This window comes from Xenopus laevis, chromosome 1L, assembly GCF_017654675.1.
Source record: "Xenopus laevis strain J_2021 chromosome 1L, Xenopus_laevis_v10.1, whole genome shotgun sequence".
In the NCBI taxonomy this organism is placed as follows: Eukaryota; Metazoa; Chordata; class Amphibia; order Anura; family Pipidae; genus Xenopus; species Xenopus laevis.
The window spans coordinates 153166958-153296573 of record NC_054371.1 but is presented as its reverse complement, the minus strand read 5'-3'; the positions used below and the strand labels follow the sequence as shown (position 1 = coordinate 153296573).

Genomic DNA, 129616 nt, shown 5'->3' with positions numbered 1-129616 from the left:
TTTTTTTTTCGTCTAATAAATGAAAACATAATTCAAATCAACTTTGCAAATGTTGCATTCATTTCAAATGTTCGATGTTTTTTAAGTTATTTGTATATGTATTGTTATTGAAAGCAGTAGCCCTGTTGGCTCAGACTGTTGATACAATGTAAGAGAAGCAGCTGATTAATAGACCTGTCTTTGCTCGGGAATTAAGGGGCTGATTTACTAAAGTGCAAAGTGGCAAATGCTGGCGACAATTCGACAGCGTTACAGCCTGCAGGGACTTTGCTTATTTGCTAACAGGCGCAAGCGTAAGAGATAGACGCTAGCGGTTATTCGCACTCTATTGTCAGGTGACTTTTCGCTCTGATAAATGGACGTTAATCCGCAAATTCGCTAAAATGCGGATTTTTCTGAATGTTACCTCTTTCGCCAGACTTGCCTTCGCCAGCTCAGACCAGGCAAAGTGCAATGGAGTGCATAGATCTTCTTCAATCTTCAGTTACTTAAATCATATTTTTTGAGTGAAAAAAACTTCTAAGTTCAAAAAACGATGGCGTCTTTCCTTTCAGGGTGATAGGCTGCAGAAGTCCTAAAAAAATACTTTTTTGTAACCGGTTTCCCCCATACATTTTCTAACATATAGGAACATTATTTTACAGTGGGCTCATGTGTAGGGCATTAAAACAACTCTATTGACTCTATTAAGGTACCCTGAAAAAGTCTAGTTATCAGTGTCAATATAATGTACTAGATGCAACATGTAACATAAAGATGTCCATTCCACTTTAAATTTCCCGGCGTATGCAAATTAGCCTGAGTGCAAGACCTCTAACAAATTTGGGCTAGGCAGAATTGAACGCTGGTGCATCTTCACTTTGATTTGCTCGATTACCAAAGTAACGCTAGTGAAAATTCGCCAGCATCAGTTGGCCAGGAGGAAACTTCACATTTTAGTAAATTAGCATTGTCCCAGCAAATTTTTACCTGGCTTAATAAATTTACCCCTGAGATTTTTGCAATATTGTTTAAAAAGTAACAACCAGGAGTTAAGCAAATGCTGCTTTCAATAGCAATTGTTTTTACAAATAACTTAAAAGCACTAAACATTTTTAATAAATTTATATTGGAAAGTTGCTTAGAAACCAAGATTGGTTTTCCTATAGGTTTTCAGACTTAAATATTAGAGGGCTAACTGGTTTGTAGGTGTGCGGTGTACATGATAAAACTATTTTTTGTTTCAGGGGATGTCTTGGCAGAGTCTATTCAACCAAAGGATTACAATGTATTTGCTGAAGAAGGAACAGAAGTATATTTATACTGCATACTTTGGTAATCGAGCAAATCAAAGCAAAGATGCGCCAGCGTTCAATTCTGCCTATTCTGCTTATATGTATGTTTTTTTTTATTAGGCTGTTTTCTATTTTGGGCTTGACTTGCCCTTTAAGTATAAAAAAATGTAAAACAATTAAGTTCAAAATTTGCACTGAATAGTAAACTCTCCAGTATATATGTATGCCAGAATATTAGGAATTGACCAAACAGACAGAGAAAAAGTTTTATATTTGAATCATTTTTATCATTAACAGAAAAACTGTTAGGGGCACATTTACTAAGGGTCGAATATCGAGGGTTAATAAATCCTCGAATTCGACCCTCAAAGTAAAATCCTTCGAATATTGAATTCGAAAGATTTACCGCAAATCCTACGGTCGATCGATCGAAGTAAAAATCGTTCGAAGGATTTTAATCGATCAAAGGATTTTTCTTCGATAAAAAAAAACTTAGAAAACTGATGGGGAAGGTCCCCATAGGCTAACATTGTACCTCAGTAGGTTTAAACTGCCGAAGTATGTAGTCAAAGTTTTTTTTTAAAGAGACAGTACTTCGACTATCGAATGGTCGAACAGTCCAACGATTTTTAGTTGGAATCAAAGTCGAAGGTCGTAGTAGCCTATTCGATGGTCGAAGTACCCAAAAAAAACTTCGAAATTTGAAGTTTTTTTACTTCGAATCCTTCACTCGAGCTTAGTAAATGTGCCCCTTAGTGTTTAGGGCCAGAAAGATATTGTCTCAACTGTAGACAGTTTCGTCTGAATGCACTTATGGGCAATTGTGTGAAAGACATTGCATATTTCAAGACGGCTGCTCTATTAATTTGTGAATATATTCATTCACTGATTTCCAATGCTTGTTTTTGAAATCTCCAGAGTAAAGGTAGTCATGCATTATAAGATCTGCTCATTTTACAAGGTGGCCAAATGAGTGGATCTTTCCCCTGTTTTGTCCACCAAAGGTTGGTGATATTGGACTAATCTGATCATTTGACCCTAGGGCCAAACTATTACAATGACCAGAATAGGAGCTGGGCTGTCGGGACAAGGACTACATCGGCGAACCAAAGTGGTCCTCCGTCCAATGTGGAAATCAAACCTGTCTGATCAGCATCTGGCAGATTTTTGGCCAGATATCATAGTTACATAGTTAGATCAGGTTGAAAAAAGACCAAAGTCAATCAAGTACAATGTCTCATTATTACAAAGAAAAAGGAAATACTTTTTAAAAATTAGAATTATTTGTTTAAAATGGGTTCTATGGGTGATAACCCTTGATTTGGATGTAATGCATTATATACGGTGCTATATAAATTAAGGCCAATATTAATAATCTTATGAGGAGAGAGGCCTAAGAACGAAAACCTTTATATAGACATTTGTCTAGTCACTGGAATTTTGAATAGATCATTATCACACCCTTTGTAATTAAATAAATACTGTGCTGTCAAAACCAAAATATGCTTCATTTGTAGATCAGCAGTTACTATAGGACATAAAGAAAAGGCAGCAGTTCAGCCTGACACAGAACATAACATGATGAAAAAAAAACATATATATCCATCATTGTAAATATCTAATTTATGTAAGTGTTGTATGATACTAAATTGACACAGGGTGTCACTATTTCACTAAAATTGAGCACTGTTGTTAAATCACCTTTAGTTCAACTTCCACTTAGTACACTATAAGCCACTGCCAACTACTATGTGCCATGTGCCCTCACTTTCCTAATGCCTGACCTTGTTCATCCCGACACATGATGGCATATTTACCAGCATAGGTACTAACTTCCACAAGTGCAGTTGCCAATATTAACAAAGTGGATCTCTACTTTCATTTAATAACTTATGGCAGACTGTTGAAAAGCTGCTATTGGTGACCAATCAACCAGCACTGGTTTAACACCTATGTTCTATATAAGGTCCCTTGTGTCTCATTACCCTCTTCCCCTTTAAACGGTAAGCTCTAATGATGTTTTATGTGTGTAGACCCCTCTGTTGTAAAGGCCTATGGCAGTGTGTTTGTAGTCTGCACATAACTTGATAATATTAAAAATAATAATGCTGTGTGTGTTGTATAAGAAACAATAGCATGCAATATTTGCCAAGAGCAGTTAGGGATTTTTTTCTATTTAACAGTTTAAGATTAGCACTTACAACTCAAATTCTGCCACAATGTCCAGCCAGCAGGCATCTGATATATTAGAAGTATGGAAAAGCTTCTGGGTCAGTTGTGATGGATTGTCTTGTGTCGTCTGCACAAATGTAACCAGAGAATCCTTCCAACGAGCAAAAGAGGTAAAAGGGGACCAAATTGTTGACCAAATAGGGATGGGGAAATAGGTTTCTCTGATGCCTAAAAAAAAATGCCTTTGCTGAGCCATGTGAAGTAGTCTTTGTGTGTGATCCACAAAAAGCCATGATGCAAGCCCCGCCCAATACATTATTTAAACCAGTCCTCTAAGGTGAAAAACCAAAGCAGAACCTATTTACACTGAGCATATGGAATTTGGGATGAAGATTTCTGCTGTCTTTCTTATTCTCCTTACAGGTAAAGCAGAACAGCACTAGTGGGTGTAATTTAGAATAGAATGATGCTCCCATTTCTGGATGAAAACCTTATGTTTCAGTACCATGCAGCAGTTTTTTTAATATGTCGAATGAACTCGAATGAACTCACAACTCGAATGGTTTCCAATTTAAGAAAGAGCTCAAATCAATGTGTTCGGGGGTTAACAACCCAAAAAACTCTATTTAATCAAGTTTTCAGTGGGAAAAAACTTGAATCTCTCAAGTTTTCGGGCGAAACCCTCCAAAATGACTTGAATATCATGAAGGCTATAAACATCTTAAACTGGTTCAAGGGACTTCTGCTACACAGACTCCTACACAGGCCGGAACTAGGGGTAGGCAGAAGATGCACCTGCCTAGGGTGTAATGCTGTGGGGGCCCTGGGCAGGTGCCTGTTCAAGATTCTTCTGTCTACCCCTAGTCTGGATTCCCCTCTGCAGATCTCGCCTAACCCCTCTGTCGCTCCCTCCTCTGTCGCTCCCTTCCTCCTCTGATCCTCCTTCCCCTCCCCTGTCCGTCCCTCCCTCCCTCTTCTGTCTTTTATTCAAATCAATGCACAGTTGCTAGGGTAATTTGGCAAAAAGTAAAGCTGCTAATTAAAAAGCTAAATAACCCAACAACCACAAATAATAAAAAATGGAAACCAATTGCAATTTGTCTCAGAATATCACTCTATATACAATATTAAACATTAACTCAAAGGTGAACACCCCTTTCAAACATGTTTTAATAATGACGAGACTAGTGATGGGCGATAAATTCACCAGGCGTGAATTTGCAGCGAACTTCCACATTTTGCCACCAGCGAATAAATTTAGGAAAATTCAGCAAAAATTCCCTGGTGACAAATCCGCCGCTTCAGAAAAATGTGTCACGTGTCAGAATATTCGGGCGCAGAAAATTGTCGCACATTAGAATAGTCGCGCACATAAAATAGTCCCGCTTCAAAATTATTAGGACGCCCGTTGACTTTAATGCATTTGAACAAAATAGTTGCGCGTCAAAATGATTTTGATGCCTATTGACTTCAATGTGTTTCGCTAATTTTTTGCCCAGATTCGCCCATCACTGGAAACTTTTGGTTAAATTTTAAATATTAGTAAACTTTTCAGTACAATATCCTTACTATAGGGGAGGTTCAGTTACAAACAAGAATATATTTGGTACCATGGTATTAGATTTGGAACAGCAATACTTCCAAGACAAAACATTTCTATGAGAAAGTAACTGTTCTATGATTATCTTTAGGAGACACAATACAGTCAGAACAGTTAACTATGCTGAATTATAAAAGCTATAGTGAAAACTGGGCAAACATAAGTTACTAGCTGTATATAGAACATGTCATTTATGAGAATGTAAGACAAGATTGCTGACTACCTGTACAGAGGTCTGTTGTCTGGATTCATAGCAATACTGCCCAGTTAGTGAAATCCCATGAGGTCTCTTATAAAAGATTCAGAATTAGGGGTCACATGACATCCATGAGCTGAACAAATATTTTTATTGGTGATGGTAGATGGCCACACTTCAGTTAAATCACTATTCCATTAGTAACTTTAATACAGTAGAACCCCCATTTTACGTTTTTCAGGGGACCAGAAAAAATGATGTAAAGTCCAGGAAAATGTAAAATAAGGGAAATGAATAATGCACAATATATAGGTGGGACCACAAAACAACAATGTAAAATGAGGGGCAACTTAAAATTATGGGATGTAAAATGGGGGTTCTACTGTAATTTTCTTAAAATAAAGTAGGGTGAGGCAGAGTTATGGACTGCTTTGAATTGAGGGCAATCAATTTAAATTTAATTCTGAATGGTAGCTTAGCTGCAGTTTATTATTATGGACTGGAAAGGTTACAGTCTTTGAATGGGAAGGCCAATTAAAAGAGAGTTATAGTAGTCCTGGTGTTATATGATGAGAGAGTGAAATGGAACTTTGGCAGCATCTTGGGTGATAAATGTTCATATATCTTAAGTGAAAGTAACATGATAAGTGACTGGCTATGAGGAAAAACAGGGCAGAATTGAGGGCAGCCCCAAGACACCAAGCCTGAGGAGATAGTGGAATTGTTAACTGTGATAGACACTTAGGATGTTACGGGTGTTATTTGGAGGAAAGATAGCAATTTCTGTCTTAGCAAGGTTTTGTGACATCCAAGTAGAGATAACAAACAGGCAGGAGGAGACCTGATTTAAGAGTTGAGATCAGGAGAGGAGAGATAGATCTGAGTATTGTCAGTATAAAGGTGATATTGAAAACCATATGAGTTGATTAGTTTGCCAAGGGAGGAAGTATAGAGAGAAAATAATGAGCCAAGTTGCATGGAAGGCTGCAGCAGGCTTTCAGCACAATGAAAGTATCCTGTGAAGTATATATCCTAAGAATACTGCTCCAGCTGTTGCATGACTACAATTACCAGCATCCCCCACTGGTTCAGATGGAAACTTAATACTGAGAATTGTTCTACAAAATGCAGAAAGTTTTGCTGTGTAAAACATTTTAACTATGGTTAAAAATCTGAAGGGGGGATCTTCTACACCTACATTCCATCAAACCGCATTTTAAATGTAATGCTCTAGGCCACATCTAGCTGTAGAAAAACCTGTGGCTATAACCACATTTCTTAGCCCCTCCCACAAAGCAAACTGTTGCAGATAAACCAGCAGAAGAACTGTGGCTCATATCATGTTTGGAGCACACAAAAGCAAAGATGAGGATTACAGGGCTACTTGTCATTGTCATTGCAGGTACAAAACGAGTATATATATTCTGCAGCTTTTAATGATAAATGACAGAATTAACATTTTACCATTCTGTACTTGTGCTTTTTTCAGGAGTGATGGGGCAGAATACTGTAGACCAGCCCAGCCATCAAAATGTTATAGAAGGGCATCCTTTTCAAATCAACTGCTCCTATAAAGGCACAGAGAGGACTTTGCAATGGTATCGGCAGAATCATGACCAATCACCACAAGCACTGCTGTTATTATCCAGTACTCGTTACAAATCAGAAAATGATTTTACTATGTTTCTGGACATAACCAGCAAGTTCACCTTTCTGTACAAGAACACAACTCAGATGGAAGATTCAGCAGTATATTATTGTGCACTTGATGCACAGCAGTTTAGTCTCATAGGAGTAGAGTACAATATCCTGACGCAAGGCACAAGATCCCTGTTAAATGTTGAACTGCTTTGTGTTTGAATGACATCAGAAATCTGCTTGTGAAATGAAAAATTGGAAACATAAGTGATCAAGCCTTGACTGCTAGGATAATTATGTATTACTACGTTACTGATAATTTCCAACATTTACCCCTGGTATTGAATACATACTAGGAGACTGCTTTCAACAAATAAATATAAAATTCATATGCTTTAATGTATTTGAACAGGGATACAGTCATGGCGTCTTCTACATATACGGTATGTCAGGCACATCTTTGAACACCCATTTAAATAAAATGTCATGCCTTCACTGTTAAATGGCAAAAACCTTTACAGTAAACCAAAACAGTTAACTCTTACAGCACTTCATTAAAGTCATAGAACACTGGTACAGCCTTCCTGGCAATATGGGCCCATAGTAATCACACACTTCCAAAAAGTGGCATCTCTTTCATGATGTGCACATCGCAGCTCTCACTTGTGCCCAGTCTGAATTGCACTGCACTAAATGCAACATCATGGCATAAATGTCTGTAGGCTAAAATTGTAAAACAAGTCCTTCTTGATGCTGGTACCCCCTATCCTACCCTGGTGTGTGAAACCTGCCTGACACCACACCGATCTAGCCCTCATTGCTGTTACTTTACCTGGCAACATACTTGCTAGGAGAACTACTCCACTATTGGAGCAAGAGCTGGTCTTTGTATTAAAAATAAAATCCCCTAAACCTATAAGGCAAGCTATAACTGGGTCTATCTGCTATAGCTAGCTTTAGTAGATAGATTGCACCCTTCAGGCTTTGCCAGGAGAAACGTCTTGCTTCTGTACTCTTGGTTATTCTATTAAAGATATCAGGCCAAAATGAAATTTCTCTTTATATATGTTACGTTTTTGAACCTCCATCATCACTATAAACTTCTAGTGGAGTTTACCATGGCCAATATTACATATATACCCAGGAAGCAAGGAGTAAGAGTGTGGTTGTGGGTGGTTCTCTCTCTCTCTCTCTCCCTCTCTCTCTCTCTCTCTCTCTCTCTCTCTCTCTCTCTCTCTCTCTCTCTCAATGCTGGTCCACTAGAGGCTTATAGTGATGGCGCGGAGGTATAGTATAAACTATAGTATAACCTATATATATACAAAAATTGGGCCCATCCAATAGTGCATTTGACCTGTGCCTGTCAGGTGCAAGCTGGGTCCTGCACTTTGTGCCAGATTTTTCACAGAAGTGAATCTGGGTCATTTTTTCTGTTGATGAGCAATTTAGCATCTTATCTTGTTTAATAAATCTACAATCAACTGTGAAGAAAGTCATTTTTATTGACTTGTGATGAAACAAGTAAAAAAAGCTGTGGCTTTAACCACAAGATATAAAGCCCCGCCCACAACACAAGCTGGTGAAAATAAATGTGCCAAGTGCCAACAAACAGCAGTAGCTTTTTTGTTCAGACCTGATGGAAACTAAGATGAGGATTTCAGGGTTATTTGTAATTTTCATTACAGGTATGCCACATTTATTGTCTCTATGATTCTTCTCTTTAAGCTATAGCTGTTTTAATAAAACAAGATCATTTTAGCAAGTTTCCAGGATACTTTGGTTCCTTCTTTAAGATGATTATTGCATGAATTAGCCAATAAAGGCATTGTTGTTATTTTTATTATAAAAAGCTTTGTCATGCCATACGATGTTTGCTAACTGATTAAATGCTAATGTGATAGTGAATTGGATGATTAATGAACTGATATATACCTGTATATAATCTGTTAGTAACATAAGTGTATTTTTTCAGGTGCCGTGGCACAGTATTCCGTAGATCAGCCTGCTAATTACAGATGTACAGAAGGAGATCCATTTCAGATTAACTGTACTTATACAGGCACAGAGAACAGCCTGCAATGGTACCGGCAGATTCGTGACCAACCACCCCAAGCATTGCTATTCATGTACGGTTCCGGTTCCAAATCAGGAAATGGTTTTACTATGTTTTTGGACACAAAAAGCAAGTTCACCTTTCTGTACAAGAACACGAGTCAGACAGAAGACTCAGCCATGTATTATTGTGCAGTGGTAGCACAGCAGTTCAAGCTGATAGGAGCAAAGTACAAATTCCTATTGCAAGAAATGTTTAGAGAAGTTTCCTGTCAGAATACTCACGGTGCCTTGAGAATGGGTGGTGTGCCCAAAACTGGTGGTGTCACATTGGTACCTAATAAAAGGTGCAAATTGCCACAGTTACTGCATAAGTACTTTTCTGGAGCTCATTTTTGCTTGTATTCTGTTGATGTTAGGGAGTAGGGACTACCTACATAACTAACCTCACTCTTTTGGCACCTGGTAATAAATGCTCTCATGTCATTCACCACAAACGCAATTTAAGCATAATTGCTTATATATTCATAAAATTATACATAATTTTTGAATGATAACATATACAGTATTAAGCTATTATTTTGAGTTAAAGGAAATGTAAACCCAACATTTTTTTGCCTAATAAACCCAACTTTTTTGCTGTGTCCAGTTGATTTGGCTTATTTATATAGATATACCATGACCTGGATGAATGAGAATCTTCACAAACATAAGACAAGCCAACACTAAAAATGTTTAATAAATGTATACTGGAAAGTTGCTTTAAATTATGTTTTCTTTTTTTATTTAGGGGTTGACTTGCCCTTGAACTGAAACAATTAAGTATAAGCTAATGATTACATGATGGAAAATCATAACAATAATCTTCTTCTCAAAAAGTACAAAGTATCATTGACACTCAACTATGAGGATATTTGGCCCAGACCTGCAACGTAAGGGTGTTTCATTGAAAACCACGATGACGCCCTTTAATGCTCTAGTAATTGTGCCTGGGTTATTGTAAATGACCCTTTAAAAGAGAAGGAAAGTTACAGAAGCAGTTTATTGCCAACAGATAAGCCACGATAGTGCAAGCTATAACGCTATATTTATTCTGTAGAATGCTTTACCATACCTGGGTAAACAGCTCTAGAAGTTCTCTGTTTGTTTAGGATAGCAGCTGCCATATTAGCTTGGTGTGACATCACTTCCTGCCTGAGTCTCTCCCTGCTCACTCATAGCTCTGGGCTCAGATTACAGCAGGGAGGGGAGGAGGGAAACGCGAGGGGGTGAGGGAGAGATGAGCAAACTGAGCATGCTCAAGCCCTAGCCCTGGAAGTTAAAGCTGAAAACAGGAAGTCTGATACAGAAGCCCACATGTACAAAATAGAAGGAAAGAGCAGCAGCATTACTTTGAGGGTTTACCGGTGTATTTATATATACCTTTCTGATATAGCTTACTTCATTTTAGCATTCCTTCTCTTTTAAGGCTAGTTTTGAATGGAAGTGAAAAGGCCAACATTTCACCTATACATGCCCCTTAATCTAGCTTTATGAATTGTGTTCAGTTCTTCAACAGGTACATTATCCATTGCACACTTCTCCTTGAGGAGATGTGACTTCTAGGAATATCTTAGCAAGCTGAGCCTATATACAACAACTAATGTACACCTTGTGAATCAAATTCCATTACTGACACCACATGCACCAGAAGCATTCCTGCACACCTTCCCTAAGAAAAAGAAAAACCACTGCAAGAGCTTGGCCGCAATCTATGAACATGGACATTCAATTTGCACCTGCATTGGTCATTCACACACAATTTGAGGCACATGCTTGTGTGACCTACTGCTATTATGCTGGAATTCTGTGAAAAAAAAGCTGCATTGAGGAAAAATAATTCAGGGTCTATTTTTCATGATGTAAAAACTGGAGTGAAACTGGAGTGAAAGCTCTCAGCAACCAATCAGATCACTGTTGAAATGTAATTGCTGATTGGTTGCTCTGAGCAATATCACCTGTAATGCTTTACACCACTTTTTACATAGCATGATAAATAGGCCCCTTAATGTAAAAGTTTTTGTTTTGGTGCAGATGCTCCTAATTGTAATGGGTCCAGTTTCATTGTATACAAAGTAGTATTTGTGAGAGGCAACAGAAAGGCAACACTACCAAGAAAGGTGCAAAGGTTGTCTAAAAAAATATGTAAGTTTGAATCCCGGAGCTATGGTGTCCCCAAATTTTAGCAATCAGAAAGGCTCTCCTCCACCCGTTATAAGTCCCTTAGAGTCCAATGCACATATCGGTGACACGCTTCCGCAAGGACGCCATCACTCTGAATTTGCAGAAGGGTGTCACCGATATGTGCATTGGACTCTAAGGGACGCCAAGGAACCGAAAGCGCAATACGGAATGCACAGGAAACTTTTTTTTCAATGCGGTTTGACAACGGATGTTTGTGATTGTGATTTTAATCATTTATTAAACTTGTGAAAAACGCTTCCACACATGTCCATTTAGCGGATAAAGAAGTCTCAGAACAGGAAGAAATAGATTTTAACCAATGCCTTCCTTGTCTCACGTCTAGTGAGTATAATATACCACTGGGGGCACTAGGATTCTAGAGGTTGGTTGCTATACCATCACCTCCCTAGTTACGCAGCTCACACTGTGCGAATCACTGCACACAGCACCTTATGCTCATAGAGCTAATGTGATTAGTGGGGATTTTATGTTTTCACGGTTTTAAGCAGATAAAGAAGAAGTCTCAGAACAGGAAGAAATAGACTTTAAAGGAGAAGGAAAGGCTAAAATTAAGTTTTATTAGAAAGGTCTATATAAATACACAAGTAAACCCTAAAAGTAATGTTGCTTTGAGTCCTCTGTTAAAAGAAACACCACATTCTTTCCTTTTATTTATATACACATGGGCTTCTGTATCAGCTTCTGTATCAGACTTCCTGTTTTCAGCTTAAACCTCCAGGGCAGGGCTTGAGCATGCTCAGTTTGCTCCTCTCCCCCTAGCTAGTGTTATAGCTTGCACTATTGTGGCTAATCTACTGGCAATAAACTGCTTTGTTACCTTTCCTTCTCGTTTAAACAACGCCTTCCTTGTCTCACATCTAGTGAGTATAATATACCACTGGGGGCACTAAGATTCTAGAGCTCGGTTGCTATACCATCACCTCCCTATTTACACAGCTCAGACTGTGTAAATATACTAATCACTGCTCACAGCACCTTATGCTCATAGAGCTAATGTGATTAGTGGAGATTTTATGATTTCATGGTTTTAAAAGTGTATTATATTCAATCATGGATTGTTTTGGTAAATAACTTCTCACAGAGAAAGTAAAAAGTGGTGAACAAATGCACTGTTGTTACAAAGTTATAAATAATCACTTAGGGTGAGATCTGAATGTCAATTTAGAAATACTACACTATATAAAACTTTCTGTTATCTCCCCCTTGATAAACTTTGGTTTTTTGAGGGATACAGCAATTCATATTTGAAGAGTGCAAAGGTAGTCTGCCTGTGTTTATTGAAGTTTTCTAAACTTTGCACATACCTTGATATTAGCAAAGGTTCTCTTCTGTTTTGCACCTTTCTATCTTCATACCTATCTTTATACCACAGTACAATTCAAGATACAAACTTCCAGATAGTGACTCTTTGCTTTCACAAGTAAGGGGCAATAGCTAGATATCTACCATGGACTGTTCCCTAAAACATGATTGAAGCTTGAAGGGTCCTAACATTTAATTATACAAGATTATTGTGCTCATTAAACTTTACTCTAAAAAAAAAAATTGCGTACTACATGTATGTAATGTAGCACCTATTTGGCTGTATTTAGACAAATACCCACTAGCATGATAAAGCATTGGCTACATGCGACTTACACAACAGGGTCAGGGCCTTTGCCAAGTGGAAGCTATCCCTTTAAGATGTAGTATAACTACATAACACAGGCTACTGTATACAAAAATAGATTGATTGGACGCCAGGAGGTTCTTGATGGTGAAATAACAGATGGTTTATTGTTTATTGTAACAAATGCACAATACAAGTGACCACAGCTTTACTCACGCAGGAGTTGATGCAGGTGTAGCATATCACAGAGGAGGGAGGATAGCAGAAGATGATGCAGCATAATGAAGACTGTCACTCCCATAAGGCATAGTAGTCAAGTGTACATCAATTCCCAGAAGACAGATATACCTCGGTGGGGATCGGGATCACCAGTGGAGTAGTTAGGGAGACAAAGTCTGAAGCCTAACACCCCATCCACTGAGTCCCTGCACAAAAGGCATTTGGGAAACTACTCCCTGCTACTATCCTTGATGGAGCACAAAGCTGCTCATGCTAGGGAACAGGTCCCTTTGGGGCGAATGGCTTTACTGGGGCCTTGGTGATCCCAGGCTGAATGGGAAAACCTAGCAGCACAGACACCAGGAGCCAAAGAGGAAGAGGCCACTCACTGCACAACACTATATAGCAGTGTGGCAGGAAATGGTATTGCACCCTTTGACCAATAACTAATGGTGTACTAAATGACATGTTACAGGCTTATGCCCAATAACAAAAGAGTAAAGAAAGGGTAGGGATTTAACTCTATAGGAGCCTAACAGATCCTATAGGTCCCTACAGTAATTTAAGATTTTTCATGATATGCATTATGATGCAGTGCGGTGAGAGATTGGCTAGAGGTTGACAGAGAATTAAGTAGCAGTGCATTAAGAGTCCAGGGCCATTTTACCATTGCAGTCCCACTCATCCTTTACTGGTGGGAGAACAATGTTGGGGAAGGGGCAAATTTATAGTTGCAGCTACGTGAAGGGGAGGTAGAAACATTGATACATTTTGCTGTGGCCTTTCCAGTCCACAAAAGCAGTATTTGTTGAGTGTTTTAGTAAAGTGTACAGTAATGAATGGAAAAGAGGTCAAGACTTGTCACTGTCCGTGTCATGGGCGAAGATTGGCAGACAGATTTTTGTAAGTGGGTTTGTAAGCTGCATTTATAAGGGTCTTTAATTAAAGAAATAATTTAGCACTGCTGATTGCAAGAGCAGTGGGTAAAAAAGTGCCCATCTATTTTTTCATTAAAGGGGTGGTTCACCTTTTTAGTACTAGACTTTTAGGGGGTTATTTACTAAACTCCAAATGCAAAAATCACGAAAAATGTGTGATTTTTTTTAAATAAAATCGGACTTTTAAAAAAATCACAAATTTTTCGGAATTTATTAAACCCTAAGGATGGGAAAAGTCAGCATCTGAAAATTTGGCATCTCAGACCTGTTGAGGTTGCATATAAGTCAATGGGAGAAGTCCCAATGATTTTTTGATGTGCGCGGGGTTTTTGGCAATTTTCAGTTTTCGGGTGAAAAATCCGAAAAAAATGTGAAAATCGGATGAAAAATCCGAAAAAATTTAGAAAATCGGGTTTTAAAAGTTTTTTTTCGGATTTTTTCCAGCAAACAAAATTTTCAGGAAAGTGTATTAATAATGAGATAAATTCAAACTTTGATAAATAACCCCCTAAGTATATTATAGATTGGCTAATACTAAGCAAATTTTCAATTGGTCTTCATTATTTATTTTTTATAGTTTTTTTTTTAATATTTGACTTCTTCTTCTTCAGATTCTTTCCAACTTTCAAATGTAGGCCACTGACCCCATCTAAAAAACTAATGCTCTGTAAATCTACAAATGTATCATTGTAATACTACACCTTTCTATTCAGATCCTCTCCTATTCATATTCCAGTCTCTCATTCAAATCAATGCATGCTTGCTTGGGTAATTTGGACCCTAGCAACCAGATTGCTGATATTGCAGACGGAAGAGCTGCTGAATAAAAAGTTAAAAAACTAACTAAAAACCACAAATAATAAAAAATGAAAACTAATTACAAATTGTCACTCAGTACACCATAGTAAAAATTTAACAGGTGGATCATCTTCCAAACGTTTTTCCCTTTCACTGTTTTCTAATAGCTCACTAGACTTTCAATTTTTTTTTCAAATTTTTAATGTCTCCCTGGAGCAATTCTGAAAGGGGATCATTGCCAATTCTAGCTACTATTCTAATCTGATATTTCCAAATATATCCTGCTGAGGTCTGTATAAATGATACAGTAGTTGGTAACATTCTACATGCACTGCCAAGAAATGTATCAACTAATGTATACTTCCCAAATGTTCAGTTTTCTGCGGGGCAGTCCAGGTTTTGACAGCTCAGCCCTCAGTCCTGGGTTTCTTACTGAAATGTCCTGAGTTTCTGTTTGATCTACTACTCTGATGCCAGAAAAAGATAAAAAGTTTCTGAACTTAATTAAAATAAGTTCAGCTTATTGGCAGAGAGCACAGAACACTAAGGGGCAGATTTAGAAATGGTTGAGGTAAATAAAAATTAAAATTTCTAGCTATTTTTGTATACCTTGACTATGGAATAGTCCAAATTTGATTTGAATTTGAAATTTTTTTTTGAAAATTCGGATATTTAAATTTATCATGAACTGTCTCTTTAAAAATTCAACGTCGACCATTCGCCATCTAAAACCTGCCGAATTGCTGTTTTAGCCTATGGGGGGACCTCCTAGAACCCATTTGGAGTCAATTGGTGGACTTTGAAAAATCAAAGTTTTTTTTGGGAAAAACTTTTGATTCGAATTGATTGAATGTGATATTACTTCGATTTGTGCGATTCGAATTCGGGCGAATACGGACCTATTCGATCGAACACGACCTATTCTGCCAGAAAAAACCTTGTTGAATTCGAGTTTCGAAGTTTTTCAAATTCGAAATTCGACCCTTGATAAATATGCCCCAAGCACCTGCACTTTGATACATTTGTAAAAATTTAATATAAGCAAAGATACAATTGTAACTATTTAAGATAAGCAGGTCTCTTAGGAGACTCACAGATTAAAGGGCAATTCACTTCCATTAGCAAAAGTTATAACACAAACATGTCCCTAAAACTCCCATGATGTGTTCAAAGGGGGTGTGGCCATAAAACGAGCATGGTCAAAAATGTTTCCCTCTTTCCATTTTTAAAATGTGGGGAGGTATGCTAATGTAGCAAACTGTAACAGAGAGAAAAATTGTCAACTTTAAATGAAAAAACACAGTAAAAAAAAATAAAAAAATAGAAAGCAATTGAAAAAGTCATTATTTCTGGTGTACTATCTGAAAACACCTGTACTAAAAAAAAAGAGAGCTTGGAATATGCCTTGTATGTTGATTTGACAATGTACAGCTGCACTTGGATCATAGAATTATATTATATGCTTATGAAAGTTCAGTTCTAGAAACAAAGGCAAAATATGAATTTTATGAAATAAGATAAGTGTGGGGTGCAGTCAGGGGCGCAGCATCAATGAGGCGAGTTTTTAAACTGCCAAATTTGGCTCTTCTAGTGAGAGAAAGCACAATTGCGCTCTCCGCATGAGCGATGTGCCCCCTTCCTGTGCAGAAAAGGTAAGCGCTGGGGGTGGCATTAAAAGAGCCACCTCAGGTGGAATGGCCCTGGATGCAATCTGTATTTCACACAACAGAAGTTTCTTCCTCTTGAAGTACAAGTATGAGTACACTAGGTGGTGCTCTGGGTCAGTTTTTACTTTGCTCACTGGAGGTGCCTCAAGCATAAACCATGTGACTCCACCCGTGCCTCTTTTTATATGTGAGCGTTTCAGTGTCAGATCAGTGATCATCAGAATCTCATGTAGAGCACCTCCAGAACTTTTTTATTAATATGCTCCAAATTCTTGCCTTCCTCTTATTTTGTAAGTAGTTATTTACATTACCCATAAAACAAAGAATATGCCACATCGATCAGAAACCTAACATGTTTATCTTTATCATTTCCACAGGGTGTATTTGTAAGGGAAATGTTACCCAGCCTCCCAAGAAGGAGGTCTCTGCTGGAGCAAATGTTACACTCCAGTGTTATCATTCTTCTATTACCCCCGGTGATTATATTCACTGGTACATACAGAATCCTGGTCAACAGCCCAAATTCCTAATGAATGGATTTAAGGATGTTACCTCTGAATTGCACACAATGACTTTCAGCACAGACAGAAAATCCAGTGAGCTCCATATACAGAATGTCAAAGCAGAGGAAAGCGGAGTATATCTATGTGCTCTGAGTGACACAGCTGTGCAACCAAATGCTCTCTCTGTACAATAAGCTGCAATGTAAAGAATCTTGGGGGTGGGTTTATAGAATTACATACCGACAAATGCATATACTGCCTTGTAACAGGCAAAAAAAGTACAGTATGTTAGTTAATTGGTATTAGGAAAAAGATTGCATACTGTATGTACTGGTATATTACAATACATACAGTCTTACTTGCATGCCAAATGGCCAACTGAGCAGGTAGCAAGAATGGACACCTTTCCCAGAGACATGGAACACACATTTTGCATAAAGTAGTAACAGCTGAATTATGTTATTTCAATAAATTGGTATTGTTTTTATCAGTTTTTGTGCGCCGATCATTATTTCCATCAGGTAACATTTGCATATATACGGTACATCTGCATCAAATTTGTTTATGTGTCGGATAACATTAACAGTTATCTTAGTTTGTGACAATAAGTCTGTACCACATAATAGACAGCTGAATTATTTTATTAATACTATATACTGTATATTCATATTCTTATATGACCACAGGTCAAGTGACATAGTAAGTTAGGTTGAAAAAAAGAGATCAAGTTCAGCCATTTAAGTTTTTCCATAAAGCTTTTTTATTCAGGGTTTTTGTTGCCTCAGTGTATATTTGTTTTTTGCACCAGACATTAAATGATAGGTAGCACACCCTTGAGTGTACTTTTGCTATGTATTGAGACTGTGTGTGACCAGGCTAACACTGCTATTAGTGTGCCCCCGACCCCCAGTGTACCCGGGCAACTCCCTGCAACTCCCGGTACCTGGTGTGGATAAATGCAGCAGTAGATTCAGCCAGACAAGTCCTTTGCAGTAAATTATAACTGGTTTATTAACAGAGCACCGGCAAGATCATACGTTACAGCACTTTGATGTTCACGGCAGTTATAGCGTAGCCTCCAACAACAATATTCCCTCCAGGGGGTAGAAGATGCAACAGACGGAGTAGAAATCAATATAGATCAGTAAAAGTAGACTTGGGAAATAGTTACCACTCTCACTGGCACTATCCTCTATGGTTGAACACTAAGGCATGGGTTTCTCAGCCTGGGGTCTTGTATCTTGGCACCGGACTTGATCCTCACCTCACCCACTGTATTCAGCCTGGGATCTTGGGTCTTGGAATCCTATCTGGTCCTCAACTCACCCACTGTAGTCCCTGCACTAGTGGTTCAAATACCACGGGGTCCTAACCCCACTATTTCTCCTCGTTGGAGCCACGTCTGCTCTCTAGCTACCCTGGGCTAACTTTCACTCCTAGAGCGACTATTACTGTAATACTATCCCTATCTCACGCTTCACTAACTTTACCGGCACACCTGGACCTGTAGTACCTCTCAGTGAGGCAAAGTCCCAGGACAGACCCAGACCGCATGGTGCTAAACCCTTTTATATTGACAAACAGTGCCATCTAGTGGACAATCCCCAGGTACTAGTGTGGACCCCACCAGGGACATAGATGCCTAACTTAACTAAAGAACCCCTAGGTGTCAGAATACTACAGGGGAACTGCCTGAGTAATTTAATACAAATCTCAGGGTCCCTACACTTATAACATTATGGTCACTATTGGAGGCAGGGCAGTGGGGACTTTTGACCGTGGGGGATTGAATTCTCCTTTAAAGAGTTAACTTGGCAACTTTGGTTCCAAAATTCAGCTTCCAAAAACTTCTCACAATTTTCTTTCAAATTTGATTTTGAAAACTCATGTACAGTTATATAGGGAAATTATTATTATTAATATACAAGGTCTTACAAAGTTAAAACATGAATAAGAAAAGTAAGAAATGTAGTTTTTATTTGACACAGCAGACTTCTTTTCCTTGTGAAATAAAAGTGGCAGTATTTATGTACTATTGCACTAGGTGGTGCTGTGTGTCAGTTTTTGCTCAGTGGAGTGCCTGACACTGACAGTATGTGAAAAGGAATGTTTGAGAGTATGAAGCATAAGCCACGTGACTTCACCCCTATTTATTTAATATGTAAGAAGTGTGGCCTCAGATCACTGCTCTTTAGTATCGCATGCAGAGCAACTCCAGCACTTGTTACAAAAATGGTACATCTTATAACTCTTTGTTTTTTCTCAATTTGTAAGTATTTGTTTGCATTCCTAATAAAAATGTTCCCATCAGAAACTTTGCATTTTTATCATATCTTTATTATTTTACAGGGTCTCTTTGCCAGGCCAATGTTATCCAGCCTACCATGGAAGAAGTTTTTGCAGGAGCAAATCTTACACTCCAGTGTAAACATCCTTCTATTACCACTTCTGATTATATTCACTGGTACAAACAGACCCCTGATCAACAGCCCAAGTTCCTAATCAGAGCATTAAAGGATACAACCTCTGACTTGCTCACAATTATCTTTAGCAAAGACAGAAAGTCCAGTGAGCTTCATATACAGAATGTCAAAGCTGAGGAGAGCGGAGTGTATCTATGTGCAGTGAGTGACACAGTCAGTCAGCCAGGTGCACTGTCTGTACAATAAGCAAATGCAGTGCATTCTTACAAACACACATATACTGTATGTGTATACTGTATGGTTCATTCAAATACAAACAGTGTTGAACTAGGGTGTCGGGATCCACCAGAGCTGTGGGGGGGGGGAAATTCGAAGTTTTTTTTCATTCGAATCCTTCACTCGAGCTTAGTAAATGTGCCCCTAACTGTAACAGGAAGAAGTGTTGAAGCAAAAGACACAACTCTGCCTGTTAATTGGCTCATGTGACCCAACAAGTATGGTTTGTTGTTATGTTTTGTGTGCACAGTGAATCGTACGATCCAAGGGGGCGGCCCTTATTTTTTAAAATGGCAGTTTTCTATTTATGATTACCCAATGGCACATACTACTAGAAAAGTATATTATTATGAAAATGGTTTATTTACATGAAGCAGGGTTTTAAACATGAGCTGTTTTATGCAATATCTTTTTATAGAGACCTACATTGTTTGGGGGGTATAGTTTTCCTTTAAGAATGACAAAACAAGAAACCCCAGATCCAAATAGCTAGCTCTATCACCAAGCATAAACATCAATAGCTTTATTTTAAAGTAAAGATACCTTGTGGTAAACAACCATATCAATGAACATTCATAATTGTTCACACTGGTACAAGTGCCAATCTCCAGACCTAATGAAATCAGGTTTAATGCAACACAGCAGAAAAACAGAATCCCCTTAGATTAGGTTCCTTAGGTAAAGGCAACTTGATTTATTCAACAATCTAATCAAACGATTGACCAAATCAGTAACCGATCAAATCAAATTCTCACCAAGAATGCAGGATTGGGACTATGGGAGCCAATTAAATTATATAAATAGGCAGTTGCATTTTAATTTAAGTCACAAACTATATATTTGAGTAATATTCTGTTACAAAATGGTGGATTAAAACATTTTTGAATTAGACTAATCCAAACAAAATTACATATCAATTATATCACAGTCAGTTCAGACAACATTTTCTTTGCACCAATGTTCTCATGGCACATGATTAGTTTCCTTTTGAGGACACCACACTCTGCACTGGTCAGGTCTCTATATTGTTACACTGACCATCTCCCACTGTTACCCATTCTCCAATATATCCTTTATAGATAGTGATGAGTGAAAAAATTTGGCCACGTACAGTTTTTGCTTGGACTTCCTGATTTTGCTGCTGGCAACAATTTTCACGAAAATGTGTCAAAAATTCATCATGCTGCTCGTTTAGCTTTGCATGACAAAAAAAGGAAAAGACACACAAACAAAAAAAAGACGTGCAATGAATGCATTCATAATTTTATCCATTTTCCTCTCTTTCCACATCAACCAAATTGGATCTGAACCATCCCACTGTCCATATATAGACACATAAATACATTTAGGGTTTATTCATTTTAATGTGGGATACAAGGAACCCAGTTATTATCTGTTGGTGGTAGGGTTGCTACCTGGCCGGTATTTCACCGGCCTAGGCGGCAAAATACCAGCCAAGGCCAGGGCCAGTATTACAAATCCACCAGCAATGTAGCTGCCAGTAAATTTGTGATCACCAGTCAAACTGCTCCTGGCCTACCTCCACTGCACCCTCAGCCCACCCCTTTATTCCCTTTATAGCTACAATACTTACCAATTCCAGCTCCATGACTCAGGCCTGCCCCTCAACATCATGACCCCACCCCCATGACATCACAACTCCACCATTTACATAACAATCCTCCTCTTCATGGATCCGCCCCCATTCCTGGCAAGTAAATTTTTTTCAAAAAGTTGGCAACCCTAGTTGGTGGTCAGGTTTATCATTAGCTGTGCCTGTTTTTGTAAGCCAGTAATATATAAACTCTAGATGGTACTATTTACTTAAACAGCAAAATAGTGTAGTAGTAACCATTAGTAGCCCCAAAGCAAAAAAAAATGTGCCATGAAAAAAACGCTGATAGACTCTAATGTAGTTTGCTACAAAAATGACGTGCAAATAAATATTTGCGATAAAATAGTTTTGTTGAAACAGGAATGATTTGCTCATCACTACTGTATATATAGATTCATAATATTTTAATGCTCTTTAGCCATTGCCAATCTGCATCTGCATGTAAGCATTGTTCCCTCTAAAATTTTGAGGCCAGCACACACAACAAATTGAGGTGTGCACACAATTTTTAAACTGAGCACAAAAGTTTAAAATGGGCAGACAAAAGAATTGTTTAATTCACATAGCTGAGAAAAAAATTACAGGGAACCCCCTAGAGAACTAAAAAAACAATCAATGTTCATGTATACTTGTGGGAATTATTGCAGGTAAAAATAAATCTAGTTCTGTATGACGATTATATACAGATCCTTATGTGTCTCAGAACAACAAATGACTTCTCAGCCAAGTCAGCTCTTTGATCAGTACATTGTTTACGCACAAAGCATTTTGACCAATCAGGTGTTCTATCCCCGATATATGTGGGCTACTAGTTAACTACAGGAATAACCTGTTAAATCTTCTATTCTACCGCGACCCAGTCCGACACTGATATAAGATTATATCGTAAAGCCTGGCTGTAGATGATGGAGCATTTTGCGTGGTCGAGGTGAAAGCTGTGATACATTAGATATTATGGTTTATTTGTTGGCTTTCAATATTTGGCGGTTTGTAAAGTATTTTCCCTGATATGAATGGTTGTGTCTCGAAAGTGAATATGAGTGGGGGAGTAATTTAGTTTGAAAGTTGGATGAAAGTTGAATGAAAGCTTGGTGTTGCAGGTGGAGAGGAAGTCCTCTTCTAGTTTTGCCATAAGGAGATTGGCATAATGGGGTGCAAAGTGTGTACCCATACTGGTTCCCATACTCTGCAGATATATTTCCTGGCCGAATAAGTAGTTGTGTGTTAAGGTAAACTCAATCAGTTGTATAACTGGATGGGATGGTAGGCCATGCTTATGCAGAAATTCTTTTCAGGCAGCCATACCATCCTTGTGTGGAATGTTTGTATATAGTGATTCCACATCCATTGTTGCCAAAATGGTGCCCTCTGGAAGTGGTCCTAAGTGTGCAAGTTTGTCTAGCAGATCTGTTGTTTTTTTAGTGGTTTGAATATATCCTTGCTGTATGTACCCTGGGGTGCACTAGGTGGTGCTGTGAGCCAGCTTTTATTTTCATTGAGACAACAACTTTTAAACACAGACATGTAAATTGAATGTCTGAACGTATAAAGGGAACGTAACTTTACCCTTTCCACCCACTTTTTGGTTTATTTCTACTTATGAACTATGAAAGTCCTAAGCTTTAGAGTTCTGCTGGTTCTTTCACATTGTAAGTATTCTGTGTATAGTCAAATAGTTATTATCATGAAATAAGCACATATTCTCTGTAATACGCATCTTGACTTTATGATTTTATGATTTATCATTTTGATATTTCTGTCCATTTTTCTTAGTTTACCTTTTGGACAATCAAATTAATCATTTATCTTCTACAATCTCACAGGGTCTGTTTGCTGGGCCAATGTTATCCAGCTACCTATGATGGAGGAAATCTCTGGGGCTAATGTTACTATCCCATGTAACCATAGCTCCATCAATTCTGGTGATTATATTGACTGGTACAAAAACACTCCTGACCAAGGACTTCAGTTATTAATTGGTGGATTTAAGAATACAGCCTCTGACTTGCGCACATTGATCTTCAGCAAAGACAGAAAGTCCAGTGAGCTCCACATACAGAATATCACACCGGAGGAGAGCGGAGTATATCTATGTGCTCTGCGGGACACAGCTCTGCAACTGAACACACTCTTTGTACAATAAGCAAATGCAGTGTTTGGTATACAGGTGTTAGGGAAAGAACATACAATACTGCTTATAAACACATAAATGAACACATGAAAAATATGTTAGTTACTTGGTGTAAGAGAATAGATTCCCATGTCACTGTTTAAGTCTCTTTTTCCTACTAGAATGCTGTATATACGTTGCTGTTAAAAATTGTTGTGTTGTTATTGTTTCAAATGGATGATTTTTGGCTAAAGTGCATGAACATTTTATATAAAACTTTATAGTGTTACATGTGTTGTAATATTCAGGTTTGATGGGGGTATATAGAACTGAAATACTGTAAAATGAAAATGATAGATTTATTTGTAAAGTTCATGAAAACAAGTCGCAAGATAAAAATAAATTTCTCCCACAGATCAAAATTCTATTTTTTACTGGCATTTTCTCACTACCTGTACAACAATTTGGGCAACATTAAAAAAAAAAAAAAAAACATTCATGCCAGGTTTTTTAAGTTGTCAAATTAATACAATTATACTTTAAGGACTGAATACATGTCTGGACTTCTTAATACCTATTAAAGAAAGACAAGGAATGCCCTACATGCATAATTGTTGCATTGAGCAGATTAATAATTTGTCAGCAAATTAAGCATAACCGAATGTAAAATGTGATTTATATACTGAGATTCGAGCAAATTGAAATGATCATCTTGAAAAAAAAGTGTCCTTTAATTATTTGAATTAATGTCTAGATTAGGTTCAGATTTTACAAATGTCGATTTCAGATTATAAAAACGCAGATTTGGATTTATCTCTCACAGTAAATTAGTACGGTATGGGACCTGTTATCCGGAATCCTTGGGATCTGGGATTTTCAGGATAAGAGGTCTTTCCATAATCTGGATCTCCATTACTAAAAAATCATTTAAACATGAAATAAACCCAATAGGATTGGTTTGCCTCCAATAAGGATTAATCTAATCTTAGTTTGGATCAAGTACAAGGTACTGTTTTATTATTACAGAGAAAAAGGAAATCATTTTATTAATTATTTAATTAAAATGGACTCTATGGGAGAACTTTCGGAATAAAGGATTTCTGGATAACAGATTCAATACCTGTACTACTACTAAGTCACAGGAACAAAACTTCAAGATAGTTTTCAAATTTGTATTGTTGCCCTCCTGCATTCAAGCAGATGTTTTTACAACACAAGAATGTCTTTTTTGCTAGAGATGTGCCAAAGGAATAAAGCCCATAGCATACATGATGGTCCTTTGTACAGCAATTTCCCATGCTAAGGATTCCTTTGGATATTTTACAACTGATTTCAAGCAGTTATAATGCATTATTATGAATATTCCTAGGACAGCTAAAACAACAAAGGAAAGAGTTGCCACATGATATAAGCAAAGCATGATATAAGCAAATAAGACTATGCCATCGCAATATTACTCACAAATTCCATTTTTCCTTGATGTATGATGTAAAGCCTGAATTCCTGTTACTAAGGTTTAGATCTGCTATTATGTATGTGTCGTAAAATTTTATTGCAAGTCTGCCATGAACCCTTTTTTATTTGGGCACCTTATGCCCTTATCAATCCTTTATTTATTTATTTATTTTTTTTAAAAATTGAGATTTTTATTGCACATTAGACAGCAACATTAGAACATCTTAGAGCATACATTTTACAATATGCTGTACATATTAACCAACTATAATCAGGAAAGAAAAAGTAAGAGGAAAAAAAAATTAATAAAAAGGGGGGATAACAAAAAACATGAATATATAAATATACATATAAAAAGTATTGTATTGCGGAGTTATTGTTAATTGGCAATTATGGAAATGTCATTCAATCTAAAAAACATATCTCATCATATTTTAATTATTTATCTCATTAGGTCTCAACCTATACAGTATGAATTGGGTATCTAGAGATATTCCTTTTTTATCCCTAGTCCACTTTTATTACTGAAAAGTTTAATAAATAAATAGTATTTCACAAATTATAATTACCCCAATATGTGTGGTACATGAGTCAAATGAGACCAAATTAAAACAAATAGGCTACAACTGCTGGTAGCAATGCCTGCACCATTGTTCTTTCTACTATTCACCTCAGACAGGTATGTCTATTTTTGTTGGTAACAGCTAAGCAATGAGCAATTCATCATTCTACAATCATTTAATAATGGATAGTGGCTCCTCACAAGTTTTACAATAAATGGCAGAAAGATAATCTGGGCCTCACAGATAAGGTCTGGCAAGATGGACTGGAAGCTAACTCAAGGGTTAATATGCAGCACCCAATTGCAATTCCTTTACTGAACCAATCTCACCCCATCTTTACAAGATGAATTTGGTCAGAGTTGCCCCAAGTGCCAGGTCTATCCAGCAGAATTTGTACATACTGTATGGGCTTTTCTCCACTATGCTAATTGCATTCTGCAAGTTAAATTATCCCTAATGGATTATTAATTAAATGGTCTAATTTTGCTTAATATTCAAAGTCCCCAGTTCAAAATATATGGATATAAGGATTCAAAACTTGGTTTGCTCACATTAACAGTCCGATGAGCTCCATATACAGAGCATGTAGCCCAAGGACAATGGAGTGTATCTATGTGCTGTTACACAGCTGCACAGCCATATGCCTTCCCTCTATAATATGTCAATGAAGTGCAATAAGGGGAAAAAACTGTTCTATGGACAAGACTTTTAAGGCAATAATATGCGGGGGGGGGGAAACAATTTAGTGGTACAGCCTAAATTTAAGATTAGATGTATAAAATTTGAATTAGAAAAGAAAATTGTTTTATTAAATGGCCTTGTTTGGCACATTTACAGCATTTCCTGCACTGACAAATGTACATATATTTAGTCATACATTTAATACATTTCCAAGTTGTTCAATAGAAGCAGCCCTGAAAAAATGTTTCAAATTGAGCTTTTTATTCTGATGTCTTCCAACATCCATTGCAAATGACTTTGAAAACAAATTTGTAGATCAGAAGCAATAAGTATTTTTCTTAATTGGTAGCAACCACAATTACCACTCTTTACAAAATACCAGTGGGTCTTAAATCTTTCCAATAGTTTCTGTAAAAACAAACATCAGAGGATCTTTCTCTTGATAGTCTTAAAAAGGGATTGTGAAAAATAGCAAAATTACATTTGTGCCCTGCTGTCAAGAAAGTCACAATTATGCACTATAAAAAAACCTCTGTTTTAATATACTAATTTTTAGGTTTACACCTATGTTTCCCTCTGTTCATTTTGTGTATTAATATACGTTGTGCAGCCATTCTTGGTGGATTGTCTTTGGACCTCTTACAACCTGAGGGAACTCTTCCATCTAACAAAGGGGGAGTACATAATATAGATGTAGTTCCACATTAGCTAGTGTTTTTTCCTTTAAATGTATATTTGGTTATGCTTCAGGAGCAATATCTCTGCCCATAACCCTATGTACTTGGCCCTATACTGATGCCACTTCCAACAGGGAACTTAACTAGCCAATACAAAAAGGAGTCTATGCTATCAATCTCCTTCAATCTATGGCTCTTGGAAACATCTAAATGTAGATTTAGTCCTACACTGGCTAAGCATTATTGGCAGCACTGGCTACCTTGGCTTTCCTTAGACTTATGCTATGGCCTTCCTACTCCAAATTCTGGAAATTTTATCCTTTGCCATGCCTAAGGAGCATCCAAGAGAGAGAGAGAGATCTGTACTCGCACAACATTATGACATGGTACTGTCCTCATATCCTCACAGGTTATATATCTATACCATAACATAAGTTTTCCCACTGTTCTAACATAAGTGAAACACCCATCCTGCAAGTTCCTACTTCCATATACAGTAAGGGCTCTTTATGTTTTGGTAAAGAGAAGGCAAATTCATGTACCCTCAACACAGCCAAATGGTAAATGGCACCCTTTGTCTTTGAAAAAAATGTCATACTATTGTTGATACTATTGAAATCTTTCTAAGAAAGTAGCATGAACTGTGCTAAGGGTATAGTTGGACGACATCCAAAAATTTCCTGTTGGATAAAAGATAAACACTGTATGTCACACAAGTATCTTGTACAAACTTAAAAAAAAATGGTAAAGTTGTAACATTAAACTAAATACATTTACTGAGAACAACAGGAAGTGGGAAGGACTTGAGTTGTTATACTGTAGGTGTTAACTGCTGTGCTCCTTTCTAAAGAGATGATATTCACATAGGCTCAGGTTGTACATCTTAGTCATACACTAGACTAGAGTGATAGCTGTAGAGACTACAGAGCCTCAAACATTGGAATATGGTTTGGATCACCACCCAAAGGTTGATGCAAGTTCTGTTCATGCAGATAATATATCTCCAGTGTAAGTCGCTCTTAAAAACATTGCTGGGAACACACCAGTGCAGCAGTTTCATTTTATTTTGTGCTTAACCACTTGCACTTAAACTATTAATAATTCATTGTTTTAGGACATGAGAACTAAGCAAACACAGGTGTGATGTTTACTGTTGAACTGTGCAATCGGGGCAAAATTCTCATTTTATGTCTATTTGTCACAGATGTGAGGTGCAAGGAAGAAATAGACCAGATTCCTCGGTCAGCTTCTGCAGCTGAAGGCAGCACGTTCAGTATGACATGCGAATATAACACAGCTTTCTTCAGTCTCCAGTGGTACAAGCAGGTGCCTGGGGAGAAGTTTCAGTTTTTGAGAACCCAAAGGTCGGACGAGGAGATTACAGAAGACAGATTTGTATTCCGTCTGCAGAAAGAGAAGAAGCTCAGCACTTTTTCTATCAAGCAGGTGGAAGTGTCAGACTCAGCCACATATTGGTGTGCTCTGGAGGCACAGTGCTAGAAAGCAGCTACTCACTGAACAAAAACCAGGCTACTAACTAAGAACTAAAATTACAAACTTTATATTACACTGTTTTTTTTTTTTAAAGTTTTTATTTTTATTTTCAAAGTGCAGGGCATTGTTAAGGTACTGGTCGGTCCCAGGGAAAAGATTGTATTGTTGGGCCCCCAAAGCCACAACAAAATATTTGTGATAGTGTCACCCTCAAGCAGGTAAGCCCACAAATAATAGGATTTTACTGATTTAACGGCAAATGCTTTTTTACTTTTTGCCCAGTGTGTCCCAGCTTTGTGATTGCTGCATTAACATCAACCTTTACATTTTCCCAATTTTAAACCATTTTTTTTTTTGGTTCCCTGAAAAACATGAAATGGGGGTTCTACTGTATTACAGTTATCATTATCATTTGATCCAAATGAGCATACAATTAATTATATGCTAATTTATTAGACTTAAGACTGAATTAACTCTGTAATGTCATTGCCATGTGCTTCCATTTGCCATTTGGTGCCAGTACCTCTGTGAAAGTAAACTGCACTGCTTTTAAAGGGATATTATAGACGTCATTAAAACATATATATGATGCAGGAGCCTGTAAGGTAACGTCTGCCTGACCTCAATGACCATGAAATTTTCCTACACCACGGAAAAAAACAACAATATCCTCATCTTATACTCATTGCTGGAAAGCAGACAAGCAGAACCTCACAAACCACTAAAAATGATATACCACAAGTACAGGTATGGGATCTATTATCCAGAAACCCTTTATCCAGAAAGCTCTGAATTACGGAAAGGCTGTGTCCCATAGACTCCATTATAATTAAATAGCCACATTTTGAAAAATGATTTCCTTTTATTCTGTAGTAATAAAACAGTACCTTTAGAGACCATAGAGTAATTTCCCTTTTCTCTGTAATAATAAAACAGTACCTTGTACTTAATTCAAATCACAATATTACATATCAAACTAACATATAATTAATCCTTATTCGAAGCAAAACCAGCCTATTGGGTTTATTTAATGTTTACATGATTTCCAGCAGACTTAAGGTATGAAGATCCAAATTACAGAATGATCTGCTATCTGGAAAACAGGTCCCATACCTGTATAACTTTCTCCACTAAAGATTTAGCTTTTATTATAATGCCAATTAAAATGTGGGGCCTCCTGTTTCTTTGGTATTATTCAATCAAAAATTATAGTAGATAAAAGGTCTGATGGTTATAACCCAATTTCAAAATTATAACCTTAGCTGTAAAAAGAAAATTTAAGCATAAGTAAGGTTGAAATGCTGCATATCATGTTTTGGGGTTCAGTACAAACCCAAGGAAACCACATTCCTTGAGCAAGGAAGATCTTAGCTTCTCAACAGTTGCTCAGACAACACTGAGCATGTGCGTATGTGAGTATGTGCATATGTGCACCTGTATACAACTTTGAAAGCCCAGATCAATACTATTACATCTCCCAGAGATACATTACCTATACGTTACTTGTGAGCCATTTGCTGTATTATATATACAGTATATTTAGAATCCCTTGTAGCTCTGTAGCCCTGAAGGTGGCACCAAACCACCTGGAATTGACTTTGAATTACACACATTATAAGTAATCACCTTGGAGGCAGCATCTCTACGCAGATTTGAAAGGGCTCTACAAACATGTACATGTACGTCATGAATGCACTAGATGGTGCTGTGTGGCATTTTTTATTTTAAAGAAGGTGGGGTAAAGTCTTATTGTAAAACAAACCTGAATATTTTTGATATCAATTCCTATTACTTTTATAGTGTAAAAATGCCAATATTAGCAGTGTGAGCATTGTCAGCCTCGCTAGAGAAATGTCACACGTTACAGCTGGGTCACTTCTTCCTCCTTGGAAGTTTTATTTCTTTTTAGGCCAAATAAAACAGAAAACAAAGTAAAAGGTTCATTTTGTGACTGTGTAAACGGAGTATGCACTCTAACAACCTGTCTGAAAGTCTCCAACCTTACTAAAGTAGTCTAAGGCTAAGGCCACACTAGGCGATAGCGCCGCGATTTGACTCGCGGCGACTTTTTGCCGCGACTTTTAAGCCGCAATCGCTGGGGAAACTTTTGCGCTGGCGTCTATGGGGAATCGCGACAAATCGCCAGCGTAAAAACACACGCGGCGATCTTTTTTCTATTGTCGCTCGAAATCGGAGGCGATTTCGAGCGACAATAGAAAAAAGATTGCCGCGTGTGTTTTTACGCTGGCGATTTGTCGCGATTCCCCATAGACGCCAGCGCAAAAGTTTCCCCAGCGATTGCGGCTTAAAAGTCGCGGCGAAAAGTCGCCGCGAGTCAAATCGCGGCGCTATCGCCTAGTGTGGCCTTAGCCTAAGAACTATCATATCCCTAACATTGTATAACTAACAAGGTAACAAACAAAAATAACAAACAGCACCCAACAATTCAGGGAATTCAGGTAGGGGACCTACTGTTGCTTCAGATCCAGCTAAATGCAGTTAAATTGATTGGGAGGAATTTCATAATGACTCAAAACATACAGCCAAAGCAACCCTGGAGTTTATTAAAGCAAAGAAGTGGAATATTCTTGAATGGCCAAGTCAGTCACCTGATCTGAACCCAATTGAGCATGTATTTCACTTGTTGAAGACTAAACTGGACAGAAAGGCCCACAAACAAACAGCAACTGAAAGCCGCTGCAGTAAAAACCTGGCAGAGCATTATAAAAGGAGGAAACACAGAATCTGGTGATGTCCATGAGTTCAAGACTTCAGGCTGTGATTGCCAGGAAAGGGCTTTCAACCAAATATTAGAAATGATCATTTTATTTTCAGTTTTTTTAATTCGTCCAATTGCTTTTGAGCCCCTGAAATGAAGTGATTGTGAAAAGGCTTTAGTTCCTCACATTTTTATGCAATCTTTTTGTTCAACCCACTGAATTAAAGCTGAACGTTCAACTGCATCTGAGTTGTTTCATTTAAAATTCAAATGTAATGTACAGAACCAAAATTAGAAAAAAAGGTGTCTCTGTCCAAAGATTTATGGGCCTAACTGTATGAAAGAATATAATTATTTGCTATATAATGCTTTTCTCTTAAAAATTCACCTGTGAGCACCATTCCACAATCTCCAGGAATCTGTTGGGGCAAGCCAAGACTCATGGTGGTGTAAAAGTGAAGAGGATACCTGGGGTCCAGGATTAGTATATTAAGTACAGGTATGGGACCTGTTATCCAGAATGCTCAGGACCTGGGGTTTTACAGATAAGGTATCTTGTGTAATTTTGATCTCCATAATTAAAGGACCAGTAACATCAAAATTTTTTTTTACAAAATTCGTTAGTATACAACGAAAAATAAACACCAAGACAAATTAAACTTTTAAATTGCAAAGCCTTTATTAAGAAATAACTTACCGAAACTCCACTTCCTGTCCTCTTCAGAAACGGCGAAAGGGCGACCATCCTTCCTGCAGTGATTGATTTCTCCTCCCTGGCTATTCTCCTACTCGGTCCATGTCTCCCAGCACTCAGCGCTGTGCTCAAGGTAAAGAGTCGGGACAGCAGCAGCAGCATGTCCAGCAGCAGCCCCCACAGCATCCCATCCAACAGGTCCACGAGTCTGGAGGCTGCACGCTGCTGCAGGAGAAGGCAAGGATTCAGGAAAGTAATCCTCCGCTGCAATTGCGGCGGCAGCGGCTACACGGGCAAGTGACTTGAGAAGGGGAAGAGGAGCCGCCGGCACATTCACTTGCTGTATCCTTGATTGCGGCGCTGGAGGAGGCGGCTACACGGCAAGTGACCTGAGAAGCTGAAGGGGGAGAGGAGCCGCCGGCACATTCACTTGCTTTATCCTTGATTGCGGCGGCTGGAGGATGCGGCTACACGGAACCTCCTCTGTGAATGAATAAACGAGACAACTGCCGATCGCCATTTGCCAAACGACAGAGGGAGGGAAGCGGCTGTAGTAAGCCGCCCTGAAGTAACTCTGCTCTCCGCGGCGGAGGCAGCAGCGGACCCTGTTGGATGGGATTCTGTGGGGGCTGCCGCTGGACATGCTGCTGCTGCTGCTGTCGCCGCAATCACAGCGGAGGATTCCTTTCCTGAATGGCGATGGCGATGGCAAATGGCGATCGGCAGTTGTCTTGTTTATTCATTCACAGAGGAGGTTCCGTGTAGCCGCATCCAGCCGCCGCAATCAAGGATAAAGCAAGTGAATGTGCCGGCGGCTCCTCTCCCCCTTCAGCTTCTCAGGTCACTTGCCGTGTAGCCGCCTTCTCCAGCGCCGCAATCAAGGATACAGCAAGTGAATGTGCCGGCGGCTCCTCTTCCCCTTCTCAAGTCACTTGCCCGTGTAGCCGCTGCCGCCGCAATCACAGCGGAGGATTACTTTCCTGAATCCTTGCCTTCTCCTGCAGCAGCGTGCAGCCTCCAGACTCGTGGACCTGTTGGATCGGATGCTGTGGGGGCTGCTGCTGGACATGCTGCTGCTGCTGTCCCGACTCTTTACCTTGAGCACAGCGCTGAGTGCTGGGAGACATGGACCGAGTAGGAGAATAGCCAGGGAGGAGAAATCAATCACTGCAGGAAGGATGGTCGCCCTTTCGCCGTTTCTGAAGAGGACAGGAAGTGGAGTTTCGGTAAGTTATTTCTTAATAAAGGCTTTGCAATTTAAAAGTTTAATTTGTCTTGGTGTTTATTTTTCGTTGTATACTAACGAATTTTGTAAAAAATAATTTTGATGTTACTGGTCCTTTAAGTCTTCTAAAAAATCATTTAAACATAAAATAATGTCTAATAGGTCCAATAATCCATCTAATAAGGATGTATAATATATTGAAAAACGAGTTTCCGGATAATGGATCCCATACCTGTTGTTATATTATAGGTGGCTAGCAACTTTGCACCCCAGTGAAACACATTTTTTTTGTCCTTTTAAAACAGATAAATTAGTTTATTTGCTTGGATGTGTGTGTGAGACAAACACCATACTGCTCTTTGGGTTGTTAAAACTCAGCTCTGCCCTAAAACCCCTCAAAATCATTAATTTAACAATTCAGACAAATTAATTGTTACATTTGGAGTGACTGGGATTTTGTGCTCTGTAACATATATCTATAATTGGTATGCACTTTTTTTTAAGAATGTTTTTATCAAGAGAATAAAAAAGTTATCAAACACAAGCTTTTACTTCTTGCAATGGCTCCTTATTTGATATTTCCTTTTTCTCTGTAAAAATAAAACAGTACCTTGTACTTGATCCAGACTAAGATATAATTAATCCTTATTGGAAGCAAAACCAGCCTATTGGGTTTATTTAAAGTTTATATGATTTTCCAGACTTGAGATAAGAAGATCCAAATTATGGAAAGATCCATTATCCGGAAAACCCCAGGTCCTGAATATTCTGGATAACAGGTCCCACACCTGTAAATGCCTTTCATAGTTTGTAACATCTATTCTTCATCTGTTTAAGGATATTTTTTATATTCTGAGTTTGACTTACTTATAGAGCAACTGAAATAGTAAACTGTGCCAAATATACATTCTTCCATGTGGATTTCTGAATAGGGATGTAGCGAACCGCCGATAATGTGTCCGCGAACGCCGTTCGCGAACACCGGCAAAAATTGCGAACAGTTCGCGAACAGTTTGCGAACTTCGAACATCCGAAAATCGTTCGATTCGAATGATCGAAGGATTTTAATCGTTCGATCGAACGATTTTCGTTCGAATCGAACGAAAATCGTTCGATTTTAGCGATCGAATGGTCGAACGATTTTGACGCGAACGCCTATTGGCGAACGTCGCGCGACGTTCGCGAACTTGCGGCGGACGCGAACAGCCGATGTTCGCGCGAACAAGTTCGCCGGCGAACAGTCCGCGACATCCCTATTTCTGAAGGCATAATTAAATGTCAGAAATATAAACATGACAATTATTGTGCATTAGGTACTAGATTTAAGCTATGGAGTAGATGCCTGGGGTAAACACACTTAAATAATTTAAATGCCAAGGCAAAGGAAAGGGAGAAGATTTCCATCAGAAATGTTAGCAGATGGGGTACACTGCAGCTTTTGCAACAAGAACAGCAGGAAGCGTGAGTGATGGGGTTACTATAATGGTTTAGTAGGTGGGACTTACTTTGTCTCTTTAAACACAAAAGATACTCAAAGGCAATCATTGTGCTTCTTATTCATATACTGAACAGACTGCACAGAGACTGTAGAACTGCCATTCACACCACAAACACTATTAGAACTGGATCACCATGCAGAACCAACTGGCCATTCTCTTCTTGCACATCATGTGTTTCTATTGTAAGTTGCTTTTCTAAACTTCTGTCAGCGGAAAGCAATGCTTCCTTTTCGAATAGAAGTTAAATATGTAATGAAGTTCTAACCATACTGATTATATTATCGTCATTCTATATCTATCTTTACCCAGATGTGAACTGCCAAGAAGTTACCCAAGTCCCTCATTCAGCTCGTGCAGTGGAAGGCAGCAGATTTAATATGACATGTGAATATAAATCCAATTTATACACTCTCCAGTGGTACAAGCAGGTGCCTGGGAAGATGTTTCAGTTTCTGAGAATCCAAAGGGTGGACGAGGAGATTACAGAAGACAGATTTGTATTCCGTCTGCAGAAAGAGAAGCAGCTCAGCACCCTGTCTATCAAACAGGTGGAAGTGTCAGACTCAGCCACATATTGGTGTGCTCTGGAGGCACAGTGCTAGAAAGCAGCTGTTCACTTAACAAAAACTGTTCTGCCAGTCAAGCTTCAGATATACTATAATATATAATAATATAATATATATAATTGGACTTCACAACCAATATGATGGGACTCCACTGGGCAGGGACCCTGTGCTCTGTTTATTTATTAAAAAGCTGTTTTGAAAAGTGCCATGTGCTGAAGATCAAGGATGATAGGAGAGTAAACCAACCTATTCACCAAACACAACCACCAACCAAATACATCATGAGCTGAGATATCTTCAGTTAAAGATACATTTTAAGTCTAACTTTACTGAAGGGTCTTCACCTAATGACACTTTTCAAAACACCTTTTTATTTTATTTACAGTGTGCTGCACTTAGTATATGACTATGAACATTTTCATTATTAATCAAGGATCCCATAGCATACATTTTGCACTTACAGGTACAGGTATTTGTTTTGTTTTGAAGTGGACCTGAGACAGACAGCTGCAATCAACAATATCCAATATTGACACAATATGAGAAATTAATGAATGTACCTTTCTTTGCAGATCTTTTTGGATTCTTTTCATACCTGTCTAGCGTTCAGCTTACAGGGATCTTTCATAAAGGAATGCAATCATGTAAAAATGTAGTTACCATATCTGTGATACAATTTAGGTTCTTAACAATGTATTGTACAAGCTGAAGGGGATATATTGTAGATGACTGGCATATATCCTCATTCTTTAGGTTTTAATACCACCTCTTTAAGAGACACCATGGGGTTAACCAGCCAGAGGTGGGCTGGACATCCAAGGGGTGTTTAATGGAGGTGAGCAGCAGGTGAAGGGGAGGAAGTTTTTTTTTCCTTGCTGCTGAAAGCTTAACTTTAGTTGAGAAAAAATAAACAGACTGTTTTCCTTCAATCTGGAATGGCCTGCGTGTTTGGTGAAAACCCCGTTGTGATACCCCAAACTTCACAGTATATAAATGCTATTTTATATCTTGTCACATCAGAGCTTTTAACTTGTATTTAAGTGATGTTAAGCTCCAGTATTGATTTGAGTGCTAGGAATTGTGGAACACTCTCTGCGAATAGACTGACAGTTTGTAATAAAGCTTACAATCTCATCATTGTTCTGTGCCTTGTAAAATAAAAGAACAAGACCGCTGGTATGAATAGATTACATATTGTGGAGGCCAAAGGCACTTGCCTATTCTGTGTTATGCAGGTGCATAAATGTTGCCTTAATTGTAACCAAAGCCTGTCCTTTTTGATAGTCCTACAATATTGCCTTCTTCTAGACAAAGAAATACAGGAAATGATTACTCTTCTTTACTCTTTACTCACTGACTGACAAATCCATGCTCTAGGCACTACATCACACATTATCACAATCTTTCTTTCATAATGTGCCAAACATACAACCTATTTGCATGGGATAGAGTTAGTAAAACACAACCTTTTTATTTTACTCATAGGCATATCCAAGTAGCAAAGTAACAGATCTAATGAGATAAATAGGATAAAGGATAACTGATGCTGATTTGTATTGCATGCTCTTTTACTGGTTCCTGACCTCAGAATACATCCAAAATCCCAGCCGTAGAGAAGAAGAAGACAGGAAAGGGATTATTCTATTCAAGTATATGCAAATATTATTTGCTATGAAGAAGAGTTGTATCAAAGTCGAAAGAAACTTCCCTAGCAAGGTACGGCAATATACAGTATATGCTACCACAGAGATAAAAAACCTCAACCACTATATAATTCCATCAACTGAATGCACTGGATTTTGGCCAAATTTCAAGGTTTTGCTTTAACATTAGGCAAACCACTGCTCATTTATATAGTATATGTCTGATTTGTGGTCAGGTATAGATCATGTGGCGCATCGGAAGGAGCACAGGCAAATAAACTGTTGACTCGGTCTGGTGGGGGATTTCATATATTCAAAATAGAATCAAATAGCCTCATATAAATGTACTGTTCTTTGCTTGGAATGAATGCCTGTGGCTGGCTTAACAACAGTAAAAGATGTGGAGACAGGGTCACCGAATGAGCTGCCTGGGTCTTTTTTGGCCATCCATGTGCTAGCCAAAATGGTAAGACCAACAATCGGATCTGTTGGATGAGGACCACAGTATGCTGATGGCTTCTCATTAGATTTTCAAACCTGCCTAATCGATTTCTGGATAAGGTTCAACCAGAAATCATAGGGCAGGGACTGTTTCAGCAACTTTTATTGACACATGTATGTCAACCTTTAGTTGAAAAATGTAAACATTGTACTTACAGTATAAACTAAAGTAATTCATTAAATGTGAACCTCAAATGTAACAATAAGATGTTTAAAAAATAAGGGGTAATTATGTGAGAATATTCCTTTAATGTGTAAGTAACTTTACTCTTTTACTTAGTTCTGTCTAGCTCTGCTTTCTCATAATCATATCTAGAGTGGTTTAGTACAATTCTCTATACTATAATGGGTAAAAGCAGTGTAAAGGACAACACTCCAGTTGTACAGGCCATAAAGTACGTTTCATTTATATGACATGTCGGAAGAACATGGGTGGTTCTAGTTAGACTGAATCCTTTCTAAAGCAAGCAACCAACAGCAATATTGGTTTCATCTACATTCAATTTTAAAGAAAGTAATACAGCATGATATTAGCAGAATAGTAATAAGCATGATTCCCCATACAAAATACACAAACAATCATAAACTTACAGTGACATATGCTTTACTGAAAAATTATAGGGCTCATTGTTCATGGGGTTGGGGGGAAGAGAGAAATGTATAAATGAAAAAAATGCTTCTTTGTTGCATACAGTGCACCTCCCTCCCTCCACTCTTAGTGCCTTCAGCATGGAGCAGAAACAGCTGCAGCTCACAGCAAATTCAGCATCCCAAGTGCATTTCAGGGATATCCATTCGCATTCTGCATTAACCCGTCATTAATAATTTTAAAAGCTGGAGTACCTGCCACTGGGTGCAATCATCTGTTCTATGTAATGGAATGCATATACAACATGAATGCACTAGATGGTGCTGCGTGCCAGATTTTTTTTACAGGAAGCATAGAAAAGTCTTATCTCATATTGAAGCTCCACCCTTTCAATTTTACGATGTGAAGGTACCAATATCATCTGAGTGCAGTGTTAGGAAACATGTCTCACATTACAGCTGGCTCACTTCTTCTGCTTTGTAAGTATTTGAATGCCAAATAAGACAGGACACTCAAGAAAAACGATGTTGCTGTTTTTGTCCTGTGATATTTTGCATAACATTTTATAACATGAATTTATCATCATTGGTGGTTTATTTAGCACCAGCAAGTTAGGCATCACTTTACTTTAATTCATAATAAACAGAGGTCTTACAATACAATATACACTATACAAATGGCATTGCTCACAAGAGCTTACAATCTAAATGAACTGATATTCAATTCTTACTTAACATGCAAAATTCTTTTGGACAAAATGTTCATTTTCTTTTTAAATGGTAAATGGTGATAAAATGCTATCTATTTATCTATCTATCTATCTATCTATCTATCTATCTATCTATCTATCATCATCTATCATCTATCTAGCTATCATCATCTATTTATACTATTTCCACATTGCAGCTGCACAATTTATACCTTAAAGTATTGTTATTTAACCGCTTTCAAATTATGATCTAATTTATATATGTATTTTTCAAATTTAATTTTAAATGTTAATGTATTTTTAACCAACTTTACTATTATCTTCCACAGGTTCTGTGAGCTGGGCCAATGTAATTCAGCCTCCCACCATGGCTGTATCTGCAGGAATGAATCTTACTCTGCCCTGCAGACATGAATCCATTACCCCTGCTGGTTATATTCACTGGTACAGACTGCAGCCAGGTCAAGGGCCCCAGTCTGTGATTATTGGATTTAAGGATACTGTCTCTGGTTTCCAAGCAATGACCTTCACTAAAGACAGAAAGTCTAGTGAGCTCCATTTGCAAAACACAAACCTGAGGATGGTGGAGTGTATCTATGTGCTCTGAGTGACACAGCAATGCAGCCAGATGCACTCTCTGTACAATATGTAGATGCAGTATAGCAATGGTTTCAGAGGATTCAGCACTTCTGCAAACAAAGCTTATAAAACAGTAAAGTGAAAAAAGGATCCCTTAACAACATAGGTTATTATTACATAATAAATCAAACATAGAGTATACACCAGTAGAGTGTGGAAAACTTTTAAGCCACGCTATATGAATCCTGCTGTTAGTAAAGGTCCCACATTTTCACTGTTTAAGTAAACTCATTGGTATTTTTAGTTGTATGAGTGTGTCTGAAAATGTAAAGGGGAAACAACATTGCGTCAGTGGTTAAATGAGAAGTTGTGGGGTTTTATAGGCATATACGATTCTGTGAAATAAATCTCAGAGGATCTTTTTCCTCCCTATTCCTGGTGCCACAAGTGTGAGGCAACCTAACTTAAAAATTATTTCAGGCAAAGTAAAATAAGTGGCATTTAGGATTCAGTTCCACCGCTAAATGTGCAGAATAGAACGGATTTCAGTCAAACAATTGTGTTATATGGGGTATGGGTATGGGATCCGTTATCCGGAAACCCATGACCCAGAAAGTTCAGAATTACAGAAAGGCCATCTTCCATAGACTCCATTTTATCCAAATAACCCATTTTTTTTTAAAATGATTTCCATTTTCTCTGTAATAATAAATCAGTAGCTTGTACTTGATCCCAATTAAGATCTAATTAATCCTTATTGGAAGCAACACCAGCTTTTTGGGTTTATTTAATGCTTACATGATTTTCTGGTAGACTTAAGGCAGGAAGATCCATATATATATATATATATATATAAACCAAAATTGTACAAGAACCGCACTCACAGGACTTGAAATAATTTGAATTTGAAATAAAAAATTTCTTTGAACTTTTACAAGTCCTTTGAGTGCGGCTCTTGTACAGTTTCGGTTTACACATATATATATATTTACTGAGAGCAGGAAAGTGAGGGTTGGGGTTGCTGTAATGGTTTAGTAGGTGGGACTTACCTTGCCTCTTTATGTACAGAAGATACTCACAGGCTATGACTGTGCCTATATTTAATGTATATACTGAACAGACTGCACAGAGACAGTTGACCTGATATTCACACCAACATCAGTATAACAACTGGATCACCATGCAGAACTAAGAGACGATTCTCTTCATGCAGATCATGTAGTTCTATTGTAAGTTGCTTGATCTAAACATATTACTCACAGACAGCTGCAGAGTATTTTCTGAGTTTAGCCTAATCTTTGAGTAAGTTCTACTACAACCTACAGGTCCTATTAGTTGTCGTCAAAATTGCTGGATCCCTTAATCACAGAATCAGATTCATTAACCCTTGATTATAACAGTTTATAAAAGCCTTGGGCAAGAATTAATAGTTAGAAAGAACAGACATCATATATGCTATAAATACAATAAGAGTTTGCTTTTTATTGTATATGCCAGTTGTCTGGTTCTGCTTCATTCCTGCCATATGGGCAGCCTTGGGTCAACTGCAGAGATATTTAAGAATTTCCAACCATTATATATTTTCCATTAAGTACTATATCCACAGTCAACGAATATGGTGGGAGTTCAAACCTTCATTAAGTAAGGTCTCTAATTATAATGATTACTTTGTTCTCATTCTGTATCTATTTTTTCCAGATGTGAACCGTAAGGAAGATCTTAACCAAATTCCTCATTCAGCTTCTGCAGTGGAAGGCAGCAGTTTTAATAATACATGTGAATATAAAACCATGTTATTTGGCCTTGAGTGGTACAAGCAGGTGCCTGGGGAGAAGTTTCACTTTCTGAGAATCCAAAGGATGGACGAGAAGATGACAGAGGACAGATTTGTATTTTGGCTGCAGAAAGAGAAGCAGCTCAGCACCCTTTTGATCAAACATGTGGAAGTGTCAGACTCAGGCACATATTGGTGTGCTCTGCAGGCACAGTACTAGAAGCTTCTACTCACTGAACAAAAACTGCTCTGCCAGTCAACCTTTACATATACTGTGACTGTTGTAACTTACGTTTACTAGACCTTTTTGTCTGCTTGAAGTGCATTAATAATACGGTGTGATTGTCTGCACAGAATTTCCACACTGATGAGAGGATGACATTTTAGTTCATTGTTTTTATGACTTTCGGACAAAAAGGTTTTTTTTGTATACCTCTAAAAAATGTAACTAATGTACTACATTAAACTTCATTATACCCTTGACTGGACATTACTTTATTGATTGTTTCAAACACACACACATACATAGGGAAAAAGTGCTTGAAAAACATGTAAATGTGCAGAGGTGTGCCTGCATGCACAGCACATATTTTATATGTGTGTTTTTAAACACAACTCAGTGTGTATGTAAAAAATCTAGCATATTACTTTTTTTTAAAAATTCCTGAAGTAAAACGCTATTCTAAAATACAATGAAATCAGTTAGCTGATGCATTCAGGTGTGCTTAACCTCGTGTCTCACAACACAACAGGGGTGCAGACACACACACACCTGTTCCTTGTATATGAGAAGGACTACATTTCTGTGCAAGCATCAAAAAAAATTTGGGCGTAGGCAGACATCCTCTAACTGCATATATTTATTTTTAATTTACTGCAATGTTTGTGGTAGCACTTTACAAAATAGCATATGCATACATACACATATATATAATATCTGCTCCATCCTTCGGCATCAACAGCACTATATGTGCAATGTACAGTAAATACCTGTGAAATGTAAACTGGTGTATAAAAATAAAACTACTGTATATGCTTCTATTTGTATTATATTGCTACTTTTTCATTGTTATCCTAATTATATTGCTAAACCATGTTTATTAGTTTGACAGCCTCCAAAAAAACCAACTGCATATATCCATTTCATTCAGTCAGTGGTTCCCTTTCATCAAAAAACTGTAGAAGAGATTGGAAGCCAATGATAATGCTTGTTGATGCTGTTTTTAGGATCTTGACTTTTTTTCTCTGTCCAGCTCTCAGCTTACAGGGATCTCTTGTTATGTATTTAATAATGAACAAGGGAAAGTTGTGCTCACCACTAATTTTTAAAACCATTAGGCGGGGTGCAATGAGGCTGTGACCACAAAATACATATAGTCAAATACAAGAGTCCTCTGCACTCAACCCATTATCAATATATAAGACAGCGACATTTTGTGCATACTGCTACTAAAAAATGCCTTACCCTTTAAACAACACAGGGATTGTTTGTCCATATATTGCAATATATTTAAGATGGCCAACTACGTCAAAGTCATCCCATATCTGGCCAGTCCTACGCTTAAATACTAATGAGTGTGTATGGGGCATTTACTTACAGAATGCAGTGTGAAAAGTGCAAAAAATGTGTGTGCTTTATATACTGTGTTCTGCTATTCTAGCACTGCCACAGCATTGCACATTAGTCAGCATTGTATTAGTAAGGGGCTGGAGAGGGAAGCACATTGTTCAGATGCAGATCAAGGTGTAGCAGAGGGTGTAGGCCACAACACTGGCCCTGGCCTGGGCTATGGGCTATTTAAAACTGCACCAGATTTTCAATCCTCAGTCCAGAGTGCAAAATCAATAGAGCAAGAAACTTCATATTTTTTGTCATAAAGGGAATTGAAACAGCCAGGTGAATTTCAAGAAAGGGATTTTTTTTCATCCAAATCAATGGAAACTTTTTGACATTACACAATCAGATATCGCAATACCACGTTATGCTTTTTTCTGATGGGTTTTAGGGGATAAACATGATTGGAATGTGTCTTATTTCAGCCTCATTATGTACTATATGTTACTTCTGCTAAATAGTACATGATTCATTTTCAAAACCATATACAGATGTTCATACCTAGATGCTTGTAATATTGTACAACTAGGTGTCATTTCAGTCTTCAAATCTGTCACTAATATCTGTAAAGGAGAGATGAAACATTTGCATACTTAAATAAGCAGTAGTGATGGCCGAATTTATTCGCCAGGCGCAAATTTGTAACGCAATTTCGCCAAAAATGGACGCCGTCATCAAAAACGAGACGCTGGCGCCATTTCGTGAATCTTTTTCCGTTTCATGAATGAATTTGCGCTTTTTACTTACTCTTGCAAAAGTAGAAGTACTTCTTTCATGTTCTGATTTGAAGGGGCAAGGTGTTATATTGCCCTACACATGTGCCCACAGTATAGTTTAGGTGCCATATGTAAGGAAATGTAGGGGGAAGGAGGGTACCCCCAAAAATGTTTTCGATCTTATTCAGACTATTTTTCAGACTATTTTTTTTTTTTACCAAACTCCTTTCTACTCCATTGCACTTCGCCAGGTCTGAGGTGACTAAGGCATGTCTGGCGATAGAGGTAACGGTCAGGGGTAATGGGGCAGTGTGTAGTTCGACATGCAGCTAAACCTTCCCACAATTCAATAAAGAGACTAAGCTTGGAGTCTGTAGATTTTACTGAATAGGCAAGTGGAATAAGGTGAAACTGTAATACAAACAGCAGAAAATATAATAAGTAGGCTTGCAATGAACTATATAAAAACATGCAAATGAACATATAACTGCAGTATAAAATATGTATACTGGCATAAATGTCTCTGTAGCAATGCCTCTGGGGTTTCTGGCAGCTGTGGAGGTGTTTTGGTGTAACTATTTCTTTACCAGCGATTCTATCATAAGGGAGATGCAGAACTGTGTGCTTCTTCCAGCAGCATGGTCTGTAAAATGGAGTCCTGGCTCCCACAAGGTATTGCTCTAGGTCACATGGTAGGCGTACGGTAGCCTGATTAGTCCAAATTCTGCCATAAGCCTTATGGAGGTGTAAAGAATGGATATAGGAAGTGACGTTGTGCACTTACAGCAAGTGTCCAGAGGAGGGAGCTCCGAGCAAATGAATAGGGAAATCCCAAATATGGCAGAAGCGTATGCTGGAGACATGACACTCCCCGTCTGGCATCTATGGATGCCACCACTTTCTTCGGGAGACAACAATAAAGTTCGTTCAGTCACTGGTCTGAAGAACAATTTGGTTTCTCCTTGCTTGGAGGTCTTGACCTCAGCTTTACGGACTCTCCCATTCTCACTCGGAAATGTATTGGTGACAAGACCCAAGGACCATTCACTCCTTTGTGACTGACAGTCTTTCAACAGAACAACATCACTACGTTTGAGGTTGGGCTTGGTAGTTTGCCATTTGCAAAGTGGCTGCAAAGTAGAGATGTATTGCTTTCTCCATCTGTCCCAGAAGGTATTCGCAAGACGGCCTCCTACTCTTAATGGGCTAGTTTGGACAAGGAATGGGTCATGCTTTCTCAGAGTGTTGTCTTTAGGGACAGGTTTGTTTCTTGTGATGCACAAGGATGTCGGTTCTGTGAGCCAAGTTGTGTCTTTGAGCTGACTTGCTGTAACAGCGTGGTCTGCTAGGTTGTAGTCCGTATAGAAAACAGTCTCTTTGGGCTCTGTGCCTGTCTCAGTTGTGATGAGCTCAGCTAGCTCTACAGCTAGAACGGCAGCACAGAGTTCCATTCTGGGTATAGTGTGTTCGGGAATTGGTGCCAGTTTTGCCTTACCCGTAACAAATGCAGTGTGGCGTTGTCCATAGATATCCACAGTTTTGAGGTATGCTACGGCAGCTATGGCTTTGACAGAAGCATCAGAGAACACACAAAGTTTTTGGCTTTGTACCTCTGTAGAAGGTATTATGGCATATGGGTGTGTAACACAAAGGTTTGAAAAGGTTGCTAGAGAACTTCTCCATTCTGCCCACAAATTCTTTTTGACGGGAGATAGCGGGTTGTCCCAATCAGATGTTTTGAAGATTAAGTCCCTTAAATCAGTTGAATAGTCTTGTGAAGAGAAGGCTTCAATCACTACTTTGTTGTTAGAAGCTATTTTGTAAAGCCTGAGGTTGGAGCAGGCGAGTGCTTCCTGCACTCTTTCGAGAAGACTGATGGCAGCTTTGCTTGAAGGTATCAATTTTAAGCGGTTATCAGCATAGAAGTTTTTTCCTACTAATGGTCTGACATCTGACCCATACTGTACCTTACTTTCTTGGGCAGAACGACTGAGTCCGTGGATTCCAACTGCAGGCGAAGGACTGTTGCCAAAGGTGGGCACCCTCATACAGTACTCTGTGATGTCCTTGGAAGGGTTGTTATCTCTGAACCTAAAAGGTAGAGGGGCGACCCAACTGTTTGAATCGTATTTAATTAGTTCTTGTTTGATTATTTTTGGAAAGAGTTTATCCTCAATAGACATTGCCAATTGGTTATCCTCTTTTGTTCTCTGGAACACTGTGCATCTCAAATGATCTTGATCACTGTCACGGGTGAGATTATCATCGGAAATATTTGGAGGTGTGTGTACCAGGCTGGTGTTGTAAGGTTTTTCCTTTATTAGGAACTGGTTGTGGCATGGTGGGAAAATGGAGGGGTGTCCATTTTCTAGTGTGTTTGTCAGCATGCTGTTTACGCAGACTGGTTCGTGTACGCTTCCTGGGCAAACGTCTCCTACTATGACCCATCCGAGATCTAGCTTCTGGGCATAAGGTGCATTGTGAGGGCCATTTATCTGGTCCCTTGCTTTGTGGACCCGTAGCATATCTCTTCCAAGGAGAAGCATTATCTGAGCCTTGGGGTCAAGTTTAAGGATTAAGTGCATTATACGTTTCAAGTGTACCTGGTGCTTAGCTATGTCCGGTGTAGGGATTTCAGATCTATTATCGGGGATCTGGTTGCATTCAATTATAGTTGTTAAGGGTAGACATACCTTTCCATCTATGGACTCTACTTGGTAGCCGGATGCCCTTCTTCCTGCTGTCTTGATAACTCCTGCACATGTTTTTAGAGAGTAAGGAGTGTTTGGGCCCTTGACATTAAATGCATCAAAGAAAGCTGGGCAGGCTAAAGATCTGTTGCTCTGGTCATCCAGGATTGCATAGAGCTTAATGCCTTTATCTGTTTGGCCTGTCGGGTATACTTTGATCAGGCAAATTTTGGAGCAGGATCTGCTGCCTATGGCACCGTTGCAGATTTCTGTGCAATGAGAACTGACCTCTGTGGTGTTTGTGGCACTGTCATCTTCCTCCCCGCCATGCTTGCTGGCGCTCTTGGTGTAGGGTACAGTCCACGGGGCTGGCCCAGGGTGTAAAGCTGTGTTGTGATATGTGCTGTCACATTCTGTGCATTTTACACTGACCTGACAGTCCTTGGCGAGATGAGATGTTGATGAACAGCACCTGTAACAGATGTTGTGTTCCTTTAGGAAAGCTTTGCGGTCTTCTATGGACTTCTCTCTGAAGGCTCTGCATTTCAGAAGAGGGTGAGGCAGTTGGTGTAAAGGACACTGCTTACTAGGGTCTTTGTATCTTGTCTCCTCGTGAGAAGGTTCTGCAGATCTGTGAAAAGAATCTAAAGAAGAAGCATTAGATTTGTGTACTGTTACTGCTGCTTTGCAAGTATTAGGTACTGAAAGGGTGGCATGTGGCAAAGTGAAATCAAAGCTGGGGTCATTTCTCATCTTGGCTTGTTGGTATACAAAGTCCATGAATACAGTGAAAGGAGGAAATGGAACATTGTGCATTTCTTTGAATTTTGACCCGTGTGCCATCCACCGCTCTTGGAAGTTATAGGGCAATTTTTGTACTATGGGGTTGACGCCTCTGGCTGTGTCTAGGAATGCAAGCCCCGGTAAGTCTCCTTCAGCTTTGGCTACTTGTAGTTCCATTAACAAGTCGCTTAATTCCCTAAGTTTTTGGTAACTTTTATTGGTTATTTTAGGGAAGTCATCAATTCTCTTGAAGAGTGCATTTTCTACAACCTCTGCTGAGCCATAGCACTCATTAAGTCTGTGCCAGATCATTCTGAGACCAGTCTCTGGGTGATTTATGTTAATAACTCTGATCCTTTTGGCATGCTCTTCAGACTCAGTTCCTAGGTATTTGATAAGGAGGTCGATTTCCTCACTGTATGAAAGGAGGATCGCCAGGCTCTGAAGCCTTCTGGGCGGTCATTGAACTTTTCAAGTCCCTTTGTGATTAGCTCGCGCCGCGCAAAGAACTTGGCAAAGTCCATTGTGACTTGGTTAGTATCAGGATAAGTAGGTGGATGAGTGTAATAGTGAGAAGCTGTTGTATAGTCATACCTGTCTGGAGGTTCTCTTTTAGGCTGGACTGTGACATACTGTTGTGACACAGCTGAAGAGGTAAGTGCAGGGTTAACCCTAGGCTTGGGTACCTGGCTGAAGTGGGTGTTGTAGGCAGGGTCACTTAGCTCGACGTGGTCTCTCTGATGCAATTGCAGCTTGCTGATGGCCTTCGGAGGTGTATGGCATCCTTGGCTTGGTTCAGGAGCAGCATGTTGGCCTGATTGCTGTGCTGAATGAGAATCTGTGTCTTGTTTGGAGTGCTGGTAGACATACTCTCTAGTGCGTTGTAGTGGATCTTGGGGTTCAATCTCCACATCAGGCACTTTGTTGTATCTTTCACTGTTAGGGTACACAATCATCTCCAGAGCTTCTGCCTCTTTCTCTATGGCCAGTTTTTCTAGAGATGCTTCTAAGTGTGCGCTCTCTGCTTCTAAGCGTGCACTCTCTGTTTTCCTTTCTGCTTCTAAGCGTGCACTTTCTGCTCCCCTTTCTGCTTCTAAGCGTACACTCTTTGCTCCTAACAGTGCTTTCTTTACCTTTGCCTCCATTTCCTTCTCTGCAAAGGCGGCACGGGCCTTTGCTGCTTCTGCCTTTGCGCGGGCAATGGCGGCTGCATTGGTAACAGATGAGCGATGAGAGGAGCCTGAAACTTGGGACCTGGTCACTAGTGAAGATGACTTCTTCTGTGACATTATGCAATGCTGGATAAGCCTTTGCCTGTTTTAGCTGTAGTGGCTTAATAGCAGTGTCTGTATCCGGATCACTGTAATATACTCTTGTCTGAGCTTGCAGCGTAGCTGGTTTAATCACTTGTGTGTCAGCTGCTGTTTTACTGCGCATGCAGTGAGTTATAGTTCAATCCCACCTTTGTGGTAGCGCTGTTTCACTGTTCTGTCCTCGCTACATATTACCCTGGGGCAGTGTGTAGTTCGACATGCAGCTAAACCTTCCCACAATTCAATAAAGAGACTAAGCTTGGAGTCTGTAGATTTTACTGAATAGGCAAGTGGAATAAGGTGAAACTGTAATACAAACAGCAGAAAATATAATAAGTAGGCTTGCAATGAACTATATAAAAACATGCAAATGAACATATAACTGCAGTATAAAATATGTATACTGGCATAAATGTCTCTGTAGCAATGCCTCTGGGGTTTCTGGCAGCTGTGGAGGTGTTTTGGTGTAACTATTTCCTTAGCAGCGATTCTATCATAAGGGAGATGCAGAACTGTGTGCTTCTTCCAGCAGCATGGTCTGTAAAATGGAGTCCTGGCTCCCATAAGGCATTGCTCTAGGTCACATGGTAGGCGTACGGTAGCCTGATTAGTCCAAATTCTGCCATAAGCCTTATGGAGGTGTAAAGAATGGATATAGGAAGTGACGTTGTGCACTTACAGCAAGTGTCCAGAGGAGGGAGCTCCGAGCAAATGAATAGGGAAATCCCAAATATGGCAGAAGCGTATGCTGGAGACATGACAACATTAGTAAATCTGCAAAGTGCCAAAATGACACCACGCTGGCAAATTTCCACTAGCGTTAGCCACTTTGCCCTTTAGTAAATTTGCCCCGAAGTGTCAGTGCAATATAATGCATATACAACTTCAATTCACTAGATGGTGCTGTGTGTCAGTTTTAAGGGAGGTGTAGGTTTTTTTATAGCATCCCTTGAGAGCAGTATTTGCCTTGTTTGGGAAATGTCACACATCAAGCTGGATCACTTCTTCTACTTTGCAAGGATTTCATTATTATTATTATTTGGCCAAATAATAATAGGACACAAGAGAAAAATATAATTTAACTATTTCCATGCTTTTACTCCTACGACAGCTGCGTTTAGTTTAATAATATGCCTTAATGCACTGCTATGCAATTAACTGACCCTTATTGAATGTGCAGAATGGTTTAGAACAGAGTCTTTGTGCAAAGAATGTTAAGGAAAACATGGAAATTTTCAGGTTATGGGATACTTTTTACTGGATATCTGAGAAGTTGCTATTTTATTTTCTAAAACTGAAATGGAATGTATATATAAATATATATTTATACATATAGATAGATAAACCCTCTATGGCTAGAAAGATACTTTTATTCCAAAGTTATACAGGCTACTACAAGACTGGACCAATAGAACCAAGGTCTTTATTTAAAAAAAAGCAACCCCCAGCTTTAAGAGTTTTGTGCCAAAAGGAGCACTTCACAATCATTGGGTACTGGTTTAATGGCAAATATCAAAGAAAAGGGAGAGAGTTTCCAGCAGAGATAACAGCAGCTGGTAAACTATTCAGCATTTACAGGAAGAGTGAGGGCTGGGGTTACTACAATGGTTTAGTAGGTGGGGCTTTGTCTCTTTAAATGCAGAAAAATATTCAAAAGGCTATGACTTGTTTTTATACTCTACAGACAGCACAGAGACTGTTGACCTGCCATTCACACCATCAGTTTTACTACTGGATCACCATGCAGATGGTGATCTTCTGGATGTTCATGCAGACCATGAGTTTCTATTGTAAGTTGCTTGATCTTAACATATTACTAACATACAGCTGCAGAGTATTTTGCTGCTTTTGAACAACTACCATCCCCACGGTTACCCTAGAGGTTCTATCAGTTATCTTAGCTGCATCCCTCAATCCCAGAATGAGGCTCATTCGTCCTTGAGTATAACATGAGTATATATTCAGTTTATCTAATTAATCCAGTATGGTGGCAATTCACTCATATATGTTATCAAGGGCAGAATGCAATTGCACATATTAGTTCTCAGACTGATAGTTAACTGAAACAGTTCTAATTATACGGATTACAATCTTTTCTTTCTATATTTATTTTTCAAGATGTCAGCTGCAAAGAAGAAGTTACCCAACTCCCTCGTTCAGCTTCTGCACAGGGAGGTGGCATGTTTAATATGACATGTGAATATACAACCACTTTTTATGGCCTCCAGTGGTACAAGCAGGTGCCTGGAGAGAGACTCCAGCATCTGACAATCTTGAGAAAGGACGAAGAGATTACACAGGACAGATTTGTATTTCAGCTGCAGAAAGAGAAACAGCTCAGCACCCTGTCTATCAAACATGTGGAAGTGTCAGACTCAGCCACATATTGGTGTGCTCTGGAGGCACAGTACTAGAAAGCAGCTACTCACTGAACAAAAACTGTTCTACCCACATTTAGATATAGTCTATTTCCACTGCATTAGATAACCAATATGCCATGAAACACACATGCATGCAAATATGTGATGCATCTATTATTGAGAAATCCTTTGTCCAGAAAGCTCTACAATACAATTTCCCATAGGTAAAAAGCTGTAAAATATAAATGGGAAGTTTATCAAGTTGTGTTTAATTCTACCAATGCGAACGCCAGAATAACTGCCGTTATTTTAAATTGCTTCCAGCGGAAGAAAAAACGTCTAAAAATGTACACACAATGCCTGGTGATGTGTATTGAATTATCCTGTCATTTTTTTACACCATATAATAAATATTCATTATACAAATTTCGGGGGGTTGTGGAAGCACTCTAAAGGCTAAATTAAAGTATTTTTCAGTATAATGGAAGTGCTACTTACAATGCACTTCCCCGGTCCCCGGTCTCATAAACATTTCAGTATAAATGCAAGTGCACGTGTTTACAAAACAGGGGTTTTTAGTTACAAAGTTATGATCATAAAGTTGAAAAGCCACCATACCACGTCAAGGTAAACCCAAATGGCGGTCCCTAACTTGTTTCCCTTAGGTCATAGTATACAAAGACTTAGTTCTCTGCATAATAGCATTACCTGTATTCAGTGTGTGTTGAACATTGGTTTCAGTCTGAAGGCTGAATCCTCTCCCGCCAGTAAGTGGCTTTTAAGAGAGAGAGATTGCCCAAACCAACGCCCATAAATATACCCCTAAGTATCTGTTAGGTACAGTATAGGTTTAAAGATGCAATAAACTCTATGCATAAGGACTATACTTATACACTGCCACGGTTAAATAAGTCTACATCATGAGATTGGCTGTGAGTATGCACCCACAGAACACTGCAAAGCTCTTTTTAGTGTATGAAATTACTCTTGATTTTCTGCACTCCACAACTGCACATTTGGGTCTATGGCACTTGTAGTAACTTCCACAGTGCTCTCAAAGAGAGACATGGCAATCAAAGCACTATTAACTGTGCTTGTAAGCACCACTCTGGACTGCTGAAGTTCACATTTGAGTGTAACCCACCTTTAAGTGTAATAAACTTGAAATGTTGGACGGCACTTCTGGTAAGAGCTTTATTATAGCAGTATGCTGATAACACCTAACGCGTTTCGGGATCGACTCCCGAAACGTGTTAGGTGTTATCAGCATATTGCTATAAAAAAAGCCCTTTCCTGAAGTGCCGTCCAACATTTCAAGTTTAGTACATTTATACAGTGGGGATACTGAAGACTGAGCACCTGGATAGAGGTACTGTGGGGAGCTTGAGCGGTCTTTCTTGTTTTGTGTAACCCGCCTTTAACCCCAAAGTCTGCCATGGGCAGACATTTTCAATGTGAACTAATAAAAGGCCATAAAGGGTGGTTTTTAGTGCTGCATTTTTACCTGACAGTACTCAGTGTTTAATATGCTACATGCACCATAGTCCTTAGCCACCTGCACAGAATCCAAGCAGCTAGGTGTACAATTTAATTGTAATTATTGTCAAATAACCTTTTTGGGGAAGTCATTACCATCTCCGTGCATATGTGGCTACATTACACAGTATTGTTATAGTCCAATAAAAAAAACAGCTGTAAATGGCTTACAGAGTATAGTAAACACAAGAACTGTCAATTATCATAGCTTAGGATCAAGGCAGATTAGCCTGTGACCCTCTGTGCCCATAGTCCTTGCTAGCAGTTTTGGCAATGTATGTTCATCAACAATTACTTGGCAGGATAGGAGGCTCAGAATATTTAGCATGATAGCAGAGTAAGGCTAAAACATGTATCAGAGCTGCAAGAACTATAAAAAGGTGATCAGGAACAATACTGTAGGTGCATCTTCATTGGCCCGTTACAATTCCCAGCAAACACAGTAAATAATGCATAAGCAGCAGTGGCATGAAAACATTAAGCAGACATCTTGGCAGTGAATATAGGTATGAGTTCTTGTTATTTGTCCTGCTGCTCTTTGTTTCTTTTATGCAACCCCCATCTCCTCTGAAGCTCAGTCAGGGAAACTTTTATACATTGTATCAGCTGGGGCTGGGGATTCCACTTCACAGAATGGCTACACCGGAATCTGCTTCTCTTCCGAAGCTATGCTGTGTACTTCATTTGTTTGGCCCAGCTTGCTGATCCTGAAACAACACTGCTCCCTCCTGATGTGCAGCCATATCTTTCTCTATATGCTTCAGCCTGCTTCTGACCCCTACTAACCCAACTTCTACTCACCAGATCAGGGTGGGCTGGAATGAATTGTACAAGCTTGACTGGATGGCGCCCCAGTGGCCTATTTGTACTAAAGCATGCAATCTTGAAAGCAAGCAAGTTGCAGGTAAAACTTAGTCCCTGTGTATATTGGATCATGAAGCAATAGAATTCTGAATTAATCAGATTAAAGTTGAGTGTAGGACTGTTTTCTTATAATCTTCCCATAACTCTGTTACTTAAGGGCTCCATCTGCTGGCTTCATGTGTAAATCCTGTCCTCCCTGTGTGTACTTTTATATATATTGTATTTTTTTGCATTTTACATTGCTGCGGCTCCTTAACAGCGCATTACAAATAAAGTTATACATACATACATACATACAAAGGATCCATCTAAAGAACATAACATTTAGGAATTTGTTGATACCGTGTTAACTGGAAAAAAAAATGTTTTTATCCTGACCAAACAACTGCCCAGTAATCTGGATTTCATTTTACAATGGCATGTGTTATAATTGTAACTTTATTCCATGATCTGTCTATTTCCTTTAGTGTACACCAAGTGAAAGGTAATAGTTTTGGGAAACAATCATTTCTATAATATAAGGTTTTTATATATATATATATATATATATATAGACTCCATTTTAATCAAATAATTAAAATTTTTAAAAATGATTTCCTTTTTTTCTATAATAATAAAACAGTACATTGTCGTTGATCCCGCTAAGATATAATGACTCCTTATTGAGGGTTAAAAATCCTATTGGGTTTAATTCATGTTTAAATTTTTTTTTTTCGAGTTGATCAAAACTCACATTTTCGGGTTAAAAAAAACCTCAAATATTTCGAGATTTATTATACCCCAACCCTGGAAATAGCTTGAATCAGAAAATCCACCATCTAAGACTTGTCCAGGTAGGAGTCAATGGCAGAGGTCCCTTGAACCATTTGAAAATGTTAATGGCATGTATGATGATCAAGCTTTTTTCAGAGGGTTTTGCCTGAAAACTCGAATGATTCGAGCAATTCCATATTTTCCCATTGGAAAAATCAATCAATTCGAGTTTCGGGGTTTTGCAACTCGAACTCGCAGAATTGAGTTTTTTCCATTTGAGTTTTCTCTTTTTTTTATATATTCTCTTTTTATTGAATAAAAAAAAGCATATTAAGACAGATCATAAACATAGGTATCAGGGTTAGAGTAATATCACAACAAAGATATAGAGTTGGACAGTTCTCAGAAAATCACAGTCAACAATATAACATTACACTGTCATATTTATCATGATACAAAATACGTCCCATACCGGATTGCGATTCGCGACTCCTACAGCAATCTAGGGGCCATTTTTTATCAAAGTACACTCACATCTTGTTGAAAAACAAACAGTTTAGAAGCATATCAATAGGATACCAAAATCAAGTAGTTAACATAATAAAAAGGACCAGAAAGAACAGGAACAGAAAAAGAAAGGAGAAAAAGAAGAGTCAAGAAAGAAAGAGAGTCGCTCAGCCGTTATAATTCACTCTGACAATATACAAGTAAGTCCCACCATAGATATATCAAGAAAAATATGACACACATCTACAGTAGATAAGCTCCTAGTCCGAGAACAAAAGTTTAAACTGATCTGATTCCAAAAATACAACCCATGTCGCCCAGGTTTTAATATATACCTCATGTTTCTCATATACATAACTAAGTAATTCCTCCATACGTTGAATCTCCCCCATTTCTTTGAACCATTCCTGTAGTGTAGGAGGTATCATGGATTTCCAATGACGAGGAATTATAGTTCTCGCAGCACTCAGACAGAAACCTACTAACGACCGTTTATATTTAAACATATTTCCGGGTAGCATAGACCCCCTTCCCAGAAGGGTTTTAACATCAAACATGACCACCATATGTGTGCGTGGGAACCTAGTGCTGTTTCACACATCCAGCAAAGAGCAGAGACCCTAGGGTACATTTTGTGCAAAAGCTCAGGACATCTATACCATCTAGAGACAATTTTATAATTTGTTTCCTGAGGTTTACACGCTATGGAGAATTTATGGGAAAGGAAGAAGCACGATTTCCATTGTTCATTACTAAATGTAGTTAGCAATTCCTTTTCCCAACTAACAGTGTATTTAGGAAGCGTATCCACCGCTCCGGGACCTGACAACTTATACAATATAGAGATCCCGTGCATAGGAGGGTCTGTTTGTAAACAGAGATCTTCAAAGTAGTAGAGGGTGTATTCATAATCTGTCGATTCGCTGAATTCCTTAGCCAGTGCTGCAATTGGGAGAATTTCAATTGAGATAAAAAAGTTGCTGGAATATCAGGGCAAACAGTCTCAAATGGCAACATTAGCTTATCCTGCACAACCTGACCACATATAAAATTGTCATTAAACCGTCTACCTAGGAATGAACCCTTGGTCATACCCGGAGGGAAATCAGGGTTCCCAATAATTGGTGTCATCAAGCCAATCCGGGAAATTAAATATGGAGCAGTTTTCAGAAAACAATCTGCCTGTGAGAGGGTTTCTCTGCATATTCTAGGCAATGTGTGTTTGTCAGGTCTGAGAGCGGGAGGCAGCCACCACAGAGCTTGTATAGGTCTGTCGAGTAGTGATTGTTCAATTTGGATCCACTTTATTTGATCTTTAAAATGAAACCACTCAATAATTCTGTTCAGAACCGAAGCTCTTAAATATCCCCTTATATTAGGGAGACCTAGGCCCCCAATAGATTTATGCATCCTCAATACATTCCTACTGATTCTGGGGTTTTTCTTAGCCCAGATAAACTTAGTGAACGAGGAGTGCAAAATATTAAAGAAGCGAGTAGGGGGTTGGACCGGGATAGCCTGAAATTGATATAACAGTCGAGGTAGAACATTCATCTTTATCAGACTAAGCCGGCCAAACCACGAAATGTGAGGTAACTGCCAATGATTCAAGTCTTTTACAACTTGAGAGAGGAGAGACATATGGTTGAGTTGAGATAATTTCCCCAGGTCTGATGGAATATATATACCCAGATATTTTATGGCCTCAGATTTCCATTTAAATGGAAAATTAGTTTGCAACAATTGTTGCGAGTTCGGGGGTAAAGAGATGTTCAAAGCTTCAGACTTATCCATATTAATCTTAAAATTACTAAATTTCCCATAAGTTTTGAATTCAGTCATTAATGAAGGCAACGAGGTATGGGGGTTGGTAATGTATGTTAAGAGGTCATCTGCATATAGTGCTACCTTATGATGTTTTCCTTGTATCAATATCCCAGGTATATTAGGGTTATTCCTTATAGCTATTGCCAAATGCTCCATAACTAAAGCGTATAACAGTGGGGACAAGGGGCATCCCTGCCGAGTCCCATTGCTGATATGTATATAGTCAGTAAATTGGCCATTAATCTTAATTCGAGCCCGAGGGGAGTTATATAATGCCATTATCCTTTGTCGGGCTTTGGGGCCTAGTCCTATTTGAGAGAGAGTTTTGGATAAGAAAACCCAGCTGACCCTGTCGAAGGCCTTCTCCGCATCAGTCGACAGGGCCAGCAGGGGAACTTCATGGCGTTTAGCGTAATCAATAATAGTAATGGTTTTTAATATATTGTCTTTGGCCTCCCTGCCCATCACAAAACCTACTTGATCCGATCCAATAAGATATGGCAAATGAAGCTTGAGATGATCAGATAGAATTTTGGCATATAATTTAATGTCGCTATTCAGCAGAGAAATGGGTCTGTAACTTTTACAAGAAAGCGGGTCTTTACCAGGTTTATGAATTAACGAAATGTGAGCTTCTAGTAACGGACAAGAGGGAATTGGGTATGTATCTATATTGTTAAAGGCAGCAAGCAAAGGATCGGAGAGATCGGATTTCAAAACCTTATAGAAAAGGGAAGAAAACCCATCTGGGCCTGGGGCCTTACTAGAAGGGGAGTTCGCAATCACCTTATGAAGTTCTGCAAGTGTTAACGGATCTTCAAGAGACTCCGCAACATCCCGGTTAAGGCAAGGAAGTGCCGTGTCGTTAATATAATTATCCATTTCTTGGGAGAAACGAACATCCGTTCCCACCTGCGAACCGGGGATGTTATATAATTCAGTATAATATTTTTGTAGCACCTTCGCAATCTCCTGAGTACTATAAACTATTCGGTCATTTTTTGATTTAATAGCCGGGATAAATTAAGTCCTTAATTTAGATTTAACAGCTCTTGCTAAACACCTACCCGGTCTATTACTATGTTCGTAAAAGTAGCTTTTACATTTCTGAAAAGAGTAAATGGATTTCCTATTAAGTTCAGATTTCAACAATTCTCTAGTTAAAGTGAGCTCCTCGTGAGTATCCCCAGAAAGTGAGTTTTTATGCGATTGTTCAAGGTGTATGATTTTCTTAGTTAAATCAAAAATGAGCTGGGATCGTGCCTTTTTAAGTCTGATGCCGTGTTTAATGAGGATACCCCGTAGTACCGCTTTGAGTGCTTCCCACTTTATTACTGGATGAGTAACATCTGTGACATGGACTTCCTTAAAAGCTACTATTTCTTTTTTCAACTCCTCAAGGCAGTCCTTATCCCTTAACAGAGATTCGTTCAATCTCCAGGTCCAAGATTTACGTTCCACCGAGGGAAGGGATAAATTAACAAATATTGGGGCATGATCAGACAAAAGTTGAATACCTATAGTACAGTTCGAAACCCAATCTAATGCAACATGGGAGAGAAATAGGTAATCAATTCTGCTATAGGTTTGATGGACCTGTGAGAAGAACGTGTAATCTTTATCTGTGGGATGGGCTATTCTCCAGCAATCCATCAATTGGTTACTATGGAGGTGGGCCTTAACTTTCTTCAATGTGGAATAGGGGACGCTCGTTTTACCCGAGGATGTATCAAGTCTGGGGTCTAAAACCAAGTTAAAATCACCACCTAATAGAAGTACACCTTGAGAGAAACTTTCAAGCTGGGCCATCATGGAATCCACAAATTTGTGCTGATTTAAATTAGGAGCATAACAATTTACTAGAGTCATGATGTGACCCGATAGATTTATTTTCACAAAAATAAATCTCCCTTTCGAGTCTGCCTTCGAATCCAGTATTGATACATTAAGATTTTTATGAAACGCAATAGCGACACCTTTGCTTTTGGAATCCGGAGTGTCACTAAAAAACCAAGTGTGATAGAATTTATTACTAAATTGTGGTCGGTGGCCCAGCTTAAAATGAGTTTCCTGCAAAAACAACACCATAGCTTTTTGTTTATGCAAACCTGACAAGATTTGAGATCGTTTCGTAGGAGAATTGAAACCTCGGACATTATAGGAGCAAACCAGGAGATCATGCATGGTCATATCTACGTGAGCGAAGAGGCTTAATAGAACGGCTGAGCGACTGAAAGAAAAGAACAGGCATTAACATTGAGAGCAATGCATTCCCAATAGGGGATAAAACAATAGAATGACATTTCTGAACAGTGACCTTGCTGTAAACCAGAGTGACAGACACGGAGACAGACAAAGTATGTCTTGGTTCAGAGGACCTATGTGGGGGCATAGGTTGCAACACAAACATATTATAGTGTTGAGCACAAAAACAGGTAGTGATTGTTAGAAAACACTAAATGAGAGCACCATAGGTGCAACAGAGAAATCTAAGGGAAATCAAACGTTAAACATTTCGGGCCATTTTGTAACTAAGGGCTGACTCAGGGGCGCTAACAAGCACAGGATAGTTGAAATATAAGCATGAATGAAAAAACCCTCATCATGTAGTAACCAGTCTCTTCTTGGTTGGTGTACTCTGGCCACTTCTTGGAATTTGCTCTCTTGTCTGACGGTTATTACGGTTAGATGGACCTTTCTGTGCATAGGCAGAGGAGGAAATCCAGTCCCATGAGTTCCAGTCGGGAATTTGTACCTGTGGTAGATCAAAACAGTCCAAGAAAAAGGCAATATCTCTGTGTGATTTGATCGTGATCGCTTTCTCCTCTTTCATAGCGATCAGCGCAAAAGGAAAGCCCCATTTATACCTAATTCCACGTTCCGTAAGCAGGTCAAGAACAGGTTTAAGGAATCGTCGTAGCCGCAGTGTATGCCTGGATAGATCCTGGTATAGTCGCAATGTCCCCTTTGTCCCTGGCCTTGAGCATGATCATTTCCTTCACCTTGTAAAAATGAATCCTGCATATAACATCTCTGGGGGTAGCCGAAGTCGGATCCTTAGGCCTCAATTCCCTGTGAGCTCTGTCTATGATTATAGGATTGTCAGGCTGTTCACCAAGTAAGTCGTTGAATAATGTAAGCAGGGTACGGCCAAGGTCTGCATGGTTTATAGACTCTGGAACGCCTTTAATCCTGATATTATTGCGCCTAGAGCGATTTTCTTGGTCATCAAGAAGATTCTGAAGATACAAAAACCTGTCTTCATAATGCGTCATGGTCTGTCTCATTTGTTTCAGCTTATCAGTATTTTTGTTAACAGATATCTCTAACTGCGTGTGTTTTTCTCCAATTTCTGACAATTTATTATAAATCGTAGAAATCTCAGATTTTAGCGTAGTTTCGGTCTTTATTACCAGGATTTCGATGTCCCGGCGTGAAGGTAGTGAGAGGATATGAGCCCTTAGATCTGCATCTAGGGCAGAGGTCGTGCAGGACTCTCCCAAACTGCCTTGACTCCGGTCTATGTGGCCCAGAGAAGGGAGATCCTCTGTACAAGTAGTATGGTGAGGACTGCAAGGTGACTTGGTCTTATCCAGATCATTTTGAATGTCTGTAGTAGGATTGGAAACAGAATGTTCCAAGATGGCGCCTGTGGCGCAGTTAAGCGGTATGCATGGAGAGGAAGGGGAGACCTGCCAATCATCGCCACTTTCCCACTGAGGCGAGTCTCTTGGGCGAACTGCGTGTGTGTTAGGAGAGTGGGATAATGAAGGGTTACTTGCCGGTATGTCCTGACCAACCGACTGGGCTCCCACTTCCATTCCACCGTCTATGCGATCGGCAGAATCGCTGCGGAGATGCGGCGCTTCCCAAGATGGCGCCTGAGCGTCTGCCTCAGCCAGCATGTCTGAGCATGAAGCTGAGCGTCTTTGAAAAAACTTGGTAAGGTGGGATTTCTGCGGGATAACTTGCTTGTCTGGACTCTTACGACTTTTCTTTGTCCTGCCCATATCAATAGAGTGCCTTAGAAGCCCGAAATAAAGCAAATATCGTCTCTGTGCACGGAGCTCTGCAATTCAGCGTCTGCTCTCCGCCATGTCCAAGCCACGCCCCCCTTGAGTTTTCTCTTAAATAAGAAACCATTCGAGATGTGAGTTCATGCGAGTTATAAAAACTCTAACATTCAACCTTTGATAAATAACCCCCTTAAGGTGTGGAGATCCAAGTTACACACCAATCTCTTATCAGGAAAACTGCAGTTCCCGAGCATTCTGGATAACAGGCCTTATACCTGTACCAATGTCACATACAGAGGTTTTATACACTGTTATGCGTTATATAACCACTAGGTGTCACTTTAGTATTCAAATTTGCTGTGACTTCTGTTTTTTTTTCTTGACTTTTTTTACTTTTTTTTTTTTTACTTTTTTTTCAATGAATATGTATGTGCCTTATATCAGAAGAACATGGAGGCTCAAACTGAATTCTTGCTGAAGCAGGCACCAATAGCAATATTTATCTAATCTCTTTAAGCATTCAGTTAGCAGAGCCCTCTTCTAATCAGATTCAATTTGAAAGAACAAAGTAAAACTTAGCATTGCAATATAATAGTAAAATAGAAATCAGCATGATTTGTGACTTAAAATAAAGCAAACAATCTTATTGAAATTTTGCACCCTTTAGAGCTCAAGCACTTACACCTACTCAAGTAAATGAGACGTTATAACTTGATTTTTGTGGATTATAAATCTAAACACTAAGGGGCACATTTACTAAGGTAGAAAGAAAGAATTTACACTCGCACACCCTGGCCGTCCAGAAAAACGCAAATCCCAGGTGCTCGATGATAGAAGAATTTGGCAACCTCAGAAGCAACGTAGAAATAGAACACAACGGCATAATATGGGTACTACTAGCAGGTATAACCTTGCTCGTTTATTGTGGATGCAAAGTTTCGGGGCGCATCATGTTGTGCTGGTGTGTTCTGTTGCACATTTACTAAGGGTAAAAGTGAATTCGAAGTGATTTTTCGAATTCAAAAACTTCGAATTTCAAAGTAATTTTTGGGTACTTCGACCATCGAATAGGCCAAAATTTGATTTGAATTGAAAAAACTTTGAATATTCGACCATTTGAAAATCGAAGTATTGTCTCTTTAAAAAACTTCGACACTTCGCCACCTTAAAACTACATTCAGTCTTAAATTCAATATTAATAACAGATAGGGTAGCTTTTTATGATTTCATTTTAAATTGCATTTTAAAGTGTCCTCCGCCCAAAATGTAATTCTAATCCTGAAATTAGTAATTGCAGTTGAAAGCAGTTTATTTGTTTCTCCCTTTCTGCTCTCTGGGTCTGACTCTTACAATGTAACAGGAGTCAGGTATCCTCTATGTATTATATCAACTGGTTTACAACATTGTTTCAGGAGTCAGGAGTGCAGAAAGTGTAAACAGCCAGATAAAAAGTGATTTTGACAGCAATTAAATTTATACATTTCAAAGCTGCTTCAAAATTACACATTTTTTCACTATGCAAAAAAAATAGTTTTTGGATGGAGGACCCCTTTAATCGGGATTGTCAAAGCATTTCTAAATTATAGCTACAATTATAAATAAATATTTTTTGCAATACAACATCCATCTAAAACAGGTGAAACGGAAGGGGTTTAAACACTGGGGGTACATTCAAAGGTAAATCAGGGAAGTGGTGAAGGGCTGTGATGTAGGAGTGAGAGCTAGCAGACTTCAAATTATTAACACCTGCTATAATAATATCATGATTTTATTATATGGTTATTAGGTATGCACCGAATCCACCTTTTTAGATTCGGCCGAACCCCCGAACCTTTTATGAAAGATTCGGCCGAATACCGAACCGAATCCGAACCTTAATTTACATATGCAAATTAAGGGTGGGAAGGGGAAAACATTTTTTACTTCCTTGTTTTGTGATAATTTACATATGCTAATTAGGATTCGGATTCGGTTCGGCCAGGCAGAAGGATTTGGCCAAATCTGAATCCGGCTGAAAAAGGTTGAATCCTGGCCGAATCCCAAACCGAATCCTGGATTCGGTGCATCCCTACTGGTTATACAGGTGAGTGAACTCCTTTGAATATGTCCATGGTTTGTTGCCTATGCACTCATACTCTTGTTTTGAATTAAGCTGAGAATTTGCTTCACACTCACAAAAATGTTGTGAATAGCAAATTCTGTACACAGCAGCAGTATTGTTGTTTTGAAAGGTAATCGTTTCTTAATAGGTTTAACTCAGTACTATTGCAGCCATGTATTGTTACAGTTTGCGGAGCTGAAATGAGAATGGGATGTGGTTAAGGTCACATGCTACCTCTTTCGGTAGAGAGAATAGCACAACCTGCCTGCAAAAGACTTATTGTAAGTTTCAGTCATAAGGGAACCCTCCAGTTTAGTTCTTGTTTTGTTGTGTACAAATAATGGACCATTGTTGGATTTCAGTCTTCATTTTGCTGACCTCTACCAGCTGTAAGTTTCCCCGGATACATATTTGTATTGTTTAGCATCTGCTGTTGAAGTATTAGAATGGTGCATTAGAACTATGATCAGTATTGTAGGTATCTGATGCGCTTGCTGTAATACATTTACCCCTACATAATTTTTTTTTCTTTGCTGTAAATGTGGACTCCTGCAGTGCCTTCATTTATTAATGAGACTTTGCTTTTTCATTAATTTTCACTAAACAGATGGAACATGTGAATCTTCTCAGCCAGTATATGTGGTGGAAGGGAATACAGTATCGCTGCCTTGTACTTACAAAGAGAGTAACATTCGCAGTCTAATATGGTATCGTCAGTATCCAGGAGAGAAGCTGGATTTACTCATTCTGATCTCTAATGATGGAAATAAAACAGAAGGAAGATTCACTGCTGAACTCCAGAAAAAACAAAGTAGCAGCGTTCTCTATATACCAGCCACAGATGTGACCGACTCTGCATTATATGTTTGTGCAGTGGAGGCACAGTGAGAAGAATTGTGTGGCAGGCAATGCAAGAACACTGTGCTGTTAGATACATACAGGAATTTAACCATTTTTATTAGTATGAAAATTGCTTTTGAATTCTCATAACCCCCCCCAAAAAAAAGGACTTCTTTGTTCATTTCTCTTCTTTAGTAAGGTAATCATACACAGACCAATCTGGTCAGTCATGTATTGTGCATTTATTTATAATGATGGTCAAAAAGCTCTGACTGACGGATTCATCAAATGTACCATGAGAGTTGGTAAGAACAAAAGTAGGAGGGAGTGCTGGTTTCTCTTACATAAGTAGAATGCAGAAAACACAGTTCAGATGCTTCCCAGGGTACAAATAGATGCACTAATGGTCATAAAATAAGGTTGAAATCAGCCAAACTGCTTGAACGTATTGATATGATAATGCTGGGAAGTGGACTGTGCTGAAAAACGGAAGACTTGATGTTCTGTATTCATTTATGAAAAAATGTTAATTCTGCTTAAATACTGAGTACCCCCAGGTGCCAGTGATTCCATATGAAGAGAAATATAAACCAGCACAGCAGTGCAAATGCAGGGACAACTCTTGCAGTTTATGCATGTGCAATATTTTGGGGGAAACCGCCTTCAATTTTTCTTTTCAATAATAAATTGTCCTCGAGAATGGTGAATTTTTTTCAACAAAATAAACATAACAAGCCCTTCTTTGCATGTCATGCCATATCACGTTATAAATAGAGCCTGGGTCCTAGTCAATGTTTTTTTTTTCTATTGTTCTACTCCAGACTACTTAAAATGACCTAACTAAGAGATTCAGCATAAAATAGAGTTCAATCATATTGCATACTTTGGTTTGCATCCAGTGGCTGCACCTCACTGTACCCTTGTCTTGGAGTATCATTACTGCTTTGCTTTATAAAGACCCAGGCTCAAGAGATTCATTACTTCCTCAAAGGAAGAAACCAGGCAACAATTACCTATGTTTTTTCTTGATGACTTATATAAGATTTACACAAAGAGTATTTACAGACTTTGATCTAGGGTAGTATGGTCCAACTGGCATCCTGCGGGCCACATCCAGCCGCTACCCCCCCTTGTGTAGCCCCCCACATAAAAGTCTGCCTGCTGTGACTGCTTACCTTGTGTAAACTGTAAAAAGTATCACTTCAGGGATTACCTGTCCCTGCATTATTTACATCTCACATTCAGGCTGTAAAACCCTGTATTGTTCACACCTGTAACAAAGGGACATTTGGTTATAACTGTCATCTGGAGCCTGATCTGGCAGGTTTAGACTCAGTGGTGTTCCAAGAAATTACCAGCAGCACACTGTTAGTCTTGCATAAGTGCTCAAGTGCAGATTTATTGTGTAGCCCATAGCATACAAAGGCAACGTTTCGGACCTCCCAGGTCCTTTGTCAAGCCCCATAACACACCACAAACAACCCTTTTAAAGTGAGGGATGGGGGGTTGTGCATATCATAGTCCCACCCATTTCAATTAGATATCCAATCACATTACAAAGTGGATTAATCATAGTCAATTTTAACCCCGGTAATACAAAATCATTGTGAAAAAAGTTTTATACAAAGAAATTTTAAAACAATTTCCTTAAAAATTTTTTAAAAGAGAATCCAAAAAAGTTAAAAACAATTGAAAATCATTTCTTGAAAGTTATTTTTTCTTTGTGCATATCCAGAGTGAAAACGTGTCGTGTCCATTGAATCTCATAAAAAAATCCAATACATATCCCATAAATAGACCATTAATATCAAACCTGTACATAATACAAAAATATTTTAGAAAAATTATTAAAAGAGATAATTATCAATTTTGCATACCTGAGGCATTCCTATGACAACCCTTGCATATCTCACTCAGCAGTTTTCTGAGGTGCTCCTTGATATGTCTAAGGTTTTGTCAGCACTCAGGGTATTCAATGTAGTTTTCAGTACTTTCAATTCCCTTAAAAAAGGAGAAGAATAAAACAGTTCAACACTAAAGTCAAGTCACTATATTGTGGTGTATATTACATCAACATATGCATACAAAGACCCTTTAATCACCTAAAAGATAAATGAAGCTGGAGTATATTCCCTATTTAAGCCCCGGGGCCAGATCGTATCCAATTTATGAATCCACATCATTTCCAATCTTTTTAATCTTAATAGCCTGTTACCACCCCTCCTGGGTGTCTCTACTGTGTCAATCACCTGAAATTTTAGTTGGCTGACAGAGTGTCGTGCCGTTTGAAAATGTGCCGGGACCGGTAAAGCAATAAGCCCTTTTCGTATCGTAGATTTATGTTTAGAGATACGATCACGTATCTTCTGTGTTGTCTCGCCTACATAAAGTAGGCCACAAGGACACTTCAATATATAAATGACATACGATGAATCACAAGTGAAATATTTATCGATGTTATATTTATTACCTCGATGTGGATGATGAAAATGATTACCCTTTATTACTGAATTGCACTGAACACAATGTAAGCAGGGGAATGTACCAAATTTTGGATTTTGAAAAAACAGTTGTTTAGACCCAATTTTACCACCTATATCGGCTCTTACCAGTTGGTCTCTTAAGCTTCTCCCACGTTTGTAAGCCAATAGGGGTACCTGTTGAAAAGAAGGTATATTCTCGTGGCACGATTGTAATATGTGCCAATGTCGGCGTATGATGTTGCCGACATGCCTACTTGCTGTGGTATACTTGCTTACAAATGCCAATCTATCACTCTTATTTGCTTCTCTCTTAGTGGGTAACAACAGATCCCTTCTATTCTTATCATGTAGCTTATTGTAATTTACATCAAGTATTTCCTGTGGATAACCTCTATCCTTGAACCGCATTGTCATCTCACGAGCCTGCGTATCAAACGCATTCTCATCGCTGACTATGCGCTTTAACCTTGTGTATTGGGTCAATGGTAGTGAGTCTCTCAAGGCCTTCGGATGGAAACTAGAGTAATGTAGTAAACTGTTTCTGTCCGTTGTTTTCCTAAACAAATCCGTTTTCAGTTTAGTCCCCACCCTTGTTATTTGAACATCAAGGAAACTTATAGAACATGGGTCATATATTTTGGTAAATTTTAACGTCTCCTCCATGTTATCGAGAAACGTGTGGAATTCAAGTAGGGTATCAGGTGTACCTTTCCACAGAACCAGCAAATCATCTATATAGCGTATATATAGAATACAATGCTTACAAAACATTGGATTCACATATACAAGTGTCTCTTCAAGGAAAGCCATATATAGGTTGGCATATGTGGGTGCCACATTACTACCCATGGCCGTCCCCCTTTGTTGGATATAATACTGGTCACCAAAAAGAAAATAATTCTGATGCAACACAATTTCAAATAAATCGATAATGAAATCTTTTTGTGGTGTACTATATTGGGCTTGATCAAGGTGGTAACGGAGGGCTCGAAGGCCAGACTCATGTGCAATTGATGTGTACAAACTGCTGACATCGAAACTAGTCAATAAAACATCTTGTTCAGGAAGATGTATGGTATTAAGTATGTTAAGTAGATGTGTGGTATCCTTTACATAGGATTTAGTGCATGTTACCAATGGTTGCAAAAGCTTATCCAAAAAGATGGCTAGGGGGCTTAAAACTGAGTCTGTCCCTGCCACTATGGGACGTCCTGGTGGTTTGTTGAGATCTTTATGTATCTTTGGTAATGTATAGAGTACTGGTGTCATGGGGTATTCTTTGATAAGAAAATTCTTCACCTCATCGTCAATTAGACCTTCCTCATGAGCACCAAGTACTCTATCCATTATACATTGTTGTATAGAAGAGAGTGGGTTTGTACTCACTCTCCTATATACCTCCGTCTGTGCCAATTGTGAATGTATCTCATTGATATAGTAGTCCTTATCCATAATTACTAAGGCCCCACCCTTATCCGCTGGTTTTATTATTATACTGTCATTGTGTAACAACTCAGATAAACACAATTTCTCTTTTTGACTTAAATTAGGTTCATGTCCCAACCAAGGATTACGCAGAGTTTTCTGCTTAAGCTTTTCGATGTCACCCAACACCAGTTTCACATACGCCTCTACCACATTATCCGTGGTTGGTGGTATAAATTTACTTTTATTACGCAAACCCATTTCTTTGAGGGTAATTCGTGAATCATCTGGCGCAGTTACACTGGTGGTGGGTACATCAGGTATCCCAGCAAAATGACTTTTAAGTCTTAAATTGCGAAAAAATCTCTGCAACTCAATATCTAAATTAAAGGTGTCACATAGGTAAGTGGGACAAAAGGACAAACCTTTACGTAATATGGACATTTGTTGTTCAGTAAGTGTAGATCTCGAAATGTTATATACTAACGTCTCTTGTTTTTGTCCTTGTCCTTCTTCGCAGATCTGTAGGGAAGCTGTCTGCGCTCCTGTGGATTGTAGTTGTAACGCGGCTATATAGACATTGGCACATATTACAATCGTGCCACGAGAATATACCTTCTTTTCAACAGGTACCCCTATTGGCTTACAAACGTGGGAGAAGCTTAAGAGACCAACTGGTAAGAGCCGATATAGGTGGTAAAATTGGGTCTAAACAACTGTTTTTTCAAAATCCAAAATTTGGTACATTCCCCTGCTTACATTGTGTTCAGTGCAATTCAGTAATAAAGGGTAATCATTTTCATCATCCACATCGAGGTAATAAATATAACATCGATAAATATTTCACTTGTGATTCATCGTATGTCATTTATATATTGAAGTGTCCTTGTGGCCTACTTTATGTAGGCGAGACAACACAGAAGATACGTGATCGTATCTCTAAACATAAATCTACGATACGAAAAGGGCTTATTGCTTTACCGGTCCCGGCACATTTTCAAACGGCACGACACTCTGTCAGCCAACTAAAATTTCAGGTGATTGACACAGTAGAGACACCCAGGAGGGGTGGTAACAGGCTATTAAGATTAAAAAGATTGGAAATGATGTGGATTCATAAATTGGATACGATCTGGCCCCGGGGCTTAAATAGGGAATATACTCCAGCTTCATTTATCTTTTAGGTGATTAAAGGGTCTTTGTATGCATATGTTGATGTAATATACACCACAATATAGTGACTTGACTTTAGTGTTGAACTGTTTTATTCTTCTCCTTTTTTAAGGGAATTGAAAGTACTGAAAACTACATTGAATACCCTGAGTGCTGACAAAACCTTAGACATATCAAGGAGCACCTCAGAAAACTGCTGAGTGAGATATGCAAGGGTTGTCATAGGAATGCCTCAGGTATGCAAAATTGATAATTATCTCTTTTAATAATTTTTCTAAAATATTTTTGTATTATGTACAGGTTTGATATTAATGGTCTATTTATGGGATATGTATTGGATTTTTTTATGAGATTCAATGGACACGACACGTTTTCACTCTGGATATGCACAAAGAAAAAATAACTTTCAAGAAATGATTTTCAATTGTTTTTAACTTTTTTGGATTCTCTTTTAAAAAATTTTTAAGGAAATTGTTTTAAAATTTCTTTGTATAAAACTTTTTTCACAATGATTTTGTATTACCGGGGTTAAAATTGACTATGATTAATCCACTTTGTAATGTGATTGGATATCTAATTGAAATGGGTGGGACTATGATATGCACAACCCCCCATCCCTCACTTTAAAAGGGTTGTTTGTGGTGTGTTATGGGGCTTGACAAAGGACCTGGGAGGTCCGAAACGTTGCCTTTGTATGCTATGGGCTACACAATAAATCTGCACTTGAGCACTTATGCAAGACTAACAGTGTGCTGCTGGTAATTTCTTGGAGTATTGATGTGACCCTTCGACAGGATTGGGGTCTTCCGGTTCAGCACCTGGCACAGCAACTGTGAGACGAGTTGGGAGGTGAGCGCTCCATATTTGTGACTGTTTAGACTCAGTGGTGTGACATGTAAGGCGCCTGCACCATGGTTGGGGTGTCCAGAGCTCAAATGCCGTGTGGGACCTTTGCCGAATCCTGGAAGCTTATATGTAAGCCGCCCTTCTATGCTGGGGCTTTACTTCAAGCTGCATTAACCAGTCAAAGCTACTTTGAATTCAGGCAAAACCAGCAAGGGCATAATAGCATAGCCTCTCTGCTCTGTGGCACATGTGTCAAGTTGCATGTCTCTCATCCTCAGAGCCTCAAGCTCAAGCCCACCTTTTTAAGGCTGTAGACTTAAGTGAGTAAGTGATACTTTGGGTTCTGTATAGTGCCAAAAGTGCCTTCGCTAATCGGCTTTCCAAATATTTTTTAAAGTTTTGTACAGAACACTGTTCTCAATGAGCAATTCCCAAGGTTAAACGTAGGCTGATACTAAGCAAACCCCAAAAAAGGGCAGCAGGGGTGGGGTGGGAGGTTTTTGGTGCTGGCGGTGGTAGTGAGTGTTTGCTCTATGGGGAGCCCCACAAGTTGATGCAAAGGCAAGGTATGGGCAAGGAAAGGGCAAAGCGGTAGATATGGAACCCCAGCTCAGATGCAGAATCCTGGCCAGCTTAGAAGGGTAGAAGGGTAGGAGCAGGACCTGACTGGGTGCAAAAAGCAGCCCTTCCAATAAAGGTAAGCAGCCCACATGAAAGTGTGTGCTCGCTCAGTGTTATATAAAACTGAAGCTGAATAAACTTATATAGTTAAATAAGGCAAAATCGGGAGCAGAAGAGATAATACACTCATATGAAACAAAAAATTTTTGAAACACAAAATCCATGCTTGCTGGCTTGGGTACATGGCAAATGTAGTCTTTTAATGGCCACAGAGCTCTCTGGGAAAACCCCGGCAGTCGAAACACCTTTAACTGTCTGTCACTTGAGTGGAGCACACTGCTTATATTCACATTTGGGAGTTATCTGGTTTCTACACCAATGTCTGATGTAGGCAGCTAAAGGCAACTAAGGGTGTTTTGAATGCTGCATTCTTACCTGACATCACAAGATAATAAAAATCCCAACCTATTCTACACCAACATTGCTTCCACCTGATGTTCCACCTCATCTATAGCTTCCCACAATTGATATGAACATGCGTCTTTAGACTGACCACCACATGCACCTTTTCTTCTTAAGTGAGCTTAAGTGTGGACTGGCTTTTCAGCAGACACAGCAGCCCATTTACAGGCCCAACGGCCCATTTATAATAAAAGAAGAGCAGCCCATTGGGCATTTGCCCAGACCCACAGATTACCAGCCTGGGTAGGAGACCAGATGGGGAACCGACCCAAAGCAGATACCTGGGTGGGTTAAAAGGGGCAACCCTTTCAAGACGAAAGCTGGCCAAATACAGTTTCATTCAGCAAGAGCAGCTCTCAACCACTATTTCAGCCATGCCCCACCTTCCATCACAGGCAACAACCTCCAGCCCCACCTTGGCATCACCCCCTTACACCAACTTCCTTCAATCCACATGGTGCTCATTCCCCAGGCAGCAACTTCCACTGATGCATCAGGCTCAGTATCTCCAGGCAACAACTTCCACTTATCAACACACCATCTGACTACTTCCTCAACCCAACAAGCTATTCCAGCAATGATGATGAGCTTCTTCTGCAGACGAGATTCAAGCTCACAGCCATGTGCACTGCAGGTGGATGCCTTAGCCATCTGGAAGGCCTCCCTGACTAGGGTTGCTAGGGAGCATATTGACTCTGTGAGGTGGAAGATTGCCTGCTGGCGCTGCCTGTCAGTTGAAATGAATAAAGGAACATTTGGTTGCCACAATCATCTGGAGCCTGACCTGGTAGTCTTAGAGTCTGTGGCATGACCCCCTAAGGTGCCTGCTCCACAGCTGAGGCGTCCGGAGTTCAAATCTCAAGTGGGACCTTTGCCGAATCATGAACAAACCAAACTATTTGCCAAGTTCCCCTTTCAGGTAACACTTGAGGCAGTTTTTAAGCAAACTGAACATTGGCCAGAGAATATGAACCCAAACAGTGTGTATACTGGTAAAATACCAGTAGGTGTCACTAAACATTCAAATGACTCAGTGGAGAATGTATCTTATATGTCACAGTGCATTCTAAAATTACACTTTCAAGAAGAGAAAATGCTTCTCTAACACTCAATTTGCATTTTTTAGTTAATTTGGAAAACAAATCAATAGTGTTCAGGGTCAACAGCAGGAGTCTGTGTTTACATCTGTCTCACCAGTTTTATAATGGAGCTGGACTCAAAAGGGATGTTGTATCTTCCAAAAAACAGTATGTGGATCACAGAATCTCAAATAAAAAACTCCTGCCTTCCATCATTGTATCCTGTTAGTGAATGCAAACATATATGCACAGTCACCAGAATACATGTAGCTGAAGTACCTAGGTGCTGCACCTCAATAGGCCATCCATACACCACACAATCACGCCTGTCCATCTGACCATTGAGATTTAATCACTCCAGAGTATCAGAGAATTACTTAGCAGCTCAATATAGCTGAGAAGAAAGCATATACCTTTGGGTTTTTGAAATGTGGTGAGCTTGGCTATGTGGACATTTTTCCTGGCAATGCTGCATACAGGCCCATCTAGATATTGGCAGTGCATTTTGGACAAACAGTTAACATATAACACAGATTTATTTTGTATACCACAATAATATATATATATATATATATATATATATATATATATATATATATATATATATATATATATATATATATATATAACTCCCTCCTCACCCCCTGCTATTCCCCACACAAGTACTTACGTGACTTGCAAGCTGTAGACGTGTCACATCTCTCTTCTTCCTTTGACTCTCTTCACTCTAATATCTCAGCCATCTCTTGACCTAATGTGGCTACCTCTGTCTACTATAGTACTCTCACCACTGCCTTTAATGAGCTTGCTCATATAAAAACTAAAAATGCTAGACCAGTGTCGGACTGGGACACTAGGGGCCCACCCCAAAACATTTGACTAGGGGCCCACCAATTAATTTTAGACCAGGGGCCCACTCTTACGTACTGTTATTATTCCTATCCTCACTCAAACTCTATTCTCCTAGTCTCTTTTCTTTACATACTATAATCTATTATTCAATCTATTTAGCCACTTTGTTCTCATAGAAATAGGGAATGACCATTAAATAAGCCACATGTCTAGCAGCATAAGGGCCCACGAACACCTTGGACCACCGGGACTTTTCCAGGTATCCTGGTGGGCCAGTCCGACACTGTGCTAGACCCAAACCACTTCAACCTTGGCATACTGCTCATACAAAAGCGCTCCAAAGACATTGGGGCAAATCCCGTTCAGAATCAGACTTTTGGAGCTACAAATCTGCCCTGCGCTCCTTTAACACCAGCCTCTTCCAAGCCAAACAAACATTCTTTACTTCACTCATTAACTCAGAAGGGACATTACACTACTCAACCCCCCTAGACTTCCACCACCCTCCCTCCACACTCCCCAGTCTCTCCTGTGCTCCTTCAGCCCTGTCACTGATGAGGAAGTCTCAAAGCTTTTGGCCTCTTCTCACCTTACCACCTGCCCGCTTGATCCAATTCCCTCAAAACTTCTCTGCAATACCAATCCTTGTCTAATCAAAGCCGTAACTCACCTATTTAATCTATATTTAAAACCCTCTCTTGATCCCTCCAATCTTGACAAACTCCGACCAATCTCTCTGCTACCTTTCATCTCTAAACTACTTGAGCACCTCCTCAGTGTCTCCTACAATGGAGTAGCATCTTCTCCCCTACCTCTTTCTGTTGGGGTTCCTCAAGGCTCTGTCCTGGGACCAATACTATTCTCCCTCTATGCTTCCTCCCTCAGCAAATTAATCAAATCTTCCACTACCACCTCTATGCTGACGATACTTAGATCTAACTTTCATCTCCTGATCTCAACCCAAAACTCCTAACTCGTGTCTCCTCCTGCCTGCCCGCTATCTCTACCTGAATGTCGCAACGCTACCTTAAATTAAACCTCTCTAAAACTGAAATGGTTCTCTTTCCTCCAACTAACACCAGTAACATCCCAGAAGTATCCATCATAGTTAACAATGCCACTATCTCCCCCTCTCCCCAGGCACGGTGCTTTGGGGTTATCCTAGATTCCGCCCTGTCATTCACTCCTCATATCCAATCACTTATTAACTCTCTTTTAATTGGCCTTCCCCTCCAGAGACTGTCACCTCTCCAGTCCAAAATGAACACTGCTGCGAGGCTCATACACCTCAGCAACCGCTCCTCCTCTGCCACGCCATTCTGTCAATCCCTGCACTGGCTTCTGTTACCTTTCAGAATCAAATTCAAATTAATGACCCTGACTTTCAAAGCACTTCATAACTCTGCCCCACCCTACATCTCTGAACTCATCTCTATATACTCACCCAACCGCTTACTACGCTCCTCTACTGACCTGCTACTCAACTCTTCTCTCATTACCTCCTTACATGCTCGCATTCAAGACTTTGCAAGGGCTGCACCCCTCCTCTGGAACGCTCTCCCACGGTCTGTCCGACTTTCTCCCAACCTTTCTGCTTTCAAGAAATCTCTGAAAACGCACTTCTTTCGAGAAGCCTACCCTCACTCTGCTTAACTACCAAACGCAACACCACATACAGTACCACATTTCTCACCCACTTATTTCGATCTTGCCCACTCCCACACCTTGTGTATTACACCCTTCCCTTTAGACTGTATGCCTATGCATAGGGCCTTCCTCACCTTTTTGTACCGGTATTGATTGTGATGTATGTAACTCCATATGTTCTATGTATATAATTCATGTGATTTAGTTGTATAATCACATTTACTTTACAGTGCTACGCAATATGTTGGCTCTTTATAAATACATGTTAATAATAACATTTTCAATGGTACTGTATTACTTATACTTTTGTTAATCAAGCAACAATTGTAACAGGTTGTGTGTCTATCTACAGTGTTTGATGACAATATCTTAAGGTTGTCAGCACCTAGGGGCTCCTTATTTATATTTTTTACTCTGATTAGAAAAAAAGTTCTACCTGTGCCTACAAAATCATAAGGTATCCCTCCATAGTGGACGAGAAATATTAGATGGTTCATACTGCTAATGTTTTAGGTAGAATGGCCCCTTAAGCCCAGCTACATCCATGTGGGTGTCTGTGTTTTCTAGCTTTGAAAGAGAAGGCTCATGTGGTTAAGGTTACGTGCTTCCTTTAAAAAAAAAAAAAAAACTGTGTCAAATAAGAGCTCAACCTGGTTTATGACTCTTATGCTATATGTGATCTCACTGTACACTGTATTTCATTTGTTCCCTAGTCTGTGAATAATGCAATATAACTGGATTCCAGTCTTTCTACAGATGACTTTTATACACTGTAAGTTTTTAAAAATGAAAGTTTAAATTGTGCAGTTATTGTCATTCATGTGCTGTTTTATATAACGCTGGTATATTACATACAATATCGTGATTAATGCGTTTTTTCTTTACATCTGTACACAGACGTGACTTGTGACCATTATCAGTCGGTTTATTTGGTGGAAGGACATACAGCTTCTCTGCCATGTTCCTACAAGGATAGTGCAATTAGCAATCTCAAATGGTATCGCCAATATCCAGGAGAGAAACCAAATGAACTCATGACTATTTTTACTGATGGGAACAGAACAGAAGGAAGATTCACGGCTGAGCTGCAGAAGAAGGACAAAACCAGTTTCCTCTATGTACCAAACACACGTGTGACTGACTCTGCATATTATGTCTGTGCTACTGATGCACTGTGTCAGACATCCTATGGCAGCCAATGCAAGAACACTGTTCTATTTGGTACTTGTCTCTCAGTAACTGTAATGGAGTTGTTTATTGTTTACATGGAATAAAAGGAGTACACTGTAATTGTATGAGTGGGTTTATATATATATATATATAGTGGGGGAGAGTAAACTTTCAAACAGAAGGAATTGGTTGTCAACCGCATCAGTCTGGGACACAAAAGGGGCCTCCACCACTCCAGCCATGGAGGCCCTTTCCCCTGTCATGTTGACATATTAATAAAGTTGGTTGTTTATACATGGAGCTGCCTAGTGCTTTGGAGCGGGAGAGTGTTCAACCCCACTGAGTAAATGCTTTCCCCTGAAACAGTCATTTTATTTAAAGCAGTTCCTATTTCTAAAATGTAGATGTTCCAAAACTGGTTAGCTAAATGGGCTGCTTAAAGGACAAGGAAAGCCCTATGTTGAATCTCATAGTAAGATGACATAGTAGCGATGCAGCAATGCAATAGAAATGTCTCTGAGCTGGTGCATTTTTCATACAGGAGCACTGGCACAGGGAACAAATATACTATAGACACTAATATTTCGGAACCACCCAGTGAATAAATGTTAAAGCAGATGTTCACCTTCCAAACATTTTTTTTTCAGTTGAGTTGTTTTTAGATTGTTCACCAGATTTAAAGAATTTTTTAAGTTGCTATTCTTCTTTTATTTTTGACATGTAAAGTTTAATGTTTATATCACTGGTGTTTCAGTCTGACTGCTCAGTGATCCAGGTGCAGATTCTGTTACCATTTGCTACATTAGTTGATACATTTCTCAGCAGCATCTGTGGAATCTTAGCAACAATTTAATCAATTATAACAGCTGCCTTTAATGAAACTCTGGGATTTGGCTCAGTCAGTAGAGCCAAAAATAAAAAATGACCAAATCCCCCGAAGCTTAAGAAAGACATAAGAAGGTGAAATATGAAATTTTAAACTTCAATATTAGAAAAATGGTCACAAATAGACGATAGGAAATACATTTAAAAAGTCTTTATTTCTGGTGAAATATCTGAAAACAAATGAACTGAAAAAAGTGTTGGGAGGTGAACAATCCCTTTAATTCTTTCACAGATCACATTTTTCTCAGATCTATGTGGCAATTACCTTGTACTGTGTATTATATATAATTTAGTGTCTGCAGAGAATAATAAATACTTCAAGATAATTGAGTTATCATTTGTATTTTCAATATTTATTAAGTCGAACTTATGCAAGTATCTGAATACGAGTTTCGAACACCCAGTAACTCGAAATTAGAATATGTACATCCAAAACTCCAATGCTTTAATTCGAATTCCAATTTTGAGTTTCCAGGTGCTCAAAACTCGTATTTGAATACTCACTTACTGTACTTGAGTTCTAGTGAGAGTTCGAGTTCCCTGAGAGACTATGAAAATTTGAATATTCTAATTTTAAAAATGTGAAAGTTCGATTTAGGCAATCTATCATTAGGGTTCAGAAAATTATTAATGGCTGCATGGAATGCTGAGAAACACTGGATTTCCAATAAATAACCCTCAACTGATGCTATTTTATTTTTAGAGAGTGTATTTGTTTGGAGTTTAAATGGCTCGGGCCAGAAACCCTAATGTTCCCTCTTTAATTGCCATAACAATTATTGCTTGGCATGAACAGGCAGAGGAAGAGAAGCAGCAGCACCAGGAGCAATATGCCTCTCAGATTTCTGCTGGGATATGAGGTTGTGAAAGTGTACCGCCTGAGCCTTGCCGACATCCTCCAGGTGTACGAACTCAGCTAACGCTGGCGAAAAATCACTAGCAAAGGAGATAGACTCTGGCGCAAATTGCACTCTTAATCCTCTGGCGAAAGAGCGTTACTACGCAAATTCACTACGTTTTTGATTTTACTGACTCTTACCTCTATCGCCAGATTTGCCTTCGCCACCTCAGTCCCAAAAAATGCTGACTTCTTTTCCTTTTTTCAGGGTGATAGCCTGCAAAAGTGCATACATTTTCTTAGGGTACCCGGCTTCCCCCCTACATTTCCTTACATATGGCACATAAACTATACAGTGGGCACATGTGTAGGGCAATATAACACCTCTATTTTTTTTCATTAAGGTTCCCTGGGCTTGTGTAATATAATGTATTTGCTGCAACATATACGTCCATTGTACTTTAACTGCACGCCGTATGCAAATTAGCCAACGCTATCTTAACTTCAAACTGCTGATCGTATTATCGCAAGCGCAACTTCTCAAGCGTTCGGTACCCTGTGCACAACTTCGGATCTTCGTGAATTAGCGTTGTCCAGGTGAATTTACGCCTGATGAAGTGTTGCGATGTGCGCAAAGCCATCGCTGGCGGATTTTCAGAGGTAAGTAAATTTACCCCCTAGAATATATGTATAGATATCCACTGTCTCAGACACTGCCTGGGATCTGCAAGTTGCTTACAGTTTTAAATTTTTTGGCCAATGACAGTTCCCAGCAGGTATCTTCACACCTCATTGGCATGAGCCAGCCCACCTTCAGCAGAATACTAATGGATAGAAAAAGAACAGACAGCCTCTGTATCACGTGACTACAGAGCAAGTGTGATTACAAATTTATTTCCTAGTGGGCCCCTCAATACATATTCATTGCACACCATAATTAGGCACTGTTCAGTTCTCCTCTCTCACTTCTAACATGGAGGGTTGCAAGGTTTTTCTGAGCACCAGCAAGCTCTAGCCTAGAGGATAATGCTACATTATTATTACTATTATTACTGTATTCTGGTAATTTTATTTTGTTATTTTATTGCCATATTTATTTTTTAGGGGAGAACTAAGGATCAGGGCATTGTGGATTGACTATGTTGGAGGCACTTAGGAGTAAAAGAGATGACCGTAAAGCTTTAATAAGAATAAATTTTGCAGCATGAATCACAAAAGCCATAACATTGATAATTACATTTGTAATTTTAAGATTTGCTACTGTGCTGAACCCTCTGTGTATATCGGGTGCAAATGTCAAAATGCCTTTATATATGCTTGATGTAATAAAAAAAATCCCCCTGGAACTGAATAAAACCTCTTACTATTTTGCTTTTTTGGCATTGATCCTGAACAAACCAAACTGTTATTTGCCAAATTCCTCTTTCAGGCAATATTTTCATAGTTGTGGCAGTTTGAAGCAAACTGAACACTGCCCAGAGAGTCTCTGTACAGCCAATTGCTTAGGGTGTGCGAGGGCCTACATTGCTTGTATCCTGCCCAGTGTGTATATGGCAGTGTTTATACTGGTAAAACACCAGTGGGTGTCACTAAAGCATTCAAATAACTCAGTGGAGAATGTATCTTATATGTAACAGTGCATTCTAAAATTACACTGTCAAGATGATGAAATGTGACTCTAACACTCAATTTGCATTTTTTAGTTAATTTGGAAAAAAAAAAACCCAATGAAAAAAACTATGTGGCTCACAGAACCTGAAATAAACTCCTGGCTTCCATCATTGTATACTGTTAGTGAATGGACACATATATGCACAGTTACCAGGAGAACACATGTAGCTGGAGTACCTAGGTGCTGCACTTCAATAGGCCATCCATACACCCCACAATCACACACGCCTGTCCATCTAACCATTGAGATTGCATCACTCCACAGTATCAGAGAATTACTCAGCAGCTCATTATAGTTAAGGAGAAAGAAAAGACCTCTGGGTTTTTTGGTTATGTGGACATTTTTCCTGGCAATGCTGGGTACACAAATTTATTTTGTATACCTAAATAAAGCACATATTCAGTTTATAGAATGTTTAATGGTACTATATTACTTTTATTAAAGGGGTTGAGATAACTTTTAGTATGATGTAGAGAGTAACATCCTGAGACAATTTGTAATTGGTTTAAATGTTTTATTATTGAAGGTTTTTGAGTTATTTAGCTTTTTATATAGCAGCTCTTCAATTTGCATTTCATACAATTTGGTAGGTAGGGTCCAAATTACCCTAGCTACCATACATTGATTTGAATAAGATACTGGAATGTGTATAGGAGAGGCCTGAATAGAAAGATGAGTGATAAAAATTAGCAATAACAATACATTTACATGCTTACAGAGGCTTTTTTAGAAGGGGTCAGCGACGCCCAATGAAAGCTGCAAAGAGTCAGAAGAAAAAGGCAAATAACTATAAAACTATAAATAATAAATAATGAAAACCAATAGAAAAGTTCATTAGAATTGGCCATTCTAAAACATACTAAAAGTTACCCTAAAGATGAACCACCCCTGTGATCAAGCAATAATTGTAACAGGCTGTGTGTTTATCTGTAGAGTTTGATGGCAATATCTTAAGGTTGTCAGCACTAACCTAGGGGCTCCTTGTTTATATTTTTGACAGTGATTAGAAAAGAAGTTCTACATGTGCCTACAATGTCATAAGGTATCCCTCCATAAGGGACGAGAAATATTAGATGGTTTATACTGCTAATGTTTCAGGTAACATGACCCCTTAAGCCCAGCTACACCCATTGTGGGTGTCTATGTTTTCTAGAATTGAAAGAGAAGGCTCATGTGGTTAAGGTTACGTGCTTCCTTTAAAAAAACAAAAAAAAACAGTGTAAATAAGAGCTCAACCTGGTTCATTACTCTTATGGTATATGTGATCTCACTGTACACTGTATTTCATTTGTTCCCTAGTCTGTGAATAATGCAATCTAACTGGATTTCAGTCGTTCTACAGATGACTTTTATACACTGTAAGTTTTCGCAGGAAATATATTTGCTATGAAATAATACATAGCAATACAGAATAATCTTTTCACTTATTCACAGTTATTATCATTTATGTGCTTTTTGATATAACTCTGGTGTTCAGTATTGTATATTACATACAATATCATGATTAATGTCATTTTTCTTTACATCTGTACACAGACGTGACTTGTGACCATTATCAGTCGGTACATGTGGTGGACGGACATACAGCTTCTCTGCCATGTTCCTACAAGGATAGTGCAATTAACTATCTCAAATGGTATCGCCAATATCCAGGAGAGAAACCAAATGAACTCATGACTATTTTTACTGATGGGAACAGAACAGAAGGAAGATTCACAGCTGAGCTGCAGAAGAAGGACAAAACAAGTTTCCTCTATGTACCAAACACACGTGTGACTGACTCTGCATATTATGTCTGTGCTACTGATGCACTGTGTCAGACATCCTATGCTAGCCAATGCAAGAACACTATTCTATTTTGGTCTCTCAGTAACTATACTGGTGTTGTTTATTGTTTACATGGAATAAAAGGAGTACACTGTAATTTTATGAGTGGGTATATATAAATATATATATATACGTAGTTGACGTAGTTGGCCAGCTTAAATATATTGCAATATATGGACAATCGCTGTTTTGTTTAAAGGGTAAGGCATTTTTCAGTAGCAGTATGCACAAAATGTCTCTGTCTTAAATATATTGATAATGGGTTGAGTGCAGAGGACTCTTGTTTTTGACTATATGTATTTTGTGGTCACAGCCTCATTGCACCCCCGCCTAATGTTTTTAAAAATTAGTGGTGAGCACAACTTTCCCTTGTTTGTTATAGTTATACAGGAGCAGTGACCAGCTCCATGTTGTAGCTCCCACCCTTCCCAGCTATAGTCAGGTGATCCCACTGGTGTCTTATAAAAGGGCAGCCAAGTTTGGGAGTTTTACTTTGAAAGCACAAGTAAGTTGCAGGTAAAACTTAGTCCCTTTGTAAAATGTATAATTAAGCAATAGAATTCTTAATGAATCAGATGAAAATTGAGCGTAGGACTGGCCAGATATGGGATGACTTTGACGTAGTTGGCCAGCTTAAATATATTGCAATATATGGACAAACAATCCCTGCTTTGTTTAAAGGGTAAGGCATTTTTCAGTAGCAGTATGCACAAAATGTCTCTGTCTTAAATATATTGATAATGGGTTGAGTGCAGAGGACCTCTTGTATTTGTCTATATATATATATATATATATATATATATATATATATATATATATATATATATATATATATATATATATGTGTGTGTGTGTGTGTGTGTGTAGGTATTAAATGCTTGTCATTACAATAATCACACATTGACCTTTCTATTTAGAAAAGATAATTAAATGACACTGCAGCACAGGAGATTTTCAATAGTGAGATGGGTCCAGGTCTAAATACTACAAAAAATAGAAAACAATTCATTACAAAGAAGTGTGCCGGTAGTGGGGGAAAATAAACATTCAAATGAAGTTGGTTGCCAACCATGTCAGTCTGGGACACACAAGGGGCCGCCACTTCAAGGCCACTACAGCCATGGAGGCCCTTTCCCCTGTCGTGTTGACATCTTAATAAAGTTGGTTGTTTATACATGGAGCTGCCTAGTGCTTTGGAGCGGGAGAGTGTTCAACCCCACTGGGTAAATGCTTTCCCCTGAAACAATCATTTTATTTAAAGCAGTTCCTATTTCTAAAATGTAGATGTTCCAAAACTGGTTAGCTAAATGGGCTGCTTAAAGGACAAGGAAAGCCCTATGTTGAATCTCAAGGTAAGATGACATAGTAGCGATGCAGCAATGCAATAGAAATGTCTCTGAGCTGGTGCATTTTTCATACAGGAGCAGCGGCACAGGGAACAAATATACTATAGGCACTAACATTTTGGTACCACCCAGTGAATAAGTGTTTAAAGCAGTTGTTTACCTTCCAAACACTTTTGTTTTCAGTTGAGTTGTTTTCAGATTGTTCATCAGATTTAAAGAATTTTTTCAATTGATTTTCATCTTTTTTTCCAGAATTGAAGTGTAATGTTTAATGTTCCTGTCTCTGGTGTTTCAGTCTGGCAGCTCAGTGATCAGGTGCAGATTCTGTTACCATTTGCTACATTAGTTGATACATTTCTCAGCAGTATCTGTGGAATCTTAGCAACAATTGAATCAATTATAACGGCTGCCTTTGATGAAACTCAGGGATTTGGCTCAGTAGAGCCAAAAATAAAAAATTACCAACCCCCCCATTAGAAGGTAAAATATGAAACTTTAAACTTCAATATTAGAAAAACGGTCACAAATAGGAGATAGAAAATACATTTAAAAAGTCTTTATTTCTGGTGACATATCTGAAAACAACTGAACTGAAAAAGTGTTGGGAGATGAACAACCCCTTTAATTTTTAACAGGCTCTGCCCTATCACATGTACAGTATGGAAAAATGAAACTGCACCCAATGAAGTGTGTGCTGACACTTAGGGACAGATCTATCAATGGTCATTTAGTTTTTTGTTCCCTTAAAATATCATGTTTTTTCACAGATCACATTAAGCTCAAAATGTATGACCTTGGTTATTGTTATGGCAATTACCTTGTATTAGTTTTAGGTAATTTAGTGTGTGCAGAGAATAATAAATTATTGAACATCTAGGGGGAGATTTATTAAAGGTTGAGAGAGTTTTTTTTCAAGATGTTTGAGTTGTCATTCGTATTTTCGATATTTATTAAGTAGAACTTGAGTAGGCGAGTATCTGAATACAGGTTTCGAGCACCCGGCAACTCAAAATTCGAATACATAAATTGCAAGAACAATGTGTTGTTAGATGCTTGGCTCTCAATGATACAGTGATTTCTGTCAAATAGCAAAAACAGCCAAAATAGTCAAGAATGGGGCATTTAAAGTAGAAAAGGCCAAAGACATTCATCCAAATTATTTTCTTATGTGTTGGTTTACTGTGGATCAACCACATTAGCAGTAAATATTTTATTTTGTATTGGACATATAGGTTACTCATTTAGAATCAATACCATAATATGTATAGTATATAGCTGTAATGGTTAGCACCCTAAAATCAGAACAGATGCCAAGCCCCCTGGTCTTGGCTCGTGCTTCCGCCTGTAGCAGCCGCCTTTAGCCTCCGGAGGAGCCCTCAGCCACTCAGATGCCGCCAGGTCTTATAACGAAAGGTGCAAGGCGAAAGGTTCTGACCAGGCAAAAGGGGCACAACGGTATGCAAAAGTCTTTGGGCAGAAGGTCGTAGTACAAGGCGTTAGGCAATAGAGTAATCAGGCTGGGTCGAGGCAGGCAGAGAATAAGCGTAGTCAGGCAGGCAAGGGTCAAACTGGGATATCAATCAGAAAGGATTTAGCAGAAGAGGTAGTCGGTATACAGGCAAGGGTCAGGATCCAGAGGTCAGAATAGTCAAAAGCAAGGCAGGGGTCACAACAAGAATCATAACAGGTTCAGACAGATTTAGCTTAATGCTCAGAAGCACCAGGAACAAACTCCTATAACGGGCAATGCAAACCTGAATGAAGTCCCTTTAAATACTCTTTGAATTTCGAGGCATTGCACACCTTTGCACCAGCGTGTCCACGTCCATAAAGGGGACGAGACGTGGGCGCGCGCACCCTAAGGAGCAAAAATGGCTCCGGAAGATGAGCAGCCGCACTGGCGTCCCCGCCGCACCACTAGACCACCAGGGTAAGTCGCTTTTATCACAATAACCATAGTAATGTCTGCGAGTTTGTATGTTTAGCCTGTGCTTGTGTAGGGTATATGCAGGCACTCTGAATTTGAACTGATGCTTTGCAAGTGAATTAGTGCAACATGGGCATGCGCAGAACTGAATAGATTTTGCAATGTCCTTAGTTTAATTCTTTTAATTATTTAAATTAAAAGGATCCATATGAAACATTGATGTATTTTGAGAAGTGCTTAATTTTCAAAGCCTGTCACTTTGATAGGACTTTTGCAAAAGTTGAACATCCCTTTTTATTAGTTCCTCGTAAAATTGATCATAATGTCTATGTGAAATTGACCATAAATGGTAAGCTGTGCTGGTACAGGAACTCCCCTGCCCTCCTCCTCCTCGTAAATTATGTGAATTTTGTTTTTATTATTATAAATTTCGTATGTACTCACAACTTAATTGGGAGGTTATTTATGAAAAATTCTAATCGAGTTTTTACTCCAAAAAAAAAACCTTGAATGTCAGGAAGGCAATTAACCTATTCAAATGGTTCAATGGACCTCTGCTATTGACTTGTAAATGAACGTGGCAGGTTTAAGGTGGTAAATATTTAAATTAGAACGGTTTCCATGGTCGAGGTATGATAAATCTTAAATTCAAATTTACATTGGAGTTGGTGATTCTAAATTCAATTTGGCAGTTAAAAAAAATTTCAATTTAACATTCGAACCTTAATAAATCTGCCCCTAAATGTTGCAACATTGTAACCGTTCTGAATCTGCACCTAGATTACTGAGCTGCCAGACTGAAACATCAGAGACAGGAATATTAAACTTTAAAATTGAGTTTTGAAAAAATGGAAAAATAAAAGATGGAAAGCTACTGATACAAAGTAATCTGAAAACAACTGAAAAAAGTGTTTCTATGGCGGTACAGTAACGAAAAAACGTAGCTAACAAAAAGATATATTAGTTAATGCGATAGATGTTTAGCGAAATGTACCATATCACATTGAATTGAAGCCAAAGTCAGTGTGGTTTTTTACACCCACCTACATCCGACAGTGAATTTATTTCAATGAGAAAGAAATCTTCCAAACACCATCAGATTTTATCTTGTTGGGTGCAGACTCGGTGTTCCCCTCCAACAGGCATATATTGTCTGAAGGCAAAAATTCAATTTGATTTTCACATCACATTTTTCTACCAGTTCCATTACTTTTTAACCTATGCAACTACATCCAACTTGTATAACGCTATCACGTACCTAGATTTGTTGCTTCCAGTCAGATGCTCCAAAGCTGCATCTTCAGATTCCATAATACTAAACCCTGGAATTGAGGACAGGGGGAAGGATTGTGTAAATAGGCATGACCCATGCATCCGCCTACACTCGTTCCTCTGACACATAATAACCAGTGACAAATATCATTATTTTGGAATGATCATGGCCACAGCTTTTATTAATACATAACAATGCATAACATCAATACAAATGTAATCGTGAATAATTCATCCATAACATCAATTTTATAACATTGCAACAATTCTATTAGATAATAACAATAAGTAACCCAAACTTGTCTGCTTGAGCCCATTGTCAGTCTACCCCTTCCAAAGCAAACCAGGATCTCCTCCAGCCGCCCAGTCCCTAGCTGAGAGGATCCCTGCCGCCTCTCCTGGGGCTTCCTCTTGCCCCCCTTTAGTACTTCATCTGTTAAACGTGGTCACCCACCTTAAGGGGTTAAACCACCCAATTGACCTGTTATGTCCTCCCATAACAGATCACATCCCCGGTAGACTGACAAAAAGACCCGCCTGTGCTGTGACAAATACCCCTATCCCCTTTTTACGCCCAAATACTCTTAAACCCCCAAACCATCCGGGCATTGCCTATCAAACAGCATTGAACCATTAGAGTTGTTATTCCCCAGCTAAATGGGAGCGTGGGTGGGACCTTCTTCCTCGCTGGCCACATAAAATGGTGGTTAGCCCAGCCTACCCAGTTCCCTTTGTTTCCCTCTCTCTGGCTGTTGCTATGCCCCTTCCCCCCCTTTCCCTCCAATCTCTGCCTATCACCCACTGGCATGCAGAGCTGGGTCATGCAGCCCCTCCTCTGACTTCGCTGCTCTGGGGCTCTCAGGAGTGCTGGTAGTGGGAGATGATGGATCCGATGAACCAAACGTAGGTCAAGGAAGCCAAAGTCAGGTCAGGCAGCACGGAATCAAGGTCAGGATTCAGGCCGAGGTTAGTTCAGGCAGTGAAGTGTCATAACTGGGAAACAGGCCGGGGTTGGGTAAGGCAGCAGAGAGTCAGAAGTCAAAAGCAAGCCTTAGTCAAACCAGAGGATTAAACAGGACAACAGGAACAAGGCTTAGTATCCACAAGAGCAAAGATCACTTAGCAATCTGTCAAAGTCTTTGGCGTCTTTAAATAGGCAAAGAGCATGAACTGATTTGACGCAGGCGACAGATCAGACGCACACCTGGAACAGCATTGCCGCTGAATTGACGAAACAAACATTCTCCTGTGAAACTCTTGAGGTCTATACGTCATGACATCTGCATCCACCAAGGACAACAAACCGGATGCGCGCCTTGGAATCCGCGCAGAACAGTAAATCGGTGCGGGCAAGAATGCGCAGACAGGTAAGTGTCTTTACAAACGTATTCTGTCCATTCTAAAAATCACCCATGTAGTTTATTATTTTATTGTGTCTACTGTAGACTTATTCAATGCTTATTCTATAGCTGTATCACTAGATGGCACTATTGTTTTACAGTCAGAATTGCAATTGTGCAAACACACAAACACACACACTTACACAGACACATATATAGAAATAAACCATCATGTTTGAAATTCGTCTAAAAAAAGATTTGTCTTTGAATATCAATTCAAACCCCACCCCTAATTTGCATTACTGAGACCTTCAGTTAATGTGTTTAAAGTCCCATGACATTAAGGGACATCTTTATGAAAGTATTTTAAAAATTGCTTTGAAAATACAATACAGTGATATTCTGAGGTAATTAGAGCATGAATAGAAGAAGAGGGTGTGAATAGAAAGGTTAGTAAAAAAGTAAAAATAACAATAAAATTGCAGCCTTATAGAGTGACACTGATGGTCTTGGTGCAGGGATCAGTGACCCCCCAATAGAGGCAGAAGAAGAATGCAAATAGTTAAAAAAAAGACCTATGGTGGAAACACCTGTAAAGATAATCCACACCTTTATATATACATCAATTATCTCTTTGCAATGAATTATTTACAACTCCAAATGAAGCCCAGTGCACATTTATCACATACATAAGCAGATCAATCTATACACACATACTGTATATAAACTGTATATACTGATATTTATACTAAACTAACTGTAGACTTGTATATTATGCTTGTTCATGAAGCCATCCACTCCCAGGGGCACATTTATAATAAGGCACCCGAGGGCCTATGCCTAGGGTGGCAGGTTTTGGGGGGCGGCCCTCGAGTGCCTATAAATGTATTTTTTAAATTAAAAAAAAAAAATCGCACCGGTAAAAGAGCTGGGGGGTGAGGGGTATGGCTGTTTGGCAGAAGTGACGTGACGTGACATCCATGTGCATGATGCTGACATCACATGCTTTATGTAGGGGCATTTTTAGGTCCGGTGCCTAGGGCATTAATAGAATCTGCCATCACAAAATTACCAAAATTACTGGACATTCCACACCTGCACTGCCCTCACTGCACACATAGCTGCCTTCAAAGGGGTACTATCATGTCTGGAAGCTATGGCAGCTATACCAACAGAATCTGAGAGCAGCAAACATGACTCGATCTCTGCTAGGCAGCCTTGATTACACATACAAGGTGAGTCTTGAAGACTCCCATTCCATTTTTCTAAATGTCATTTTGGGAATTTAGATTGGAGGATCGACTTCTATGGATATGACAGGATGGACTGGGGTGTCTGGGGACTACCAGGGATGCCACCTCAAGAGCCCTTCACCCCCTCAGGTGCCCTCTCTCCAGTTGTGAGCTCCACCAGAAGTCATATCCATTTCTGCAACCCTCTCCCCTCCATCCTGTTGAAGAGGCAGTCAGTGCAGAGCAGAATAGGAGTGTGTGAGAATGGGAGGGTCTCTGAGCTGCACTCTAACAAAACTGCACTCCCTCTGCTGCAGAGACCAGAACATTTCCTCTGTTTCAAATCTAAACATGACTTTCTGCTATAACATACACATTTGCCTTTGCTTCTTACTTTTTGCTTATTTCCATGGTAAGAACATTCGAGATATTTTGTTTCACCAACACTCATTATTTCTTAAAACTGCATATCTGTATAAATGAAAGGCAACAAAAATAATTGTAAAAAAAGATTACAAGTGCAAAAATGTCTTCACGTATTTCTCGTTTATTAGGTACAAAGTGCAACTCTCAGGTCTTCCAGACCCCACTAATGATTGCTGAAGAAGGACAGGATACCACATTTAGATGTAACCACTCTATTACAACCTACAATCTCCTGGTTTGGTACAAACAGCTCCCAGGATCTTCCCTTGAGATATGTGCTTCAGGAATCTTGCAAGACATCATCAATGGCCGTTTTAATATGAGAATACACAAAGAGAGCTTGTCAACAGAACTTTCTATCAGCAAAGTACGGGTGGAAGAGTCAGCCCTGTATTACTGTGCTGTGAGTGACACAATGGCAGAAACACAGAGCACAGCTGTGCCAAAAGCCCCCCCTTAACAGATCATAGTATTTACAGCACAAACAATGAGCAATAAAGATGATCAAATAAAGATGATCATGTATAACAAAAAAAAAACATTCATACTAATCAGTACTAATCAGTACCATAACTTTGCAATGTACAATACTATTTTTTTAAACCTGTTTAAAATTTGCAATTATTAGTTCAGAATGATGAAATACGTATATAAGCTGACCAAGAGCATACACTTTCCTTTGGTTTTTGCTAAGTTTTATTTGAAATCAATTTAAGCCCATGGCAATTAGTATACCTGTTGCTGTTTTTAGCAGAGGTCAAAGCACCTAACTATGTTTTCGCCATGTTTTGGCGTGGAAATGGCGCCCATAGACTTTAATGCATTTTGGCAAATTTTCCTTAGCGGCAAATTTTTTCACCCATCCCTACTAGCTAGTACCCATACTAGACCAAGTCCAATTAACATAACAAGACCATCTCATAGGGCAGGAGAAACATTGGTCCATTTCTTTCTCAGTTTTTATATAATGCTGGCACAGGAAAACTATTTTTCACGGCATGACAATGCAAATTAATTAGATTAGATTTCAAAGCCCATGGCCACCTTTCAGATACAAACGTGCATAATGAATTCCTATGAGTGCGGGATGACAGATGTAGCCTGAACTTCCATCTTTTAAAAAGAGGTTTCTTTAATAATAAACTCAGTTATACATAGTTAGTAAGTAGTTCATGAAAACTTTGAGAAAAAGGTAGAAAAGTCTACAGTCTAAAGCAATATTTAAAATAAAGCTACGATCACTGCAAATGGATTTGGGTCAGTTAAAAGTGAGCTTTAGCAACCTCTTGTGACGGCACATTAGTAATATAAGCAGATGCATTCTAGTAGAAGCTCATACATATTTTGCCTTGCTTCTATTATCTTGGTTCTCCCATCAGATATGAGTTGAGTATTCCATGTCCTGTTGTCTTTCTGCATTCAGTTCTCTCACTCAATTCAGTGAGTTAACAATCTAATTTAGTTTTTTCCACAAATCTCTAAAAATGTGTGGTTTTCCAATTTTTTTTTAAAGAGCTCTAAAAAAATCAAGATTTATTTGGAGGGTTATTATCAAACATTGGATTTTAGAGTTTTGTAGACCTCGAAAGAACTCAAATGAACTCACAACTCCAATGGTTTGTAAGAAGAATAAACTTGAATGGAAAAAAACTCAAATCGGAGAATTTGGGGTTAATGACCCAAAAACTCGAATTGATTGAGTTTGCTGCGAAACAAAAACAAGAATATCTCAAATTGATCAAGTTTTCGAGTGAAACTCAAACATCATGAAGGCTATTAACATCTTCAGATGGTTCAAGGGCCTCTGTCATTGACTTCTACATGACCTGGACATGGTTTAGATGGTGTATTTTCAGATACAAGCTATTGCCATGGTTGGGGTATAATTCAATTTGAAAAATTTTAGTTTTTTTAACTCAAAAAATAGAACTATGACTCCAAAATAAGCTTAAAACTCAAATTTTATGTGGAAAACACAACTCAACCCTTACTAAATATGCCCTAAGTGTAAATACCATGAAAACAAACCACTAATACTAAACTTCACTAGATAAAATGTGTTGAAGTCCTATAGAAGTCAATGGGAGCTGTGCTGATCCTATTGGACTGTTTTAAATCAATTTGGCCTTTTTTTTTTTTGCTAGGAATTGTCTGAAAAACTAGAATTTTTTGAGGTTTTATTTTTATTTTGTTTGTGCATTATTTTTTGTACTTTTATTTTATTTGGATCTTTGAATAAATTCCGTGACGTTCATAGTTTTAGTGTTTGTAAGTTTAATTGTGGTTTCAAAAACCTCTAAAACCACTAAAATCAGACTTTGACAACTAAGCCTCTGAGTCTTAGCATACCCAGAAGGGGGAAAAGTGGTTCAAATATAGTGATAACAAATATCTTTCTTTGCGGTTTCATTTTGAGAAATACATTGAATCTTATAATTTATCCCTCATTGTGACATATTCCATGTACTGTACTCGAGAGCATTTCTCATTCACTGCTTCATCATTTTTTGAAAAAAAGATTTTAGTGAAACATTGAATACAACATGTTGAAATACTTGGTGAGTTATTTGATGCATTAGGTCTAATATAGACTATTCATCTAAGACTTGTTCTTCACTGTTGCCCCTGCCAATCGACTCCGATAAACCAGTGGCTATAATGTCTATAACCAATATTTATGAGCCTAACCATAAAGAGAAATGAAATGATTTATTATGTCAGGAAACACGCATATGCGTAATTAATCATCTGTTAGTTTTATTTGTTTATTTTATTCTAGCAGTTACATGTATGGGAGGGACAGTGAGCAGGTGGTAAGCACTACTGCAGGGATGGGATCCTAAACTCCTGTTTGGACTTACATTTATAAATACTGGGAAAATTTGCCCATAGGGGAAGACTCCTGATGAAACGTACCCCAGTGTGTGAATTTAATAGTTGTACATATTGTAATCTCCACTGGGGAGGGACTGATGAGAATGATTAACAATTAAATAAAATACATTGACATATAATTATCATGAAAGTTGATTTTTGTTTTATTTCTATGGATGCTTTTGGGAATATTTATTCCTATATGCCTCCGTGTAGAAACTTATCTTTGGTATTGCATACCATTATTTGACTTATATTATATTTGTCTGTTCTTGTGCAGCTTTGTTTGATGGATAATAACAGCAAAACAATTAGAGATAATTAGAGATTGTAATTAATGGTATTGTCAGGACTGCTCCTGCCATGAGGAGGAAGCAAAAACCCGCATCTGGTAACTTTAAGAGACAATTTTCCGTTTTTTAACATTTTTTTTTTTATGAAAAACATTCAGGAATATTGAATGGTAAAATTAAAGGATTATTCAAGGGTAAAATGCAGTTCAAAGCAGTACATACATTACATGACCAAAAATATAAAGACACTTTTTGTGATTATCTGAATTGGCTTTTTAAACTACACCTGCCATCATAGTACAAAGCCATTCCTGACAATTATGTGATTTCTTCTTTGTAGAAACACTTTAAGAAGGATAATTAACCCATGCAAAATTGCTGTTAGATGGGAGTGGAAAAACTTGATTGACTTGCACAGTTCTGACCTCAGGTCAATTGAACACCCATAGAATAAACTGAATTGCCAACTGGGCTGCAATCCAGGCTTGAACACCCAACATAGAGCCCAATCTCTAATTTGTGAAAGGAATCATATCCCACCATCTATGTTCAGTCTAGCAGAAAGAAGGGCCCCAAGCAGCAAGTTGCTGTCAAAGGAGGCACATGACAAGCAGAACAACCCTGCCATATAGGGGTTATTAGCATACAAAGAAAGATGGGATTGGTTGAGTTTGCTGTGGGGTCCAGTAACATCTACATATGCTGGAAAACAGGAAGATTATATAGAATTAAAGCACTGACTGTGTTTTAGCAAGGGGCACAAGATGGTGCTAAAGATCAACTTGGAAATCTACTTGCAAATTTAGTTTCATACATCAAAAGTAGATGGCAGAGGCTTTGTGCTGCGTCTGTTTATCTTATGTGGTTTTTGGGTATTAGGGGTGGTGAAGTTATAAAAGTGGGACATAAAGGCTGTTACTTGCATTTCATGAATTGATGATTCTTTCTCTTTACCAAAATGTATCAATTCAGAACAGTGATCGTCCTCTTACTGTGTAAGTAAAGACTATATTGATACACTTCTTGCATGTTCTTGTGCAAACAAGGATTTTGTTGACAAACACTAAAAGTGTTTATAGATATGTATTTATTATTTTTTTCCCAGCTCATAATATTATTAACTAATGATTTCCTTTTTTTGTAGGTTCTTTATGCAGCAGTGATATCATTCAGGAACCCAAAATGGATGCCATGCAAGGAACAGACCCTGTTCTCACCTGCAGTCATTCTTCACTTACCACCGCTGAGATGATTCAATGGTACAGGCAGTTGCCTGACAGAGGACCACAGTTCCTGATTAGCAGTTACAAGACCACTGAAAAGGATAAAATGAGCAAATACAGTATGGTCTTCAGCAACGACAGAAAATTCAGTGAGCTCCACATTAAGGACATCACACTGGAGGAGAGTGCAGTGTATTTGTGTGTGAAGAGTGACACAGTCATATATACAAGCCCAACACCTGTACAAAATGTAACTCCATATAGTAAGGGTGGAAATGAGGGCCCTTTACTTTAGCTGGCAGTGCTTTATGATTTGATAAATGTTATGTCACAGTTTCCAATAAAAACCCACATCACACAAGTTATTTAATTTCCATGTATGATATGATTCTGGACAGCAAACTACTGGTATGGGAACTCTTAAATGGAAAAACTCATCTCCCATAGACTCCATTTTTGCACATAATGCACATTTTAAAAAATGATTTCCTTTTTGTCTGTAATAATAAAACACAGTCTTACTTAAGGTACAAAGATCCAAATTACAGAAAGATTCATTATCCTGACCCCAGGTCCCAAGGATTCTGGATAACAGGTCCCATGCCTATACTATTTCCTTAAATTAAAAATAAACACATCTTCCTCAGTAATGGGCTTAATTGTAGGGGTTGCAAAACAAGCCATGCACAACAATGTTAACCAGAGGGAACACACCACTTCTATAATCCTTTTAGAGGCAGGTTCTTAAAAGGGCTTACAAATGCTAAAATGGCCATTTACTTTTTTAGGTCAGTTTGCACCCTGCGCTCATTCAATGTAGTGTTGTTGAGAACATGATGTGCAGAGACCTGCATTTATTGTGTATGGGGAGGCAGTACTGCAGGTGTTCCCATTCTGCCCCCTACCCATTTCATAAAAATGTCACCATGTACAGCTTCACCACAAACTTATGGCTTTCACCGCCAGCAAAACTCTTTGTGATCTAAAATTTGCCATGTGGCTCATTTTGCTTTGAACAAAATAAAAGGACGTGCAACGAAAACAGACGAGCAACCCATGCATACGTCATTTATTCTTCAATCCTCCTTCCACTTCAACCAAAGTGGAAACGCCGCTGTGGGAAAAAGGTGATACAAAATCATGTGTTGAATCATATGACTTTCTCTATTTGATACTCAAAAACTCACCCTCGAAGACCATGGAGACCTGGAGTAGTTTTGGATTCCCACTTTTAGCAGCTTTGGAGCACAATAAATCTAAAAAAAAATCCCTCTAAGAATTCAAGTTTCCCCCCTAAAAAACTTGACCAGAAAAAATCAAGGCTTCATAAATAGACCCCCTAGTGTTGTACTGTATTAGATACCATTACCAGTCAACCAGAGGTAATGTCAAAATCACAGACATGTTTTAAGAAACTGGCAACATGGGAGCCTTTTTTATTGAAAAAGCAGTTGTAGGATAGTGTAGCAGTATACTGAGTGAATAATGCATGTGATTTTTCCCTCCCACTCTGAGAAAGTGCCACTAGTAAGGGCGTAAAACGCGTAAGCTGTTTGCACAATGTTTACCACAAAATCACGATGTATATATAACAGAATAAGGTGGACGATGGACTCGATTTCATCCGGTGAGCGCAATAGACCAGAGTTTATGTGAATAATTTACACTCCAGTGTAATCTTGCGAATGCTGCTGCCAGGAGAGGAGACACACCAACACACCATGGATTAGGGTGAGCTCTGATAAACAGAAGATGGTGCTGTGGTTCTCCATCTAACTGCAGCTTCAGTTTTGTTCATTACAGAATAGAAGGTGGAGTTTGTGCTAGATCTATGTATCAAAACGTGTTTTCTGTGTGTAGGTGGGTGTGTCTTCACGTTAAACTAAATAAAATGAGAGGATCAGGTGCCACTATTAACACTGCACACCTCATATGGTGCTGAAATCAAAATGGCTCCGCTCAGAACCTTAATTATCTTCTTTCTATGTATGTACAGTAAGTAGAGCTAATTGTGGGACAGTGTAAATGTCTATGCTTGCTGTCTGGTACAGTTCAGTGTTGACCATTTCCATGATAACTGCATATAAAGATACTTTGTTTTTTATGTTTTTTTTGTTTGTTTGTGCCAGTTGTAACGACTGAAATGCTGATATGTTTTTTTTAAAGGTTGTACCTGCAGCAGTGATATAAATCAGCAGTCCTCAATGCATGCCATAGAAGGAACCGACTACACTATTCCATGTAATCACAATACCCTTGCCACTAATGAGCTGATTGCATGGTACAGGCAGATCCATGATGGAGGACCCCAGTATCTGATCAGCCATCACAAGACTACTGAAAATAACGCCCTGAGCAAATACAGTATTGAATTCAATAAAGACAGAAAGTCCAGCCAGCTCAATATAAAGAACATCAAACTTGAGGAGAGTGGGATTTATCTGTGTGCAAAGGCTGCCACAGTCATGCAAACAAGCTCACTGTCTGTACAATATCTGATGCCATCTAGTGGTGCTGGGTTACAGGGTCACAGCTTTCTCTTCTTTCATGCTTTCTGTGGAGATTATTTTATTAACCATGAGTTACAGATGCAGCCACTTTGTTTTTTTGTGTTTGACACAGAATAACTAAACTCAGATATCCCACTTATCCCATTTAACACAGAAAATTGCATCACAGCATCCCGTCTAATTAAAGCATTCCCCATTCTGAACAATGGTGCTTTGTTATGCTAATTAAAAGGTCAAATGCATTAAATGAGTTAAGATGACTTTAGATAACACAGTTTCTCCAATCAATCCCGAGTCATGACGCATTTTACACACAAATCCAAATGGTTTCATCTGTATAAGCATGAGTTACATGGAGTCACAACTTGGACAGCATGGCAAACATGATGCATTATGGGTAAAAAAATAATAATTGGTGTCCAAAATTGCAATTTTCACACTGTGTAAATGAACCCTACAGCTTCTTTGTTTAAATCCTATCATTGTTTTTTTAAATTATAGCATTTCATTAAATGCCATTTACTCTGCTACCAGCCTTCAGTGTATCTTGCTCCTTGAAATAGCTCTAGTATGGATAATTTACATACAGATTAATTTATATGGCACATGGATAAATACTGACATTTCCTCTGTTATTGCCAAACAGCAGTTAAAATATTAGGATTCATATATCACTACCACCCATAGCAAAGGATTGGAATTGTTTTGCTTATATGAGAAGGAAAGGCAATTTACATTGATGGTGCCAAAAGTTAGGCACCCCCAAGTGCCTAGCTTTGCAGAAATCTGCACCGGCTCGGGGTTCTTCCAGCAAGCACCACAGAGAGATCCTCTTCCTACTTCTTCAGTTTTCAAATTTCCCCGGGCAGACGCATGTGCAGTTGAATGAAATAGCCGGCTTTTTCACTAACGTTTGGCTTTTTTGCCCTACAGCTCATGCGCACTCGCGAGAAGACCGAGGAAGCAGGAAGAGGCTCGCTCCATGGTGCTCAGTGGAAGAACTCCAGCCCGGTGCACTTAAGCAACTTTATGCACATTTTTTTGTGCCTGTTAATTAAATATTCAATTGATAGATTGAAATTTTAACAAGAAAGACAAACAGTATGGATTTAAAAAAAAAAGTAGACAGTAGTAATTCCATGTAGGATAAAGGCCCAAAAGGTCTGGGCACCGTTTAAATTTCTACTCGGGCCTGTTGGGTCTATGTCCCAACCCCACTGTTCCTGATTTCAGTTTGCTTTAAAGGGATACTGTCATGGGAAAAAACATTTTTTTAAAAATTAATCAATTAATAGTGCTGCTCCAGCAGAATTCTGCAATTCATTTCTCAAAAGAGCAAACAGATTTTTGTATATTCAATTTTGAAATCTGACATGGGGCTAGACATATTGTCAACTTCCCAGCTGCCCCAAGTCATGTGACTTGTGCTCTGATAAACTTCAATCACTCTTTACTGCTGTACTGCAAGTTGGAGTGATATCACCCCGCTCCCTTCCCCCCCAGCAGCCAAACAAAAGAACAATGGGAAGGTAACCAGATAGCAGCTCCCTAACACAAGATAACAGCTGCCTGGTAGATCTAAGAACAGCACTCAATAGTAAATACTCATGTCTCACTGAGACACATTCAGTTACATTGAGAAGGAAAAACAGCAGCCTGCCAGAAAGCATTTCTCTCCTAACGTGCAGGCACAAGTCACATGACTGGGGGCAGCTGGGAAATTGACAAAATGTCTAGCCCCATGTCAGATTTCAAAATTGAATATAAAAAAATCTTTTTGCTCTTTTGAGAAATGGATTTCAGTGCAGAATTCTGCTGGAGTCACACTATTAACTGATGTGTTTTGAAAAAAACATGTTTTTCGATGACAGGATCCCTTTAAATAAAGTAAAATCTATGTAGCTATTGTCACTAGATGGCACTGTTCTCAAAAGGTTAAACTAAAGAGATCTGTATTTCAGAATATGTTTTTAATTTCAATACATTTTTGTTTTCCAAAAATTGTGTGTACAGGCTGTTAGTTAATATTTATATACATGCTTCCGCACAGAACATTTGTTGATGTTCCATTGTCGCAGCCAAAGTATACAGTACATGTTTATAATGGTTGTAGTGAAAAGTCTGTATCACATACTTATTTAAAACAAAAATAAAACACTTGATTTTAACAATATAGTCTAAAGGTTAATATTATTATAAGATATAGAAATAGACATCATTTTTAAGTGCATAATATGTTTTAATACAGATATAGGACCTATTATCCAGAATGTTCGGGACCTGGGGTTTTCCAGATAATGAGTCTTTATGTAAATTGGATCTTCATGCCTTAAGACTACTAGAAAATCATGTAAACATTAAATAAACTCAATAAGGAATAATTATATCTTAGATTGGATCAAGTGCAAGGTACTGTTTTATTATTACAGAGAAAAAGGAAATCATTTTTAAAACATTTGGATTATTTGATTATAATGACGTCTATGGAGGGGTGTGTGTATGGATGCTGGGTTTTCATTTGAAGGGATTGAACTTGATGGACTTTGTCTTTTTTCAACCCGATTTAACTATGGGAGCTGGCCTTTCCGTAATTCGGAAATGTCTGGATAATGGGTATCCGGAAAACAGATCCCACACCTGTACCTAAATTAATTCAGAATGCATGCATGTACTGGTTATACATACAGTACATCTAAACATTTTTTTTGTTCAAAGAACAGTGTTTACTTGTCCAGTGTAATATCTGGTGCTGTATCTGGATTTTTATGCTTCTTATTTTGAAATCTTGAGGAAAAGTCCCATGTACCCGATAATTACCTGAAATTATAATAGGTTGGTTACTCACAAAAGAAAATTCCCTTTTATTTTGTGGTTTCCTAAAGATTATTTGTTGTTGCATATAAAGGCTAAAAGACAGACTGAACAGCATGTACCACATGGAAAAGCAGAGAGATGTTTGGTGAGTAATATATGAGCAGCGAGAGAAGGCAGCAGTGTGTATGGGGCAGGTGGAAGTGGCAGTCAGTGCAGGGCAGAATGGGAGTGTGTGAGAATGGGAGGGTCTCTGAGCAGCACTCAACAAAGCTGCACTCCCTCTGCTGTAGAGACCAGAACATTTTCTCTGTTTCACATCTAAACATGACTTGCAGCACTAACGTCATTCACATATCCCTTTGTTCCTTACTCTTGGCTTCATATTTTCAAGGTAAGAACAACAGAGGTTATTTTACCCGCATGCATTCATTTTTAAAACAGTTTTTTTTATATAAATCAGAGTGTCATGAATAACTGATTCCAAAGTATGTGCAAATAGTTACTAATTTTTTTCTCATTTATTAAATATGTGTGCTACAAACTTGTATATAACTCCCCCTCCACGCATTATTTCTTATAATTGCATGTTCATGTGAAAGAGCTGGTAGTGTGAAACTGTTAATAAAACTGATTACATGTGCAAAAGATTCCTCACAAATTTCTCAATTCCTAGGTGTACAATGCAACACTCAAGTCTTCCAGACCCCAGTAATGTTTGCTGAAGAAGGCCAGGATATCACATTGAGATGTAACCACTCTATAAAAAACCATGACATTCTGGTCTGGTACAAACAGCTCCCAGGATCATCCCTTGAAATCTGCGCTTCAGGGCTCCTGCAAGGCAGTAACATTTGCCGTGTTACTATGAGTATAGATAAGGAGAACTTGTCAACACAACTTTCTATCAGCAGAGTACAGGTGGAAGAGTCAGCCCTGTATTACTGTGCTGTGAGAGACACAATGGCAGAAACACACAACACAGCTGTGCCAAAAGTCATCCCCTAACCCACTTCAGTGCTTAATGCACAATATACTGTATGCTTGACAATGTTCACTACCTGTTTTTTTTAGGGGTCAGATGAAAAACATTGTAATGATGTTGTTTCAGTGCAGCACTTAAAGCATATTGAAGCAGCATAGGGGTGTGGAGATATTGTTACCTGACATGCACCTACCTTGCACATCACTCATGATGACAAAGACAGGAGTGACAGGTTATACAAAGCCCTATAGAGCATGCTCAAGTCCAAGACTTATAGAGTGCAACATGGGTAAAAGTACATGGGCTTTGTGTAAGTGTTCTGAGGGGAGCAATGATGCACTTAGTTCCTGAGCACTTGAACCTTTATCCATTAGTGATGAGTGGGTCAATCAGTTGTTGACTGAACTATAACTCAAATATTGTTTTGAACATGTGCTCCAGAAATGACGCATCACAATGCTACACAACTTGCACAAAAATGCAAGTCCAATTACGCATATATTATGGGACACATGCTTCATTATGGGTAAAAAGGTGTGTCCAAAAATCGCACTTTGCACACTGTTCTTGTGTTCATAAATGATCCCCAATGTTTGTAAAGTTATAAAAATCCTGAGTGTATTTTTTTTTTTATTCAGACTTTTGGTATATCAGCCATTTGCACTGTGCTATCAGAACTGCAATGGAAACAGCTCTAGTATGAATAATTTCCATGCAAATTAAGTTGTATGGCAAATGGATCATTTTTGATATTCTCTGATATTGCCAAGCAGCAGTCAAAATACTGGAATTTGTATGTCATGACTGTCAAAGGTCTGGAGAGGAGAGAATTCGGGGAGGGGGGACCTTATTCTTACTTATCAGCTCACTCAGGGGCTGTGACCTTGCCCACAGAATTTCCCTCTCAAAAGAAGACAACAACCATTTTTTATTGGATAATAATGGCCGCAGCTCCTTTATTAATTTTTTTATGCTCAAACATTCAACGTCAATAATTCATAATAATTATTAATCGTTTTCAACAGATATGCAATTTTTAACATCCATAACAATTCATATTATTTTGTAACTCTAACTATTTTTTAACCTGTCCTGATTGCTTTGGGCAGATGGTCCTGGGATTACTGTCCTGTGCATTGTACCTCTGTACCACTGCACCCCTCATGAATATTGCTTACCCAGCCGCAGTACAACGACTTGATGGTATTTTTCATTTTTTGCCACCAGGGTACCCCATGCCCGAGCTGGCCAGTTATCCAATATTCCTTCTTTTTTTCCGGAAATCATAATATATCCTTCTTTAACTTTTCCCAGGACCCCGCCAAATGCTGCGACAATAAACTACACCGTCTCGTTCCCCTATCTACCTTAAGCTCTTCCCCCGTAAACCAACTGTATACTTACCATTCACCTCCATGTAGCCCTGAAAAACATGGGAGGGTAGGGTGGGCTTGCTTCTGCCTGTGTGCTGCCTATAGGTAGGAAATGGAAATACCCTCTCCCGCACTTTTCTATTTATAACCCCCAGCCCCCCTGCCTGTACTTCTGATACTATTTCCTAAACTGTACTTCCTGCATTATTCTCTCCCCCCTTTACCTTGCAGCCATGCACTCTTTCCACCCATACAGGCTCCATCATATCTCTACCACCCATAGCAATGGATTGGAACTGCTCTGCCTTTGGCAGACTGTATTGGTTACACTCCTTAAAACACTGTAGCAGTTGCATGCAGATTTTTTTTGCCTGTAAAATGAAGGTTCAGTTAATACATTCCAGTTTTAAAAAGAATGTGTCAAAAGGGGTAATTTCCTGTAGGGCAAAAAGGCCTGGGTACTGTTTATACTATATTTCCATACCTCCCAACTGTCCCGTTTTTTGCAGAACAATAATGATTTTGACAGCTCAGCCCGCAGTTACTGAAATGTCCAACTTTCTCTTTGATCTCCTGCACTGAAAAGTCAGAAAAAGATACAATTTGCTTTCTAAAACGTATTTGGCTTTTGGCAGAGAGCCCAGATTATGTGGCAGGTGCACTTGTCACAATTTAAGATAAGCAAAGAAACAATTGTAACAATTTAAGATGTGTAAAGAAACAAATGTAACAATTTCAGATAAGCAGGTCTCTTGGGGAAACTGTGACTTGCAGTTCAAAGGGCAATTCGTCTTCATTAGCAAAACTGTAATAACACATAAAAACCACAGAAATGTGTTCAAACTATGATAAACTGCCAAATTTTGTAAAATAAACATGGTAATTAGCGGGAGTGGCCACAAAAATGGGGTGATCAAAAGAATTTGTGTGGCAATTTTTTTTTATTTCCAAAATGTTGGGCGGCAAGCATGGAGGGGACGCGGGGCCCAGCACTTACAGAGCAAACCGCTCCCTTCTTCTTCGGTTTACAAATTTGTCAGGCATGCGCAGTAGAATGAAAATAGCCGGCTTTTTCGTTAAAGTTTGGCTTTTTGCTTTACAGCTCATGCGCAGCCGCAAGAAGACTGTGTAAGTAGGAAGAGGCTCTCTCCATGGTGCTCACTGGAATAATCCCAGGCTGGTGCAGTTTTCTGCTTATAGGCGTACCGGCATGGAGTCAGGTAGGAAAATATTATATGGGGGTGCCTAACTTTTGTGTCCCTCTTTCTATTTCCAAAATGTTGGGAGGTATGTATTTCTACTCAAGTCTACTGGGTCTATGCCCCGCGGTTTTTGTGGGACCAACACAAGTATCACATTTTAGAATGTAAAATTAGCACAGGGTAGGTATATAAAGCCATAACGACATGTTCCTGGATCATGTCAGTTTTGCTTGACCTAAAAGCTATATATAGAACCTAATTTGCCACTAGATGGCATTGTTCTCCAAAATGTCAACTAAAATAGTGATCTGTATTGCATATATGTTGTTTAATACACAAATTCGTTGAGAGTATTTGCATGTTCTGGTTAATACGAACATCTGAAAATGCTTTTGTTTTTTTTGCTACAAGGAACTACAGTACTTGTTTAGTGCTATATTTGTATTTTTTATGATTCTTATTTTGTAATCTTAAAAGGAGAGTCAGCCATTGATACCTGAACTATAATAAAGATAAATATTTTTACAAAAGTAAATGCCCATTTGTTTTGTAGTTCTTCAAAGATTATTTCTTGTTGCCTATAATAACAACTATAAACAATGACTTTCAGATAGAAAGAACAGAATAATCTGAATACAGAAGAGCACAGAGATTGTTATATATATATATATATATATATATATATATATATATATATATATATATATATATATATATGAGAGAAGACAGCAGTGTGTATGGCAGATATGGCAGATATGGCAAGTAGAAGTGGCAGTCAGTGCAGGGCAGAATGGGAGTGTGTGAGAATGGGCGGGTCTCTGAGCTGCACTTAACAAAGCTGCACTCCCTCTGCTACATAGACCAGAACATGTTGGATGTTTCACATCTAAACATGATTTGCTGCTCTAACGTCATGCACATTTCCTTTTGTTTCTTAATTTTGGCTCCATATTTTCAAGGTAAAAACAAATGAGATGTTTTATTTTATAACCACGCATATAATTTGTTAATTCTGCTTATTTATTTAAATTAGCGGCAATGAATAATTGTAACAAACAATACAGTACGTGAAAAGGATTGCTCACTTATTTCCTATTTATTCGGTACAGAATGCAACACTCAAGTTATCCAGACCCCACTAATGATTGCTAAAGAAGGACAGGATATCACATTGAGATGTAACCATTCATTTACAAGCTACCAGCTCCTGGCTTGGTACAAACAGCTCCCAGGATCATCCCTTGAGATCTGCGCTTCAGGAACCCTGCAAGGCAGTAACATTTGCCGTGTTACTATGAGTATAGATAAGGAGAACTTGTCAACACAACTTTCTATCAGCAAAGTACAGGTGGAAGAGTCAGCCCTGTATTACTGTGCAGTGAGAGACACAATGACTGAAACACAGAGCACAGCTGTGTCAAAAGCTGTCCTTGAAGCACAAGTTATAAAGCTAAAGCATCACAAAACTCTTCTTCTTACCTATCCAATTTTTGATATACCAAGTGCCTCATGTGAAGTCCACAGTCTATAACAAATGTTATCAATAGCCTGTTTTTATACATATTCCCAATTTCCCTACAAATATAAATGCATTCTATGAAACCACAGTTTTGCTTATAAGAGATACATATACAACAGCAACTAGTAGAATTAAGTCAAAAAGCAACTCATCTTTTTTTACTTCAAAAATGTTACCACTCATCTGAATGGTTGGGATAAGTGGTGATGGTGAACATTTTCAAGCCATCAAGTTGCTTTAGACTTTTTTCTACTAGATACAGTATATTATGACATGGATGAATGCAATCTTCATAGACATGTACAACAGCAGCTTCAGAAAACAAACAAATGGAAAACTCCTTATTTGACTGATTCTGTTTCCAATATCCAAAGCACTTTAAAAAAACTGTTACACCTACCCTTTGCTATACTTTTTCAAGCATTATTATATTTTATTCTATTTTCCATTTTTATCTCCCTTTACCCTACCTGTATCTTCCAGATGTTTCTTTGGGTCATAACAAATTTAGGGGCCTTTCAATACAGTGTAAAATAAGTAACAACAGAAAAACAGTGTAAAAAGTTGTGCAAAACAAATGGTGAATTTATCAAGGTGCGTGACACCACCCGATCACCACATTTCACACTATTATTTTATACCTCTCAGACCTCAAATAAGCCGTTAATGTCAGTGTAAAAAGTGGCAATTTGCTTTGTTAAAAAAAGTGTAAAAAACGCAGTGGATGAACATAGTATTTTCAGGGATTACCCAAATGTTATTTAACTGGGAAATAAAGTGAAAATAAAGGTATGGGATCTGTTATCCAAAAAACATTATCCAGAAAGATCTGAATTACAGGAATGCCATCTCCCATAGGCTACATTTAAATTTAAATAAAAACGATTTACTTTTTCTTTGTAATTATTGAATAGTACATTGTACCAAGGTCCCAACTAAGATACTTAGTCCTTATTGGATGCAAAACCGGCCTATTGGGTTTATTTAGGGGGTTATTTATCAAGGTCCGAATTTATCTCAGTATTTCTAATTTCAAACTTTGAGCAACTCCGAATTCCCGAATGGACCTTATTTATGAAGAAAAAAGCCAGAAAAAATAGGGTCGGGCAAACGTCGGAGCTTTCGCCGAAAACTCTGAATTTGTGGAGTTTTTTGCGGCGAAACCCCAAAATCATCGGATATCAGTACAGACATCAGCGGAGACACTGGGACCTTCCCCTTTGACTTGTGCAGGACCTCAAGAGCTTTTAGATGCCGGGGTTTCAGATACAGAGTTTCTAGACTATTGGACTTTAATAAATTTCAAAAAATTCATCGTTTTTTTTTTTTGCTCCGAAAACTACGAATTATTCGAGGTTCAGATATTCGGACCTTGATAAATATTCAGATAAATATTTCAGAAATCTGAAAAAGCTAGTGGCGGGGGAGGATCTAGCCCTCAGACTGACACCAAGGTTCAGGAGACACTTATCCCAAGTAAAGTGAAACCCAGGACAGTGCATGCTGGCAAAGGGTGCATGACAGGGGCGGGACAAAGCTGCCTGGCAGGGGATTAGCAATGGGTTTAGTGACGTAGTTGGGGGGTGGAGTTGTAAAGGGATGTGTAGCACTAACTGCTAAGGAGGGCATCTATTTTGGAAGAAGAAAAGGAGTCCCACCCTCCCTCCCTTGTATTAACAATTGTGGCCTGGGTTAGTGGGGCACAGGATAAGTTGATGTGGAATGGAGAGTATTGGGCTGACTAACCAATAGGTGATGAGAGGGAATAGCCCGTTGTCACAGCCGGGCGGCGGGTCCCTGGCAATGAGGAGAGTTAATTAAGTGGAGTTTTTACCAAGTACCAAGTTGGTAATGGAATTTGGTTGGTAGTGTTCCTTTCTAAGAGCGGTGGTCTCTGGGAGGGTATGTTGTATTGGGGGTAGCATGCAGTCCTGCGTATCCATCATGCTAGAAGGCACAAGCGGCTGGTGGCTTAACGATTGCATGCACCTAATTGGGTCCATTGCCAGGGGCCTTGCAGAGGATTAAAAAGTTAATGGTATATAACTGTTCATATTTGTATGTTTATAATGTTGTTAATATAACTGTTATCGATATTTGTGTTATCTATTGTTAAATAATCTGTTGTGCAATAAAGCTGTGGACAAAAGACTCCAACAAATAAAATGTATGTTGAGCGAGTTGGTTATTCCTAGGCCAGTTTGGGGGAAAAAGGCAGGTATTTGTCCCTGCCCATGTCATGCTATTATGCAGTGAGGTACAAGCCTTTTTATACTATGACCAGAGGTAAACAAGTTAGGGATTACCGTATGGGTTTTTACCTTGACGTGGTATGGTGGCTTATCAACTTTATGATCATAACTTTTTTGTAACTTAAAAACCCCTGTTTTGTAAACACTTCCATATATACTGAATTACTTATGAGACAGGGGACCTGTAGCACTTCCATTGTACTTAAACATAGCACCTTTGGGTGCTTCCACAACCACCTTTTTTGTACAAAGTGTCTAAATGTCCTAAATATTTGATAATAGGTTGAGTGCAGAGAACCTCTTGTATTTGTGGATTTTGTGGTCACAGCCTCATTGCACCCTCGCTTTAAAAATGTGTGGTGAGCACAACTTTCCCTTGTTTGTTATAGTTTATTAAGAATGCTCTGGACCTGTAAGCATTAAATAAACCCAATAGACTGGTTTTGCTTCCAATTAGGATTAATTATAACTGATTTTGGATCAAGTACAAGGTATAGGTATGGGATCCATTGTCCAGAAACCCATTATCCAAAAAGCTTCTAATAGAGGATGGCCATCTCTCATAGACTCTATTTCATGAAAATAATTACATTTTTTATTATTATTTCCTTTTTTCTCTAATAGTAAAACAGCACCTTGTACTTAATACAAAGTAAGATATAATTACTGCTTATTGTAGGCTTATATGGTGATTCAAATTACAGAAAGATCCGTTATCTGGAAAACTCCTATTCTGGAAAACAGACCCTATACCTGTACTGTTTTATTATTACAGAGAAAAAGTAATCATTTTTAAAAGTTGGATTATTTGGAGTCGATTTGGATAACATTTGCATAATTCTGAGCTTTCTGGATAATGGGTTTCCAGATAACGGATCCCATACTTCTAGTACAGTACTTTATAAATTACGTTACCACTTAATGTTCAATTCAATATGTCCCTGTGCCCACATCTTACTGCATAAGACTCAAAACTTGAAACTGTACCCCAAAACCTCCTTGTAATATTTACCCCAACACACCATTGCACAACTTTTCCCAGCAGGGGCTTCAGGAGCAGGGCAGAAATCTAACAGGCCTCTGCATTTTCTCAGGTCGGGTCTTTGCTACATTCCCAATGGCCAATGTGACAAAAAAGTTGCATTGCTAAACAACACAGGTAAGTAAAGGGGAGCCTGGGGAGGGGGGTAGTGGTTCATTTTAAAATGCAAAATTACTATACGGTAGGATTTTAAAATCCTGGACTGTGTTAGCATCTCTTTAAATAAAGTAAAACATTGCAGAACAAATTTGCCACAAGATGGCATTGTGTCCTCAAATGTAGCAAACTAAAGTAGTGATCTATTTCACATCTTGTATTTTATTACATACTGAATTTTCTTATCCATCTGTGTCTTTCGCTATTATTTCCTTATCTTTTTTTCCCAGCCTTTCTTTATATTTTTACATATTGTTCATATTTTTCTATATTCATTTTATCTTTGTATCTCTCATTATCCCCTTTTTCCTCAGAATGTAACTCCTCCTGCCTGAATCTGTTGGCAAAGCTTTCCATATTTTCCATGCCCTGGCCCCTTCACAAGAGGCAAGAGAGTGCACTTCTAGTAATACAGTGCACACATGAGATAAAAACTACAGGCACCCATGCAGTCCAATCTTCCCACACGTTATTACTGGTTGCTGTTTAAGCAATTAACTGTTACAGAAGGCTGAGACAAGAGATCATATGGCTATGAATTAATGTTACCGGGGGTAAAGTTAGGGCTTGCTTTATTTAGCGCTTGTCTTTCCTGTGCTCTGCCACTCTTCTGTTCCTTGCAAACCTCCTTGCAGAGACGCCATTGTGTCTCCTGTAGGCCCCCATTTTTTATTATCAAGATGGTGGCAAATTAAAAAGAGCGAGGGCCTAGGGGCCCACCAAGGCCACAGTAGGCCAGTCCGACCCTGACCGTATGGGGATTGCATAGGCTGGAAGGAGGTTCTAGACTATAAAATGCCAGTGTGGCTGTACACTTTGAGAATAGAGATGAACTGTTAGGTTGTAGGAAAGCTATTACAAAAAATAGTTCTGGAATTCTAAACTGTTGCATGCTGGATACTTTTTACTTGCAACTGTGGTTACTTTTTAACAGAAATAAAGACTAGATGGCATCCCTCCCCAATATATATATATATATATCTCACAGCAGGGTATATGTGGCAGGTGGAAGTGCAGAATGGGAGTGTGTGAGAATGGGAGGGTCTCTGAGCTGCACTCTAACAAAGCTGCACTCCCTCTGCCACAGAGACCAGAACATGTTGGTTGTTTCACATCTAAACATGACTTGCTGCTATAACATCATACATATTTGCCTTAGCTTCTTACTTTTAACTTCATATTTTCAAGGTAAGAATTATTTCTTAAAACTGCAAATGTATATGAATCACGCCATAATGAATAACTGATTACACAGTATGTTGCAAATAATTACAGAATTATTTCTGATTTATTAGGGACAGAGTGTAACACCCAAGTCTTCCAGACCCCACTAATTACTGCTGAAGAAGGACAGGATATCACATTAAGATGTAACCACTCTTTTAAAAGCTATACTTTTCTGGCCTGGTATAAACAGCTCCCAGGATCATCCCTTGAGATCTGCGCTTCAGGACTCCTGCAAGGCAGTAACATTTGCCGTGTTACTATGAGTATAGATAAGGAGAGCTTGTCAACACAACTTTCTATCAGCAAAGTACAAGTGGAAGAGTCAGCCCTGTATTACTGTGCTGTGAGTGACACAATGACTGAAACACAGAGCACAGCTGTGCCAAAAGTCATCCTCAAAGTGAACACTCCTTATAAAGATAATCACAAAAACTCTACTTCAGACACACCCCCTCCACCCTGACAAATCTAAACACAAACCATATATACAGTAGTAATATTTTATTCAGTATTTTGATACACCAAGGGTCTCGTGTGAATTGCCTAGTATGTAATAAATGTCAACAATGGCCAATTTTTGTGCATATCCCCAATGTACCTAAAAATATAAATATATTCTATAAAACCACAGTTTTGCTTATAAGAGATGCATATACAACAGTGTGTCGAAATAGTAAGTCTAAAGCTACGGGACTTTTCTGAGTTTTGTTGGAAGCATTTCACCCCACTTATCCAAATAATGGCGATGAGTGGTGAAAGGTTTTCAAGAAAACTCCACTTGCTTTAGACCTAAACTTACTAGACAGTGCCGGATTACCCACAAGGCGCCCTTAGCACTTGCTTAGGGCCGCATGGTTTTAGGGGCCCGGTCCAATGGATGGCGCTGGCAATCCAGACTTGGGTCACACAACATCCCGTCACCCTACAGAGCCAGAGAGGAAATGCTGTATTAGGCAGATTTCTCTTTGTAGCTTGTACAGCTTTACCATTCCTCTAGACATAGCAGCCTTGTAGTTCCTAGAATAGCAGCCTCACAGAGCAACTCCCGGCCTCTGATCCTGTGTGTGACCTAGGGTCACAGGAAACAGCCTTTACCAGTAGCTGAGAAGCAGGGAGAGAGAAATGCACCAGCCATCACATGCGCCACCTCCATTTTGAAACAGATTGTGGCAAGACAAGTTTGGGAGTAGAAGGGCAGCAGAAGATAAGAGTGCAGAGGTAAATGCATGGAGAAGGTTACATTAATAAAAGGAAAAAAAGGAATAAGGTGGATGGGATAGAAAAGGAGACACAAAGGGAAAGGTTTAATTGTCTTAATCAGAAAAATATTGAGGTCACAAGTAAGTGATTTGGAAAAGTGAGTGTGTAATGATATGGCAAAAACATCCTACTATGGGGCAAATTTACTTACCTCCGAAGTTGCGCCAGCGTTGACTTCGCCGCATTTTGCCAGGCGTAGATTCACCAGGGCTGCGCAATGTTACGATCAGCGGTTCGAAGTTATGATGGCACATTTGCATATGGTGTGCAGTTAAACTACAATGGCCGTATATGCAGCAGAAAACACATTACACTAGACAAGGCCAGGGAACCTTAATAAATGTTTTCTAATGCCCCACACATGTGCCCACAGTATAGTTTAGGTGCCATATGTTATCAAATGTAGGGGGGAAGGAGGGTACATTTTCGCTAGCGTTAGCCACTTCGCCCTTTAGTAAATTTGCCCCTATGAGTTCTCTGTTACTCTGTTTCACACCTATACATTCCTTTGTTCTATAACATACATATTTTCCCCTACTTTTAGCTTTTTATTGCTAAACAAAATGTTGCTTTAGAAAATCAACCAAACTTGAAACTGTACCCCAAGCAGTGGCGTAACTACTGGGGGAGCAGGGGGTGCAATTGGACCAGGGCCTGCACCCCCGCAGCCCCCCCGACAGATTGGCGTGGAGAGGGGTGGGGGGGGATGGCACCAGGGCCCACCCCCACCTAGTTACATTACTGACCCAAAGGCCTCCATTATTTACCCAAGCACACCACTGCACGGTTTCTCGCAATGGGGGTTTCAGGAGCAGAGCAGAGACCTGATAGGATAGGCCATTTTTTTTTTTTTGTAAATCAGGTCTTTGCTTCAATCCCAAAGCTCAATGTCACAAAGCAGGGCTGGATTACCCACTAGGAGTCCTAGGTACTTGCTTAGGACTTGCCTATTTTTAGGGGCCCACCCTGGGTGATGTTGTCACCTTCCCTCCCTGAGGTAATCCAGTGCATAAGGTAAAGGCATTGTCCAATAGGTGCCAGGGCTAGACTAATGATCCAGTGCTCCAAAAGTTAGATTAGATAGTTATTTTCTTGAAGAGTTTGAGAGAGCACTTCATGCTAAGGATTTTAACTGGGGTTGAACAGGGACACCCCAGAAATCTCAGCCACGCCGCTGAAAGAGCTGGTTTTGGTTTTAAAACTCATTTTAAAGTGGAACATTGTGAGTAAAATCATTTTTATTATTAAAGAACCTCTTCCGCACATGCTATTCTTTATTGTCCAAAGGAGGAATCTCGGGATCAACTACAAAATTACAAGCCAAAATTCCAAACGTTTGTGAGTATATTCAACCACCAGACACACCGCCAGTTGGCGTGTGGGTATCTCCTTTTCATTTTTTCCTTTCATTAACACAGTACACTTAGTTGATGGTGTAAAAGTATGTTTGAAATTTATTCACTTGCACGTTAAATCTTGGGTGGAAATTACAGCACTGATAATGTTTGTTTTGTGCACAGATGCGTGAATCTGTTTAAAAAGAACGCTACACTATATATTTTCTCGTTTTCACATTTCCTTTTGAGGTACAATCGGTAACACTTTTTGGAACTTTATTTGACTTTGGAGGTTGGAGAGAACCTACACGTTACTGAACTGGGAACTACACTTGGTTAGGGGCTTTTTTTATTTTTGACCTGGAACATATTAGCCTCGCTTTAAATAAAGTAAAAGATTTGCAGAACAAATTGCCACAAGATGGCATTGTGAACTAAAGTATGTATCTATTTCATATCTTGCATTTAAATACATACTGAATCACAACACAAAACCTGTAAACTTGTTGAATGTACATCTAAACATCTTTCATTAATTTTATTATATTCTCCAATTCTCTCTGCCCACATCTACTATATTATCCACATTTCTCAATGGTATAATTTCTGAGGAATATTTAACTAGTAATTTTTGAAGTTTTTGAAGTTCATAGATAGAGACAATTGATATGATACACACACACACATATATAGTCACAATAATGTTTCAAAGTGAATCTCACTGGACTTTCCAAATTGTTCAACTGTTCTACAAAACCCTCCAATTCAGCTGGTGACCCTAGCCACACAAAAAAGATATAATCTATGAAGCGCCTGTAGAAAGCCCATACTTTTTAAACATTGGATGGCTTAAAATATTATCACTCTCATAGGCAGGGTCGGACTGGGGGGGCCCGGGGCCCACCGGGGTTGCTGTCCAGGGCCCCTCTACAGACCTCCCTGGTTGCGCCGCCATCCCGACGTACACTTGTGCGCAGGTGCGCACTATGTTTTACAGGCCGTCATGCTGCACAGAGCTTGTGCGCAGGAGCGTGCATTCACTTTTTCATGCGCTTGATGCAGGAAGGAGCTGTAAATCTAAGGATCTGGGTGCAGATCTGGGCTGGCGGGGCCCACAAGAGCCAGGGGCCCACCGGGATTTTTCCCGGTGTCCCGCCTGCCCAGTCCTACCCTTCTCATAGGTATACACGCATAAGCATAGACGGGGGCAATCTTTATCCCCATGGCTGTCCCAGTGCGCTCCATGTACAATTGATTTTCAAATTTAAAGTAGTTTTTTTGCAAAACGAAATCGATAAGTGATAATGTAAATTCCAATGGTGGCTCATTGTACAAAACATTTCCCGTAATCAAATTCCCTACTGCTTCTAGACCTGCCCCATGCGGGATACAGGTGTAGAGGCTCTGCACGTCCACGTCCATGGTTACCAAAATCAATTCACTTATTGTATGGTCAATGCTCTCTATAACCTTTAAGAAATCATTTGTGTCTTTAAGGTAACTACCAATGTTCTGTACACAGGGTTGTAATAAAAAATCAACATATTCAGCAATTTTTTCATTTAGTGACCCTGCACATTATTATTATTATCTTAGGCTCGTTTTTTGGTGCCACTGTTGATTATGTATTTTATACAGGAGCAGTGACCAGCTCCATGTTGTAGCTTGCATCCTTCCCAGCGATAGTCAGGTGATCCCAGTGGTGGCCAGTAAAAGAGCAAACATGTTTAGGAGATTTAACCTTGAAAGCAGCAAGTAAGTTGCAGGTAATACTTAGTCCCTTTGTAAAATGTATAATGAAGCAATAGCATTCTTAATGAATTAGATGCAGGTTGAGTGTAGGACTGGCCAGACCAGGGATGACTTTGACATAGTTGGTCAACTTAAATATATTGCAATATATGGACAAACAATCCCTGTTTTTTGGTAACTTAAGGCACAAAATGTCTCAATGTCTTAAATATATTGTTTATGCTTTGAGTGCAGAGGACCTCTTGTATTTGTCTGTATGCATTTTGTGGACACAGCCTCATTGCACCCGCTAAAAAATAAAATAAAAACATATATATGTATATATACACATATATACAAGCAACGAGAGAAGGCAGCAGTGTGCATGCAGCAGGTGGAAGTGGCAGTCAGTGCAGGGCAGAATGGGAGTGTGTGAGAATGGGAGGGTCTCTGAGCAGCACTCTAACAAAGCTGCACTCCCTCTGCTGTAGAGACCAGAACATTTCCTCTGTTTCACACCTAAGCATGCCTTTGTGGTATAACATACATATTTGCCTTTATTTCTTATTTTTGACTTCTTATTTTCAAGGTGAGAAAAAGTGAGATATTTTATTTTACCCACACACATTTCTAAAATCTACATATTTAGAGGGCAGTGTGTAAAAATGATTACATGGGCAAAGGATTCCTCACTTTGTTATTTTCTAGGTGTACAATGCAACATTGAAGTCTTCCAGACCCCACTAATGATTGCTGAAGAAGGACAGGATATCACATTAAGATGTAACCACTCTGTTAGAAGCTACGACTTTCTGGCCTGGTACAAACAGCTCCCAGGATCATCCCTTGAGATCTGCGCTTCAGGACTCCTGCAAGGCAGTAACATTTGCCGTGTTACTATGAGTATAGATAAGGAGAGCTTGTCAACACAACTTTCTATCAGCGGAGTACAAGTGGAAGAGTCAGCCCTGTATTACTGTGCTGTGAGTGACACAATGACTGAAACACACAACACAGCTGTGCCAAAAGTCACCCCTAACCCACTTCAGTGCTTAAAGCACAAGACACTGTATGCTTTGTGTTCACTACATATTTATTCATCAGAGGTCAGATGAACAAAATTGCAATGGTGTAGTTTCAATGCAGTACTAAAAAGACTATGAAATAAAAATCATTTGGCATGGGAAATAAATCCTATATTAATAATATCCTGTTTTGTGAATACAAAACTAGCCTAAATATCAAGACTAATCTCTATAAGTTGAGATGAACCTGATGATCTATGATGTGCAATAGTAATGGGCAAATCTGGGCATTTTTGCTTTGCCTTAAAATTCACTAATTTACCGTGAAATTCGCGAAATGGCGAAAAATTTGCAGAAACGCATTGAAGTCAATAGGCATCAAAATAATTTTGACGTGCGTCAATTTTTATGCTAGCGACCATTTGTATATGCGCGACTATGTGGTCCAAATGCATTAAAGTGAATGGGCGTCCGAATAATTTTTATGTGTATGACAATTTTGACACGCGTCAATTTTTTTGATGCGCCAGATTTTTTGCTGGCAAATTCAGTTTCACAAATTAATTAGCTTGTGGTGACACTTGGAAATTTGCCGCACATTTGTGTCTGGCAAATTTATTCGCCCATCACTAATGTACAAACTCATGTTAAAGACACCCAATCTTTATGAATAAACAGTGAGTATACAGTTATAGTTTCATGTTTCCATAAAGACCACAAAGTCCACTGACAGTGTGCATTTGTCCTTTATAGTAAAACCAAGTATGTACTGTACCAAGAAGATAAAAAGATGCATCCATAACAGACTTGAAGTATTAAATTGACACCCACATAACTACTATATATAGTATGCGTGATGCATTATATCTCATTTTAAAGAAAAGTATTTTTCTGCAAGTGTAGGGACCCTGAGAGTTTAGCTGTATTTTGCTCAGGCAATTCTCCCTATAGTTTGGACACCTAAGGTAGGTCCTGGGTCATATTTTCCCTTTTCATGGTAAAAGTGATGTAAATAGCAATTTCAGTATTTGCCCAGTAGGTGGCAGTGTTTAAGTAAATTAAAGCGCCATTACACATGTGCTATGGGCTCTTTCCTGGATCCCACCTAGTGAGGAGTTGGGTTGTATCAGGCCCAGCTTGGAGTGATGGTTAGCTTTGTTATAGTCACCATAGGAGTGAGAGACAGGTAGGATTCAGCTATCCATGCAGCTCAAGGCTCCAAAAAGGAGGATAGTGGGGTTTGTACCCCGCGGTGATCAGACTGCCAGTATATGGACCCAAGTGCTTGAGTTTAAGGGACACAGTGAATGAGATTCATGGAGCAAGGGACCACGGTGGGACCAGATTATACTGGGGACTATTACTAAGGAGGGCACTACCACCTCTAAAGATGACAGATCACGATTGTGAGTCTAAATTTGAAGTTGCATGCTGTCTTGGAAACAATACTTATGCTGTATGTATGTGATCATTTATGAGCGGAGTTCTGATGTCACCATACATGTGCCGCTTCATTAAAATAATAGTTCTGATTTCACCAGAAGTAATATGCCTGGGATAAAGAAGTTTATTGATTTGAAATAAATCTGTAGTCCTCTATCCACTATACTAAACTATCCACCAGAGTAAAAATAACCCCAGGTAATACATTGTGGGGAGTTGCTGGGAGTTGTCCCCTAACTACTGGTCTCAGAAGGTGCATAGCAAGCAGAACACAATGTTTCTGCACTTTTATAGCACACCCAAGGGTGGGCTACACAAGGACAAATGGATAAGTTGTTGGTGCCTGAAATACATATGACAAAAATTGCCCACGAGGAAACTTCTGTCAACTTCAGAAAAACGCAGCTCCACATATGTTTTCCGACTGCAGAAAAGTTACAATCTTGTTTGTTAAAAAGCACCATACCAGCTATAGCTCAAATTTTGCTCTTATCACTTATATAATTGTGATAACAATCAGTAAGTTGATGTCTAGCTATAATAGAATATAAAAAAGGAGATGGAACAGAACTTTAAGTCAGTTTCAGAAAATGAAGTCTAAAATTGAGAACAGATCCAGGAGACCAACTAAATAGAGCGATGAATATAGGGCCCATACAATGCGTTTAACCAGAGTGTCCATTATATTATATATATATTGATCAGTTGTGGCTTCAGAGATGTATTGAACAGTATTATAAATTTGGTCCTAAGCCACAGTGCCACCTAGTGAAAACAGTTTATAATCTATTTTGCTCAGAAGTATATACATTTATTTTATTTTATTCTTTTTGCAAAGACTTGTTTATAGCAAAGTACATTTGTTTTGGTTTTTTTTTTAAGTTTAGAATTCACTCACATTTTCTGAAATTGTTTTGCCCAACAATAATCATTGAGGCATTAAATATCATTATAAAGCACTTGGATGCAGACAAGTAAGTTCTGCAGTAGTGAAATCTAAATGTATTACAGTAACATTATGTAATACATGAGGTTTTCTGGGTAACAGATCTTTCTATAATTTGGATCTTCGTACCTTAAGTCTACTAGAAAATCATATAAACATTAAAAAACCCAATATGCTGTTTTTTTCCCCAAAAAGTATTAATTATATCTTAGTTTGGAAGTACAAGGTATTGTTTTATCATTACAGAGAAAAAATAAATCATTCTTTAAAATTTGGATTATTTGGATAAAATGGAGTCTATGGGAGATGGCTTTTCCATAATTCGGAGCTTTCTGGATATAGGTTTCAGGATAACAAATCCCATACCTGTACTCACCTTCTCATAGCTACGTTATTGTTTGGTATAAGCAATCACTTGCGAAAAAAAATAATGGGGAATATTTAACCAAGAGGCAGGGAGATTTCACTTTTATGGGAGTTTTAGAAGTATAATTATCAGCTGATTGACTTTACCTTATAATTAATGTGATCCTAAAAATCCTCTTGAAATGAACTGAAAACTGTATAATTTTCCTCTGGTGAAGAGTAGAGAGCTTTGAGCTTAGAGAACAGTTCATTTTTTGTTCATATTATAGGGGCATGTTTATAGGGAGAACTTTCACTTTCACCCTTTGATAAATATGTCCTAAAAATCATACAAGTGAATGGAGAGCGTTGAAATTGTAGACTGTGGCAAATTCTAGTTTAACAGTGTAAATATTTAATAAATGCTAGAGCAAAAAAACAATATTCAACTAACTAAGATGGAAAATACTGTATATATATTTTTAAAGTGGGTGTGTATAACTGTTTCCCAAACGAGGTCATGTGATATTCTTGTCTCCTGCCCCTATCATTGTTCTAGGTAGCTTTGTGTTATATCAAGCTATTGCATAGCAGGCTCAGCACTCCACTCCACTCAGTTGTTATATCACTGACATGAAGAACATACTCTTTTTGCATCTATTATTCTTAGGCATCTGTATATGTAAGTTGTTTTCTTTTTCTTCTTATTGATAATAATGTAATCATTGTAGGTGCCTTAACATATGTTCCATTTAATTTCATTTTAAAAAATAATTCAAATAAAAAACAGTATTTTAGAACCCTATTCGTTGCAGTTTATGTGATAATAATTACTAATGTGCTGGTTTTCCATTGCAGATTCAGCTTCAGGAGCTAAAGTGACACAGTCTCCCCCAGAAATATCAATTAGCGAGGGAATGGAAGCCACATTAAGCTGTAGCTATGATGAGACAGCTTATGCTGTGTTCTGGTACCTGCAGAAACCTGGAAAATCACCTCAGTTTATTCTTCAGGACTTTACAAAAAATGAAGATCTAAATGAGGAATACAAGGATCGCTTTAATGCCAATCATGACAAGGCAACCAAACAATTCCCTCTAAGCATCAAACTCACAAAGATCACAGACTCTGGGACTTATCTCTGCGCCATGAGGCCCACACTGTGTGATGAGCTTGAGGCTGTGTACAATAAACTTGTCACTGTGTCTTTTCGTTTCTATTCTGTACCATTAGGTGGCAGCAATACCGTATGTGTCTATAGATACCAATCTGAGATTAATTTGGGAGAGGTTATTACACTAACAAAAACACAGATGATTATTCTCATCTGTTACCATCGTATTCAGAAGGTGATAGTTTCCCTTTTAATGCAAAGTAAATTCCACTAGATCTTTATATCAATATGTGCATTAAGTTGTAGTATATATTTTGGGTCAACTTTTTTTAAGTTGAGTTAACGTTGTTGATTCCTGGCAATTGGCAGTTATTGAATACACTATAAACTGGCTGTATGCACTCCCCACCCATCTTGTGTGATTTCTGGGCCATGGTCTATATAAACAGGAGAAGAACTACAGTACTTTTTTTCTGTTTTCATTTTTATTATAAAAAGAATGAAAAAAACAATGCATTGTATTCTCTCTTTTCTAATTTTTGATATCGTTTGGAGCAAAGTTGCTATTCACTCTGCATTTTCGCCTTAAGTCTATGGGCATCATTTACCTTTGTTCATCTTGGTGCCTCATTGGTGCATATAGGTTTGAACTTTGTGGATGAAAAATTCTTTGCAAGATGCAGAGGAATAGCACTGTTGGGCACAAAGAAGCCCTTATGTATAAACTAGGGGGTTCATCTTACTGTCACCCTACTGTCCACTATGGAAGCAATGCTTAGTAATCAGTTTAGGGGATGAATGACTGTATATCCACTATGAGTGCCGAAATGAATATCATAGGATGTGTTTGCTTTCTTTTACTTTTAATGGATATTGAAAGCATACAAACAACAGAATTTTCTAAAAATAATCTAGCAGGTGTTTTTGCTTCAAAGAAAATCATATTAGACTTTTTTTTTAAAAAAAGTAACAAATAAAATTGAATGTATTCCACTAGGTGGTGCTGGGGTTTAGATTTCAAATGTGATTTAAAATATAATGTTTTATTCTAATTCTGTGATATTCCCTTCTGCTCTACATATGTCCTGCTTGCTCCCTGGGCCTTTTTTAGATGAATAATAGTCTTGACTAGTGATGGGTGAATAAATCCACCAGGCGTGAATTCGCTGTGAAACTGCAGAGAAAATTTGCCGGCGAAAAATCTACTGTATCAAAAAATTTGGGCATGATTTAGAATAGTCGTGCGCATAAAAAATGTTGCGTATTTATTATTCAGACGCCCATTGACTTTAATGCATTTGGACAAAATAGCCACGCGTTTAAAAATTGTTGCATTCAATGCATTTTGCAAATTTTTCACTGTTTCACAAATTTTGCGAAATTTTCTGCAAAGCAAATCGGGACAAATTCACATCTTTAATATGCTTGCTATATGATATAATCTGTGCAAAATGTATTAATAAAAAAATATATTAAAAAACAGGGCTTATCTGACACTGGGTATAATGTAGAGTTGGGTTGCAGTTGTGTTAGGGAATAATAGGGCAGTGGTCATCTCAATTCTTTTCATGTTCCTTTATCTTTATCTTGGTATTTTGCTTTCATCAATGGGGTCTGTGATAGACCAAAGAATGTCAGAGAGGTTAAAAGGCATCACGGATAGAATGTGGCAGCCAGACTCTGTAGTACCATAGGTTAGGCCAGTTCAGAATGGCACTTGCTGCACCCTCCTTCTGGAGTTAAAGGGGACCTGTCACCCTAAGAAATAATTTCAAATTCTTTTCTATCATGTTAGTTGAGCAAAATAAACTTTACTTACACTGTATTTATTATTTAAATTTTGTTTCCTTCTGTTTTGGAATTATACAATCACAGCAAGCAGGCAGCTGCCATTTTGTGGACATGGTTATTAAGGGAAATTGTGTATCACCCCAAAATCTTGTGTATGAACCAGAATGAGGGACCTAATGTCCATGTGCAGGGCTATACACAATTATAGAGCCTGAGGAGGGAAGGGGGAATGTGGGGAGAGCAGTGACATGTAGGAAGTGCTGAATGGAAAGTGAAAGTAATTGACTGCCCCTCCTCTATGCCACGGGCATAGAGGCGGGGCAGGTAATATTTGATTGACAGTTTAGATATTTAAACACCTTTATAACAGGTATGGATGTTTTAATGGAAAAAATTTTTGGGGTTCCATATTTAATTTGGAAAGAACTTTCATTATGCAGTTTTTTACATGTAGGTGACAGGTCCACTTTAACAATCCTGTTAAATATGAAGCTGTTAGTAGCTATGAAAGCTAAAAAAATTTTTAGTCAAATTTTGTATGTAAGCTGGCCATAAATGAAAATCAAGGATTCGTACGATTCTCGGACCATGTGTGGATAGTCCCGTCATTTGTCGTCCGGCGGAGATCGGTCGTTTGGTCGATAGAACAGGTTAGAAAATTTCTGTCGGCTGCCGATAATATCTCTGCGTGTATTGCCGATCGTACGATTTTCAGTGGGAGACTGTCACAAGCTTTTGTCAGACATAACTTTCGCACGATTGCTGTCAGGTGCAGAACATCGGCTGATCTGTTCTTTCGTACTTTATTTGATCGCAATGGTTAGTGGCAGGTCCGGTGATGGAAAAGTCCGATTGTATGATGATTCGTACGATCGGATCTTTGCGTCTATGGCCAGATTAACACAGTCCTGATACATTTTTTCATTGTTTCCCAGACAGTACCTGCCAGTATTCCATTTAAATATACACAGAGAAAAAAACATTGCTAAATTCTCTGCAGTGCAGTCCCGCTCTTTCAACATTCCCATTCTTTGTGGAAGACTGCAGCATGCTAAAATGAATGGATCAATTGTCTTCTCTCTCTTCCTTTAAGTGGAGCTGCTATGACTTTATACTGCTTTTTTCTCTTTGCTTTTTTCTCTTTGCCTTTGACTTGACAAATAAATTTTAGTTACCAATCAGTGCCTGAAAACAACTGTAACCCTTGAATGGCACACTCAGAAATCCTGTTAGAAATCCAGTAAACTTGGCCCCCTTTCTAATGAAAGATACCAGGAACTGGGATTTACACATTTACAGAGCAGTGCCTCCACCTAGTTGGAACTGAGGAATACATCTCAGGGGTATTCCACAAGGAAAATAAACACAGAAAACTTTGTAATAAACAAATAAGTAAACAGTGGTTACTATAAACATCAATCCTGATTCACTACCATAGTCCTTTAAGGGTCACAGTTCCACACTCTACTTCAGATGAGATATTGTAACTGTGCAGTTTAGTCTCTGGCAATGTGCTGCTTCCCAAAGAGCTCTTAATAGGTAGCACTACCTGCCCAAAATTACCTCTCCATGGACAAAGCAGAGTCTTCCATGTAGCAGGCTCTCTCTGGTGGATCATTAACTCACAAGCTGGCAAAAGTGGTCCACAGGCATCTGGTCAGGGCACAGGATTGCTCTTTCTATATGACTGGAGCTCTAGGCCTTTCCTCCAAGCCAAGTACACCACAGCCTATTGCAGAGATCCTGACTGTTTTACTAGACAGCTCTCTCACTCTGTTTCTGGTTGGATGCTGCAGGAGGGGTCTGCATCATGGATTTGGCTCCAACCCCTGGCTCTCTCTGGGTCCTCCTCTTTTCTCTGATGTCCTCTGGGGCTTAAAGACAACTAACTGGTCTCAATTGCGCCATAGACAGAACAGGGGGAAGGGTTATTTGATCCCTCTACACAACTGAATATAATAAAATATAACTAAAATAAAACTCTAACATAAAAATACTGAAACAATGTATAATGTACTAGCATTTTTTATAATAACTATCATATTGGTATGCAATCTCTTATCCGGAAATCCAGAATGCTCAGAATTTTGGGAAGGTCATTTCCCATCGAGTTAATTTAAAGCAAAATATAAATTTATTTTAATGCTTTGCCTTTTCTATATAATAATAAAACAGTAACTTGTGCTTGATGGTAACTAATTCACTGATTTTCGTGAACGTAACCTCTTGCGCCAGACTTAACTTCGCCACCCCAGACCAGGCGAAGTGCAATAGAGTAGATAGGGATGGTTCAAAAAAAGTTGAAAAAGTCCCAAAAAAACGCTGGCGTCTTTTAATTTTTATAGGGTAATAGGCTGAAAAAGAACAATTTTTTTTTTTTTAGGGTACCCTCCTTCCCCCCTATATTTGATAACATATGGTGCCTAAACTATACTGTGGGCACATGTGCAGGGCATTAGAAAACATTTATTAAGGTTCCCTGGCCTTGTGTAGTGTAATGTATTTGCTGCTGCATGTACGACCATTGTACCTTAACTGCACGCCGTATGCAAATTTGCCATCGCTAGAGTAACTTGGAACTGCTGATCATAACATTGCTAGCGCAACTTCGCAAGTGATCGGTAACTTGTGCGCAACTTTGGATCTTCTTGAATTTGCGCAGCCCTGGCGAATCTACGCCTGGCGAAGTGTGGCGAAGTGCGACAAAGTCAATGCTGGCACAACTTTAGAGGTAATTAAATTTGCCCCATAGGCAGAAGGCATAAAGAGGCTGAGGAACCCTTCATGATGCAAAACATGCAATGAAAGCCTTCTGAGAACAGAAGTTATTCACAAGACTCATGCTATGCACATAGCATTGCTTTAGAAAATACAATTCAGGTATGGGACCTTTTATCCAGAATGCATTGGACATGGGGTTTTCCAGATAAGGGGTCTTTCTGTAACTTGGATCTCCATACCTTAAGCCTTCTAAAAAAAATAATTTTAAAATAATTTAAAATATAAAAATAACTTAAAATTATTTAAATTAAAGTAAATAATAATTAACCCCCGAAAAGGTTGTTATTTATCGAGTCGTTTTTTCCCACAAAATATTCAATTTAAAAAAAAAAAAAAAAAAAAAATTATTATACCCAGAAGCTTAAAATAGCTAAAACCTGTCAAGGTCATGTAGAAGTCAATGGCAGAGGTCCCTTGAACCTTCTAAAGATGTTAATAGCCTTTATGATGTTTAGATTTTTTTTGAAGGTTTTCGCTCGAAAACTTGATCAATTCGAGTGATTTGAGTTTTGTCTCACCGAAAACGTGATCAATTTGTGTATTTGAGTTTTTCACCCCGACTTCACTGATTCAAGTTTTTTCTTACATTAGAAACTATTCGAGTTGTGAGTCCCAGGGCTAGAACTAGGGGTAGGCAGAGTAGGCACGTGCCTAGAGTGCAAAGCTGAGGGGGCACCAGGCATGTACCTGCTCTGTCGCCTACCCTGTGTCCGGTCCCGTCTCTCCCCGACTGCCGCTGGTGTCATGAGCGCTGGAGCGAAATTTCGCACATGTGCAGTCGAGCGCGCACAAAGCCGGCGCTGTGGCCCACCAGGTTGCCTGGCCGGGTTGGCCCGGCTCTGGTGAGTCCATTCTAGTTCATTCGAGGTCTAAAAAACTCACAAAGCTCTAACATTCGAACCTTTGATAAATGACCCACTAAATCTTAGGTCCTGTTTTATTATCACTATTACAGAGAAAAAAGGAAATCATTTTAAAAAATGTTAATTATTTGATCAAAATGGAATCTATGGGACATGACATTCTTGTAAGTTGTAGCTTTCTGAGTAACAGGCTTCTGGATAACAGATCCCAAACATGTACGGTACAGTAATGTAGTTGCTTCTTGTTTTAAAAATATGCCTTCTAACTTCCTGCAAAGAAATAAACTCCTCTTTTGTTTGCTTTTGTTTGTACTCCAAACATCTACAACTGACCTATTTACATTGCTCTGTGGTATTTTTAGTCTCAGCCCTTTTTCGTTCACATGATCAGAGTTGCTAAATCCGGGTCGGTGGCAAATACAGTACTTAGCTGATCTCTCAATCATATTACACTCTAAAGATCACTCAGACTCTCTACAAAGACAATGCTTCTACTCGCTGTTCTGTTTACTTTATTCTTACGTGAGTATACCCTTATAATGAATCTTATCCACTAGATTCAATGGCAGTTCACTGCAAATATGCAGATTATCAAACCGAGACTGTGTTAAGTCATACACATGTGCAAAATATCTAACAATCATTTTATTAATTTTGACACCATGGTTTTTTTTTTTCTCTTGTCCCTACAGATATAGAAAGTAACTCTCAGGTGGATCAGCCAAAAGAACTGACTGTTCACCAAGGAGAGGTGGCAGAAATTAACTGTAATCACAGCATAACAACATATGACAGAATGTTCTGGTACAAACAGAAATTCAGTACAGGACCTGAGAATATCATATCAGGCTATAAGTCTGCTGAAGATATAGGTCCCTTCAGGATGACTTTCATTAAGGACAAGTTAGCCACCAGCCTCATAATCACAGATGTGCAGATTTCTCATGCTGGGACATATTACTGCGCTGTGAACGACACAGTGATGAAAGGCACCAAGACACATGTCGTAAAACCTTTATTTGTTTCACAACACAGTTTAGAATGGGAGCAGGTGTCACATCCTCTCTAAAGGTTTAAACAAAATGTACAAATGCATTTATAGGCAAATGAAGTCGAAAAATTAAACTCTACAATTGATGTGCATGTTTTTCACAAAGTGCAGCTGAATTTCCAGTAGGCTGCTTGATAGTGGGACATGAAATTAATCAGTCTGTATATGCTTAATTACTCCCCGTTTTGATGTCACAATATATTTCAGTGTAGACAGTTACCTGCAACTTACTTGCTGCTTTCAAAATAAAAATCCCAAAGTGGTCTGGGCAGGAGTTCATCTTAGGGATTGTAATAAATTATCAAAACATCACAAGTCAAATAATATCGGCCATAGAAGCCGATACAGCAAGACTGATTAATAATCAGAAAATGCAGACTGCACTGGGTCTGTGGATACGAATCTCTACACGGTCGCCGGCTGCTTTGTAGGAAACAAACAAAGCTGTTCTGGGAAGTAAGGTGGAGGGGCTCCCTTCTGCTGTTTGAAAGTATGATCGTTTTCCCTGTCTGAAGTTTCCTATCATTAGCAGTCAGAGCAAGTAAAATGAAGGGGGTATTTCACTGTAACAGTCAGGTTTCTTATAAAAATGGTACACATTTTTTAATTAAAGTATATTGGAGATAGATTTATTTTTCATTAAAGAAAGTAAAAATGTGATTTTATATTTTTGCCTTTACATCATAGACTTGATATCATGCTCCCCAAACTGATCCACGCCTTCTAACACCTGGAACCACGTGCTCCCTCACAATATATACCCTATGTACAGGAACTAAAATCATTGTATATCTGAGACAATTTAGCCTCCCCCTGGGAGAAATAGTTATAAAGTATAAAGTTTAAATTTGGATTAGAACAGTGTTTGGTTAACAGATTATTTTATTAGATATATCAAACATATTATAGCACATTATGTCAAAGATTGTTAGTATGCTCAATGAAATGCTGTAAATCAGAGGAAGGGAACATTATCCAGACCAAAGACTAACAATGCCCCATACCATGACTTCTAGCACCCGGCGTGCTGCCACTGAGCTCTAAAACTGCACAGAACAGAATTGAGTTCAGTTTCTCAGAGCAGGTCAATACATTCTGATAAATTGGCTCATTTATCTACTTTAATATTTGTAAAACACTCCTGACTGTTAGTAAAGTTATTTGTAAACTTGTGGGTATATCTAGTGGTGTAACTATCAGACTTTGCATTAACATGGAGAAAGCTGAAGGAAAAAGGGCCCAGCAAGGACCAGTCACACACACACACAATCCTACAGTGGGCTTAAAGCATGAGGGCCCAAAAGAGTTTTTTAGGATGGGGACCCAATGTCATGAATTAGACCAGGGAGCATCTTAAGTAAATTCTTCAATCTCTACCAAATCACTTTGCCCTGAAAATGAAAGAGTACTACATTAAAATGAACATGCAGGTCTTAGGAACTATGCCTTCTTAAAGCAGCACTGTTTCAAAGGGTGCCCCATCCTACCCTCTAATGTGTTCATCATTCAGATGTGCCAGTTTAGGAGCGTCAGGCAGTAAAGACATGGCTGCTTCACCTTATAACATTGCACTCTGCACTGGTGCTGGATTTTTGATCCAGCGTTTACTGCACTGAAGCCAGGGGCGTAACTATAGAGGAAGCAGACCCTGCGGCTGCAGGGGGCCCCAGAAAGTATAGGGGCCCCACGAGGCTCTAATTCATATACAAATTCAATACAACTTGGTAAAACAGGTCAATCTCTAGACATTTTTGGGGCCTATAAAATTATTTGCTGTGGGGCCCAGTGATATTTAGTTACACCACTGACTGAAGTAGACCCTCAGGCGCAAATGCTTCCGAAATGAGCACTAAAGGACATTATCTTGCCCCTCTTTGTGCTCTAGCTCTTGCATCCCAACTTGAGTAAATGACCCCTAACATCTTTTTAGATTTCTTGCAGCCATCCATCATTCTGACACTAACGTCTGCACCAAAATGCTGCTAAACTCTTCACACCAAAATGCATATATGATAGAGGTATGGGATCCCTTATGTGGAAACCCATTATCCAGAAAGACCTAAATTAGAGAAAGAGCATCTCCCATAGACTCCAGTTTACACTAAATTTTCATCTCTTTTTCCCATCACACACAGTCAATTGCACATGGCCTTTTTGTGGCATAGAACAATTTTCCCTTTCTCAGCACTTACTTTTAAATACTGGGGCTATTATCCAATGAAACCTCCACCATGTTTGTAAAGGTCTATTCTTTCCATCTAACCACAGTCACAGGTACACCCGGGCACGAGGGGGGGGGCAGACTTCAGGGTCTGCTGTATAGTAGTCCACCCTTCCCAGCCCTTCTACTACCTTAAATATTGCCACCTGCCACACACTAGCAACAGAGGGCAGGTGAGAGTGGACAGGGGTTTGAGGCATTCCTCTCAGCAAGTACTGTGCACATTGAGCCCTCCTGAAGCTTTTGTGTTGGGGGAACAGCACTCTCAACCTACACCACTGGCTGGCATATTTGATGACTGATTCAAAAATAGTTCTGTAACTCAGAGCTGCCTTTGATAGACTTCTGCCAGCTCTTCTGGCAAATACTACATTTTCTTATTGCTAAATATAAGAAAGCAAAATGTACATGCAGTGGTGCATTTCGTAAATTCTTGTTTGTTAAATATGCCTGCTGATTTTGTATTTAGAAGCAAGCATTTTATTTGTTAATGATGCCAGAAAAAGCCCACACATCTCTGTCTCTGAGCATCTACAGCTTATTTAGCCCTCTCTGTGGGGTTCTTGTCTCTTGTTCATTTTGCCTTCAAAAGTCAGTGTTGTCACATTTAGATGACATATATTCATATATAATATTCATATATATATATTCATATATAATTATAACTGCTTCAGTGGAAATCCTTCTATTGGTAGCCTTATATATTATAGGGGTCATTTACTGTGACCCCAGAAGTAAGCGCTTAAGTACGAAGCTGCACAAAATCCAAAGCTTAGTGAAGAATACAAGGGGATATCCCACACATGCTTGAGAAAGGGGTCACGCCCCGAAACGTTGCATCCACAATAAACGAGCAAGGTTATACCTGCTAGTAATACCCATGCTGTGCCGGTGTGTTCTGTGTCTATATCCCACACAGGGCCACAAATATGTTACGCCAGTAGTGATATCTCAGTAAATTAGTGCATTGAGTGTGTGTGCATGTGACAGCCACAAGATGGCTCTAGCACTTAAAAAATATGAGCAAAAGTTTTAGGAATCCTGTATATAAAGGATAAGTAATTTTGGTTCTAAGTGGTAATGTGTAGGTCCAGTACCAAATAAACTGATATGGATAGGTTGAAATTCTAAAAAAAAATCTTCCTATAATACAGTTATATCCAGCTATAGAATTTGTCAGAACCGTTACATTTGTTTAACTGAGGGTGACAGCAACAGAGGACAAAGTGGACAAGTGGGTTTTATTGTCATTTCAGCCATATAGAGTAATACGGTACATAGTAGAAATGAAATAACGTTCCTCCAGAACCCAAGGTGCTACACATTCAGTAAGACTATATGGGGTACATCAAGGGGCCGATTCACTCAGCTCGAGTGAAGGATTCGAATGAAAAATACTTCGAATTTCGAAGTATTTTTTGGGTACTTCGACCATCGAATGGGCTACTTCGACCTTCGACTACGACCTTCGACTTCGATTCGAACGATTCGAAGTAAAAATCGTTCGACTATTCGACCATTCGATAGTCAAAGTACTTTCCCTTTAAAAAAAACTTCGACCCCCTACTTCGGCAGCTAAAAGCTACCGAAGTCAATGTTAGCCTATGGGGAAGGTCCCCATAGGCTTGCCTGTGATTTTTTGATCGAAGGATTTTCCTTCGATCGTTGGATTCAAATCCTTCGAAACGTTCGATTCGAAGGATTTAATCGTTCGATCGAACGAAAAATCCTTCGATCGTTCGATCGCAGGATTTGCGCAAAATCCTTCGACTTCGATATTCGAAGTCGAAGGATTTCAATTCGAGGGTCGAATTTCGAAGTATTTTTTACTTCGAAATTCGACCCTTAGTGAATCGGCCCCTAAGTGTAATTATTGAGGTGAACAGCCTCAATATAAAGGTGAGATCTTCTTTATCAAGTCCCATGTTAATGACATAACATGACTTCTAAAGAACTATGCTCCTGCAATTAGCAAGAAAAGAACATAGGGGTACATTTATCAAAGAGTGAAGTTCAGCCACTAGAGTGAAATTCCGCAGCTCTCAATTCATTTCTATGGGATTTTGAAAGGCGTATTTATCAATGGGTGAAAGTGAAAGTTCACCCTTTGATAAATACGCCTATAAAAATCCCATAGAAATGAATGGAGAGTGGCGGAATTTCACTCTAGTGGCGGAACTTCACTATTAACTTCACTCTTTGATAAATATACCCCTAAGTCTAGAGGAGACAGACTGAGTGGCAAATTTACAAAAACTAGGCTAAGAAAATTGACAGATTTTTATTTACAGGAATGTGTTCCTAGCATTCAGGAAAGGGTTTCACAAATGATACATTTAGCCAAACAGACAAGTGCACCAAACATGGAAGTAACTACAGACAAAGCAGACCCTGTGGCTGCAGGGGGGCCCAGATGGTATAAGGGGCCCACAAGGCCCTAATTAGCGAGCGATTTCATCATATATTGGTAAAAAGTTCAAACTCTGGATATATTGGGGGTCCTAAAATAAATTTGCTGTGGGGCCTAGTAACATGTACTTATGCCAAATTAACAGAATGTTTAAAACTGCTTTGAGAATCCAAATTCCATTATTTTCTCTAAGGTGTTAGAGCTCAGCATCAGCATCTTGGGATGTTAGTATTTAGGGCATGAGATAGTTCCAAATATCCCACCACATCACTTTGCCCTAAAAATGAATGAGCATTATATTAAAATGAACATTATTCAAATTAATAGGGGTCTAAGTTATTCGGAAAAGTTAGTTTCTATGCTGGAATTCTTGTTAAATCAGAAAATAATTTTATTTTAAAGTCATGAGTTATTGGCTTGTTGTAACCATATGCACTAAAAGCACCAGATTCAGTCATGTGTTCTCTTTAACTGCTACTCTCAGGCGCATGTTTCTAACCACAACATAAGCTGATGTCACAACACCCACATCTTCTTAAACAACGAGAGCATGAAAGGAGTACATTCTATGTACAGACAGAAACATATACAGTAGTAACATGCTGTTTTTCTACTTGATTTGCCTTCCTTGGACATTCCTCTTAGGTGTGTATTTATATTATGCCTCCAAATTACCATATAAAAGATTAGGTAATGAAAATAGTTGTGTTTATTACCATCAGCAGCACCAATGTAAGCCTGCACTGCCGTCTGTCTGAGAAAGTGTAATGTATATTGTCAATGTGTTTCTTACTAATTTTATGAAAAGCTGTTCTGTTTTTTTCTGTTTCAACAGGGATCAATGGACAGTCAGTAAATCAGAACCATCAACCTCAGATTATTACCATTGGAGAACCTCTATATTTGGAATGTACCTACAAAGTAACTTATAGCCCTTATCTCTTTTGGTACGTCCAGTACCCAGGAAAAGCTCCAGAGATGTTATTGAGTGACCTTACACAGAAAACACACAAAGGATTCTCAGCTCTGCACAATAAAAAAGAAACATCCTATCACATGACTAAAGACAGAGCAGAACTAGAGGATTCTGGGGTGTATTTCTGTGCTGTGAGTGACACAGTGACTAAAGGAGCCATCTCACCTATCACACAAGTGTGTGCAACATCCTCTGTCAGTTTATTCTATTGTTATCTAGCTTTGTTTCAGTGCACCTATACTATAAAAATATATAACATTAAAAGGGTTGTTCACCTTCCAAACACCTTTTTTCAGTTCAGTTGTTTTCAGATTGTTCAGCAGAAATAAAGACTTTTTTTAATTACTTTCCATCTTTTATCCTTTACTGTTTTTCCGAAACAGAAGTTTTTGATACATTTCTCAGCAGCATCTGTGGAATTTTAGCAACTACTGTATCAATTCTAACAGCCATGGGATTCTGCTCAGCAGGGGCAAATATAAGAAATGTGTCAACTAAATGTATCAATTCAAAACAGTTTGCAGAGTCAGTGACCCCCTCCCAGAGCTCCTTCAGAAGGACATAAGAAGGTGACAATTTTCATTTTAAACTTTGATATTAGAAACAATCTGAAACCAACTGAACTAAAAAAAGTGTTGGAAGGTGAGCAACCGCTTTAGAGGTGAACTAAAGCTTAACTAAAGAAGTAGGCTAGAAATTTTGTACATTATGGTTTGGGCTTCTGTACCAGCCCAAGGGAACCACAGCCCTTTAGCAGCGAATATCTGTGTCTCAAAAGATGCCCCAGTAGCTCCCCATCTTCTTTTCTGCTGATTCACTGCACATGCTCTGTGCTACTGTCACTTACTGAGCTTAGGGACCAACTCAAAATATATAGTACACAATGTCACAGTATAAGGCTTATTAGTAATTAATAGTGATAATTACTATGTCAGCTCAGAAACCAGTGCAACTGGAATCAAAATGTAATAATCAGCCTTGTAGTATCAGCTTATATTTCACGCCAACCTAATATTCAGCTTGATAATTAGTGATGACCCCTAAGCTTAGCTTCTCAACAGCTGCTCAGAGCCCACTGAGCATGTGATTGTCGCAAACACTGTCCAAGATGGTGACCCCCCTGTGACAAGTTTGAAGTCCCGGATCATTGCTGCTATTGACAAGCTGAAACTTTAGGCTGGTGAAATAAGTTAAGTATATAAAATATAGCATTTTCGGACATATTCATTTTTAGGTTTAAGTTCTCCTTAAATACAAGAATTTCAAAAGAAGAGTTATTCAGTTGTTGTATGAACCCCCCCCCCTTTTTCCCTTTAAGGCTTTACCATGCCTCATTAGCAAGTTTTTCAGGACCAAATGGACTTCATTTCTATCTAAGTAATGATAATGCATCACTGTCTGTGTTACATTTTGTAAAATAATTTTTGGCAAGAAAGCAAAAACCCTACTCTTATACAAGGATACTTATTGAAATATGTGTACACTATAGGAAGGCATATCATATATTTATGATTTCTGCCATTTTAAAGGGGGTCTATACCCAAAAAATGAATTTATGTAACCTTACGTAGGGTCTTTCATTGAGCACTTTTGCAATTTACTTTCATTTATTTTTTTTTGTTTTAGTGGTTTATGAGATCATTTCAGTTAGATAATTTCAATTAGACTTCAAATAAAAGGCTTTTGGCAGTACTAAGAATCAGCAGCCA

General features: G+C 38.8%; 14 gene segments (V, D, J or C); all 14 read left to right on the top strand.

The window, feature by feature from the left end:
- The first annotated feature begins 6559 nt into the window (after window positions 1-6559).
- LOC121394430 lies at window positions 6560-7170 on the top strand. The segment is given in 2 exon segments: window positions 6560-6644; window positions 6732-7170. Coding segments are annotated over 2 exon segments (408 nt in total).
- A 1312-nt stretch (window positions 7171-8482) lies between these two features.
- Window positions 8483-9556, top strand: LOC121394426. The segment is given in 2 exon segments: window positions 8483-8565; window positions 8853-9556. Coding segments are annotated over 2 exon segments (555 nt in total).
- Window positions 9557-22813: 13257 nt separating this feature from the next.
- Window positions 22814-23892, top strand: LOC121394433. The segment is given in 2 exon segments: window positions 22814-22873; window positions 23048-23892. Coding segments are annotated over 2 exon segments (363 nt in total).
- Window positions 23893-27548: 3656 nt separating this feature from the next.
- On the top strand, window positions 27549-29010 carry LOC121394435. The segment is given in 2 exon segments: window positions 27549-27718; window positions 27915-29010. Coding segments are annotated over 2 exon segments (360 nt in total).
- A 5323-nt stretch (window positions 29011-34333) lies between these two features.
- On the top strand, window positions 34334-34943 carry LOC121400915. The segment is given in 2 exon segments: window positions 34334-34523; window positions 34651-34943. Coding segments are annotated over 2 exon segments (342 nt in total).
- A 14568-nt stretch (window positions 34944-49511) lies between these two features.
- Window positions 49512-50685, top strand: LOC121394438. The segment is given in 2 exon segments: window positions 49512-49609; window positions 49938-50685. Coding segments are annotated over 2 exon segments (345 nt in total).
- An 11397-nt stretch (window positions 50686-62082) lies between these two features.
- LOC121394439 lies at window positions 62083-63331 on the top strand. The segment is given in 2 exon segments: window positions 62083-62172; window positions 62391-63331. Coding segments are annotated over 2 exon segments (330 nt in total).
- A 10366-nt stretch (window positions 63332-73697) lies between these two features.
- Window positions 73698-74485, top strand: LOC121394429. The segment is given in 2 exon segments: window positions 73698-73983; window positions 74109-74485. Coding segments are annotated over 2 exon segments (426 nt in total).
- Window positions 74486-87064: 12579 nt separating this feature from the next.
- Window positions 87065-87734, top strand: LOC121394432. The segment is given in 2 exon segments: window positions 87065-87132; window positions 87275-87734. Coding segments are annotated over 2 exon segments (393 nt in total).
- Window positions 87735-91197: 3463 nt separating this feature from the next.
- Window positions 91198-91831, top strand: LOC121400914. The segment is given in 2 exon segments: window positions 91198-91308; window positions 91458-91831. Coding segments are annotated over 2 exon segments (411 nt in total).
- Window positions 91832-97033: 5202 nt separating this feature from the next.
- LOC121400913 lies at window positions 97034-97865 on the top strand. The segment is given in 2 exon segments: window positions 97034-97251; window positions 97534-97865. Coding segments are annotated over 2 exon segments (501 nt in total).
- Window positions 97866-111455: 13590 nt separating this feature from the next.
- On the top strand, window positions 111456-112056 carry LOC121400912. The segment is given in 2 exon segments: window positions 111456-111530; window positions 111650-112056. Coding segments are annotated over 2 exon segments (471 nt in total).
- A 3159-nt stretch (window positions 112057-115215) lies between these two features.
- On the top strand, window positions 115216-116300 carry LOC121394425. The segment is given in 2 exon segments: window positions 115216-115382; window positions 115559-116300. Coding segments are annotated over 2 exon segments (579 nt in total).
- A 5414-nt stretch (window positions 116301-121714) lies between these two features.
- On the top strand, window positions 121715-122318 carry LOC121400911. The segment is given in 2 exon segments: window positions 121715-121771; window positions 121942-122318. Coding segments are annotated over 2 exon segments (414 nt in total).
- Window positions 122319-129616: the final 7298 nt, after the last annotated feature.